The following is a 125,643-nucleotide window of genomic DNA, read 5'->3' on the forward strand; positions in this document are numbered from 1 at the left end:
ATTCATCCATGCAAAAACAAGTACACATACGTTCACAGCAGATAAAAGGTGCAAATGACCCAAATAGCCAATAATGCATAAATGAATAAACAAAACGGGATATATCTGTACATCGCAATGTTATTTAGCCATAAAAACAAGTGAGGTACTGACATGCTACAACATGGATGAAGACTGAAAACGTTATACTCAGTGAAAGAAGCCAGTCATAAAAAGCCACATCCTGTATGATTCCATTTAATGAAATGTCCAGAATAAGCAAATCCACAGAGATAAAAGCAGATATACCGGCTGCCACGGCATTAGGAGAGGGAAGAATGGTGGTGACCACTAACGGGCATGGAGTTTCTCTGGAGGCATTAGACAGTAGTGATGGTTGTACACAGTATGAATATACTAAAACCCATGAGTTGGACACTCTTTCGGTATGTGAATTATAGCTCAGTACAGCTGCTTTGGTGCTGTGGTTTCTACCTCTTGATGCAGAGGCCAAGCAGGCAGAGGCCCTGCATAGACGTATGTGAATACATCAGTCAACACGTGTCAGCACAAGTGACGCTGTAACCGACCATCTCTCCCGCCTGTTTCACACTTGTCGCCTCCTCACAGGTGCACGTGTGGCCCCAGGTGAAGACGTCACATGGCAGGAACTGCAAAGCCACCCCAGGCCAAGTCAACCTCTTTGCTCACCTCCTCTTGCCTCCACTCCCTCCAGAGAAAGGACACCCTAATTGTGATTGGTGGTCTCAGTGTCCAACTCTCCAACCAGACTAGGCTTCAAGAGGGCAAGGACCTTGCCTGTCTCCTTCCCTGCTGGACCCACAGGGCCTGGCACATAGCATGCACTCAGGGACCTTTTGAGAAAGGAGAAAAGGAAGAGAAAGGAAGCCCAGTGCACCCTGAGAGAGTGAAATGTCATCCAACCTCACACCTCTAGGAGGCTCAGAGGCTAGAAAAGGCTCCAAACGTGTGGCAGCTTCTGAGTCACCTTTCAGTGAGGAGGACACTGAGGCCCTGGGCAGAGCAGTCAGGCACTCAGGCCTCAGGGTCATGGGTTGCATCCCCTTGCACATTCCCCTACCCCAAGGCCTCCTGAGGAGCCCCAGGTCCCTGTGGCACACCAATCTCCCGTAACATCTGAGCCAGGTCCCCCAGCAGCACCACAGCCTCCTCCCCTCTTGGGGCACTGGGACCCCACCCAGACCCGGTGTCAGGGGGCAGCACACCCTGGAACTGCTCCAGCACCAGCAGCTCCAGCATCTGCTCCTTGGAGCGCACCTTGGGCCTCAGCCACTGGCGGCACAGCTCTCACAGCCTAGCCAGGGCCTTGCAGGGCCCTGCTGCCTCCTTGTAACAGAAGCTGCAGAAGCTCAGCCAGGGGTCCCCGCCGAGCCCAGGCAGCAGGTTTGGGGGCTAAGGGTTGGAGAGGGGTTCAGGATCCCACAGGGTGGCCTCATCCTCCTTCATCTTGATGATCACAAGCTCTTCCTGATTGAGAGGGGCTAGGTCAGCGGTCATGGCAAAACTTTGGGCAGCTGGCCTCCCCTGCCCTCACTCAGGCCACAAATACCGTCTTCCTGGGGTACATACACGCTCAATCAGGGCCACGGAGCACCCACGCCCCTCCACTCACCCACACCCTCCAAGGCCACTTGCTGTGGGGGAAACTATCCCCAAACCAGGCCAGCTGGCAACCTGGCAGGGGACAAGTCCAGTCACAACCTCCCCATCTGTACCCTCAGGAGGACGGCTGGCATCGGGAATCCACTTAAGAGAACACCGACCCAACCCCTACAGGGAAGCTCTCAGGAGCTCAGACCAGACTGGGCCAAGGTAAGACGGCTGCTCCTGGGGACATGGATGCGGACATGCCCAGTGTCTCAGTGAACTGAAAGAACCCCAACAGCAGCCACGCAGAGGTGCTGGCAGCAACTAGCAGAGGGTCTGTGCCCATGGAGGGTCTGAGCAAGTGAAGGATGCAGTCGGAGGGGCACTTGGAACAGTGATGTAGAGAACAGACTGGAAGGGCAAGAGGGAAGCTGGGGACAGCTGCAGGGCAGCCGGCGAGGGCCAGGTGGAGGGATAGCAACAGCTGCTCCCACACTGGAAGGCCTTCCTCCCCCCATGGCAGACTACTACAGAGCCTGAGAGGCTCCACTAGCCAAAATCAACCACGGACACGGAGAGATGGCCACTCTGTGATGCCAGACAAGAAAGTAAGCTGTGGCTCCTCACTCGACATGATCCCACTAGCGTAAAACTTTAGAACAAACCTCTGTGGGCATGTACACCTGTGTGTACACAGGAGCTACCGTTATAAATGTTCAGAAAACAATCCTGAAAAACAAACCCCTGCTGGCAATTCTGGGGAAAGGAACTGAATGAGGACGTCCACTCTTTCCTTTATAAATCTCTGCATATTGTCTTAATTTACTTTTTGCAATAGCCATTTGTTACCGTTGCAACTTCAAAAAACAACAAAGATTGCTGTCAATGCCAACGCATGTTTTTAAAAGGGCTGGTCAGGGCTCCCCAGACCCAACCCCCCCCCCCAAAACCCGGGCTCCTCACCTCCAGTGCCCTGAGGAGGAGACACCTAGAGGGAAAGACATTCTAGGCAGCGGGATCAACACAGGCGAAGGCGGGTGGCCAGGGCGATCTTGCGGAGTCTCTGGCCCGGTAAGGGTCTACATTTTAATCCCGCGTGCGGGGAGCGCCCTCCCACCGCACGCTCCCTTTACTGAGGGACGCGCGCGCAGGCGCAGTGGGAGCAAAGAAGGGACCTGGCCCTGGGCTGCTGAAATCCAGACACTTCACAGAGGAGGTGAAAAGCGTTTAGGGGGAGCTGGGTGGGAAGGCGACCGGAGTCTGTGCACAAAGCTGGGAGGCGCCGGAGGGACGCCAGTACCTTCGGCTGAGGAGGGACCGCGCCGCCCTTCCCCGCGGACTCGCCGGGGATCCTAGAAGACCAGTGGTGCTTCTCCGCCCCACCTCCCCTGCCGCCCTCCCGCGGGCCACACACCCTACTCCGGGCCTTTCCGACGTCTCTGCCCGCAACGCGGCCGTACTCCCCGCCCCCGGAGCCACGCGGACCGGCCCGGCGGCGCAGGAACACCAAGCACCCCGGGACCCGAGGACCGGGAGCCTCCGGCCGACCGAGTAACTGCTTCCGGCGCCTTGTGCCCCCGCCCCTCACGCGCGACCCCCACTTCCATCCGACATCCCACGCAGGCGTGGGAAGAGGTGAGAGCAGAAGTGTCGATTGTTTCTGCGTCTCTATGGCAACGGCATGCGCCCGGAAGTGAAAGGCGTGCGAGACAGTCTGTCGGCGAGGTTCCCTGGGAAATGTAGTCCTTTGCGGTCACAGTTGCAGACACTACATTTCCCAGGAGGCAGCGGGCGGCTGCGCACGGGGTCGGAGTGGACGCAGTGCCGCCTGGAAATGTAGGTCTTCAGGGACCCGCGAGAGGGCGCTGCTTGGCCGCATCCAGGGCGCTCCGCGGCGCGTCTGTGGAGGGCCGGCCGCCGTCCCTGATTCCGAGCAAACGGGCCCACGCGCGCGTCTTCTCCGCCACGCACTGCCCGCGTGACCGCGAGTCCAGTCGCTTCCGTGCGCTTTGCTGGCACACGGCGGCTGTACCTGGTTGCCGCTCACCTGTCTCTACTCCTTCCACCCGTTCCGATTTGGCCTCAACTCCCGCCTGATCCCCTGGCCTCCTTCATCTGTTGCACTGCACTCAGCCGACATTGGGGCTCCTCCTTCCTCCCGGCCCTCAGGCCTTCATCAACCCCACCATGCTGGACTGCCTTTGACAAGCCCCTCTCTGACGATGGCACTCTGAAGTGACCAGTTTCCTGACTGTCAGCAACGTCCCAAAGGCTAGGAAACCACCTCCCCAGAGAGCCTTCCCTATCATGGCCTGTGCTCTGACCCCAGCTAGGCTGGGGTCCCTCCCAAGTCGCCTGTCACAGCCCTTGTCACATAGAATGTAACAATCTCTCGACCGGCAGCACGCTGGTCTCCCCAACAATTGGTGCAATTAATCAGTCACCAGCGTCTTAAGAACCAAGCTCCTTCCCTTCTCCTTGCCATCCTTCTTGCCACTCTCCCCAAGAAAGCAAAGGGCCTCATCTGACCTTTTTCCCAGTAAGACTGGGCGCTCGAGCCCCTCCCTGGCCCCCAGTCCCTGTGATGTGTTGACAGCAGGCCCATCACTGCAGGACTGGCTGGAACAGAGGTGGCAGGAATCTTTTCTCCCATCTTTGTTTCTTGGCATGAGTGTGTATGTGCATGTCTGTGGGCACATTCAGGTACCTGTGTTGAAAGGAGTCCAGGAGGCCAGACATCCCTGTCCCACCCTCTGTGGCTCATCCAGCTGGAATACAAGAACATGTTCCCTTGCTGACTATCTGCGTGTTGGCAGCCCATGTGTGTTTGCAGAATCAGGTGGACACCCTAGGGTGCCTGTTGTTACAGTTTGGGGAACACAACAAGCTGGAATGAGGAGAGATAACAAGACTGTCCAGGGAGCCCATCTATCAGAATCAGAGCTGTGAGTCTCACTTCCGGGAGAATCTGGGTTGTAGCCAATGCACTGGGAGCTGACCCTGAGGTGGCCACTGAACCCTCAGAAGTGGATGGGATTTCCCAGAAAGCAAGAGACCCAACAGACCATCAGAGTCACAAAAGGCTCAGAGGCTGGAGAGAAGCCAGGACAACCATGCCACAGAAACCCAGAAAAGAGAACATCTCCAAACCAAATAGTCCCTGGTATCAAAAGCCAGAGTGGGCCAACACATGGCCATGGGCTTGGGCACAGGGAGGGCACCAGAGACCTCAGACAACAGGCCACAGAAGCCAGAGGGGGCAAGGATGGCATGGAAAGCGAGCAAGGACGGGCCGAGAGCAGGAAACCCTCATCAGAGCTTGGCTAGGAAGGTTCACAATGGTGCAGGGATGAGAGGTCAAGGTTGGCAAATGGGAAAGGCTGGTCTCGGCCCTGGCCCCTAGGAACACTGATAAAGAAAACCTCATTCAAAATGGAGTCAGGAAGCCATGAAGAGAGAGCTCTCATGCACATAGCACTCGTCAAAGCCTACATGACCAGCGTGGGAAAAAGGAAGATCGCTCCTCATCCTAGCAGCAACACACTAACCACTACCTGCAGCCAATGAGAAGCCTCCACAACCTCAAACTCTTGTTCTCCAATGAACTTTTGTTTAAAACAATCCTCCCCAATTTCCTCCTAAAACCTAGTAAAAGCTGACCTTCCCTCTCTCCTTTTTTTATTATTATTTTTTTTTTTCCCCAAAGTTCCAGTAGATAGTTGTACATCATAGCTGCACATCCTTCTAGTTGCTGTATGTGGGACGCAGCCTCAGCATGGCCGGATAAGCGGTGCGTCGGTGCACACCCGGGATCCGAACCTGGGCCGCCAGTAGCAGAGTGCGCGCACTTAACTGCTAAGCCACGGGGCCGGCCCAACCTTCCCTCTCTTCAGACTTGCCTATGGTTCACCAGTTTGCTTGTCCTGAATTGCAGTTCCTCTGCTATTCCCGGATAAAATCAACTTTACTTTAATAATGTGCCAATTATTTTATTTATGGTTGACACCTCTCAAGGAAAGCCACCCTGGTGGGCTGTGCTGGGCAACTACTGTGCTATATGGCGTGTCTCCATCATGGGTGAGCACTCCTGGGCCCTGCAGCTCATCTGCAAATCAGAGACCACCACCCTCCTGTTCCCCAAGCCTGGCGCTGTATGTGTCACCGTACAAAGACTGCAGGGCGTGAGACATGAGAACCATGGGGGAGAAGTGGCAGTTTCTGCCCTCTAGAAACAAAATGTCATCAGAACGGCTCATCTGAGGTCAGGCCCAAGCCCCAAATCATGCAGGACAACCACAGAGGTCAGTCCTTCAGCACCTGTACCCTTAGCCACTCGCCCACCCTGTGGGCCCCACTTGGGGTGAGTGCAGGCTTCCTGCCAACTCCCTCGTCACTGCCACCACCACCATGGGGCCTCCAGAGGGGGCAGCTGCCCGATCCTGTCGCCTCCTTTCCCGGTGCAGCTCCCGGAGGCGGGCGAGGGCACAGTGGACACCCCGGGACACCCACAGGCTGCGCTCCTGGTTGGGATCATTCTCTGTGAGGACCCGCAGGCCAGGAGCAAAGTGGGACAGGGCCTGGGCCAGGTGCTCGGGGCTCAGGGCACCCACACCAGCTTCCTCCTCAGTCCCTGCACCCACCACAGCCTCTGTAAGATCTGCCTCTGGTCTTCTGGAGGCCAGGCCTTTCCCCGCCTCCCAGGGCAGCTCAGAGGCACTGGGGTCCCCATCCTCTGCATCCTGGGGGATGCCCCGGGGCGGGGGCTCCCCATGAGCCTGCAGCAGGCGGGTGACATCAGCCTCAGCCACGTCCCCTAGGCCCACATGGCTGGCTAGTGCCACGATGCTGAGGCGGAGCTGGGGCACAGCATCAGGCTCGGGGGCACTGGCAGGCACACACTCGGGCCAGAGCTTCCTCCAGGCACTGTTCCTGGTGGCTGGCTGCAGCTCTGCCCACGCCTCGGCAATGTTGTCTACGGCAGTTATGACAGTATAGCTGCGCCAGAACTCCCGCACACAGGGCTGGTCCTCACCAGCTGTCTCCTGGACCAGCTGGCTGAGTGTGCGGCGCAGATAATGGGCCTTGAAGGCGGCGATGATGCCCTGGTTCATGGGCTGGATCAGGGCCGACGTGTTCTTAGGCAGGAACTCCACACGCACATGGGCCGAGAGGCTACCCAGGTGGGCAGGGTGGCAGGGCGCACCATCCAGGAGCAGCAGGGCACGGTGCGGGAGGCCGTGGCTGGTGCAGTAGCTCTCCACAGCAGGGCAGAAGCAGCCAGTAAACCACTCCTGGAAGATGCTGGGCGTTAGCCAGTCGTTGCGGTTGGACCGCCAGACCACAGGCAGGCTGGACTTGGAGCAGCCCCTGAGGGCACGTGGGTTCTCTGAGGGGTATACCAGCAGGGGCTTCAGCTTGAAGTCGCCGGCCGCACTGCCGCCAAGCAGCAGGGTCAGGTGGTCCTTAGAGGTCTTGGGCCCAGGCCCAGCTGCCCCCTCCAGTGCCAGCAGCATGCGCTCAGGCAGCCGCTTCCAGAACAGGCCCGTCTCATCCACATTGAAGACTTGGCATGGTGAGTACTGGCCCTCCTCCAGAACTGTACGCAGCACTGGCGGGTAGCGGGCTGCAGCCTGGGCATCAGCCACAGCAGGCTCATCTGTCAGCAGCACATTGTGGCGCACCTTGAAACGGGCAAACCACCCATTGCTGGCCCCACAAGTCTCGACCTGGGTGCCATCACCCTGCTCGTGCTGCAGCTGCGCAAAGAGCCGACGCGCTTTGTCCTGGATGAGCAGTGTGCTGACAGGCAGATTCTGCCGCTTCTGCTCCTCAATCCACAGGCTCAGCAAGCGTTCCATGTGGCCCATCACCACACCTCGGCAGCGGGTCAGCTGCATGGCACTGACAGGTGTGGCTGCCTGAGAATTGGCACGGATCTTGTCCTTGTTGACACGGATAGAAGCGACGGTGGAGGTGGCCAGCCCCAGGGCCCGGGCAATCTGTGTCAGCTTCTCACCCTCCTCAAACCTCCGAAGCACCTCCAACTTCATGTGCAGGGTGATGGACTTGCGATCCCGCTTGGCACTGTGGCGGAGGCCAATCCCACCAAGGGGTGCCTTCCCTGACACCTGCAGGTGGGGGATTGTCTTCATTCCGCCTCCCCAAGCCATGCACCTCGACAAGCTCTCTCCCCCGCCTATCCACGGCAGCTACTGCTGTGTCCACGATGGCAGCCTCTTGGCCTTTCCTGTCACACCTGCCTCTGCCTGTAAGAGGGGGACATACGGGCATTAATGTGTGAGCACATGGGAGTCCCAGCCACTGCCCGGCCTTCCCATGATCTGACAGAGAACACCCAACCCTGCTGACCACTGCCTCAGAGGCACGCCCAGTCCCTTCTCTCCCTACCACTAAAATCACCACACACTCACTTCCAAGCATTCTTTGCATCTAGAGGAACATGTCACTTAGTTTTAGCTTATGAGATCGAGAGAGGTCTGTTGGGAGACCTCGCTCTCTTCCCCTAGCAAACCTCTTGCAACCACAAGAGGATGTCAAGAGAGTCTAGAACCTGCCCCACCTCCCAGACACTGGTGAGCGATGAGCTGCCTGTCTCCATGGCGCTCACTCAGAGACATCAAATGTCAGTGTGGGAGGCTGAATAATGTTTCCTAAAGACATCCACATGCTAACCCCAGGAACCTACAAATAAGTGACCTTACATGGGAAAAGGGACAGTGCGGATATGATTAAGTTAATAATCTTGAGATGAGGAGATTATCCTGGGTTCTCTGAGTAGGCCATAATGCCATCACAGAGGTCTTTGTAATAAGAGGCTTAAGACTTCACTCAGAAGAAGGTAATATGACCACTGAAGCCTGGAGCTTCCAGAAGGAACCAGCCCTGCCAATACCTTGGTTTTCAGCCCAGTGAGACCTATTTCAGATTTCAGACCTCCAAGACTAAGATAATAAATCTGTGTTGTTTTAAACCACTGAGTTTGTAGCAATATGTTACAGCTGTCCTAGGAAACACACAAGGGAAGCTCCCTAATTTGTGCCACCACGTGGAGTACCTGGGGATAGAGAAGGAAAGTGGCTCCACAGGAGGCAGCCAGAATGATTCAGTAAGAACTAAATCAGGTCCTGTCGCCCTCTGCTCAGAGCCCTTCCAGGCCTCCCACCTCTCTCTGAGTAAAGGCCACCATTCTCCCCAGCTTCATCAAGGGCCTCAAGGCCTCCTTCTCTTCTTCGCTAACTCCTGATCACATCCTTGGGGCAGACTAAGGGTGTTCCTGACTCAGGGCCTTTGCTCCTGTGGCTCCTTTGGCCCAGAGCCAGCGCTCTTCCCGGTTATATGCATGGCTTGTTCCCTCTCCTTCTGCAGGTCTCTGCTCAAATGTAACCTGATCAGAGAGACCCTCTCCCCAGTATGTTTTATTGTGCATCTGTCACGCACTGCCTGAGGGCAGGAGCTGTCTGCTGAGCTCTCTATTGTGTCCCCAGGCCCAAGAATAGTGCCTGTCACTTTGCAGGCATCCAGTAGTCGCCGGCTGACTAAATTATTAAATGAAGTACAGTGGTGAAAAGCAGGCTTCAAAAGCATTTTGAACCACGTGAAAGTAGCACCTGATCAAAACAGTAAGATTTTTTTGAAGGAGTACGTGTGAAAAGCAGGGACAAATGCCTGATGGGTCTGTGTGTGAGGAGTATCTATGGCCCCTAGGACGAGTACCTTCAGGGACCCACGGGCTGCACCTGGCTTGAAACAGCCCACAGGGCCGTCGAGCCGGGGAGGCAGGGAAAAGTAGGTGGCCATGGGGAAGGCTCCTGCCTGGAAGGAGGCCCCGAATTCTGAATCCCTCACGCGCCCATCTTTCTCTCTCCAACATCCATGCCTTCGCCTGCTAGCCTAAAATTTTCAATTAATTCACCCACATATTCATTCATTTCCTCCCTCCCCTCTCGAAAGAAAGTCCCCAAGCCCGCCGCCCAGAAGGCTCGCTGCCCAATGTCTAGGTGGAAGACAGGGTTCGTCCCTCGAGACTACATTTCCCAGACGGCCGCGTGGCCGCCGAAGGCTCCGATTGGCGCATTCGCGCGCGTCCCTGGCTGCGCGCGCAGCGGCCTCTCTCCGATCCCCTCCCCCCGCCCGGAGCCGAAAGAAAAGGCCCCCCGCCCCCGGAGCCTGGGCTCCCGGGCGGCCGAAAGCCCTCACCCCGGATCGCGACTCGGGCCGGCTGCTTCAGCTGGGCCGGTGGGACTGCGGCCCCTCCCCATCTCCTGCCTCACCGCGCCGCTTCCCGGAGGCGGCCGATCCCAACCTCCATCTCGTCGGCGGAGGCGGAAGGCGACGGGCGAGGGCCGGGATTGGAGGAGACCACATGGGGCCCGCCCCCGACGGCGTTCTAAGCCCTGCGCCCGGCGCTCCCGTGCCTGCCGGGAAATGTAGTTCAGCTACGAGGCCGCTGCGCGCAGAGTCCAGGCGGGGGCGCCCGAGGCTGTCTCTGCCCAAGGTTGGTTTTCTCGCCGCTTAATTTTTCTCTCCTATCTTTCCCGCCGCCTACTCTCTGTCTCTGCCTTTCCATCATCCTCCCTACCTCCTTCCCTTCCTGGCTCTGTCTCACTGTTTTCTCATTATCCCTGTCTGTTCCCCATCCCGGAGAACTGGTTCCCTTCAGACTGTCAAAATATAATTTTCAAAAAAGTTAAAAACAAACTCAGAACGTATCAAAGATTTATTTACCTCACGAAGGGAACTAGTAGGATAATGTAGATGGTTCCAGGAAGATGAGAGAGAAGGAACAATAGAGAGGGTGAAAGAAAAAACAAACACTGAAATAAAAGCGCAAAGTCGGATTACCGCCCTACAGGGCAGTGGGCAGGACCGGCGTCTTAGTGTCCTGCAGGGTACAACGCTAACCCTTGGGGCGCTCTTTTCTACCGGACAGAAAGCATTTGCAACCTATCAACCTTTTGCAAGTTAGCATCCAACCTCACAGTATCTGGACTCTAGTCAAAAGTAGCTAAGTCAAAAAGAGCTGCTTCGCTTAGGGAGTCAGATGGCCTGAAGCAGGCTTGGTAGAGACATGCTAGGGAACTCACCAAGGGCTCCCAGTCATCTTTTTTTGTCTTATTGTCAAGTTTTGGATAAGTTTTCCTAACAAGTCTCCCTCCAACTCTCTCTCTTCTTGCTGTCTGTCACCCTTCTCTGACTCTGAAAACTCTCAGTCCATCCTACTGTATCTCTAACTTCTGTCCCTTTCTCCCCTGTTGCCTGTACTCCTGTATCCTTGTCTGTCCCGTAATCTCGATATCTGCACTTCTTGTCTCTGTGAATCTATTCCCCTTCTCCCTCTTTGCCTCTCCTTTCATCTCCATCCCTTCCTGACCTCTCCCTCTTGCTAACTGTTCTGACACACCTGTCTCCCCGGCCCGGACTCTCTGACACTCTGGCTTCTTATCACACTCTCTAGGTCTCTGAGGGTAGAAATCCCTCTCCGGTGTCTTTCTTTTCTACCCGTGTCTCTGTCCCGTGTCTGTTCACGTACTTTCACTGTCTCTCCTCACATCCCTCTCTGCCCCAGAGTCTCTGCCCTCGAAGGCTTTGGGTCTCTCTCTGTCCCTGAGTCTCTGGGTCTGTCTGTCTTTCTCTCCGCACTGTCTCTCGCTCGGCATCTCTGCCCCAGTATCCTCCCCACGCCCTCACCCCACCTCTCCTATCGCCCTTCAGACCCGCGCCAGGTCCCCGGGGTTGCCGTGGAGACCTGGGTGTCCAACCGGTTACCATGGAGACGCCGGGGCCCTCCTGCCGCCTGTGAGCACACAGGGACGTCGCGCCGCGCACGCGCGGACGGAGGACCTGGCCGACTACACCTCCCAGAAAGCACCGGGCCGAACCTCTCTCCATTTGGCTGTCCGGGAGGGAGGTGGAGAAGGTGCCCCCCCCGCAGAGGTTGCCATGGAGACGCGGGCTGACGGCGTCCTAGCAAGGGCAGTGATTGGTGCAGAACCCTGCTAATCCCCGGAAGGCCCGTAGAGAATTGAGGGAAACGTGGTGGGGGGCATGCGCGTTTGGGAAGGCGGTGCTGCTGTCCGTTCACCCTTGAGAAGCTTGCGCACGTCGATGGGGGCCCGGAGGCCTGGACTGAGGCGGGGAGCGCGGGAAGAGGCGGCGGGAATGTGACCTGATCGTTGCGAACAACGCTACCCCGGGGAACAGAGGGAGGAGGGTGGAAACAGAGGCGAGGGTGGGGGAAGGGCGAGGAGGCGCTCTGGCTGGTGCGTGGAGCATTCTGGGAGACATAGTTCGGCTGGGGAGGGGAAGTTGGCGAGTGCGCATGCTCAGGAGCGCGGAGCGACCCGCTGAGCGCCGAGGTGAGGGGGGGGGGGGCGCCTCTCAACAGGGAAGGCTCGGGCGGGGACGAGGCAGCGGCTGCGTGCGTGGATTCCGGCTGTGCAGCGGGACCGGGATCGCGGGGCAGGGACCTGGGTACTCCTTGCAGGCAGGCCGGCTGCTGTCGCGCGAGGCTCGTCAATCACCGCGCATTGCCATGGTGACTGGTTCTGGGAGGGGAGCCCGCCCTCCGGTTGCTATGGCGGCACCAGGACCTGCCGGGGCTCCCTCCAGGGGAAGTTGCCTGCGAAGACTTGTGGTAAATGTAGTTCAGGAACGTCCGCAGGTGCCGGCCAGCTTGGCGAAGGCCCAGCTTTCTCCCAGGGTTTCAGGGTGACCTGGAATCTTGAGCAGAGGTTTGATTCGGGATCCGGCGGCCCTCGATATCGAATCCACTCCCTTAATACACTAGATTTCTTCATAAATCCCGCTCTTTATCCCTAGCTGTAGAAGGAGCAGCACGGGTGCCGAAGGGGGCGGTCATCCACATTTGCAGATGGGGAAACAGCTTTACAGAGGCACAGCGACCTGCCAAGTTTACATGGCAAATAAGCTGGATCAAAATCTCCGACCTTGCTTGCAGATTCCCAGTCCAGTGGTCTCAGGGCCTTTGTGGGCCCCCTGAAAGCTCCCCCATCACCTTCTAGCCCGATTTAAAATCAAGAAGCTGAAGAGATTATGGGACATTGTGTGGTGTGATAAGTTGGGCTCAGAGAATGGGGCTGAATGGGGGGAAGATGCTGCCTGAGGGCTGGGACACACAGATGACCTTGCACAGGTGGAGAATGGGGGAACAGGTGGAGGTAGGCTGCTCTCTAGAACCAGCTGGGAGGGAAATGGTCTGAAAGACTGGGTGGAAGAGTGGATGGTGCAATGATGGGCTGGTGTTGGGGGTGGGGAGTAGTGGTGCTGATATCCAGATGGTGGGTGTTGTAAGTGTCATTCACCTAGTAGGAGGAGATCTCCAGGGCAGGGATGAAATGGTTCATACAGAAAAAGGGCAGTATTTAGAGAAGAGAGAAAGTATCTTCTGGACTTAAAAAGCAGTCTGTGTTTGGAGCAGAGACTCTCCACAGGCCCAGCTAGAGAGGCCAGGGACACAGGTGGCTCTTCAAGGGCCTAACAGCCCCACAGGTCCCTGACATGTGAGCACCTTTCTGTGCCTCAGTTTCCTCACATGCATCTCACTGGTGGCAAGTCTGAGGATCAAACAGCACAGCGTACAGTAGGCACTCAGTAAGCATTTGCTGGCACTGTTTGTTCTCATCACAGCAACCTCATCCCGTTCCTCCCCGGGGCAGACACTGGCCTCAGAACCCCGGCCCGGTCATTACGATGAGGCCCACAGCACTGGGCTCCCCAGGCCATGCACCCCCGGAAGACGACGGACCTGTCATGGTGAAGCTGGAGGACTCTGAGGAGGAGGGTGAGGCTGTCCCGTGGGATCCCGGCCCAGAGGCTGCACGCCAGCGTTTCCGGCACTTTCGCTATGAGGAGACAATGGGTGCCCGAGAGGCCCTGGCCCGCCTCCGGGAGCTGTGCCGCCAGTGGCTGCAGCCAGAAGTGCACTCCAAGGAGCAGATGCTGGAGTTGCTGGTGCTGGAGCAGTTCTTGGGCACCCTGCCCCCTGAGATCCAGGCCCGCGTGCGGGGACAGTGGCCAGGCAGCCCTGAGGAGGCTGTGGCCCTGGTCGAGGGGCTGCGCCGGGAGCCGGGAGGACCCCGGAGATGGGTGAGTCAGTGGCCCTGAGCTGGGTCAGGGCTGGAACAGTATCCAGCTCTGCCTCACCTTAGGGCGTGCAGTGCTTGGCCAGACACCAGCCCCTTGGGTTTTCTAATTGGTTACTTGCAGTAGCCCTTGTGCACACGTAGACAGGGTTCCAGAGCTGGCCTCACTGGCCCACCTCTGCACCACTTGGAGCCATGGACACAGGAAGAGATGCAGGGTGGGAAAAGAGGGAGGGCACAGGGCAGCCGTGGGTGTCAGCAGCAGAGCAACTGCAGGTGGTCTCTTCACTCCCTGGTCAGTCCCTGGGGAAGGTGGGTCCTTGGAAGCCCTTGTCAGTCAGGACCCTGGGGTCCCACATGGGGTGGATGCCCAGGAACCCCTTGCTTGCACCCAGCCCACCTTCCTGCCTGGGCCCCTAATGGTTGGGGGGGGCGCCTCCCCAGGTCACAGTCCAAGTGCAGGGTCAGGAGGTGCTATCAGAGAAGATGGAGCCCTCTGACTTCCAGCCCCTCCCTCAAACCAAGCCTCGGACTCCAGAACCTGGGCCTGAGATGCCCCCTGGGGCCATGCAGGAGTCACCGCTGGGCCTTCAGGTGAAAGAGGAGCTCGAGGTTACAGAGGACCCAGGTAAGGGTGGGCAAGGTGGACAGGGCCCAAGGCCCGATTGGATGGGACCAGGGGAACTTGGCCTGAACAGCCTGCTGGATGGGACCCTTCCCGTGCAATGGCCTTGCACACCAAGCCTGACTCTCACAGATGTGTTTCCATGCTTTCCCCTGGCATGGAGCAGGCTGTTGGGGTTTCCATGTGTGGGAGGTATGTGGGCGCCACTGTTCAAGGAGATCCAGCGGAGGATATCAGCCCATTGCTGGGGAGCAGACAGCAGGCTGGAGTATGGGTGGGAGAACTCCACAGTGCTGAGCATATGCTTCTTTCATGTACGCCTCCAGGCACGTGCTACAGCTGACCGCCCACACTCTCTGCCCTTCCTATGCAGACCTTTGTGCAGTGACTCTCTCCCACCCTCACTGGCCGACCTACCCAGGGCTCAGGCAGAGGTGCAGGGCACTGACCTAGCCTCCCTTGTCCGGCTACAACTCCTCCCATGGCCTTCCAGGGTGCCCTGCTTTGCTCCACCCCTGAGCTGGGCCCTTAGAGCTGCTGGGCCGTGGCCAGCCCCAAACCTGCACCCAGGTCTCACCACACGTGGATCTCAGCGCCTAGCATACCACTTAGGAGGGCAGTGGGGTGGGGACATCCTTGGGCTGCCTGACCCCACCCTTCCTCTCCAGAGCTTCTGGATTCTGGGCCTCTAGCCAACCCCCAGGAGGCCACTTCCACTCTCCTGCCTGAGGAGGCCCAGGTGAGCCCCACACAAGCCATGCCCCCCTCCCTGCCCTGGGAGCCTCAGTGGGTGGGGGTCAGGTAGGTGCCTCCCTGGGCCTAGCTGGGCACACATGAGCAGTGACCACTGTGGTTTCAGGGCTGTAGGATGGCGCTGGACCAGGCCCCTCCCCAGTGTGAAACCAGGCCTGAGGGGCCCTCATGGAGGGAGCACCCTGGGGCCCTGTGGCAGGAGGAAGCCGGGAACATCTTCTCCCCAGGTGAGTGAGACAAGGTGTGGTAGGGCTGGGCCCTCTGCATGGACATCACCCATCCCACTCTTGGCCCTGCTTAGGTGGCCCTCTGGCTCCAGCATCCCCAAGCTCCCCCGTTCCTTGGACCATCCACTGCAGCATTCAGCCTGCTTCAGCATCTTCTATTCTCAAAAGCCAAGCCCTCCACTGACCTCATGGCCCCTCCAGCTGATGCTTCCCACCACAGTAAAACTTCCCAAGATGGCAGCCTGTGTTCCCCACACCCACGTCCTCTCCCAGATTCTGGGCTTGCGTCCCACTGATTGGGTGGCGGGGAAGGAAGGGTTGGGACCTGGCAAGGACAGCAGGTTAGTAGACAGGGTGGGCGGGCAGGAGTGACCTTGACAAAGGGTGGGGATCAGACAGGACAGAGCAGGATCCTGCCCAATTGTCCAGGGATCTCAGGCGAGAGGGCCCCCTACTGTCCACCTCAGCCACACCACCCTCGTTCTGCCATCCTCCACGCTCCCCATGTTCTCTTCCTCCCCGTTCCCCCTTCTTCCTTGGTTTATTTCCTTGTTCTTGTGGACCTTCCTATGAACTCTGGTGTGGGAGGTCAAGTGCTGAGACGTCATATATCTGAAGCACGTTTGTCTAACATTCAACATTAGACTGAAGTTTGGCTGGATAAGGAATTCTTTTTATTAATTTAGTCTCAAACCTTTTTTACTACTATTGTTGGTGAGCCCTTTCAATTTGAAATTCACATCTCTCAGTTGTGGGAAACTGGCTTGAATAGTTTCTTTGATGTCCTTCCCCTCCATTGTTCTGTTTTCTTGTTTCTGGAATGCCTGACACTTGCCTATTGGCCTCTGGGACAGGTCCTCTAATGTTTTTTTCACTCCGATTTCCCATCCCTTTCTGTCTGCTCTATTTTCCAGAAAACTTATTCAATTATATCTTCTAGAACTTCTGTTGAGATTTTCGTATCTGCTAGCATAGTTTTAATTTCCAAGAGTGTTTTCATTCCCTGAACATTCATTTTTGTAGCTGCTTCCTGTTGTTGTTACAGTTGTAACATCTTTCCTCATTTCTCTGAGGATAGCAATAACTTGTTTTTTAAGTTTTCTTCTCCCAGTGTAATCTCAGAGGGACCACAAATCTGGCAGCTCTGAGCAGGTGGGTGAGAGGCTTATCAGCCATGACAACAAACCAGGGCTGGGAGGAATGTGGGGGGTCACTACCCAAGAAGACTCACTTCTTGGGGGATGTGAGTGGGTGGGTGGAGTGAACGCTGCTGAAAGATCCATAGGGCAATGTGGCTGGGCCATTTGGGGGCACTCCTTGCTGTGAACACGTTCAGGTCTTTCCTCTGAGTCGTCCAAGAAGGCACTTCCAGCCTCTTGCAAGGAGAGAGGCTGGTGTCTTAGCACCTAGTGTGACTTCACTTAATCTCTTGACTTTCTCAGTATGGTCTCCCACCCTCAACCCAGCCTTTTGCCATGATGGGAGAAGAGATCCAGGAATCAGAGCTACAGCAGTGCTCACCATTTGCTCAGAATTCTGTGTAGACAGAGCCCAGAGGCTGTTCCGTGCAGTAGCCCTGCCCGGCTTCTGCTTCTGACACAGCCTACCCAGCCTGCTCAGTGCCCCTGCCCCTTCACCTGCATGACTAGAGGTACCTGGGACTTCCAAGTTCTGAACTTTTCAAGTCTTCTTTGAGATAAAATGAGTTGACTTTTTTCAGTTTTCCTCATTGCTGGCTTAGTATTCACCTTCAGTCTGCTACACAGTTACCATTTGCCCATCTGCTTTCCAGAGTAGAAAATGTCAGGCATTGGTTTGTTGGTTTGTTTGCTTTCTTCTTTTCATCTTTGTGGATTCTATGCCTTAAAAAAAAGAATATTGTGGTTTTCACTGTTGTTTCAGGATAAAAAAATTTAAGTAGATGCCATGGTTACTCAGAAGTCCTCATTTGTTATATTTTTTATCAGTAAGGATCCTAACTCATTCTTTTTTCATAATTTCCTTGTTTCATGGATGCTGATCCCTCCTTTGAGGGTTTAGAAATAATTTAGTGTCCTTTCCAGGCTGGTTATTTAGCTCGGTTTCCTCGGGTGTGAGTTCTCCTACTGGTTGCACTGTTGACAGCCTCCCCTTCAGAGCTCTAGGAGCTTCTTGTTTGTCCCTGCCCTAAGCATCATCCTAGGCGAGGACTTGCCACAGGGTCCACCATAACCCTGAAGTGGAAGGATCATCTGGCCCCCAGGCCATTCAGTGAAGATACTTCTGCAGCTAGCCAAAAGCAGGCAGCTTATTCCTGGCCAGGTCTGTGGGTGGACTAGGCTAACCCAGCCCACATCCTCAACCCCAAGCTTTACGACAGAGCCTGGCTCTGGTCCCCAGCTCTCCATAGTCTCAGGGCTTGAGAGCTTACTGTACCAGGCTCTGGATGCCTAAACCTCACCAACTGTAGTTTCTTGCTTTGGAGCTGCCCACGGTATTTTTAAACTTCTTTTTCTTATGTTCTGTCTGTCATTTCTGCATGTTGGAGCTGAAAGAGTAGGATCTGGCACATGCTCCTTCTGTTTTAGTTTTCAGCTGGCTGGCCAGGCTCGGCCCATGCTGTGTGGCTGAGGCTGACCACTCCCTCCAGCTTGGACCTGCTTCTCTCTCAGTTCACCAGCCCACAGTCTCTCGGCTTTCTCCAGCCACATAGCAGCACTCCCTCAGGCTCTTTGGCAGCTTCTTCCTCTGTAGACCTATTCTTTCCTCAGGCTGCACCTCCCATAGACAACCACAGCTCCCACCTTCAGACACTGGTCTCCCCATCAGGTCTCCTGGCTGCTTCCTTTGCCCCTCAACTGAACATCTTCTGTGCCGCCAGTGCTTTCATCATGAGACTATTTTGAATAGCTAATGCATTCACATGTTAGAAAAATTCAAAAGGCACGAGGGAGTAGTGGAATGCCCCTCCCTTGCCTATGTCACACAGTCCTGCTCCCCAACAGCCAACATTACCGGTTTCTTGTGTGTCCTTTCAGAAAGATTCTGTGCATGGAAGAGCAGACACAAATTCAGATGCATACTCATTTCCCTTCTTTAAAACACACGTGGATGCTTAATCTCCACCGTGTTACACACCTGACATTTTTCATGCATCTTCCCACTTCAACACACAGCAGCAAGTGCCCTCGTCTTTGTACCACTGCATAGAGCCCCACTGTAGCTCACTGTGGACATATTGTTTATCCATCCAGGCTCCTATTGAGATTCCTTTGGGTTGCTTGCTTTTTTTGTTTTTTTCCCCCCCCCAAAGCCCCAGTAGATAGTTCTATGTCATAGCTGCACATCCTTCTAGTTGCTGCATGTGGGACGCAGCCTCAGCATGACCAGAGAAGTGGTGTGTCGGTGCGCACCCGGGATCCGAACCCCGGGCCACCAGCAACAGAGTACGCGCACTTAACCGCTAAGCCAGCGGGCCGGCCCTGGGTTGCTTTTAAGTGATATACTGAGAAACCTCATATGTAGGTCATTTCACACGAGGACACACAGCTGTGGGAGAAGTACCTAAAAGTGGAATTTCTGGATCAAAGTGTGGGAAGTTTGCCATTTTGATGTATTTTGCCACACTGGCTTCCCAGTTATGCTCACCGGCAATGCACACAAACACTTGGGACCCTGCAGTGAGGGTGTGGAAATGGTAGATGAGTACAGCTCTCATGTGCAGTTTTCTTATTAGGAGGAAACTGAGCATATTTTATGACATTTAAATGTTAGTTACATTTCCTTTCCTGTTCACATCCTTTGCCCGTGTTTGTCAGGTTGCTGGTCTTTCTTGTTGATTCATTGGAGCTCTTTTCTTAGAAGGTTAACTAGCTCTTTGCCTCTGGAGAGTTTCTCAGTTTATCATTGGTTTTTTGACACTGAGGTTGTTTTTGCTATGCACAAATGATTTCCTTTGATGTAATATAATCTATCTGACTTTTCTTTGTCGGCTAATGGATTTTCTGTCACCCACTGAAGCCCTTGCTACTCTCTGTCTCCTTGATTTAATTTCTTCTGGGCTTCTTCCTTCTCCCACCACTGCTTCTCAGTTGCCTTTGCTCACACCTCCTCCCTCACCCAGCATCTGATGCTGGAGTGCTCACAGCATGGCTGGGACTCGCTCCTTTTCTCCATAGACACCCACCCCTATTGGATCACATGCAAGCCCAGGGCTCCACGTGCCATGCCTATGCCACATCACCCATGTTCACATTTCCCTGCACACGGAGCCCCTGACTCCTGCACCTCACAGCCTGTATGCAGCCTCTGTCCCTCAGACACCCCATGGGCATCTCAAGCAAGGCATATCAGACCAAAGTCCTGGCACCTGCATTCCCTGCCTCCCTCACCTCCTCTATTCCCTTCTGTTGGCTCCACTTCCAGCATCCCTCAGACCCACTCACTTTTCTGCATTTGTGGAAACCATCATCACCCACCTGGACAGTGTAAGGGCCACCTGCCCCACTTTGCTCTACAGCCCTTCCAGAAAGGCAATTCTTGCAAACTTAAGTCAGAGCTAGAAAGCTTGTCCCCAGCTTGTCTGTCTTCCTCCTCATGCAAGGTTCTGTCCCATTGTCACCTCAGGGAAGCCTACACAGATAGAATCCCTGCCCCTGCCACCTCAGACTGCCTGGTTGGTCAGTTTCAGGAGGTCCCTCTAGTTCACACAGGTCCGCGCACACAGTGAGTTCTCTGTCACGAATGAGTGGATCTCCTTGTGCAATGCAGGGTTTGCGCTCCAGATGGACAGCATCTCTGCTGGCCTAGGCACTGTGAGCCCCCACCTCCACGTTCCTTGGGACCTCGGGGTGGCCGGCCTCACCAGCCGACTCCAGTCACCCTCCCGAGAAAGTAGCTTCTCGCACACGCTTGTGCTCCCCAATGACCCGGGAGGTGAGCAGAACCCCACGGGCCTGGATCCCCGCCAGGGCGTGGGTTCGGTGCTGGCCACCGCCCGCTGGCGCGCCCCCAGAGGTCGCAGCCGGGGCCGGGGCCGGCCCAGCACAGGCGCTGGGGCGGTGCGAGGCGGCCGCTGCGACGTGTGCGGGAAGGTGTTCAGCCAACGCAGCAACCTGCTGAGGCACCAGAAGATACACACGGGAGAGCGGCCGTTCGTGTGTGGCGAATGCGGCCGCAGCTTCAGCCGCAGCTCACACCTGCTGCGCCACCAGCTCACGCATACTGAGGAGCGTCCGTTCGTGTGCGGCGACTGCGGCCAGGGCTTCGTGCGCAGCGCACGCCTGGAGGAGCACCGGCGCGTGCACACCGGTGAGCAGCCCTTCCGCTGCACCGAGTGCGGCCAGAGCTTCCGGCAGCGCTCCAACCTGCTGCAGCACCAGCGCATCCATGGCGACCCCCCAGGTCCCGGCGCTGCGCCCCCCACACCCCGCGACGCGCCTGAGCCCCCAGGCCCCTTCCCGTGCAGCGAGTGCCGGGAGAGCTTCGCGCGGCGCGCCGTGCTGCTGGAGCACCAGGCCGTGCACACGGGCGACAAATCTTTCGGCTGCGTGGAGTGCGGCGAGCGCTTCGGCCGCCGCTCGGTGCTGCTGCAGCACCGGCGCGTACACAGTGGAGAGCGGCCCTTCGCCTGCGCCGAGTGCGGCCAGAGCTTCCGGCAGCGCTCCAACCTCACGCAGCACCGGCGCATCCACACGGGTGAGCGGCCCTTCTCCTGCGCCGAATGCGGCAAGGCCTTCCGCCAGCGGCCCACGCTCACGCAGCACTTGCGCGTGCACACGGGCGAGAAGCCCTTTGCCTGCCCCGAGTGCGGCCAGCGCTTCAGCCAGCGTCTCAAGCTCACGCGCCACCAGCGGACGCACACGGGTGAGAAGCCGTACCACTGCAGCGAGTGCGGCTTGGGCTTCACGCAAGTCTCACGGCTCACCGAGCACCAGCGCATCCACACGGGTGAGCGGCCCTTCGCCTGCCCTGAATGCGGCCAGAGCTTCCGGCAGCACGCCAACCTCACGCAGCACCGGCGCATCCACACGGGTGAGCGACCCTACGCGTGCCCCGAGTGTGGCAAGGCCTTCCGCCAGCGGCCCACGCTCACGCAGCACTTGCGCACCCACCGGCGCGAGAAGCCCTTCGCCTGCCAGGACTGTGGCCGCCGCTTCCACCAGAGCACCAAGCTCATCCAGCACCAGCGCGTCCACAGTGCAGAGTAGTTAGCGCTCACTAGACCCTTCTCTGCATCCACCTCGGTCCTCTGTGTGGGAGAGGGTAGAACACCTACCTCACAGGGTTGTTGTGAGGCCTGCGATCGCTTCGGTACAAGCAGGCCCGCCCAGGGTCTGACCCCCAGTAGGTGCTCAATAAACAGTAGACGGAACCTGGGTCTGGGTCTCTCCCCACTCAGTGCCTCCCCACTTGTGCGAGTCCCTCTCTGCTCACCTCACCCACCCACCACTTCCTCTGCAACAGTGTGGTTCCATGACTCTCCGCGGAGGTCGCTGCTAACAGCACCTGCCCTCGTCTGTGGGGTGCCCCCATGTACCAGGCCTCCTATACTATTGGCCCATCACGCTTTTCACTCACACATCCACGGGCCAAGCCAGCTGCCAGGCAAGGACCTGAACTGGCTGGCCCAGTTCTCCCCAGCCAGCAGAGATCATCAGATGCAGAAGTAGAAAATGTGCCCAGAAGGACAGAGCCGGGCTGGGGATGTGTGTTTGTAAAACTTTAAAGCTAAGAAGCCATTTCTTAGGTGTAAAAGCTGGTAGGTTTTATCTGGAAATCCAGATTCTTTATGACTTTTCCCCTCTTCCCGCATGTTTACCATCAGCAGGTGTTGAGGATGGGGGCCCATTTGGGCAGGACCCCAGCCAGTCTGGGAATTGAAGTTGGCCACAGGCCCCAGGCCAGTTCCCTAGCCCTCTAGTGATCATTCCCATCCCATGAGCCACAGTCTCCTCCCACCATGGCCCTGTGCACAGCCCCCAGGGCTCCCCTACACTGGGAAGTCTCCATCAGGAGTGTGTTCAGCAGCAAGTCACAAGAAACACAGCTGGCAGCAGCTTACATGAAAGTGGACAGGCACTGCCAGTGTGGGTTCAGCGTCCTGCAGACTTGGCTGGTATCTCTGGAACCCTCTAGCCTTTTCCTGTGCCATTGCCTCTTTTGCCCTATCTTCCCCTTCCATCACATTGCCCAGGCTCTTGACATAGCCCCTTACCCCACCAGTGGGTGTGCTGGGTGCTGGAAACGTGGTGAAAGGCAGTGCCAAAGAAGGGATCTTCATGCAGCAGGGTCTGGCTTGAGACCTAAACCCCACTCTGGGTGGGTGTCAGCCTGGCCTTGGCCTGGGGGGTTCCAGGATCAGCCTTTGGAGGCCCATGTGTCCAAGCTTCTTCCAGAGGTGCAGCTGGACTTTGCTGCTTTGAGTCACTCTGACCTTCACAAGACTGGGGACCTGGTATCAGAGAAAGAAGAAAAACTAGCCTGGGCCAAGGCTTTCAATGGCCATACTAGAGAGGGTGTGCTCCCTGCTCCTGCTCCCTTCCTCCCCTTCCCTCCTCTTCCCCTCTCTCCTCCTCCCTACTGGCCTAGCCCCAGCTAAGACCAGGAACAGTCTGCATCCACATCTGGCAAAGTTGGCAGCTCTTCATGCAGGGGCACTCCTGTGTGGCATAGTCAGGAGGGAAGGGTCTCCTGGGCCCTATAACAACACTCGCTGTTCCCTCCAACCACAAAAGAGACTCTGAGGACCCTGGTGTGGGATCTGCAGAATCAGAATGGAGAGGAAGGTGGTCAATGGGCCCCTAGGCAAAGGCTGGGTGAGTGAGATCAGGGAAGGCAGGCAAACAGTGAGGTAGCTAATGTTCTCGGATTGGAGGAACGTTGTCGAAACTTTATAAATCCTGTAACATGGATTTTTTACGAGGCTGTGTGACTTTTATAATTAGAAGAAAAGAGAACAAGAAAGCTTTCATCTTTTGATCATCTTGGTGGTGTGAAGAACGTGAAAGGAAATCTCTGCAGATACGACTACATAAAAAGGTGAAATTCTGCACAAGAAGAGTTACGACAAACATGAAAGACATGGAGAAAACAGGCCGAGGTCCCATGTCCAAAGCCACAAGAAGTTCATGGACCCATCTGCCGTACCAGCTCACGGAGAAGAAAGAAACATGAAAAGCAACATGAAAGCCCCCTATAAAAGGCCATTTCTGCAGCTGGCTGGGGACACCCCCGCAAGCCGGCCGTGTGGCCGCAGGTTGAGAACCCAAGTGCTACCATACTATCAGCAGGACTGAGGGCTTGGACAGAATGGCCATTCGGCCCCACTTGGCCAGAGCTATAAGAGGAACCCAAGAGAGGAACCCCCAAGACACTGGTCATCTGGGAAAGCTACAACAGTGCACAGCCAGCCTGTCCATGGATCGTCTGTACGTGAGGCCATATTGTTCGCTCCCAAGCCCAGCCTCCCCATGCCACATCCATCCAGTTATTTTCACCCCAACCCCAGCCTCACAAATCTGTCCACTTCTATCCACCCCCCAGCACTGCTCTGCTCCCAGACACCCATCTGCAGCCTAGAGGCCTACAGGAGTCAGTCTCCCTTCCCTACCTGCTCCTGCCCCTTCCTTCCCAAAATGGACCCTATCTTCCCAGTGTCAGCTCCCAGAAGCTACACTAACACCCCCAGGTGCACTTCTACCCTCATCCTTGCCCACCATGTTCTGCCCAGTGCCTCCAAGGCACTGGCCCCAGCTTCCCTCAGGGTCTTTGCACATGCCGAGCCCTGTGCTGCCTCCCAAGAGGCACCAGGAGCTACAGGCACCCTTGCCACCCAAACCACCTGTGCCCCTCTGCCACTTAGATGGCCATGAGGGTGACAAGGAAGACGTAGCTGCACCACTTTCCAGCCCCCTGCCTCAGTTCAGGCATCCCTCCTCCCTGGTCCAGACCCTATGACCCCCTTTTCCTAGCATTTTGTTGCATGGTTGAGTCTTCCCCACTGGACGGTGGGGAAGCCACGAGGTCAGAAGCCACACAAGTCCAGCTTTGGTCCAGCATCACCTGTCCAGGGAACCAATACCCCATCCCCAGATAGACCCCCAGGCTGGCCAATATGAAGCACCCCTGAGACTTTGGCTAGAAACAGCACGATAGTCATCAACCCTCATCTGGAGACTGCCTCTATGTCTCCAGAGCAAGAGCAGAGTGGCTGAGAAGAACAGAGAGGAAGGGATAGAGAAAGAGGGAGATTGAGTCTGGAGGTGCCCCCTAGTCCAGGACCAGCCACGTCTGAAGCCTGAGAACGCTGGGATGGTTGCAATCATGTCAGCCCCAAACCCTGAGCTGTTTGTGGCTTCTGAGCCCCCATCCTCACCCTGCCACCTCTCCAGCACTCAGCTCTCAAGGGAGTCAAGAAAGGATCCTGGGCATGAGAGGCTGGGACAATCAGAGGGCTGAAGGGGGTGTCTGGGATGGTGGCACTGAGAATGGAAGAGCCGAAAGGGGGAGCGGTTGCAGAGACACAGCTGGGATCATCCCACGGAGCCCAAGGACACCACGGGTACCCGGGCACACACCGGGGAGGGCCTCCGAGAAGGCTGGGACCGGGATCGACACCAGACCAAGGAAGGAAGAGGTGGAGGCGACTCCCTGAGGTGAGGTGAGGGGCGGGGCCGGGGTGGACGTCGGGGCGGGGCCGAGGAGGCGATGGGGCTGAGAGGGCGTCAGGGCCACTCCGCCGAGGTGAGGACCGAAGGCCCGGGCCGGGTCGACGGCTGAGAGGAGCCCATGAGCACCCTGCCCCATCCCAGCGCGGCCCCAAGAGGGACCACTTCTCCCACAGAGCTCCTGGAGGTGACGGCACGTCGCCTCAGGGATGGGAGGGGACGTGCCACGGGGGCCGCACTTGGACGCCTAAGGGCTGAGCGGCAGAGTCCTGGCAGCCCCCACCGGCGCGGCCTCCCGCCGCAGCAGGCCCTCGCGGCGCCGCTCACCGCCTGACGGCTTCCGTGGTGACAGCCGGAAGTCGCAGAACTGCCCCGCGCCCCTCCCTCCGGCCCTTCGAAGCACGCAGAGCTGTGATTGGAAAGAAGGCTGGGCCCGCCCACATCTGCCCGCGCGGACGGCGGAAGATCGTAGTGCGCCTCCGCTAGAACTCGGGACCCGCGCCAAGAGCGGTTCCGCCCCACGTCCCGTCTCCCAGGTGTCCACCCGTGTAAACCTCCTTGGTGCTTACCACTCTCTGGCACAATACATGCTTTATTTTGTAGTTGACCTCAACCAGAATCCCCGCGAGGGAGTTCTTTGGCTTTGCGATGGGACACCGAGGGTGCTCGACCCCGCACCCTCTGGACGACGCCCCCGGCCTCGCCCAGGCTCTAGCCTGCCGCGATCCCTCTGCCTCTGTCTGTCACCTCCGGGGTGGGCAAGGACCTCGTATGATCCAACCCCGCGGCGGTCTGCACACGTGAAAGTGCGAATGGCCGGACCGCGAACGAAGTGGCCAGCATTTGCCCCACTTAAAAATGGCGGCGGCGCCGCCCCCTTCCTGGACCCGCGAGAGTCCCCGGAAGTGACCGCGGGACGGCCTGTACGATCGGAAATACTCGAGCCCAGCCGAAGGAAACCGAACCCCAAGCCCCATCGCTGAGCAACGCGGGGCGGCGGCGGCGGCGGCGGCTGCGCAGGCGCAGAGTGCAGGCCGGGCAGGAAGAGCCGAAGCGGGCAGGCGGCGGAAATATCCGAAGCGGTGCGGCGCCCGAGGCCGTTGCAGACCGCCGCGCCGAAGCCGCTGCTGCCCCGGAAGCCGGGCCTCCACCACTACACGGCTGCCGCCTCCTCTTTCCATCTCGAGCCGCAACCCCCTTGCGGAGGGAGCGAGTGAGCGGGGAAGCGGCACGGCCCAAGAAGCCCGCGTCCGCAGCCTCAGCTGAGCCTGAGGAGACCTGAGCGGGCGAGGGGGAGGAGGGAGCGGCTGGTGGGGGCGGGGCCGAGCGACCCGAGAACAGCCGAGTCGGCCCGAGCGCCGCCGAGTGAGCCCGAGGCGCCGGGCCAGGCCGGAGCCGGACTACGGGAGCCGACGCGGGCCGCGCGGTGGGCGCGGAGCGGCGCGGCAGGCCGGGCGGGCGGCGGCAGCAGCGGAGGAGGCCGCGGCGGCGAGTCCGAGTGGCAGAGGCAGCGCGAGCGGCAGCGGCGGCGGCGGGGGGCCGGGTGGCCGGGGTCCCGGGCCCCGCAGCGGCGGCGGCGGCGGCGGGGGCAGGATGATCAAGCTGTTCTCGCTGAAGCAGCAGAAGAAGGAGGAGGAGTCGGCGGGCGGCACCAAGGGCAGCAGCAAGAAGGCGTCGGCGGCGCAGCTGCGGATCCAGAAGGGTAAGAGGTCGGGGGATGGGGGTAGGGGCTAATGGTCAAGGCCTGGGGTGGGGTGATGTAGGAGTCAGGAGTGGGGTAATGCGGTCGGCTGGGGTCAGAGATGTCAGAGACGGGGGCCGCGGATGTGGGGGTCGGCGGTCAGGGACTGGGGGTTGGGGTGATGGGGGATCTGGGGTGGGGTAATGCAGTTACCGGGGGCTCAGAGATCGGGGGCCGAGAATGGGGCATTTAGGATATTCGGAAAACTAGGCATCTGGTATTGGGGACGGGGAATTTGAGGGTCAGGTGGTGGAGGGCGGGAGTGGGGGGCTGGGGACTCTCGAGAGTCTGGGAGTCAGATAGGAACTGGGTGACAGGCAGAGATGATAATAATGGGGGCCAGGGATTGGGACTAGGAGGCGGGGAGGATTTAGTGTATTATGTTGGGGTCACTGGGGGGAGTCAGATGGGGTGGAGTAGGTTCTGGGGCCTGGGAATCGTTGGTCTGAGGTCACATGGCAGTTTGGGGTTTGGAGTGACAGGTGGAGGAGGGAGGGATAGTGGGTACCGGGGATTGGAAATAGTGATGTTAGATTTAGACTATCCTGCTGAAGATGTTGGGAATCTGAGTCAGACAGAGTAGTATAGCATACGGGGACTGTGGACTCACAGGTCTAGGGTTCAAATGGGAACCTGGATTTGGGATGACAGGCAGAGAGAGGAGAGGAGGGCCAGTGGGGGTCCGGGATTGGTGAGGGGATGATTTAGGGTATGGGGGAGCAGGGTCCTTGAGTTTGGGTTGACAGGTGGGGACCAGCAGTGTCTACTATAAAGTGGAGGTTATGGCTAGGGATCTTGGGGTTTGCGGTAGTCAGAGGCTCTTGGGGGCTACGTAGGAGTGGGGGCATTTGGGAGCTGGGTTGAGGTGACCCGGCTGTTGGGTGCTGGGATTTGGGTGCATTCAGAAGAGTTGTTGATTATCCTGGGCCGGGAGCTAGGGTACAGCCACAATTGAAGATGCATGTTTGGGGTGTGTTGTAGATCCAGAAGAGCTTGCCTGGAGACTGGGGAGTGGAAAGAGCAGGGAGAGGGTTGGGGATGTGGGGCACAGCCCAGGACAGTCCTGGGAGTCCTGGAGGAGGCCATGGGGGCTCTGCTGAAAACCCACACCTACTTTGAGCACCCTTCTTTCTCTCACTCTCCCTTTTCTTCTCTTTGTTCCCCTTCTCTGCTGTGCAAACCCAGACATAAACGAGCTGAACCTGCCCAAAACGTGTGACATCAGCTTCTCAGATCCAGACGACCTCCTCAACTTCAAGCTGGTTATCTGTCCTGATGAGGTAAGGACACACTCAGCTGAACTCCCAGGCACAGACCTAGGAAAGGCCCCACCTTGAGTAGGGAGACCTGGTTCACCTGCCAGGCCCTGCAGGATGTGGCCCTACCACCTTCCTTTCCTCTCCCCCAACAGGGATTCTACAAGAGTGGGAAGTTTGTGTTCAGTTTTAAGGTGAGTCCCAGGTGGGCAGGGGTGGCTCCCTGGGCTGAGAATGCAATTGCCAGGGTACCTATCCACCTCCCCTCTCTTTTCCTGGAGCCAGGTGGGCCAGGGTTACCCGCATGACCCCCCCAAGGTGAAGTGTGAGACGATGGTCTATCACCCCAACATTGACCTCGAGGGCAACGTCTGCCTCAACATCCTCAGGTGAGGGCACTGGCCCTCCACTGCTGCCCCCAGCCCTGCCTGCCAGGCCCTTCTCAAGGCCTTAAACTGCAACAGTCTCTGTCCCTTCCCTCTCCCTTGTGGTCTGCGTCCCTCTGTCTCTTCATCTCCCTGTTATTTTCTTCGTGGCTTGACCTTGGCTTTCTCCCTGACCTGTCTTGCTCTGTGTCCTCCACCTAGCCTCTCATATCCGCACTGTCCCATGCACTGGGCCTGACCTGTCCAGTCCCTGCAGGGCCTGTGACAGTCTCCCACTCACCAATCCCCTGACGCTTATGCTCTCTGCCCACAGAGAGGACTGGAAGCCAGTCCTTACGATAAACTCCATAATTTATGGCCTGCAGTATCTCTTCTTGGTGAGTAGGGGTGGGTGGGTGGGCTGGGGGAGGTTGGCCCTCTGCCCCTTGGGCCTGTTGACCCCCACCCATACTGGCCACAGGAGCCCAACCCTGAAGACCCATTGAACAAGGAGGCCGCCGAGGTCCTGCAGAACAACCGGCGGCTGTTTGAGCAGAACGTGCAGCGCTCCATGCGGGGTGGCTATATCGGCTCTACCTACTTCGAGCGCTGCCTGAAATAGGGTTGGCACGCGCACCCGCCCCTGCCAGGGCCACCAGCCCCGGCGTCCCCTGCAAATATTTATTGGGGGCCACAGGTGGGGGGCATGGGGCAGCCGGTGGGGGAATCCCATGCTCTGGCCTTGCCTCCCCTCCCTGCCACCCGCTCCTAGTTATTTTTTTTTTAACCACCATGTGATTAAGGTCGGCACTGCCTCCCCCGACCCACTCAGCAATGGGAAATGAATTGGCTTGTCTAGCCCCCTGCTGGGTGCTGTCCAGCTCCCCACTCTGGGCACTGGGGTGGGTGGCCAAGGGGACTGGATGGTTGGGGCCCTGGCACCACCACCACCACCACCACCACTGGAAGTCCCACCAGGCTATTAAAGGGGAATGTTACTGCATAGCCTCTGCCTCTTCTTTCTGTGGGGTGGGAGGGGCAGGTGATGTCCACCAGGGCTCCGGTGGCAAGAGTGGTGGGCGGTGTGTGGTCACAGGTGGCATTGGGGTACCCATCAGCAGGCTGCCCAGTGGCTGGGGCAGCTCTGGGGGTAGTGGGGGACCCGGCTCCAAGCCTTGGGTTGAGTGGGATGAATCCCACTCTGGGATGAGGGAGGGGCAGGATCCAGTAATCACTGGCTTACAGGCCGGTATGCCAGCATAGAGGAAAGTCGGTTCCATTTCTAGCTCTGCTCCTTCTGCCATGGGTGTGCCCGCGGAGGAGAACCCTGCTTGGTGCTACCAGGTGCCTGAAGTCCAGAAACATTAGGGGGAAGTCAAGGTCCCTGGGGGTAGCAGGGCCCTCTAGTGGGTGACGTGGTGGGATGCGGGACCTCAGGGGTGGCTGAGCGGAAGGCACCCGAAGTTGCACCATCCCCGCGTGGCCCCGGACTCTGGGCGTGGCTCGGCTCCCTCGGGCGGGACTCGAACCTATGGAACACCCTAGGGCTGCTGCCGAGAAACGGAAGCTAGTGCGCATGCGCTTGGGCGTCTGCCCGTGCCAGGGCTTGTGCGCACGCGCGGTCTTGTCGCCTCCCAGCATTCCCGGTGCCGGTGGGGCGTGTGACGTCAGGTCGTTTAATCCGGAAACGGCGGCGACGGTCGAGGCGACAGAACGGAGGGGCTGTGGTTGGTGGGCGGCCCGCGAGCCGAGCGACAGTAGTGTGACCCGGAAGCGGAAGCAGGCCCTTATCCCAGCTCCGGTGAGTGGCCCTTGCCGGACTGCGGGTCCCTGGTGGGAGCGTGGGCGGCGGCGAACGAGGGCTTTTTCGCTGAGGCGTCCAGTGCCTCGTCCTTCTCTGGGACCCTGGCCTCGTCATCAGGGCCCCCTACGCCGCTTTGCCCTCGGTGCACAGGAGCCCCAACGCCCCCAGACTCTGTCCTGAGTGGAGAAGGCGCTCCAACGCCTATCATCCCGTCCTCGGTGTACAGGGTGCCCCAACACCCCCCGACTGTATTCTTCACGCCCAGGTTCCCTCAGCATTCAGGGCCCCCCAATCCGAATGCCATCCATACGCTGTTAGCTTCAGAGCCGCACTGGCCCTGTTCTTGGCACTCAGGGCCTCCACTCATCCTGAACTCTCTCGTCAGGTACCCCTACAGCTGCCCTGTCCTTGGCGCTCAGGGTCCCAAATGCCCCAGTGCTCCCACATATGTCCACCTCTAGTCTCAGCCCATCAGAGACTACAGGGCCTCACCCCCCAAGTCTGGAGAGGGAGGCTGAAGCCTTGAACCTCCGTGGGGACACTGTGAGGGAGGACAGGCTGGGGTGGGTACATTGTAAAGTCTTCAGTTGTGTCCCTGGGGCTACCCTGATGTTCTAGGCTGCGCTCTTTTGCTTTCCATTCATGCCTCCTCTCCCTGCTTGCCCCTTCCCACTTTGCAGGCCCCCTGCCTGTCCCTCCTCCCCTTCACAGTGATCCTGGCTCTGCCTCTTCCCCGCTTTCTGGGTCCCCCGCTGCCCCACATCTAGGCTTTGCATTTGTCCCAGGCCCACTAGCGGGCTCCTGCCTCCATGGACCTGTTGTTTGGGCGCCGGAAGACGCCGGAAGAGCTGCTGCGGCAGAACCAGCGGGCCCTGAACCGTGCCATGCGAGAGCTGGACCGTGAGCGACAGAAGCTAGAGACTCAGGAGAAGAAAATCATTGCAGATATCAAGAAAATGGCCAAGCAGGGCCAGATGGTGAGCTCGGTTGGGCATAGGCTGGGACACAGGGCTAGGTGCTGTGGCTGCAGCAAGCAGGACAGACAGGACAGCAACAGATAGATGCTTCGAGGAAAATGGAGTGATGGGTGAGCAGGGCTTCCCTAGTTGGGGGGTTGAAAAAGGCTGTCTTCAGGGAGGTGCTGTCAGAGCCAAACCTTGAGTAATGGAGAGTGAGCCTGGGAAGATCCAAGCAGCAAGTGTGTCAAGCAGATGGAGGAGAAAATGTGTTAGATGAGGGAGTGACAGGTGAGTTCAGCAGAGTGGATGGAAGCCAGAGCACTTGGAATCGTGGACCACAGTGGGAACTAAGTCGAAGAGTTTACTGCAAGAGACTTCACATAGAATACAGTGGGACCTAGAGGCCAGTGAGAGAAGAGACGGAGACAGCCTGAACCAGTAGGGAGCAGAGCCTACCATGGGTGACAGAGCCTTGGCCCTAGCAGCTGGGCTGAGGAGGTCCCATTTCCTGGGATGGGCAAGGCAAGTAAGAGGTTTGGGGAGGAAATCAAAAGCTGAGTTTTGGACAGGTTTATGTGTGATTTGAGATCAAGAGATTGAGGGCCTGTGTGAAGTGAAGGGAGAGGCAGAGTCTTCGGCCAGGATAGAAATTCAGGAATGGATGTTCTAAGTCAAGGGAGTGACTCCAGACATGGAGGGAAAAGGACCCCTAAAAAGTGAGCCCTTCCTTCAATCATTTATGGGTCCAAGAGGTGAGGAGAACCTTAGAGGAGTTTGTGGACTGGTGACCACTCCACAAGAGGCTTGAAAGTGAGGTTGGCAAGAGAGAGGGAACAGTGACCACTAAGTTTAGGCACACGGAGGTCCTAAAGCCTCAGTGGGAATGGTGGAATGGGAGTGAGCATATTCCCATGGCCCGGTCTCTGCCACCTTTGTCCGTTCAGGACGCCGTGCGCATCATGGCAAAAGACCTGGTACGCACGCGGCGCTATGTGCGCAAGTTTGTGTTGATGCGGGCCAACATCCAGGCTGTGTCCCTCAAGATCCAGACACTCAAGTCTAACAACTCAATGGCGCAAGCCATGAAGGGCGTCACCAAGGCCATGGGCACCATGAACAGACAGGTGCGTCTCTCCCGATCCCCCTCCCTACCCCCCCCCCTCAAATTCAGGGACTAGACTCACTCTCCCCCCACTTCCAGCTGAAGTTGCCCCAGATCCAGAAGATCATGATGGAGTTTGAGCGGCAGGCAGAGATCATGGACATGAAGGAGGAGATGATGAACGACGCCATTGATGATGCTATGGGTGATGAGGAAGACGAAGAGGAGAGGTTCGGGGACACCAGGTGGGAGTGTGGGTATGGATACCAGGCCCTCCCACGTCCCTTGCCCTCAGAGTTCCTCTTCTTTCTTCCCTAGTGATGCTGTTGTGTCCCAGGTCCTGGATGAGCTGGGACTGAGCCTGACAGATGAGCTGTCAAGTGAGTGCTCCAAGCCTTGGGCCCTCTCCCACTCACAGCCCAGCCACAGCCCCAGACCCTCCCTCTCCCAGCATCACTTCTTCCCACAGGGGCTCTCCTCCTAACCCCTTCTCTCTGCAGACCTCCCTTCCACTGGAGGCTCACTCAGTGTGGCTGCCAATGGGAAGAAAGCAGAGGCCGCAGCATCAGCCCTAGTCGATGCTGATGCAGACCTGGAGGAGCGGCTCAAGAACCTGCGGAGGGACTGACCACTCCATGCCACCCCAGGGGGCCAGTGGATGCCCAGCATTTTCACTGTTCCCTTCCTGTAATAAAAGAGATTGGACACTAGTTCCTGGGCTTGTGTGACTGGCCTGATGTGGGCCGAGCTAGGGTCTCTTGGGGCAGGAGTCACTCAGGCAGGGCTTAGTAGGGGGCACTTAGCATGGGTGGCACAGGGACAAGTGCCAGATCAACTGGGGTATGGGATAGAGGGGGGGTGGATGGTTTCCCAGTTTGGGACAGGGGTGGACAGGCCAAGCACACTGAAGGTCAGCGATAGGCCCTGCTCCAACACCCCTTTGGGGCCTCCCATGCCTTGGCCTCAACACCATCATCCCCAAGGTGGCTCCTGATTCCCTGGGAGTGCAGGTCTGTCTGCCAGGAATACAGTACCCAGTTCAGCTTGGCCCATTGGGAGTCTTAGCTCACCTGGTCATGAGAAATGGTTACACTGAACTACAGAAAGCAATCAGAAATGTGGACACCATGTAGCACATACCTGGGGCTTCACCCTGCCTGCTCAGCTACAGAGCACCCCCAACAGCCTCAGTGCTCCTTGTGACCCTCCCACCCATCTGAGGCACCCCCCACACTGGGAAGGGCCCAGGAGGGATGCTCAGGTGGAGACAAGTGCCTCCACCCCTACTCAGCCCATCAGGGCTTGGTGAGAGATTGATGCAAGTGAAGACCGGGCCCCAGGACCCCTGTCCCCACCAACCAAGGCCTGAGGAACTGGTGAAGTTTTTATTAAATCCACAGAAGTAAAAACCATATAGTGAGGGGCTAGGGTATGGGGCCACCAAGGAGTGGGAGCCAGGCCACTGGAGAGAGAGGATGGTGGGGGGGAAGTGACAGGACTGAGAATAGAGCCATGTTGGGCTGGCCCAAGGGGCCCATGCCTCAGGGGCCGTCACCAGGGCCACTGGACAACTCCTGGGCACTCAGGCTGGCACCAGGCAGGCTCAGCGGCGGGGGCTCCACCAGCACAGCAGAAAACTTGGTGTCACCGAAGGCCTCATTCATGCGAGTCTCAAAAAAGCGCTGCAGGCCGATGATGGACTGCACGTCTGCCTTGTCCTGGGCAAGCAGATTGCAGTAGGTGGGTCCTAGCTCTCCTACCCTCCATCTCCCTTCCCCCTGCCCACAGCCCCATTCTCCACAGGCTCACCTCTGTCAACTTGTTGAACTGCTTGAACATGCGGCCCACATCCTGGGCAAACTCCTGGGGGGAGCTGTAGGGCGGTGACAACTTCTCCTGGAGGCGGGCGCGGATCAGGGTCAGGTCCAGGGTGCCACCGGGCTGATCCTGTAGGCAGAGGCCACATAGGCTGAAGTTGAGACCAGGCAGCCCCTGCCCCTCCTCTCCTCCCAAGTCCCAGGACTCACCAGGGAGAAGGTGGAATCAGTAGCCAGCTGGTGCAGGGGCCGGCAGGGCTCATGGCAGAACAGGGCCAGCAGGACACGCTCACATTTCTATGAACATTACGGGAAACATGAGAACCATGGAGGCAAGGAGAGTAAAACTACTGGGCAACCCCCAAGGGAGTGAGCCCCTGCCCTCACCTGCTGGTTGGCTGGCGAGAGCTTAGCCACCACACCGGCGCTGTCACCACCATCCAGGCTCAGGTTGCCATCCTCCTCCTTCAGGTCCGGTAGTACATGGCAAAGTGAGCAGCTCCACTCCTCCCTGAAAGCAATAGAGAATGAGGGTGCTGCACAGGACATGGTCCTGCCCTCCAGCCCCCAGAGACCCCACACAGCCTCCCACCCTGGCACATCCTGCAGGGCAGGCAGGTGGCAATCCAGGTGGAAGCAGAACTCGCATTGGTTGCACATGACCAGGTCGCCTGGCTTCTGGCAGACACGGCAGATAGTGGCACTGTCATCCAGGGCACCTGGGCCACCAGCTGGGGCTGAGGTGCCCTCTGGAGCCACCACCTCCAGGCCTGAGCTCGTACTGCCACTGGGTGAGGCCAGGCGAGGGCCTTCAGCACCAGGACCCTCTGCCAGGGGCATCAGCACAGGCTTGGTCTCTGGGCCCTCAGTGGCAGCAGGCGGGGCTCCAATAGCAGCCTCTGTCTCTTCCTCCTGCAAGGCGGTGAGGGACGTTCAACAGAGTGAAGGCCTGGACAGCAGACGTCATCCATCTCCCAGCCAAGATCACTTGGGGCAAGCTCACCTTGACAATGGCCATGCCAGGCAGGGGTGGGGCTCCAGGGGCCCCAGGGGGCGCAGTCCCAGGCTGTCCAGCAGCAGCAGCTGCAGCACCGCGCTCAATAACAATGAGGTTGTAATCCTCAGTGGTGCTGCCTGGGAACACCTTGAATACTGGTGGTTGGCTGTCAGCCGTGAGGTCCAGGTCCAGGCGCTCGAGGCTCACCCGTGGTACCTTGCGCATGAGGCCGCTCACCTCACCCTCCCCAGAGCGGGACCTGTTGGTGCGGCTTGGCATGAGCACCCATACCTATGCCCACCCTGCTCCACCCAACGATAGCCACACTCACCGCTTCACACCTGACACATGTGGCTCTGCACTCGAATAAGGGTCATCTGCTCAAGACAGAAAGAGAGACAGCAGGTTAAGGTAGACCTAGGGCACTGGAACTCTCCCACCTACCAAGCAGACCCACTCACCTGACCCAAAGCCATAGCCTTCCTGCACCTCCATGGGCTGCGGGCAAAACAGTTGAACCTCAGTAGGCAAGCATCCCATGGGACCCCACACCCCTCTCCTCCCCAGAGTCCCCCTCCCCTGCTCACTTGGCTGCTGCCAGATCCCTGCTTGCTCAAGGGCCCTGGAGGCCGCGGAGGGGCCATGGGCGCAGGGCCTGTCGAGTTGGTGCCAGGACGCTCTGCCACGATCTTGCCTATAGGAAGAAAATAAAATTAGCATAAGAGGCACAGTGCCTGGGATGGTGACAAGGTACAGCACGGGGAAAGATAAAGACTCACCAAAGGCCTCCGCACTTTTGGTCCAGGCGTTGAGGTCCCACTGGAACTTCATCTCGCCATGTGGCTCCACAGGGTCCACGATCATCTTGAGGGCCCGGTGCAGCTGAAAGTAGATCTGGGGATGGGGCAGTGCTTGAGTATAAATGCAGCGAACAGGGATCCAGGGTGCTGGGAGGCACCTCCCTGAAACCCACCACCTGGGTGGCCACCAGCACAGCACACACCAGCTTCTTGGAGAGCAACAGGGCTGTGTTGTTGTCACTCTCCAGGGCCCAAGAGGCAAAACGCAAGATGTGTTCCTGGTGCTTCTGGATCTTGGTCATGGTCCAGTGCTGTCGCTCCAGGCGCTCCTGCTGCCCTTCAGTTACCTTCTGTGGATGAAAGGGCAACGAGGTTGACCAGAGAAGAGGGCACTAGAATGCCTCCCCACCCAAGGATGACATCAGCAGCCAGCAGAGAGCCCAGGAACCCTCCCTCGTACATGGGGAGTACCTGGGCATCGTTGACCAGCACGCGGCCCCGCTTGTTCAGTTCCTTCATGATCTGCAGAATTGCCATCTTAACATCCACCTGCACACGCTTCTGTACGTCAGAGACTTGGCGGATCCTGGAGACAGGGTTGGTCAAGTCAGGTCTAGTCAGGCAGGTGCTCACCCAGGGAACCCCATGACCCTGGCATCTCCACTTACGAGCTGCGAACCTCCTTGGTGTTCTTCTGCAATGTCGCATGCTTGTCCCCCAGGCGCTTCACCAGCGAGGCCAGGAGCTTACGCTGGTTCCTCACTGCATCCTCCAGAAACTGGTATCTGAGAGCAGACAGAAGTAGTCCTGCACACTGTGCACAGGAACAGGCAGCATCCACCCACTGACCCACCCTACCTCAGGACTCACTGGTGGTCCTTGTGGGCATTGAGCTGGCAGTCCCGGCAGGTGAGGGTGTCGCAGCTCTCGCAGAACAGCACAAGGGGCTCGTGCTTGTGCACATTGCAGTACACCGTGCGCTCACCGTCCCTTGACTTGGCAGGCCCTGGGGAACAGGAACCATGAGGCTGGAGCTTACCCTCAGCCACTCAAGGAGCAGACAGGGCTTGGGGCCTCACTTCCTGCCTGTCCTGGGCTGTCTGTTGGGAAAACCCAGAGGGCCCTGAAGCAGTGGCCAGAGAAACACAGGCCTGAGAGCCCAGATCCTTGCTCTCAAAACCCTCTGTCCCAGCCTGCCCCTCCTTCCAGCTTCTGGCAGTAACAACATAAAATGTAAAGATGATGATCTCTGGCAGGAGAAACCTCCCCTCTACTGTTCCCTCTACTAAAATCTTCTCCAGGTGGACACTCAGGAGAGACCCTCCTCCAAACCCCCCAGTGGGCTCCCTTTCTCCTCCACTCACAGCAGGTTCTGTCCAGAAGAGAAGGGGATTCTGACTACTGTGGCAACCCAGCATGCAGAATATTCACTTTCTGGCACAGACAGAGAGCAAATCAGGGCCTAGAGACAGGCAATTTCCTTAGGAGCAATGCTTGGTGACCTCCCCTCTCCTCTGCTAAGAGAAGAGTGTTGACTTCTTATAACCCACAGGCCCACAGGAGGCCTTGCAAAGCCTTCCCAGGCTGGGAGAGATAAGACATCACACCGGGACACTCAGAAAGGTATCAGGCACCCTCTCCACAGGGAGGGTCCTGGTGCTCAGAGTAATACCAAGAGACCAATATACTATGCTGACCCCACACACACACACAGAGCCTGTCACCATCAGAAGGCTGTTTGGTAACATCTGCTCTTCTTTCCTCCCCAATCCCAATTATGTGCTGGGTACACCAACTCGGCTTGAGACATGACATTGAAACATAAACCAGCCAGGCCTTGGCTCCTCCAATATTGCACCCCCTGCACCCTGAACTTTGTCTGGAACCCAGGACACCCTGCAGACCCCTGCCCTTCCCTCGTGGCTCCTCATGCCCCAAAGCCACCATCTCCACCCTCATCTTCCTACCTCTGAACTGAACAGACCACAGTGTAACTACCAAAATGCCACTCACAAGGAGTTCTGGACTAAAAACCAGGCTAGACTCAGAAGACTCCCAAGCCCCTTAATGTACCACTGCCAACATATTCACAAAAAAATCTAAAAATACCTATCTGATCTTTGAGTAAGACACCTACAATGCAAAAAGAAAACACTTCTAAGACTCACTGTCAATGATGGTCTAAGGGCCCTCACAGCTTGTCAACATACTGTGGCCCAGAAGCCTCACTTTCCCCTACAGAGCCTTAAACCAAGTGCCAGAGAACCCCAGATCCAGGAGGCCCCTCACAACCTTCCCCAAATGCCTTGTTTCCCTTACTGCACATGCCTGTCCCTACACCACTGGAGCCTATCCCAATGAGCTTCCTCAAACTCTCGTACATTCCCCTGACAGTGTGTACTGAGGTCCCTTGTGCGCTCCCCAGCCCTGTCTGTGGCCTTTCCCCACCCACCTAGACACGCAGAAACTGCATACCAGAGCCCCAACCTCCCCATTTCTGAGTTCTGCCCTCAGGCCCTTCAGCTGGTACCCCCTAAAGCACTTCCCTGGGACCCATTCACCACTTGTAACCTGCATCACTAGCAGCTAAGGGCATATGTAGGAAGACAGTCTGGGCCACCCCCTCAGCCTTACATACCAGTGGAGCGCACGGTGTGGTCCTTGGTGTACTTCACCCGCTGGTGTGCCTCCACACACGTCTCGCACAATGGCTCAGAGCACTCCACACAGTAGCTGGTGGCAGGAGCATTATCCTCACAGCTAGTGCAGCACTGCTAGGCAAAGGCAGAATCAGAGAAGACAGAACCACCAGACAGATACTCATTTACATCCCAGGAACTAAGACCTGAAGCAAGGTGTTGCCTTTACCTAGCCTAGACAGCCTACCCAGACCGCTGTAGTGTCGGGAGAATAAAATCTCCCGTTGGTACCGTGCTCCTGGGCTGGTGCCCCCCTCCCCATGGCCTGAGGCTTCCTGGAAGTTGATGGAGAAAGAGATACCTGATTCGCATCCTGGGAGTCGGAAGCAGCCTTGCTGCCACTGTCGCGCATAAAGTAATTCTCCACAATGTCTTTGGAGAAACATTGCTGCTTGCACACAGGACAGTCCACCACTGCGAAAAACAGGAAGGAATAAGACCACTGCACGTTCACATTCAGGCTGTAACCCCATCCCCGCACAGGGCCCCAATCTCCATTCCATTCCAGGCCAGACCCTCCCCTCCCGGGGCAGGAGCCAAACCCTTCCTTCACCAAACTTGAACCAGACCCTTCACCAAACTTGAACCAGACGCTCCATCTCAGCGCCCGACCCAGACCCCACTACACACCCGATCCAGCCAAGCACTGTACAGGTCCCTATCGGCCCGCCCGGGCGATCCCCCGCCATCACCACGCAGGTAAGGCCCCCAATCCCTGCGCCAAGTTGGGATAAATCGCTGCGTGGTCGGGAGAGGGGCCAGCCCGTACTCACCGGCGCCATCGCCCGCTGCACCCCCGTCCCCCGAGCTGTTGGCGGCGGCGGGCGCCGCGGGCCCGAGGCAGGCGCTGCAGGCCGAGTGCAAGCAGGGCAGCAGGCGCGGCTCCCTCTCGGGCCGCAAGCGCTCCCGGCACACGCCGCAGTGCTCCAGTAATTCCAGGGCCTCGCCGCCGCCCCCCGCGGGTGACGACGCTGAGGCCGAAACCGAGGCCGAGGCCGAGGCCGAGGAGGCTGCGGCGCGCTTTTCGCCGCCCGCCGAGCCCTCGCCCGGGCCGGGGCTGCCCGAGGCGGGCGCCGCCGCCGCCGAGGCCGCCGCCGCCGAGGCCGCCATTCACACGCCGCCGGGGGCGCCCAGGGAGGAGGAGGGGCGCGGGTCCCGCCGCGCAGGCGCAGACGCGCTCGCCGCCAACGGCTGGGCCTCAGCCGCCGCGAGGCCGAGCGCCGCCACGCGCCGCCTGGGCCGCCGCCCGCTGCGCGCGGGGCGCTACCGAGTACTGGCCGCCCACTGCCTGCTCGCCTCCCGCAGCCGACGCCCGCGCTTCCTCCTCAGCGGCCGCCAAGACCAGCGCCACGCACCACTCGCACAACTGCTCACCCTCGCGCCCGCTCGCAGAAAGAGCCGCTGTTGGGGGGCGGGACAGAAATAACTGGCGCCGACGCCGCCGCGCAGGCGCGCTAGGCGCCTTGCGCCCGGGGGCGGGGCTCGGGTCGGCAGCCGCTGGCGAAGCCGCGAGTACGCATGCGCCTGAGCCGGGTCCTCCTACCTCCGCCTACACCAGCACCGCGCCGCTCGTGCGGCAGAGGCAGGGCATCTGTGACGTCACTGCCGCAACCTAGTCCGCGGGCGGGGCGCGCGCATAGTTACTAGGGTGTGCTTCCGAGCCAGCCCCTTCTCCAGGCCGCTATAGTGCGCATGCGTATTAGCAGTCTGGGCCTCCACCTCAATCCCGGCCCCTTTGGCCGGCCCAGAGAAGTCTCCGGTTGCTGCGTCAACAAGCGTTCGGGAGAGGGGGCGGGACACAGGAAGATGGGCGGAGGGTCCCCGTCGGAGGAGGAAGTGCTCTTCTGAGCCGGGAGGTTGACTTTTAACGTTTTTATTGTTTAACACGAGAAACACTGAAACTTGCCTAAATCAAACAGATTCCAAGAGACTACAGAGCAGCGAGTCACCTGGCCCCCCAAGCGCTCCCTTCCCATCTTTCAGCCAGCCGCTGCGCTGACTGATGCTTTTCCAGGTGGGCAAACTGAACCTAACAGTGGGGGAATTCTAAGGAGGAAAGCAGGGTCTGGGGGAGTGAATCCTGTCGGAGGAAGCAGGATCTGTAGAGAGGGGAATCCTCCCTCAATGGGGAGTAGGATGGGGGCAGGTGAGTCTTGTCTGAGGGAGGAAGCAGAGTGTTTGCGGAGAATTCTGTCAGATGGGGAAGAGCAGGCCTGTGGGGGTGGGAGACATCCTATTTGAAAGAAGCATGGCGTTTTTGTGGGAATCCTGTCTGAGGGGAAGCAGAGTCTGTGTGGGGATAATACTGTCTGAGGTGGGAGCAGAGTTGGTGGGAGCAGGGTCCGTGGGAGGGGATCCTGTCTGAAGGGAAGCAGAGTCTCTGTGGGGAGAATCCTGTCTGAGGTAGGAGCAGTCTGTGTGAGGAGAATCCTATCTAAGGTGGGAGCAGAGTCTTTGTGCGGAGAATCCTGTCTGAGGTGGCAGCAGAGTCTGTGGGAGGGGATCCTGTCTGAGAGGAAGCAGAGTCTGTGTGGGGAGAATCCTGTCTGAGGTGGGAGCAGAGTTGGTGGGAGCAGGGTCTGTGGGAGGGGATCCTATCTGAGGGGAAGCAGAGTCTGTGGGAGGGGATCCTGTCTGAGGGGAAGCAGAGTCTCTGTGGGGAGAATCCTGTCTGAGGTAGGAGCAGTCTGTGTGAGGAGAATCCTATCTAAGGTGGGAGCAGAGTCTGTGGGAGGGGATCCTGTCTGAGGTGGGAGGAGAGTCTGTGGGAGGGGATCCTCTCTGAGGTGGGAGCAGTCTGTGGGAGGGGATCCTCTCTGAGGTGGGAGCAGAGTCTGTGGGAGGGGATCCTGTCTGAGGTGGGAGCAGAGTCGGTGGGAGCAGGGTCTGTGGGAGGGGATCTTGTCTGAGGTGGGAGCAGAGTTGGTGGGAGCAGGGTCTGTGGGAGGGGATCTTGTCTGAGGTGGGAGCAGAGTTGGTGGGAGCAGGGTCTGTGGGAGGGGATCCTGTCTGAGGTGGGAGCAGAGTCTGTGGGAGGGGATCTTGTCTGAGGGGAAGCCGAGTCTATGTGGGGGGAATCCTGTCTGAGGTAGGAGCAGTCTGTGAGGAGAATCCTATTTAAGGTGGGAGCAGAGTCGGTGGGAGCAGGGTCTCTGGGAGGGGATCCTGTCTGGGGTCACTAGGCACGGAGAAAACTCGAGGGATCGGTGCCTCGGAGCTGGTCCCTGGGCTGGGCCTTGGCCCCCTGTGCAGGGCTCCTCGGTCCTGAGGTCTCCAGGCCAGGATGAGGCTGGAGGGCACAGGTCTGAGAGGATGCAGAGAGCCTGGAGGGCCGGCGGGTCCAGCCCCGGGACTCGACTCTACCTTTCCAGACCTCGCACACGCCCAGGCTGCGGGGAGAGCGGGGCGCAGCCTCCCCCAACCCCAGCTCCCCAGGAGCCCACACGTGGCGGAGGCGGAGACGCGTCTGGCCCTACTGGGCCGGGTGTGGCCTTTGTTGCCGCCGGGGGTCCGCAGGGCTTTGTCTCCGCGCCCGCCTTTGTTCCAGCCCTGGCGCGGCCCCCAAATCCGGGCGCCGCTCCGCCCCCTCAGCTGCATAGTCCCGGCCTCCGCGGCCACCGGAGCAGGTCCGCCGGGCCACGCCCCCTCACTGACTGGCCCGCTGCCTCTTAATCGTTCCCGAAGGCCCTGGCCACGGACCCTTGCTTACTTCCTCTGATAATTGGGAAGGAAATCGGTGGCTGGCAGTGCACAGCGTGAGGTGTGGCGTCCGTTAGTAATATTTGCTGAGCACTTTCCACGACCCCACCCTGCACGGGGCCGCAAAATCTCTGAGGAGGGGTGGGGAGGACTGACCCATATTTACTCTGGCTCCTGAGGCAGACGCAGGGTTGTCAGGGACCAGACAGTCAAAATAACTAAGTGGTGGTAAAGAGTGTGGGAGAGGACTCCCCTTGGGGCTACTCCCAAACACCTGCAGGAAGGACAGTTCAAGCAGAAACAATAAGTACAAAGGCCCTGAGGCAGACCAGGCACATAGGGAGCAGTGAAGTGAGGAGTAGTGGGAGGTGCCTAGAAGTTGCCAGACAGCTATCTGGGGATAGGTTTGGTCCTCTGGTTGCCCCTGGTTACAGGCCCTTCACTAGACTCTGGCAACTGGCCCTGTGGTTTCAATGGTCCACCAAGGCCCATGCTCTTCTCTCTAAACAGTCCCCCCTTTCTCCTTCTGGGCCCAGGACATTCCTTCCTAGTCCTTGGCAGCCACACAAGCAGGATGTCACCAGGTGCCAGCAGCAGGCCTTGGAGAGTCCCCTTACCACCAGGTGCTTGGCCACTGCCAGCCCCATTGTCCAAATGGGGAAACCAAGGCTTCTGGAAGTGCCAGGACAGCAATGGGGGAGGAGAATCAACTGGAAACCAGGCTCAGGCAGACTCAGGGAAGCACAAGGGGCAAGCACCTAGGACTGGCTGAGCCAGAGTGGGCATACAGGAGGGCAAGGCCAGGGCAGAACCCTTGCTCAGAGGTCCTCTCTTAGGAGCCAGCCTATTCAGAGGTCCAGAGGTGTATGGCAGGACACAGGTACATCTTGGCTCTGTCCCCCAGGTAGACCCGACTGAGTGTAGTCAGTGTCAGTGTCACCTTATACTCTCATCCTCTGTGCTCCTTGCCCACCCTTTACAGCATCTCACCCTTCCCAGTCCTGGACCACTGGAAACTGTCTCTATTCTGGCTTTGCAGACAGGGCTCCAGGGGTGAAACAATGCATAGGAGTCACTCAGACTGCACCCAGGCCAGCCAAGGCCTGCCTACTGCCCCTTTGGGGCACCTGCCTGCAAACAGCCACCCTCACTCTCTTCCTTCCCCAAACTCCACACCTGCACCTGGCTCTCCATCCAGCTTCAGGTGTCACCCCCAGAGCCACTTCCTGGGGAGGTCTTGTGGCTACATCACTCCAATCTCTTGCTCTGTCTTCACAGATTTCATTCAGGAGCTAGACAGTGGTGATGGTTGCACAACACATGAATGTACTTAATGTCACTGAATTGTGTACTTTAAAATAGTTAAGGGCCGGCCCCATGGCTTAGCAGTTAAGTGCGCGCACTCCGCTGCTGGTAGCCCGGGTTCGGATCGCAAGCGCGCACCAACGCACCGCTTCTCCGGCCATGCTGAGGCTGCATCCCACATACAGCAACTAGAAGGATATGCAACTATGACATACAACTATCTACTGGTTCTTTGGGGGAAAAAAAAAAAAGGAGGAGGATTGGAAATAGATGTTAGCTCAGAGCCAGTCTTCATCGACAAAAAGAGGAGGATTGGCATGGATGTTAGCTCAGGGCTGGTCTTCCTCACAAAAAAATAAATAAATAAATAAAATAGTTAAAATGAAAATTCTTTTTTAAGGTTTTTTTTTTTTCCTGAGGAAGATTCACCCTCAGCTAACATCTGTGCCAATCTTTCTCTATTTTGTATGTGGGTCACAGCCACAGCATGGCTGACGAGTGGTGTAGGTCTGCACCTGGGATCCAAACCCACCAACCTGGGCCGCTGAAGGGGAGCACGCTGAACTTAACCACTACAACACGGGGCTGGCCCCAAAATGAAAATTTTATGTTATGTGTATTTTACCACACACATAAAAATCAGATTTTGATGAGAGTCCTAGGGTCTGTCCCTGCTGACCTCTGATCTACCACTCAGCTCCAACTATACAGGCCAGCCTGTTGTTCCCACCTCAGGGCCTTTGCACTTGCTGTTCCCTCTCCCCAGAATGTTATTCCCCACCTCTCTTTCTGGCTTCTTCTCTTCTTTGACATTTCAACTAGAGTGAATCATGAGGACATGAGTTCCAAACTGCTCGTGCTCACTACTGCATCTGCCATGTCTATCCCAGGGCCCGCTCCAGAGTAGGGACTCAGTAAATGTGTAAGAGGACACACAAATTCATGAAGATGATGACTGTCTTGACCCTGCCAGTTTTGTAGGCTACAAGATGAGGTTTGGGTTCTATTACTTTTTAAATTTTTTAAAAATTTAAAATTCATGTAACATCTGGGGCCAGCCGGGTGGTGCAAGCAGTTAAGTGTGCACACTCTGCTGCGGCGGGCCGGGGTTCACTGGTTCGGATCCCGGGCGCGCACCAACGCACTGCTTGGCAAGCCATGCTGTGGCGGTGTCTCATATAAAGTGGAGGAAGATGGGCAGGGATGTTAGCCCAGGGCCAGTCTTCCTCAGCAAAAAGAGGATTGGCAGATGTTAGCACAGGGCTGATCTCCTCACACACACAAAAAAAAAGTTCATGTAACATCACATTCATCATTTCAGCTGTTTTAAAGTGTACATTCAGTGGGATTTCATACATTCACAATGTTGTACAACCACCACCTCTGTCTAGTTCCAGAACATTTTCATCACCCCCAAAAGGAAACCAGCACTCACTCTCCATTCCCTTTCCCACCAGCACTGAGCAACCACTAATCTACTTTCTGCTTCTTTGAACTTTTTAACCTTTTGATATAATATGTAATTATATAATATAAGGCTTATAATATGTACAGAAAAGCACACACATCATACATACAGTGAGCACCCTGGGTAACCAGCTCTGATATCAAAAAGCAGAACATCCCCGGCTCCCAGAACCTGTTTATGCCCCTCCTAGCCCCCGCCATCCTGACTTCTCCCACCACAGACAAGCTTTGCTGGTCTACACATGGAACCATGCAGGGTTTAGCGGGTCAGTGTCTGGCTTCTTTCCCCGAGTGCACATCCGTGTGGCTGTGTGTGGCCTTGGTTCCTTCCATGTCCTTGTGTAGGGCCCCATCACACAAATGCCCTACACTTGTTTACAGTCTCTTCTTTTTTTCTTTTTTTTTGGGTGAGGAAGATCAGCCCTGAGCTAACATCCATGCCAATCCTCCTCTTTTTGCTGCGGAAGACCGGCCCTGAGCTAACATCTATTGCCAATCCTCCTCCTTTTTTTCCCTTTTCCTCCCCAAAGCCCCAGTAGATAGTTGTATGTCATAGTTGCACATCCTGCTAGTTGCTGTGTGTGGGACACCGCCTCAGCATGGCTGGACAAGCGGTGCATTGGTGCGCGCCTGGGATCCAAACCTGGGCTGCCAGTAGTGGAGCGCACGCACTCGCACTTAACCGCTAAGCCATGGGGCCGGCCCCTGCACAGTCTCCTCTTGACCACACTTGAGTCTTCCTCCTGCTTGTGCTGTTATGAACACAGCTGCTGTACCATACATGGCTTTTGGCTTGCTTTTTCTTTAATTGTAATGAGGAGCTAGCAGAAGGTTTTAGCAGGAGATGGCATGATCTGATTCCCATTTCAAGGGTTTCAGGTGGGAAATGGATGTGGGGGAGGGCGGAAAGCAGAAGATAAGCATCCAAGCAGGCCGGGCGGAAAAGGCACTAGATCCTCTAAATCACCCTTTAAAATCACTTTGGCTCCTCCATTAGTTTCCTATGGCTACTGTAACACATTACAACAAACTAGGTGGCTTAAAACAAAAATTTAATTCACAGTTCTGGAGGCCAGAATTCTGAAATTGAAGTGTTGGCAGGGCCATGCTCCCTCCGAAGGCTCTAGGAGAGAATCCTACCTTGCCTCTTCTAGCTTCTGGTAGTTCGAGGGGTTCCTGGGCTTGTGGCTGCATCACATCAATCTTGAAGGCCAACATCTTCAAATCTCTCTTTGTTCCAAATTCATATTGCCTTTCCCTGTGTGTCATTGCTATGGCTGAATTGTATCCCCCCCAAAATACATATGTTGAAGGTCTGCCAATGTCATAGTATTTGGAGATGGGGCTTTGGGGAGGTAATAGGGTTAGGTGAGGTCATGAGGGTGGAGCCCTCATGATGGGATCAGTGTCCGAGTAAGAAAAGAGACCAGAGAGCTTGCTGTGGTCACAAAGAAGAGGTCATGTGAGCACACAGCAATACGGCAGCCTCCTACAAGCCAAAAGACGAGGTCTCAGGATAAAATCTACCTTGCCAGCACCTTGATCTTGGACTTCCCAGCCTCCAGAACTGTGAGAAGTAAATTTTGGTTGTTTAAGCCGCCCACCCTATGATATTTTGTTATGGCAGCCAGAGCAGACTAAGACAGTTTTGACAAATTTCCCTCTGTCTTGCTTTTGTAAGAAAGCATGTGAATTTACATTTAGAGCCCACCCGAATAACTCAGCATAATTTCTCCATTTCAAGAGCTTTAATCACAATTGCCAAGATCCATTTTCCTAGTAAGGTAGTACTTCCGATACCAAACCAAGTGGGCTCACCTCCTGGTGAGTTAAATAAGACTCTACACCAGTGGAAGTTATCTCACAAAGTAAAGTGTATTTGCAGCAAATAGGAGGCCATGAGGAATCATTTCCAAAGTCATGGCATCCCTGAACAAAGGGAAGCAGGAACTTTTATTTTGGTTGGGGAATGAATATTCAAAAGGGAGAGGTGGGTACACTGCAGATTATGGTAATGAGGCTTAATCTCTTCCTGAAGAGATCTTTGCATTAAAAATAAGGCAAGGTTGGGGCTGGCCCCATGGCGTAGTGGTTAAGTCTGCGAGCTCCTGCTGCTGGCAGCCTGGGTTCGGATCCGGGTGCACCTCTTGTCAGGCCATGCTGTGGCGGCATCCCATATACAGTGGAGGAAGATGGGCACAGATGTTAGCCCAGGGCCAGTCTTCCTCAGCAAAAAAAGAGGAGGATTGGTGTGGATGTTAGCACAGGGCTGATCTTCCTCACAAAAAAATAAATAAATAAATAAGGCAAGGTCATGGGCGGAGCTCTTGTAGGGAGGCTTGGCCAGCCTTAGGGTGGCGGCTGATTGTGTCTACTCAACACAAAAAAAACAACTTGGAAAAACAATTAAATGCTTCCAAACCCAGCCTTGAGTTTCTTGGGGCACTAGTCGATGACACTTCCAGGTTCCAAAGATTAGGATGTATATATCTTTGGGGGCCATTTTTCAGCCTACTGCAGTCCGCCTTTAACAGATGGGAAAACCAATCCCCAGAGAGTAGAAGGAGTTGTCCAGAGTCCCACAGCCTGTGTGAGTCCAACCCAGTCCTGGGATCAGTGGGTGCCCCTTCCATCTGCTGCCTTCCCCAGGAAATCTGTGGCCCCCAGGGAGGGCAGGAAGGGAAAGGACAGGAGACATCTGGAGCCTGGACTTCCATCCCTTTCCCTGCAGAGTAACAAGGGCTAATTACTGAACCAATTACTGCTTCCAGGACTATACAGGGAAAGTCCCAGGTGAGCCTGGAACACTGTGTTATGCCACTAAGTAAGAAGTGCCCAGAGAATGACAGAAACATGTTAAAAGGACACAGAAGCCATATCTGATGATACAACTCAAGCATCAGAAAAAATGATGACTGTTGATGGGGTTCAGGGCAAGCTGCCCCAGGATATGTCACTCTGGTATGCTGATTATTTCAAACTGAAGACAATAAAGGCTCAGAAGACTCTGAAAGAAACTTTGACCTCCCCCACCACTAACTGCCTAAAGGTATTTAAGATAGAAGGCCTGTCCCCAGGACAGGCCGTCACCATAGATAACTCTGGGTATGGATAGACTGGGAGGGTCCTTGCTAAGCCCATTTTTATCAAAGTTCTGTTTACCAAACATTTACATTTGTAAGGGAAATCTCCATTTGTAAAGGTATCTCCGTCTCTGTACTAGGAAGAAGGGGGGGATGACCTCATCTCTAGAAACTTATCAGTGTGGAAGGTGAGGCCTTAAATCTGCATAATAACCTTACTCTTGTTTACTGTGCTTTTCTGGTAATCTCAAACAACTGACTCCTTCCACCTCCAACATCCTCCTTTGTCTTTAGCTGAAGATAGTATTTAAGATGAGAACCTCCACCATTCTGCGGAGTTACTCAGTTTCCCTGGGTCTCTCCCATGTATACATGTTATAAAGCTTTGTTTGATTTTCTCCTGCTATTTGGTCTCATGTTAATTTAATTTGTGGCCCAGCCAGAAAGGACCCAGAGTGGGTAGAGGATAGTCTTCCTCCCCTTCACTGTCATTGACTGACACGCAGTGAATCCACCCTATGCATGAGCCCTTAAGGGTTCTCAAAAAAGAGAAAGCCAGAAAAATAAGCCCATCTGTCACCATATGATGCTGCTTTTAAGACAGCCCCTCACTAAGGAATCAGCACTGATCCTGCCTTCCCACGGGGAACTGTATTTCAGAGGAACACATGGCACCAGTTCTTGCTTAGATCATTAAATGTTAGAATTAGGAAAACATTTCCCAGCCAGTAATGAGATTCCTAAGCAGGCCAGGATTATTTATTGCATACACTATGAGGCGAATGGAGGGAGTGGTGTCAATGTGGCTGTCTGGGGGGGACACATGACTGGGCAGTGGGCAGTCAGGTTGTCACTGCCCCGATGTTAGGATTAGCACCACTGAGATCCCCCAAGGGATATGATAGGACCCACTTAACACCCCCTGTGAGGGGTTCTAGCCAACAACGTTTGGCTTGAAACTGAACAAGTCTTTAGATCTAACTTCCCATCCACAGGAACTACTGGGGATGTTGGAGAGAGGGAGAAAAGCAGCCAAGCATGCCCATCCAGAAGGGGAGGATGTCCTGCCAGAAACCAGGGTCCATTATCCTCTACCAGTCTTCATAGAGGGCTATAAATCTAGCCAGACACCAGATCAGTGACCGATGGGGCTGGAGTAGAAATGGGTGCAGACTGCACAAAGGAAGTTTTAAGGAGAAGGGAAATATTCTAAACTTGGGTTGTGGTGATGGCTGCACAATGATGAATATTAATTTACTAAAAATCTTTGAAGGGTACCTACAATGGGTATATTTTATGGCATATGTTATATTCAATACAACTGTAAAAAAAGGAGGGGAGGTCCAAAGAAGATACAAAAATGGCCTGGACAATAAGGATGTGAAGTCGTTAAGAAAATGGAAATCAGGGGCCCGTCCCGTTGCTTAGCGGTTAACTGCTCCCGCTCCGCTACTAGCGGCCCAGGTTCGGATCCTGGGCACGCACCAGTGCACCGCTTCTCCAGCCATGCTGAGGCTGTGTCCCACATACAGCAACTAGAAGGATGTGCAACTATGACATACAACTATCTACTGGGGCTTTGGGGGAAAAAGAACGAGGAGGATTAGCAATAGATGTTAGCTCAGAGCCGGTATGCTTCAGCAAAAAGAGGAGGATTGGCATGGATGTTAGCTCAGGGCTGATCTTCCTCACCAAAAAAAAAAAAGCAAAGCAAACCACTATGAAATACCTATTCACACCCCACTTAGGATGGCTATTAAAAAAAATAAGAACAGGGGCCAACCAGGTGGCGTAGTGGTTAAGTTCTGTGTGCTCGGCTTGGGCAGCCTGGGTTCATGGGTTAGGACCCCGGGTCGTGGACCCAGACCACTCATCAAGCCATGCTATGGTGGCAACTCACATACAAAATAGAGGAAGATTGGCACAGATGTTAGCTCAGGGCCAATCTTCTTCAAGCAAAAAGAGGAGGATTGGCAACGGATGTTAGCGTAGGGCCAATCTTCCTCACCAAAAAAAAGGACAATAACAAGTGTTAGCAGGGATGTGGAGAAATTAGAACCCTCCCACATTGCTGGTGGGAATGTAAAATGGTGCAGCCACCTTGGAAAAAAGCTTGGTAGTTCCTCAAATGGTTAGACATAGATTTACCATATGATCCAGTAATTAACTACTAGGTATATACCCTAAGGAATTGAAAACAGAATTTTTTTTGTTTTATTTATTTTTTAATTTTTTGTTTATTGCAGTAACATTGGTTTATAACATTGTATACATTTCAGGTGTACGTCATTATACTTCTATTTCTGCATGGATGAAAACAGAATGTTTAAACAAACCCTTGTACAGAAATGTTCATAGCAGCACTATTTACAATAGCCAAAAGTTGGAACAACCCAAATGTCCATCGATTGATGAATGGATAAATAAATGTGGTATTTCCATACAATGGAGTTTTATTCAGCCATAAAAAGGAAAGAATCACTGATATGTGTTACAACTTGCGTGAACCTTGAAAACATTATGCTGAGTGAAAGACATCAAACATAAAAGACCAAATATTATATGATTCTATTTATGTGAAATATCCAGAATATGCAAATTCATACAGACAGAAAATAGATTAGTGGCTGCTGGGGGGGTGGGCGGAAATAAGGAGTTACTGCCAGTGGATACAGGTTTATTTTGGAGTGAGGAAAATGTTTTGGAACTAAATGGAGGTGGTGGTTACACAACATTGTGATTATAGTAAAATCCACTGAATTGTTCACTTTAAAATGGTTTTGTGTTATGTGAATTTCATCTTAATTTAAAAAGCGGTGCTTTTTAAATAATTTTATCTATTTATTTATTTTTCCCCCAAAGCCCGAGTAGATAGTTGTATGTCATAGTTGCATATCCTTCTAGTTGCTGTACGTGGGACACGGCCTCAGCATGGCGGGAGAAGCGGTGCGTCGGGGCGCCCCTAGGATCCCAACCCGGGCCGCCAGCAGCGGAGCGCGGGCACTTAACCGCTAAGCCGCGGTGCCCACGGGAGAGCGGGGCTTCTTGATCGACAGAGAGCAAAGGACCTGAGCAGTCCTGAATGGGCCCTGGGCAGAGACAAACCAGCTGTCAGGGCCCGTTTGTGGACGGCTAGTGACCTGGAGCTATGGACCAAACACACTAAGGAGCAAGGAAGCTTCCGAAGACAAGCAACTAGGAAATCATCCCTGTTTTTAAAAGATGCATCCTGAGGTTAGGAAAGAAGAGTTCATCAGTGTCTTAAACACAAAGAGAGCAAGATGGAGAATAGCCCTTGTCATGAGGGAGGGGACTAGGTCAGGGTGGGCCCACCAGGAGGACAGCTGGAAGAGCAAGGCTGGGGCGTTTCTGCCTCAGTTGCCCACCTCAGCAGGGAAGTGCTTTTCAGACCAGAAGCCAAGGGCACAAGCTCCTGGATGGAAAACAACGAACCATCTAACCAGACAAACTTCACAAGAGCTAGGTGGCACTGGAGCCTGAGGCAAAGTGACGGAGACCTCATATTGTGTGATTCCATTGATGTGAAATGTCCAGCACAGGCAAATCTACAGCGACATTAGATTCGCGGTTGCCTGGGATAGGGGTGCGAACCGGGACTCACAGTGAATGGGCGGAGGGATCTCATTGGGCATGGTGAAAACATTCTGTAACAGGACGGTGCTAAGGGTTACACAACACGGTAAATTTACTAAAAATGATTGGATTGTATGTACACTTGAAATGGGAGAATTATATGAGAGAGTTGGTGCCTGGCTGGTGAGGCAACCTTACAACCTTGTAAACTTGCTGAAGCTGTCAAGCCCACACCAACTCCTACGCCCAGGGCGGCGGGAAAGGCGTGGAGGAGCAGGTCCGTGAGAGGAAGCGATTGAGGAATATAAATTAAAACAGAAGCATTTTAATCTGGCTTCAGTGGATGCGTTAAACCAGGGATGGAAGAAGACTTAAGGGACAGAACTGCCCAGGTGTGCCACCTCGAGGGCTTTTCCCTTTGCCTACAAGCTTTACTTAAAAGTTTTTTACTTAAATTTTGTTTTCAGTGTAAGAAAAACAGGACCAAAAAAAAGGACAAAACAAGAACATTTGCTAATTTGGGGACCTGAGTGCTCCAGTCTGTGCAATATTGTTCTCCGTGTTTCTTGGGTTTTTTAACCTTTCAACAGTATTCCAAGAGCCCAGTATGGCCCGAGTTCAGGGCCCAGGAGAAGTGACAGTGATGGCTGTGTTACTACCTTGATTATTTCAGTTTAGGTCTCCTCCTTCCGGAGTGGTTTTCTTAGACCTCTGTCCCTGAGGCTAGTAGGATGTTGTCTTTTACATATGAAAGCAAATTAAACCTTTTCTCTCTCTGTTGCAAATATTCCTTAGCCCACCACCACCCCCTTGTTGGCAGTCCTTGATCCCAGTCCGGATGTTTCTTTTTCAGTAAATCCTGAAGGCACCTTGCTTGGTCCCACCCATTGCTCCTACCCACTTTGTAGGCTCCGCCAGAGCCTGGGTCTCGGCTCCCCTCCAGCCCCCTCCCCAAGCTGCAGCCTCCGAGGCCTTTCTGGTGTAGAAATGGGATCTCGCCACTGCCCCTCCCCTACCCCAAAGGGCTCCCCATTTCCTCTCATGCCTGTCAGGAGGGCTAAACCCTCCACTGCAGGTACCTGCCTTGCTGGGGACCTCCCTCAGTCTCCACCCTATCTACCTAGTCGGGGAAGCATTTTTCCGGGGACATGCTTAGTGTCTGACCCCTGGGGCTCCTGGTAGACTGAGGTGTGTGCCTCTGTCTTGGGACCTGCATCCCACACCAGGCACAGCCCAGACATACTAGGATGGGGCTGGGCTTGTAGACACCGGGACCTGAGCACTGGGCTTTACCCACAGACAGTGGCTGCCACAGAGGAGGACTCTGCATGAGAAGCCGGCAGAGCAGTAATGGAGGGTGGAGGGCGGTTGGGGACCCTGACTGAGCTGGGAGCAGGAGCTGAGCCTTCTGACCTCTGATGAGGTGGGGGGGGAGGGGGGCGTCCGCCTGGGCCAGCTGAGGAGACCCATTCTTTCAGAAGCTCAGTTTCTTTTTTGTGTGTGAAGAAGATCAGCCCTGAGCTAACATCTGCCAATCCTCCTTTTTTTTGCTGAGGAAGACTGGCTCTGGGCTAACATCCATGCCCATCTTCCTCTACTTTATATGGGACACCGCCACAGCATGGCTTGACAAGCAGTGTGTTGGTGCGCGCCCAGGTTCGGAACCAGCGAACCCCAGGCTGCCGCAGCAGAGCGCGAGCACTTAGCCGCTTGCGCCACAGGGCCGGCCCCAGAAGCTCAGTTTCTTCTGCTCCTTTCATGTGTCTGTGACGGTTGTGACCTCACAAGTTCTTCCCTTGATGCTCAGCCAGTGTCGCCTGCCCTTTATCCCCCACTACCTCCAAGACCCTTGGACCTGCCTGGAATTTTCAGTATTTGCAGGCAATATCGGCCTCTCCTTGGCTTATTAAATCTGTGTCCTTAGCTACACTATTTATTCCTTGAAATGCCCCCAATCACTGTGACAAGGTCTTTGGAGAGAAAAGCAAAATAGATGTTTTCTCAAGTCTTGTGACACTGGAGGCTGCAGCTCCTCCCTCCCCTGAAGCCTGAGAAGGGTCAGGATTTGGGTTTTTCCCTCCTGCCTCCCACACCTCTTCTGGGCCAGGTCCTCCATCTCACCCTCATCCACTGAGACCTTCTCTGAAGCCACTCATGTCATCTCCTTCCTACCCTGAATCTGTCCCCTTCTGGCCTTTCGTGCCAAGGTCTGAGCAGCCATTGCTGCCTTCTGGAATTCCTGCTTTTGTTGCCCCACTAGGTCCACTATCCTCCCCGGGGGCCTTTAAACATGCAGATGTCCCCCTACCAGCGCCATCCCCACAGCAGTCAGGCCACACTTCTCTCAACTGCCTCACCCTCCCTCCTCAGAGCCCACACATGCCTTTCCACCTACCCTGATGCTGTTCCAGCCCTGCGTCTGGACAGTTGGTCTCCTCTCTCACCCCTCGGTCCCTCTGCTTGTAGGATGAGGGAACGACACCACCAAAGTGTCTGATAAATGCTGTAAGGCAGAAATGAAGTATTTAGCAAGAGAGAAGCAATGGAAAGTTAATCATCACACGGAAACACAGTGACATTTATCAGACACTGTATGGAGGTCCTGAGTCTCTGGCAGCTGTATTCATTTTCTATTGCTACTTAAATTACCACAAACTCAGAGGCTTAAAACAACACCCATTTATTAGCTCACTGTTCTGTAGGTCAGAAGCCCAGGCAGCGTCCTCTGCTCCAGGTCTCACAAAAGCTGCAATCAAGTCCTGAGCAGGGCTGGGCTCTTATCTGGAAGCTCTAGGGAAGAATCTGCTTCCCAGCTCATTCAGGTTGGCAGAATCCAGTTCCATGCAGTTGTGGGACTGAGGTCCCTGTTTTCTTGCTTGCTGTCATCCAGGGCTCTTCTCAGATCCTAGCCACCCCCACCTTCCTTGCCACATGGCCCCCTCCACCTTCAAAGCCCCTGGAGTCCTTCTCCTACTTCAAGTCTCTGCTTTCCTCTTCTGCCTTTAAGGACCCTTATGATTACACTGGGCCTATCCAAACAATTTAGGATCATCTCCTTATTTTAAGGTCAGCTGATTAGTAACCTTAATTATATCTGCAATGTACTGTAACTACTCACAAGTTCCAGGGATTAACGCATGGAATTTCAGAGGGGGGCATTTTTAGAATTCTGCCCCCCTGCACAAGATGACTTACAATGCCCAGAATCCTATGGAATCAGGCCCAAGGCAGGGTGAAGCAGCTGTTGGTGCCTCCATTCCTGTTTAGGTTGTAGCGGCAGCAGCTGTCTGTCGAGGTGAAGGACACAGATGAACCCCCACTGTCACTGGCCCTGTGACAGAAGATGGGGGGGGCTTGAGGTCAGGGTGTGTCCCTGGGGGAGGTGGTGGCACCTGAGCTGTGTGAGAGGGTGCTACAGACAGAGGGAACTGAACAGGCCAGCCTCAAGGTGGGCCAGCAAGGAGCCTGAGGCCAGAGAAAAATGAGCAGTGATAGGATTGGGGAGGAGGAGTTGTCTAGGTTGGATGGAGCCAACCCAGTGGGCTGGGCAGGCCATTGCCAGAGGCCTAAATTCTTTTTTTTTTTTGGTGAGGAAGATTGGCTCTGAGCTAACACCTGTGCCAATCTTCCTCTATTTCGTATGTGGGATGCTGCCACAGCATGCCCTGATGAGCAGCGTGTAGGTCTGCACCTGGGATCTGAAGCTGAGATCCCCCGGGGCAGTAGCGTGGGAACTTAACCATTATACCACCAGGCTGGTTGTGAGGGGCCTAGATTCCGAACAAGGACAATAAGGCCCTCGGACCTGGGTTTTAATGAGGTTCCTCAGGGCATGGGGCAAGAGATGGGGATGGTGGTTCCCCACCTGGCATATCCCCTTCCCTCCCTGACCTTTATCTACAACACAGCTGCCCCAACTGGGAGGTAGGCACTCTGCCCTTGTCCCTATACTGGAGGCTGAGAAGTCAGACCCCCCCCACCCCCACCCTGCCACCCCCGCCCCACGCAGGACTCCACACCTGATGCACAAGGCATAGGGGTCCACTGAGGTCCCAGGGGATTCTCTGACCTTGAGGTCCAGGCCCTTGTGCCTCCCTCCAGCCCCTACGAGTAGCGCATAAGGCCAGTCCAGCCCACCACTCCAGCCTCACCATCTATGATTGTCCTGGACAGCCAGCCCCATCTGAAAGCCCTTGCAGACCAAAACTGTTCCCTTGCCCAACAGCTCCTCCCACAGATTCTGTCCCCTAAAGTGACTCCTGCTCTTTGGAGTCTGGCTGCTCACCACCCACACACACACCCCCGTGCCTGTCTGAGCTCCGGCCCTGAGTGTGGCGTGCAGACGCGTCCAGTTTAGCATCCATTTATTTACGTGTTCACGACTCGCCCTGGGGGAGGTGGGCTGCCTCCACCTTCTACCTGGGGCCCAGCCTCGGGCCGGGGAAGTATCCTCTCCCCCACTCCAGTCGCAGCCGCCGGGGGGTATTTCGCCCGCGTCCCACGCGGGGTTGGAGTCCGACGCACCAGGGGCGAGCCTTACTCCCGCTTCCACCCGTGCTCTGGGGAGAAGGCGGCCTCCTGGGGTCGCGGCGGCGGCTCGGGCCGCAGACCGCCTGCGCCGCCTCGACTGATCTCTCTCCAGCCCAACGCACGCGCACGGGGCGGCCCGCGGAGAGACAACACAGGCCCCGGCTCCGACCCGGCTCTAGGGCGGCGCCGGAAGCGCGCTCTGGCCCGGAGACTGCTCGCCCGCCCCAGCCTCTGCGACTTTGGTTCCGCTTCTAACGAGAGCCGGAAGTGCGGCTTGGCAGCGGCGGCTGATCTCCATAGAAACACCGGAAGTGTGCTCCAACCTAGCGCTTCCCAGCACCGCAGTGGTTGTGGACTTTGGTTCCGCGGGCGCCGCGGCCCGGAAGTGCGGCCTCGGCGTTGGTGAGCTGGAGGCGGCCACGGCCCGGCCTGGTGCCTGAGGAGGAGCCGGAGGTGGGGTCGGGCGGGCATCCCCCTGCCGCAGGGCCGCGGTGAGGCCGGGGCGGGCCAGGGGAGGGGCGCCCGCGCCAGGCTTGGAGCGCACGCTGCTGACGTGAGGGGGCGCTGCAGGGTGGAGCCGGCGCGGAGGTGGGAGACAGGCGGGCTGGGCTGGGGCGGGTCAGCGGAGCGGGTCGGGACCGGGCTCTGGGCTCAGGGCGCGGCCACGGGGGCGGGTGCCCCGAGCGCGGGCGTGGCGCGGCGACGCGGCGCCGTACCCGGACGGCCGGCCTTTGTTCTAAGCCGCCAGGAAGGCCCTGCTGGTCTGGACGAGGGTCGGAGCCCGCCGGCGGGCAGGGCTGGGTTGGGTCGGAAAAGGAAGGGCTCGAGCCCGCCGGTCGATGCGCAGGTTTCGCCCCCGTCGCCCGGGCGCGGAGTTGCGGTCCTTTCGATGCTGGTGAATAGAGACGGGGAGGGGTGCTTGTGGCAGAGGTCACGGCACGTGCAGACTTGGCTCGTTTGAGGAGTTGCCAAGGATTAATTCCTCACCCGGGAGAGCTGTGAGCAGACGGTCCCGAGCTGTTGGGTCTGAACAGGCTCCCACTGGCCGTGGCGTGGGGGTTGCCCGGGAGTGGGGGCTGCATCGCTGGAGGCTAGCGGCGCCGCGGCGAGAGATGTGCAGCGTGCAAGAAAGGGAGGGGTCTGGCTCCAGCAAAGGAAAGGCGGTTTGGGCATCAAGAGTCAGAGGGGATGAGTCTGAGACCCCAGTTTGACCGTGAGGGTTAAGAGAGGCCTCACTGGGGCTGTGTGATCCTGCCTGAGCCAGGCTGGTGGACAGTGGATGGGCCTCAGGGTGCATCTTGTGTCCCAACTCTCCTCCCCTAGAGTACAGGTGTGTGTGGCCTGGGTGCGGGATGAGCCAGGTCTCCCATCCCTGTTTGATAGAGGGGAAACTGAGGTCAAGCGAGCTTGGTACCTGACTGACGGTGAAGTAGCAGAGCTTCTCAGATTCCCAGAGTCCCTTGGGGGTGGTAGCCCCTCCTCTTTCCGGTGCCTGAGGGTGGGCAGTGCTGGGATTACAAGGCCACAGTTTGATGTGAAGCGTCAGGATTGCTCAGCTGTGCTGATCTGCAGGCTGCTGCTGCTCCACCCGCACCCACCCAATCACACACGCTGCACAGTCCACACAAGCCTCTTCTCTATGTCACGCCCACAACCTGCGTCCCACAGGCCCCGTCGAGATTCCAAGAAGCACCGCCTTTCCCGCTGTGCCGGGATCTGCCAGAGACCACGTATTTTCCTCCTGTGGGGTGCCTGCCAGGCTAATGCCCAGCGTACTCTCAACCCTTTGTGACTATGCACACCCTGAATCGCTTAGCACAGGAGGCAGGTCGTGCCACCCCACCCCTGCAAAGACCTCCGTATGCACTAGTTAACATAACCCGATTCAGAGGCAGTAGACCTGGGTCTGCACAGGGCCTTGGATGCTCTAAGGTTCGGGGATGTGGCAAGGGGGGACCAAAAAGAAGCCTTGAGTGGGGGGAGTCGCAGCCAGCCGGGTGGGGAGTGGGTGAGGCTGGCAGCCAGTTCTGGATAGGGGTCCCTGCCAGCCTTGGGAGGGGAACATGGGGAAGGCTTATGGATATTGGAGTTATGGGAAGGGTGGGTGTGTAGGCCACGACAGGGGAAGCCGGGCCCTGGACCCTGCCCCAGTCAGTAAGCAAGACTGGGAGGGGGATAGACCTGTAGTATCTCCGACGGTCTCCCAGGGGTGTGCTGGGGGGCTGCGGAGGTGGAGGGAGCTACAGAAGTTCTGGAGTGGGGGGAGTCCTGCTGTGTCCTGTGTGTTGGGACTTTGAGGGGCGGTTGGGGAGGGCTAGGGTTCTCAAAGCCTGGGGGTGTGGTGGGCCCTTGGGCCCTGTCCTACCATAAGGGCTGAAGGGACATCGACGCTGAGGCAGAGGGGGGTCCTGGGCTGACCTCCCCCCACCCACATCCCCTCGTCCAGTGCAGATGGCGGCAGCAGAGGCGGTGCACCACATCCACTTGCAGAACTTTTCTCGCTCGCTTCTGGAGACCCTCAACGGGCAGCGGCTGGGTGGCCACTTCTGCGACGTGACTGTGCGCATCCGCGAGGCTTCGCTGCGTGCACACCGCTGCGTGTTGGCCGCCGGCTCGCCCTTCTTCCAGGACAAGCTGCTGCTGGGCCACTCCGAGATCCGCGTGCCGCCGGTAGTGCCCGCGCAGACGGTGCGGCAGCTCGTCGAGTTCCTCTACAGCGGCTCGCTGGTGGTGGCGCAGGGCGAAGCGCTGCAGGTGCTCACGGCCGCGTCGGTGCTGCGCATCCAGACGGTCATCGACGAGTGCACGCAGATCATCGCTCGCGCCCGCCCCCCCGCCCCAGGCGCGCCCACGCCCGTGCCCCTGCCCACGCCCGTGCCCCCGCCGCTCGCGCCCGCGCAGCTGCGCCACCGCTTGCGCCACTTGCTGGCTGCGCGCCCCCCGGGCCACCTCGGTGCTGCGCATAGCCGCAAGCAGCGCCAACCCGCACGCCTGCAGCTGTCCGCGCCCCCCGCGCCCGCCAAGGCCGAGGGGTCAGACGCTGACCCCACCCTGCCCGCGGTCCCAGACGACGGCTGTGACGACGACGACGAGGAGACCGATGACGAGACCGAAGGCGAGGACGGCGAAGGCGGCGGCCCGGGCGAGGGCCAGGCGCCCCCTTCCTTCCCCGAGTGCGCCGCCGGCTTCCTCACCACCGCCGGTGACAGCGCGCGCGAGCAGCCGCCTGCCCCCGCCGCCCTGTCTGACTACGGCGGCTCCGGGAGGGACTTCTTTCGGGGGGCTTCGGCGGCCGAGGACGTGTTCCCGGACAGCTATGTTTCCGTTTGGCAAGACGAGGATAGCACCGCCACGGAAGGCTGTGCGGCCGAGACCCCGGCCCCGCCCGACTGCGTCCTGTCCGGACGCCGCCCGCCCGGCATAAAGACCCCGGGGCCGCCTGTCGCGCTTTTCCCCTTTCATCTGGGCGCTCCCGGGCCGCCTGCGCAACCCCCAACTGCGCCCTCGGGGCCAGTCCCTGCGCCCCCGCCCGCTTTCTACTCCCAGCTCCAACCGGACGCGACTCCCAGCGCGCCTCTGGGGGAGGCCCCGGCCCCGCCCGCCGCCCCCTCGGCCACCGCTGCGCGCGCCCCGGGCGCCGAGCCGCCCGCCTATGAGTGCAGTCACTGCCGCAAGACGTTCAGCTCGCGGAAAAACTACACCAAGCACATGTTCATCCACTCGGGTGAGCCGGGGCGGGTCTCGGCCCCTTGGTTTTTGGAGAGTCCAACATGAGGGGGGAGTGGGCGCTGACGCGGTTCTGTTGCTCTTTCGTGACCACAGGGGAACCTGGAAATTGAGCCCCGGAGTGAAACGCGTGGGGGGGGGGGTGGAGAAAGCCCCTCCACATGTAGCCAACACTCCTGCTGGTCCCCTGCCTCGCTTTATTGGGGCAGGGGGAATCCGAAGGCTGGGTTGGGAAGCAGGAACCTTTGGAAATCTGGCGGTGGAGCCTTGAGTCACCATGATGGAGCTTGGGATGCGCAGGAGGGATGGAGCCTTGGCAGGGGGATGTGGCCAGGTTGGGGAGTAGTAGTGCAGGAGGCCTCCTGGGTCTCCTGGATGCCGGCGGACCCAGTGCAAGGAAGGGTGGGTTCGCTGGCCTAGGGAGACAGCAGAGAGGTGACCTGATCACGGCCGGAGAAAGGAGATGGGGCTGCGGTGCGGGGACTCCACAGCTGCTGAGGAAGGAAAGGGAGGCTCCTTGAAGGCCGAGGGCAGGTCCCCACAAACCTGGAACCTCAGCTGTGGCTCTGTCAGGGAGGCGGCTCCTGCTCCGCAGCGGCTGGGGGAGAGGTAGAGAGTGGGTGAGGGTGGTGTGCGGGGGTGGAGGGAGTAGTGTTGTGGAGCGAGGGCCTGAGGTGGTGCCTGGCAGGTCCCCGGTGTGTCTCAGGGAGGGTGCAGGGTGCTCCCTGGGGGCTGACGTGGAGGCCCCGGGTATGGAGCTGCATGTGGTTAGGAAAAGCAAAGATTTGCCTGGAAGGCCAATGGGAGTGGAGTGGGGAGTTCTGCAGGGCCAGGAACTTGGGATTTCATTGTGAATGGTGAGGAAGGCATCACTGTTCTGAGCTAGGGAGTGACAGAGATGTGATTTACAGTTTAAAATCTCCAACAGGCTTCCTTGGGAACAAGGAGAGAGAGCAGGGGCCCCAAAGGAGCACCAGTCAAGATTTGCCAGCTTTGTGTGGCCTTAGCCAGGTGCCAGGCCTGGTTGGTCTGGGGAAGCCCCTGCCGGGCACTACCTTGCAGTCAGTCCCCTGCTGCTGACAGAGACTTTTTGTTAATACCTGTTGACTAGGGACCAACACAGCCTGCCTCCCCTTCTCTGATCCAGGATGAGGGGCGCAGCCTGCTCTGTCAGCGCGGGGACATTATAGCGGCCAGCAGGCAGGGGTTCTGGGCAACACAGGATTCCAGCAGGAAGGGGGCACACTCTCTTCCAGTGTGAGGGTGCTGGGCCTTGCCAGACTGTCCCCGGAACGGTGGCCAGCGATCAGAGTTCAGCATGCTCTATGGGCATGGCAGGGATGGGGGAAGGGGAGGTCTTGCCCTGTAACAGGCGCGGTGTGGTTTGGGGGAGACCTGAGTGGTCAGTCCCGACGAGCAACGATGTCCTAGACCAGCAGGGTTCCCTACTAGGAGGGTACTTGTTGGAGGTGGTGGACCCTGACAGACAGTGGTATCCCTGTATGATGGTGAGGGTCTGGGAGAGGGGGCGTCCCATACTGAGGCATGTGTGGGGGTGCCTGTTAGACAGGAAGGTCCGGGAGTGAGGGGTAGTCCAGGAGTGGAGGGGGTGTCCCTGCTGGGCAGGAGGATTCCGGTTTATGGTTTGCCCGGGCGTGGAGGGGAGCCCCTGCCCAGCAAAGGCGCCCCAAGGCTCCTTCCCAGCTGACTTTCGCGCCCGGCCGCCCTGTCGCCCGCAGGGGAGAAGCCCCACCAGTGCGCGGTGTGCTGGCGCTCTTTCTCGCTGCGCGACTACCTGCTCAAGCATATGGTCACGCACACGGGCGTGCGCGCCTTCCAGTGCGCCGTCTGCGCCAAGCGCTTCACGCAGAAGAGCTCGCTCAACGTGCACATGCGCACGCACCGGCCCGAGCGCGCGCCCTGCCCCGCCTGCGGGAAGGTTTTCTCGCACCGCGCGCTGCTCGAGCGCCACCTGGCCGCCCACCCAGCGCCCTGATCCAGGCCTCGGGCCTGGCCACACCCACCGTGGGGTCTGGGACATCGGTGGGGCTAGGCCACTCCCACTGCAGGACTGGTAACGTCCCTGCCCAGCGGAGTCACACCCGCCGCGGTGCCTCGACCACGTTCCTGTCACCAGACCATGCTTTCCCCTGAGCGCAGGCCCTCCCCCTGCTTCCACCTATTTCTCCAGACCTGACCAGTGGCCCAGGCCGCCTTACTCCTCTCCTCCCGCATACTCAGACCCTCCCCGTGGTGGCGGGCTGTGGCTGGGGATGGTCAGGCCCCGACCCTCTCTGAGAACTGGATCATCTCTAGCCTGAACTGGACGCTCAGATCCTGGGAGCCAGGCACATGATTGTGGCTTGGACTTAGGCTCGCCCCCCCGCCCCCTCCCATTAGTGGGTTAGGGTCTAAGGTTGCTCTTCTGTCCCAGGGTCAGGCTGGGCGAGGTCCCTGGCTCCCATCTCCAAGCTGGCCCTCCATCTGGCTCCTAAGGAGGCTCAGGTGGACCCCTCATGGACTGGGGCCGGGCTTTGGGACCCCCGCTCTGTAATAAAGAACTGTGGGCCATGGAGCCCAAACCTGGAAGCTGTGAGCTCCTGGACCTGTGTGTTCCTCACCATCACAGGCTGGCTGTGGGCGTCGGGTCCGCACCGCCGTCCCTGGGCAGCACCCCGCCCCCACCCTGGGCTCCTCTGGGCAGCACCCCACCCCCACCCCGGGCTTCTTTGAGCAGGGACGATCTGCTTCATCTCATGCCTCTGTTTTCTGGTTGGGAATGGGGTGCACATATGACTGGTGCTTGACCTTCCTAGAGCCCTCGGTCCTGTGGGGAGGGGTACAGGCCAGCTCCATCTGAGGTGGGTGTCTGAGAGGGAGGCCATGTGTGGGCACCCCTTGGCCACAATCCCAGCTGCTGCTAAGATGCAGATTTCGAGGCCCTTTTCCTGAGTCTTCCAGCCAGACTCGCAAGGCCATTTGGACTTCAAACTTCCCCTCCCCTTTCTAGTGGGCGTGATGGTTGAGCACTTTACTTTTGGGGGGCCCAGAGGGTCTTTGAGGAGAAGCTGCCATGAAGGTATCTGAGCCTCAGGATACCTGCCCTAGCTGGCAAGTAGGGGGCTGGGGGATGGGGGGAGTGGCAGCTGGACCCTTGGGCTGCCCACTGGGTGGCTGGCCAGCCAGTGTCATGGACCCGGCGACAGGAGTGCTTGCAGCAGATTTCCCTTGCTATCCTGCTGGTTTTCCATTTGGCATGACTGGAACGTCAGTTTGCTGAAAGCAGGGATTTCTGCCTGTTTCCCAAGTGCCTGGCCCACAGCCAGTGGCGGCAGAGGCCAAGGGGCCGGAGCCACGCAGAGGACCAGGCAGAGTGAAACACACAGGTGGGGTTAAGAAGGGCTAGGGGCGGAGTCCTGGGGCCGGAGCACCACTGTCAAGAGCCCCTGGCCACCCCAGGCGGTCGGGGCTGATAGGCTGCCTTGGGAGGCCAGAGATCGAGGCCAAGTCACCCGAGGGAAGAGGTGAGCATTCCGTGGACGTTTCTCTGAGGACGAAGCAGGTGCAATGGACGTCAGGCTGCGACTGGCCTTCTTGCTGTTGCTGCTGTTCCTGCTTCCATGCCTGGGGCAGCCAGTATGGCCTTCAGCCGTGGCCCTGGCACTGCGCTGGCTCCTAGGGGACTCCACCTGCTGTGTGCTCCTTGGCCTGGCCCTGCTGGCTTGGCCCTGGCTTGGCCCCCAGATGCCCCATTGGCTGAGTCTGGGGACCGCGGCCCTCACACTGGCCTTGCTGCCCGCACAGCTGCCTCCCGGGCTGCGCTGGCTGCCCACCGATGTGGCCTTTATCATCAGGATCCTCCGCCTGAGCCTGGACACCAGGGTGCGCTTGAACCGCCGGCCGCCCGACACCTTCGTGGATGCCTTTGAGCGGCGGGCACGAGCACAGCCAGGCCGTGTGGCCTTGGTGTGGACAGGGCCGGGGGGCCGCTCGGTCACCTTCGGGGAGCTGGATTCCCAGGCCTGCCGTGCGGCGTGGGCCCTGAAGGCCGAGCTCGGCGGCTCCGAGGACCTGCGTGCCCAGGAGCCTGTTGCCTTCCTTGTGCTGCCCTCCCAGGCCATTCCTGCCCTGGGTCTGTGGCTGGGCCTGGCCAAGCTGGGCTTCCCGGTGGCCTGGATCAATCCGCACGGCAGGGGGGCACCCCTGGTGCACTCAGTGCTGAGCTCTGGGGCTCGGGTGCTGGTGGTGGACCCAGGTGAGAACCCCAGTTGCCGGCGGGGGATGGAAGGGGCTGGGGACAGGAGCAGGGGATGGACGTAGAGGACTACTGGTCCCAGGGTCCTGGCGGGGGGCTGGGCAAGGAGCTCCTTACTCCCACTCACCCCCACAGGCAATTAGAGGCAACACTTAATTGCTGGAAAGTAATTCTGAGGGCACCAGCATTTTTTGTTTTGTCTTTCACCATGGCTATTTCATTCCTTTTTGCCAAAAATACTAACTTTGAGTTCTTGACAGAGGAACGCAGCTTTTTTCTGCTGGCTGCTTCCTCTGTGGCTGGCCTTGGGCTCCTCTCCTCCGTCACTGGGTCTCGGGTTAGCCCCCCTTGTGACCTCGAAGGTGGGCCCTGCCTCAGTTTCTCCTCTGACCCATCCCTGCAGACCTCCGGGAGAACCTGGAGGAGGTCCTTCCCAGGCTGCAGGCAGAGAATATCCGCTGCCTCTACCTCAGCTGCTCCTCCCCCACGGGGGGCCTGGGGGCTCTGGGGGCCGCGCTTGAGGAGGCACCGCCAGACCCCGTGCCCGCTGACCTGCGTGCTGAGATCACACCACGAAGCCCTGCCGTGTTCATCTACACCTCGGGGACTACCGGTGAGGGCGCCTGGCAGCCCTAGACCTCTGAACTCTCATGCTGACCTGACCCCAAGCCTGACCTGTGCCTCAAACTTGACCTCTGAAACCCTGCCCTTTGATTGTGACACCTGACCTGAATTCTGACCCCCAATGTGAATCCTGCCTGTGCCCAGTAAACAGCATCGAAACCCTCACTGATTCCAAATCCAATTTGTCCTTCTGAACCCACCCACAAATCCCCATACTTGACCACCTTCTGAGAGCCTCAAACCCCAACCGTGGAGACCCACCCCTGCATGCTGACCCCTCTTGTGCTGTCCTCTCACCACCCCACCCTTCCCACTCTTTTGTCCTCTAGGGCTCCCAAAGCCAGCCATCCTCACGCATGAGCGGCTGCTGCAGATGTGCAGAATGCTGTCCTTGTCTGGGGTTAGAAATGACGATGTTGTGTATACAGTCTTGCCTCTGTACCACGTGATGGGGCTTGTCGTTGGGGTCCTCGGCTGCCTGGAGCTCGGTAAGCCCTTCCCTAAGGACCCCTCCAATCCACGGGACCTCCAGACTGATGTCAGAGTGGGGCTGTCAGGGTGACAAGGTCCCATAGGTTACCCAGCACCCTGGGAACTTTGCTTTGACAAGGGACACACAGTAGCGAGCCCCAGGGCTACCTGGACAGAGGCTTGGACACCCAGATGGTCCCTAATGGCTGTGCTGTGGTCAGGAGATGACAAGCGCTGACATGAGTGCTGTTCACTCTTATCAACTCTCATTTGAGGAGGAGCCAGTGAGGGAACGCTCACCAAGCATTCCATCGGGCTGCCTCCCTGGACACCTGACTAGGAATGCAGACCGACCTCTCCACAGTCTGTTTTTTTTTTTTTAATTTTATCATGAAAATTGTGAAACATAAAAATTTATAAATTTTTCTACATGAAGTCTCATGTACCCGTCACCCAGCTTCAGCCACCCATCAAGTGTTTTGCTGTCCTGTTTCATTTGTCACCTCCCCCCTGCTTCCGCTTGTCTCTTTTACGCTCAGATCTCATTAGAAATTTTTTTTATCATGGACAATTTCAGACATACAAAAAAGAAGAGCAAATAGTTTGATGATATCTCACATATCCTCACCCAGCCTCAACAACTGTTAATGTGTTGCCAATTTCGTTTCTTTCTGGATTATTTTAGAGCAAATCCTAGACACTGCATCTTTTGGCTTGTAAATATTGCAGTATGTATTTCTAACATATAAGGACTTAAAAACCTGTAGGGCCGGCCCCGTGGCTTAGCGGTTAAATGTGCGCGCTCCACTGCTGGTGGCCCGGGTTCAGATCCCGGGCGCGCAACTATGCACCGCTTCTCCGGCCATGCTGAGGCCGCGTCCCACATACAGCAACTAGAAGGATGTGCAACTATGACATACAACTATCTACTGGGGCTTTGGTGGGGAAAAAAAAAAAAAAAAACGAGGATTGGCAATAGATGTTAGCTTGGGGCTGATCTTCCTCAGGAAAAAAAAAAAACCTGTAAGCCATAGTGATTATCACATCTCATTAAATTAACAGTAACACTTTTTTTTTTTTTTTTGTGAGGAATATCAGCCCTGAGCTAACATCCATGCCAATCCTCCTCTTTTTGCTGAGAAAGACTGGCCCTGGGCTAACATCTGTGCCCATCTTCCTCCACTTTATATGGGACACCACCACAGCATGGCCTGACAAGTGGTGCCTCGGTGCGCGCCCGGGATCCAAACCCAGGCCACCAACAGCAGAGCGTGCGCGCTTAACCGCTACGCCACGGGGCAGGCCCCAACAGTAACTCTTTAATATCGTCTGCTGCACACTTCATGTTGAAATTTCCCCAGTTGTCTAATTGTCTTTTTACAGTTAAAGTATCCTCATTGTACTTGCTTGTTTGGTCTGTGCTCCTCTTTCCCCCGCACTCCATTAGACTGGAAATTCCCTTAGAGATGTTGTTAGATTCCGTTCAGTTATTCTTGAATTGTGCATTGTGCTTCCTATTTCCTCACACTGGAGGCAGCTCATAACTGTTATCCTACCTCAGAGACGCTAAGATGAATTGAGGAGCTTTAATAAGAAAACTCCCTATCAACCTTCCCCTTGGTTTTACCAGCTCTTGAAGACCTTTCCTGAATCAGGCGTTTCATTAGGGGTTGCAAACAAAGCTGTCGCTTTCAAGGACCGGCATCCATTTTCACAGAGACAGCTTTATCTTTTACCTCTCTGCCAAAAATATAGCCTCAAAGAAGACACACACTTGCTGCCTCACCAAGCACATGAGCAGTTATCCCCTGGGTGCAAGGATGTTGATATTTGGCTTGCAGGGCTTTGTTGAGGATTAGGGCTGAGGTAGGGAGAGTGCCTTCCACAGAGCCAGCTGCAGAGGAGGTGATCAGAAAAGGAAGGATCACTCTCCTGGAGTAATGTAGTGGCCCCTAAAATTTATTAATCCATGTGTCCATCCTTCAAAACATCTATACATCCATCCATCCATTTGTCAACTGAAATAAAAAGTCTGGGTAAAGGTTAATTAAAAGAGTCTATTTGATAATCAAGGTGAGGAATTCAAATCCCAGGAAACAGTCCAACAGAGTATTCTGAGGAACTGCTCCAAGGTGTGTGAGTTTAAGTGCAGCTTATGTCTCTTTCACAAAATAGTGCACATGTAGGGAAGAGGAAAAGAAAAGAAACTTACAACTAGATTTCGTATATATCAAAAAGGGATATGGGGGCCGGCCTGGTGGCGCAAGCAGTTAAGTGTGCGCGCTCTGCTGCAGTGGCCCGGGGTTCGCCGGTTTGGATCCCAGGCACGCACCAACGCACCGCCTGGCAGGCCATGCTGAGGCGGCGTCCCATATAAAGTGGAGGAAGATGGGCACGGATGTTAGCCCAGGGCCAGTCTTCCTCAGCAAAAAAAGAGGAGGATTGGTAGATGTTAGCACAGGGCTGATCTTCCTCACAAAGAAAAAAAAAAGGGATATGATACATCTGCTTTTTCTCTGGGTTAAACGTTAAAATTCTTGCTTATGTTTAAGCAAGAATTCCTTGGTTATATACCAAACGAGTTCAGAGATGCTGACATTATCTACGTGTGGAGGGAGGCAAAAACCAGGGTTGTTAATTATTCCCTCAATCTCCAAGAAATGCAACTGTGGATGTAGGAGCGAGTACCCCTTATCCTTTCCTGTTGCTGATGTCTCCAGCTGGTGTCTTCAGTCATGAGACGAGGGGTTGCAAGGTCATTTGACACAGGCTGAAGATGGCCAGCATGGCTGCTTCACAGGACAGTGTAGATTTTTATTGTACTGACTTAAAGCCTATGCAGTTTGCTTGCTAGTTTGGCTGTTAGACCAGGGAGAAGGGGTCCTAAAAATCTGTCCACACATCCATCCATTAATCCACTTTTCTATCACCCACCTATCCATCTGCCCAGCTAGACATTCATAAAACATTTATCATAATCAAGAATGATTAATATTCACAGCCCTCGTTTAGCAGGGCTCACTTTGTACCAGGCACCGAGCTTTCCACACATTCTGGAGACAAGATTTGACCCCAGATCCACCTATGCTCTTCTCAGGGGGGCAGTCCTGGATGGGCCAGGGACACAGAGATGAGCCCAGTATCACCCTGTGCTTCGGGGGCCACCGTCAGGTGATCAAAGCAGCTTCTCCATAGGTTTGGAAGCATGACCTAAAACCCTTTCCTCTCTTCCCTCCCAGGAGTGACCTGTGTCCTGGCCCCTAAGTTCTCTGCCTCTGGCTTCTGGGACGACTGCCGGCAGCATGGTGTGACTGTGATCCATTATGTGGGCGAGGTCCTGCGGTACCTGTGTAACACTCCCCAGGTGAGGTGGTAAGATTAGGGCTCCATGGTGAACACCCCAGGTATGAAATCCCAGACATCATCCCAGGTAAAGGTCTCAGGTAGACTCAGGTACAGGACTCAGGCAAGAGCCACAGATTATGAGTCCCACACAAGGTTTCCAATCATGGCTCCTTTGACGATCAGCTGTACTACCTTGGGCAGGAGATTTCACCTCCCTCAGCCACAGTGTCCTCATTTGGAAAACAGGGATACTAGCTCAGGGGGTGCTGTGAGAATTAAACACATAAAGTGCCTACAACAGGGTATGGCTCAGGGCAAACTCACTAGTTGTGAGCAGACCTCATCCTTACAGAGCAATGAGGTGTGGACCCCTGGTGACTATATCCAGGCAAGGTCCCCATGTATTCCTCCAGATAAGGCCTCTAGGTAACCCCTCAGGGAAAAGCTCCAGGTAACTACCCCCAAGTAGGCCCCCAGGTAACTCCCCAAGATGAAGCTTCAAGTCACTCCCCAGGTTACCTCCAGGTAAAGGCCCCTAGTAACCCCTCCAGATAGGGCCTCCAGGTAACCCCCCCAGGAAAAAGTTTCACGTATGTACCCCTATATAAGACCCCAGATATTTCCCCTCAGTAAGACCCCAGATGAGGCCTCCAGTCACCCTTAGGTATCCCTCCAGATAAGGCCCCCAGGTAACTCCCCTGCAGGTAATACTCCCAATACAGACTCTAGGTAACTACTGTCAAATAAGAACCTCAGGTAGGGGCCGGCCCCGTGGCTTAGCGGTTAAGTACGCGCAATCCGCTACTGGCAGCCTGGGTTCGGTTCTCGGGTGCGCACCGATGCACCGCTTGACTGGCCATGCTGAGGCAGCGTCCCACATACAGCAACTAGAAGGATGTGCAACTATGACACAGAACTATCTACTGGGGATTTGGGGGAAAAAAAGGAGGAGGGTTGGCAATAGATGTTAGCTCAGGGCTGGTCTTCCTCAGCAAAAAGAGGAGGATTGGCATGGATGTTAGCTCAGGGCCGATCTTCCTCACAAAAAAAAAAAAGAAGAAGAACCTTGGGTAGATCCCCTAGGTATAGGCCCCCCTCACCTCGCAGGCAACTCCTCAGGTAAGGACCCAAGATAGCCCCCCCAGGTAAGGGTTTCTCCTCACCTTTCTTGGGATGTACCTGCAGCGACCAGAGGACCGGACACACACAGTCCGCCTGGCCATGGGCAATGGACTCCAGGCAGATGTGTGGGAGACCTTCCAGCAGCGCTTTGGCCCCATTCGGATCGTGGAAGCCTACGGCTCCACAGAAGGCAACATTGGCTTCCTCAACTATCCAGGGCGCTGTGGGGCCCTGGGCAAGACAAGCTGCCTCCTTCGAGTGAGTGGGTTGGGTGTGACAGTGGCCCTGACTGAGGCTGAGCCCACAGGACCTCTGCTGACATCTCCCCACCCTCCATTCAGATGCTGTCCCCCTTCGAGCTGGTACAGTTCAACGTGGAGGCCGAGGAGCCCGTGAGGGACAGTGGCGGCTTCTGCATCCCTGTGGGGCCAGGTTTGGTGGTCGGAGAACCGTCCCTGGGTGTGGGAAGTGGGGAGGACCCTCAGTTTCCTCTCTGGTAGACAAGCGGCCCAAAGCCTTGAAGTCGGTGCCCAGTGGTGATGTCTGCAGCCCTCACCCATACCCTGAGTCCCCGTCTATCTGATCACCGCCTGGGACCCTCAGCTTCTCAGCTCTGCCCAGCTCCCCTGCCTCCATCTCTTGCTCTGCTGGGTCTCGGGGTGTCCATTTTCTCCGGCTTTCTGTGGAAGCCACGTCCTCCCAGGCATCAGTCTCTTGTCCTGTACCTTCTAGGGTCTTCTTTCCTGGGGCCTTGCAAGGTACTGGGCATCTCTCCTTCCACCACCATGTCTGTGTCTCTCGTGCATCCCTGTTATCCTTTCCCTATTTCTAGGGGCTCCCCGCTGCCACCTTCTCTCTCCTGTCTCTCATTTTCTGTCTCCCTGCCTCTGTCTCCCATTTCTGGGTCTCCCTGTCTCTATCTCGGGGTCTCTCTGCCTCTTCTCTGGCAGGTTGCGGGGGGATGAAGAGTCCACCATTGTTGGAACTCTCCAGCCGGCGGCTGGTGGGCTCCTGAGGTTGTTGTCCGTGGTTAATGCCCCAGCTCCTGCTCCTGCCCCCAGGGGAGGCGGGGCTCCTGCTGTCCCAGGTGCTAGGCCGCCAGCCTTTCCTGGGCTACCGTGGGCCCCGCGAGCAGACGGAACGGAAGTTGGTGCAGAACGTGCGGCGCCGGAACGACATCTACTATAATACGGGGGACGTGCTGGCCATGGACCACGAAGGCTTCCTCTACTTCCGTGACCGCCTCGGGGACACCTTCCGGTCCGGGGCGGAGCTGGGAGGCGGGACCCCTGGGCTTCCTGATCCTGGAGGGAGCCAGGGTGGAGAGGCGGGACTCCCGGATTCCAGAGGGAGTGGGGTTTCTGCATCCTGAAGGGGGCGGAGCTGGACAGTGCGAGCTCTAAGATCCCGCGGGAGGCGGGGCTTCTCGCCGGGGGCGTGGCCGCTAGCGCCGGGCTCCAATCCCGCAGGTGGAAGGGCGAGAACGTGTCCACGCGGGAGGTGGAAGGTGTGTTGTCTCTTGTGGACTTCCTGCAGGTGGTGAACGTCTACGGTGTGTCTGTGCCAGGTGCGGAGGGTTCACCTCATTTTAGACCTCCAGCAGCCTTATGGGCGGAGGGTTGCTACCCATTTCACAGGTCGGGGCGCCGCTGGGGCACAGCCAGTGAGCAGAGCTGGGCCAGGCAAGAGGGTCAGCCATGGGCCCTGTGAGGTAGGTCAGCCGAGAGTGACCGCTGTGCTTTCCAGGGTGTGAGGGCAAAGTGGGCATGGCTGCTGTGCAGCTGGCCCCCCGCCAGACCTTCGATGGGCAGAGGCTGTACCAGCACATCCGCACCTGGCTCCCTGCCTACGCTGCCCCCCATTTCATCCGTATCCAGGTGAGCTCAGGGGGGCAGGTGTAGGTGGGTGGGAGAGGGAGACCGAGGCCGGGGAAGTCACCGTTGGTCACTGCCCCTGCAGGACACCCTAGAGATCACGAGCACATTCAAACTGGTGAAGTCCCGGTTGGTACGTGAAGGCTTCAATGTGGGCGTCATTGCTGACCCCCTGTTCGTGCTGGACAACCAGGCCCAGGCCTTCCGGCCCCTGACGCGGGACACGTACCAGGCTGTGTGCGACGGAACCTGGAGACTCTAACCATCTAGCCATTCCACATCTGGACATCCGAAGGGGCAGAGCCCAATGCTGACCACCAGCCACACCTGCAGTGTCACCTCCACCCCAGCCCTGCATGGGGTCTCATCCCCAGCTGCACAGGGTGGGACGACACTGAGTCCAGAAGCAGAGTGAGAATAAACTTGGATGTACACAGATGTCTGGGGCAATGGAGAAACAAGGGAGGAGTGCAGGGCCCAGTGCCCTCCAGGAACCTTACTTCAGGGTCCTCCCTGCCTCCTCACCAAGGGCCTAGCCTCAAGGAGTCCCCTGTCTGGGCAAGGCTAGGGGTGTGGGAGGAGCCAGCAGCCTCGCAGCCCCTGCAGGGTGGAGAGATGAGAGCGCTGACTCCATCTGTGGGATCTTTGTGGCCTGACAGGGCGGGTCTGGGCTGGCGGATGTGGATGTGGTCTGCAGGATGCAGGGAGAAGTGCTATGATGGGCGATCTGACAAGGGCCGGAGAGTGTTGGACTGAGGCAAGAAGACTGAACAGGAAGTAATTGGGAGAGGAGCGTTCCTGGCACAGTGCACGTGCAAACGCCCTGGGGCAAGTGGGGGTAGGGGGAGCGGGTGAAGAAGCCTCTGGAAAATGGAGTCCGCAGTGTCTCAGGGGCCAGAAGTGCCCTCCGGGGCATCCTGGGAGTTGTAGGCAGGGGCGTGCAGGCGCTGGTTTTTGTGCATTGTAGGTTGCATTGTGTAAGGGGCTTTAAATGCTGCCTAAACATTGTGAGAACTGGAGACAGGGCAGGAAGAAAGCACTTAGGGGAACCCTGAGTGCCGAGCCCTCGGGGGAGTGTAGTCTGTGCCGTCTCGGGGCTGGAAGTGGTTCCTGGTGCACAGTGGAGATGTAAAAGGAATGAGCGGGCGCCAAACCTCTGGAAAGTGCAGTCCATTCTGTGTCAGAGCTCGTTGTGCAGTCATCGTAGGAGCTGTAGACTAGGGAAAAGGGGAACAGCGGACGTGAAGCCTCAAGGAAGCGTAGTCCTTGCTGTCTCTAGGGCAGAATATGCTACCTGGGCATTATGGGTGTTGTAAGCAGGGGCGCGCGGGTGCCAGCACCGAGAAGGTCTGTCCGCACGGGCTCAGGATCCGGAAGTGCCTCTGCGGCATCGTGGGAGCTGCAGGCAAGGCCAGCGATGCGGACGCCTCTGGGAAGTGTAGTCCGCGCGGGCTCAGGGTCTGGAGGTGCCGCTTTGGGCACAGGGGGAGCTGTGGGCGAGGCAGTGTGCGCAGGAGCGGTCGGCGCTTGGCTGTGCCTCCGAGGTCGGGTGAGTTCCGGGCGCGCTGCTGCGAGGAGACGGTGCCCCACGGCGTCCCTGGGCATTTTCGTGCGGGTCCCGCTGTGAGAATCTTTCCGTCGGCTGTGGCGGCAGCCTGAGCACAGCATACTTGGCGCCCACAGGCTATCCCTGTGATTATCTTTCACAAAGTGGTCATACTTGTTGTCACTTACTGTTTCTCTGACTTGTGAGGCCGAGGGAGCCCCGTGTGTCCCCCGTGAAACCGCAGCCCCTTCACATCACCTGTAGGGGACAAAGGACTATTCCTCTACCCTCCAGGTCCTTCTGGCTGGTCTAAGAATTAAATTGACGTGAGACAGAATAACAGGAGAAAATCAAACGAAGTTTAATAACATGTGTGCATGGGAGAAACTGAGTAACTCGACAAGAGGGGAAAAGCCATCACCTGAAACACCATCTTCAGCTGAAGAGGAAGGAGCATGTTGGGGTAGTGGTTTGGGACTTCAGAGGGGAGGAAGGCAATTCACATGCAGATGGAAAAGCAAATGTTTGATAAGTGTTTGCTGGGTCATCTATAGACAATGGGACCTGAAAAAGATATATATATATATATATATATATATATATATATTTTTTTTTTTTTTTGTGAGGAATATCAGCCCTGAGCTAACATCCGTGCTAATCCTCCTCTTTTTGCCAAGGAAGACCGGCTCTGAGCCAACATCCATTGCCAATCCTCTTTTCTTTTCCCCAAAGCCCCAGCAGATAGCCATATGTCATAGTTGCACACCCTTCCAGTTGCTGTATGTGGGACACGGCCTCAGCATGGCTGGAGAAGCAATGCGTCGGTTCATGCCGACCCCGGTCCGCCAGTAGCGGAGCGCGCACACTTAACCGCACACCGCACACTGAACCGCTAAGCCAAGGGCCCGCCCTGAAAAAGATCTTTTGATAAAATGAGCCTTGCTAAAAGTCTTCCTGTCTGCCACACCTAGAATTATCTATGGTGATGGCTAGTCCTGGGGACAGGTCTTCTATCTTAAACTCTTTTAGGCAGTTAGGGTGAAGGTCAAAGTTTCTTTCCATCTTTAGTTCTTAAAAATAATCAAGCCAGGGGCCAGCCTGATGGTGTAGTGGTTAAGTTCCTGCACTCTGCTTCTGTGGCCCAGGGTTTGCAGGTTCAGATCCCGGGTGTGGACCTATGCACTGCTTATCAAGCCATGCTGTGGCAAGTGTCCCACATATAAAGTGGAGGAAGATGGGCACGGATGTTAGCCCAGGGCCAGTTTTCCTCAGCAAAAAGAGGAGGATTGGCAGCAGATGTTCGCTCAGGGCTTATCTTCCTCACACAAAAAAAATCCAGCCAAAGAGACACATTTTGGGGTGGCAAATTCTGATCCCCCACACACCAGTGCACACAACTGGACTGGGATCCTGGCCCACTGCAGTCCAGTCCTTGTCCCCTGCACACAGTAGGTCTTCAGGTTGTTTCACATGCCTGTTCCTTCTAGGAGAGGCCCTGGTCAGGAAGGGAGCTGGAGCTGTGTGAACATAGCAGCAGAGGCCCAGGCTGGCCAGCCCTGCCCCCTGGTGCACACAGTAGGTCCAATATCATTTGACAGCTGCCACATAGCAGCAGAGGCTGGGCTGGCCCCCCTCGAGGCCCATCTTCTTGCCCTGCACATAGTAGGTCTTTGTTACCTTAAGGCCCTTGTACTCTCTAGGACCAGAGACCAGCCTGGAAGGGAGCTGCATGGATGAAGCAGCAGAGGCTGGTGCTGGCTTCCCTCAGTGTGACCAGGTGCTCCTGCCGTGTATTGTAACCATTCCTCCAGACCTGCTGGACCCTGCTCTCCAGGTTTCCGTGGGCTCCTGTGCCAAGCCACCAGCCTAAGCCGATAGACCACTGCTCTTGCATGTACCGTGCTGTGAGTGGGTGTCAGGTTGTGGCCATTCTTCTGATGAGGAACACTGCATTCCTGTGTGCCCAGTTCAAGGGGCTCTGACCAGAGAGGCTATGTCACCGCATTTCCTACCAACAGACAAAGCTAGCATCTGGGATGTGAGTGGAAGAAATTCACTCAATCAACAGGATACCACATACCGGGGATGCATGGGAGAGGGCTGCAGGGCCTCCATCCCAGGTCTTTGGAGCCCAGAGCTTGCAGTGTGGCATGAGAGGTGGCCATTTACATGCGGTGTGGCCTGGGGCAAGTCCCCAGAACCATCTGCCTAATGTGCATGGTTTCCTTCATTTTAAAATGGGGCTGATGATTGTGCGTGCCCACCTTGAAAGGTGTTTGTGGGAATTAAACCAGAAGAGTACAGGGAAGTTCCCCCAGAGGGGAACCTGTTGTCCCTGATATTGGCATCTTGGTTCTGGCCGTCAATGAGGGCCTCTTTCTTCATCTGCAGAGTGAGCATGTCCACCCCACCTTGAAGTGTCATTGGAAGCGATCATTGTCGACAACAGCAGGAACAAAACTGCCCAAGAACCCTCGTGGGCTCCCTTGGGGCCAGGCCAAGGCTGGTACTTCTACCTTGATGGTCTGTCTCCTCATCACATCTCACAGAGTGGGCTGTAGTGGTGTTCTCACCTTATGGTCAAGGACACCCTAGCTGAGAGAGGAGCTTTGACCATGAGTTATTTAGCCAACCCTGTCGCTGCAGGTGTAACATCAGGGGGCGTGGATGTTATAAAAATATCTCACTGTGGATCCACAAGTGTACAGGTTCACCAGCCCTTTATACAAATCTCTGCCTCCCTAAGCACCAGCCAGCTTGGGGGCACTCACATATTTTGCTATTACATTTGCAAGGATTAAAACATAATTGTTTACTTTTCTTATTCCCCCCTAGACTAGAAACTCGAATTATTCAATACATCACACACATATTTTATTCTTATTTCATTCAATTGATCTTTCTGTTTCTTGTCCCACAATGCTCTAATTGGCATAGCTTAGTAATAAATTTTAATATCTGATAAAGAATTCCTTCTCCTTACTCTTATTTCAAAACATTCTTAGCTAGTTGTCTTAGTCCGATTGGGCTGCTATAACAGAATACCATTGACTCAGTGGCTTATAAACAACAGAAATTTATTCTCATGGTTCTGGAGACTGAAGTCCAAGATCAAGGTGCTGGCAGATTTGGTGTCTGGTGAGGATCCGCTTCCTGGTTCATAAATGGCCGTCTTCTCACTGGGTCTTTATGTGGTAGAGGGGGCAAGGGAACTTGCTCTGGTCTCTCTTTTTTTTTTTTTTGTGAGGAAGATCGGCCCTGAGCTAACATCTGCCAATCCTCCTCTCTTTTGCTGAGGAAGACTGGCCCTGGGCTAACATCCATGCCCATCTTCCTCCACTTTATAGGGGGAGCCACCACAGCATGGCTCGACAAGCGGTGCATCGGTGCCCGCCTGGGATCCAAACCTGTGAACCCCCGGCCACTGAAGCAGAGCACGCGCATTTAACCCCCGGCCACTGAAGCAGAGCATGTGCCACCGGGCCGGCCCCTGGTCAATGCCTACTAGTATTTTTGCATTTCATTTCCATGATGACTCATGATGATGAACTTTTCATGTGCATATCGTCATCTGGATTTCCTCTTTTGTGAAAGGCTTGCCCCATTTTCTCGTGGTGCCTGCCTTTTCTCATGGATTGGTAGAAATGATTATTTACTCTGGATGCTAGCTGGCCATATCTTCTCCCTCTGTGGCTTGCCTTTCACTCTGTTTATGTTTGATAAACAGATACTCCTAACTCTGAGGCACTACAATTTATCAAGCTTTCCCTTTATGCTTCGTGTTAGTCTGATCAGGAAAACTCTTCCTCCTTGAGATCATAAAGGTAGCCTGTGTTGCCATGAAAGGCCCTCATTGTTTTGCCTTTCACACCTAGCTCCTCATGTGGATATCACTTTTATGGAAAAGCCCCTCCTTCCTCAAGCTCTGCAGGGCTCTCTCTGGCGTAGGTCGTGTGCGCTTGTGTGCGAGTCTGCAACTGGGCTCTCTCTTCTGTCTGTTGCGTTGGTTTCTTCATCTCTCCCAGTTCTGATGACTGCCTCTCACTGACAGGCCTGGAAGGAGACTCTGCACCTGGTGGATCGTCTCCTCACGACCCTTTCCCAGCCTCCCAACCAAGTGGTGGGTGAGCAGCTGGCTCTGCAGGTCAGAGGGCTTTGTGGGCTTCTAGATCCCAAGGATGGAAGACAGAAGTGCCATGTTGACCTGGCTGCTGCCTCTGAGCCTGCTGGCCTCCTCAGGCACCGTCCTGGGCTCCGGGCTCGCAGCAGCACCATCTTCCTCTGGGCCTTCACAGGCGCTGGTCCCTCCACCTGGTGCCCTTAACACCATCCCTGGTAACCTTGGATAAGAGTGTTTTGTATCCTGAGGCCTTGAGCTGTAAGGGCCGTAATTTTAGTCCTTACGCTACACCCACAGATGCTTCCAGAGTTGCACAGGTCAAATGCTGGCTCTCCCAATCACCGGGCCACCTCTGGGGGCTGAGGGTGGTGGAGTGTGTCTGGGCCCCAAGTAGGCTTAACCCAGGGGCAGTGGCCAAAGAAGGTAAAGGGGCCTGAAGGAAGACCCAGGTGGGGAGGAGGAAAGACTCCTGAGGTTATCACGAGGATGACATGAGATGAGGGGGACCCGAGCAGCTGGAATGGGGAAGAAAGACACCTGCCCCAGGCCTTTGCCCAGTTTCAGCCCAGAGACAGCCCAAGGAATGGAAGGAGTGAGTGGGTGCCACAGTAGCAGTGGGCTGGCCCAGTTTCAATGGAAAGAGGTAGATTCTGGAACCCACCCTGGAGGTTGACAGGCTGCAGAGCTGGCTGGGGTGAATGAAATGGGCAAACTGATCAAGGAAAGCGATGGAAGACATCGATGGGTCTGATACATGAAAATTCAAACCACTAATAACCAGATGCACAAGGAAGTGACAAGTAGGGTGGCACACGCCCTTGTCTTCCTGGAAGAGGAGGCAACGTGAGCAAATGTGGGAAGGAGGGCTCAGCCTGACCGCAGCCACAGCAACAACACTGTAATCGTGTTCAGCCTACGGAACCGGAGAGGACAGTAGGAAACGAGAATCCAGGGTGTCTGACCATTGGGGAACTTCTGGAGGGAAGGCCGACTGGCCCCATGTTTCCGGAAGACGCTCTGACATATCCATCGAGAATTTTAAAATCCCATGCGCCATCAGCTGACCTTGGGACTGGGAGATTACCCTGGATTATCCAGGTGGGCCCAGTGTCATCACAAGGGTCCTTAGAAATGGGAGCGGGAAGCAGAAGAGTGCTGGGGGATGCAGTGTAACAGAGTCGACTGGCCACTGCTGGCTTTGAAGATGGAGGAAGGGGCCATGAGCCCAGGAACACAGGCAGACTCTAGAACTGGAAAAGGCAAGGAATGGATTCTCCCCCAGCGTTTACAGAAGGAACGCAGCCCTGCCACCACCTAGATTTTAGCTTATTGAGACTGTGTCTGACTTGTGACCTCCAGAACTATGCAATAATTTGTGTTGTTTTAAGGCAAAAACAAAAAAGAAAAATCCCATGCTCCCTTAACTCACCAATCCCACTTTCGGAGATTTATTCTAAAGAAATAGCCAGAGTTCCATCTGAAGTGTATGCTCAGGAGCGTTCACACAGCACTGGGTGCCAGGGGGGAAAACAAGGGACTATGTGGGCGTGGCAGAAATGACAGTACTGGCCAGAAAATGGAACTTTTCACCCAGACGTTAAAAAACTTGTGGCGTTTTTAATAACAGGGAAATGAGGGAGTGAGAAAAGCATGCTTCACAACAACACAGTCTCTCCAGAATCTCTTTTTTTTTTTTTTTGTGAGGAAGATCAGCCCTGAGCTAACATCCATGCTAATCCTCCTCTTTTTGCTGAGGAAGACTGGCCCTGAGCTAACATCTATTGCCAGTCCTCCTCCTTTTTCTTCCCCAAGCCCCAGTAGAGAGGTGTATGTCATAGTTGCACATCCTTCTAGTTGCTGTACATGGGACGCTGCCTCAGCATGGCCGGACAAGCGGTGCATCGGTGCGCGCCCAGGATCTGAACCCGGGCTGCCAGTAGCGGAGCGCGCACACTTAACTGCTAAGCCACGGGGCCGGCCCTCCAGGAGCTTTCTAAAACAAACGCCCTGTGTGTGAACACCTGGAACAAGCACAGCCATGAGACGGTGGAATTAGGGGCCATTTCCATGATCTTTGCTCTCTTGTATATTTCAACTTCTAAGTCAACATAAACTACTTTTAATTACAAAAAAAGTTATTAAAAAACTGCCCGCCCACTCTCCCTCAGTGGAGTGCTCCCCTCTGTCCCCTCACCTTCCTTGTGGGGTTGCGCCCTCCCAGAGCCTTCACCCTCTGCTTTCCTTTCTGGGGCCAGGGCCTGGCTTGAGCCCAGGGGCACTGCTCCGTCCTCTTCCTCCATGTCCCAAGCACTGATCTCGCCTCCTGCTTGCCCACCAGATCACGCCCCTCCAGCTCCATCTCTAGCCTGGCAGTGCTTCTCCAGGAAATAGGTCAGTAGGTCCTCAGAAGACCGGGGATGAAGGAGACAGGACCCCCATGGAGATTTCCCCCTCCCATCTTTAGGCTGCAGCAAGGTCTTGGCCCCCAGCCCAGGTGATCCCCCCCAGGTAGCTCCTCCCCTACAATGGCCACAGCCACCCTCAACACCCACCTGCCCCTCCTGCATGGGCCCAAGGCTGCAGAGGGCTCCTTCCTTGGGTGCACCTGTTTCCTGAAACCATCCCCCATGAAAACGCCCCTTGTTTTCAGAGTAGGAAGGAGATGGGGAAGGGTGTTGAGTAACAGCCCCAGACATCCATGGCCTCATCCCTAGAGCCCATGATATATGTTACCTCATGTGCAAAAGGAATTGTGCTGAGGAAATCAAGTGTGCAGGTAGGGATGGACAAGATGTGATGAAGGGTCCTGAGACAGGGAGATCATCCCAGATTACGAGGTGAGCCCTAAATGTAACCCCAAGTGACTTTGTAAGGAGGAGGCAAAAGAGTCAGAGACAGAGAGATGGCAGCATAAGAAAGACCTGATCACCCACTGTTGGCTTTGAAGAGGAGAAAGGGGCCACAAATCAAGGAATGTGGCCGTCTCTAGAAGCTAGAAACGGCAATAAAACGGATTCTTCTCTAGAGCCTCCAAGAGACACCAGCCCTGTGAGAGTTGTAAGAGAATAAAGGTGTTGTTTCAAGCCACCAAGTTTGTTAGCGTAACGACAGGAAATTAATACAGGGCACTGGCCAAAGTCCCAAATGACCACCCAGGAATCCAGACCTCTGGGCAGCAGGCAGCTGCTCCTTTGCCCTCTTGCTTTGTCACCGACGGACCGGCTGTGCGGGCTGTGGAGATGCAGCCCTCACCGCAGGCGCGCCTGGCCTAGGTGACATCTGTTGTGGCCCCTTTTCTTGGAGACCACCCTTGTCCATCCACATTTGGAAAGGAAGTTCCCCTCGTGGCCACTCAAGCTAGGACTCAAGAGCTCAAAGGACGAGGCCAGGGAACAAGGTAGGCTGGGGTCCAGGACCGCTGGTCTTGTGGGTGTGGCTCCTCTGTGGTCCCAGCTGCTGATGTGATCAGCAGATACCAGACATCAGGATCTTTATGCAGAAACTTTCTTATTATAAAAGTGGTATTTGTTTAAAGTCTGAAATGCACGTAGAGGATCATTAGTCTTCCATCTGCCTGCAAACAGAAGCTGGCTAGGCTCTGCAGCACTTGCAGCACCTTCCACACAGAGACCTTGGCCCAGTGGCTTCAGGAGGGGAGGGAAGGGCAGTCTGAGCATCCGCCAGGGGCCATGGAGGCAGGTCCCAGAGGCAGGGAGAGTCCTCAGCCTGCACCGTGTCACAGGTGGGGAGCTCAGGGCCTGGAAGTCACGAGGCGGCCACCACTCAGCAGTGGACTGAACCCGGGCCTCACTCTAGAACAGATAAGGGGAGGGGGCGGCTTCTTTTCCTTGCATCCAGGTGGCTTTTGGGGGGAGACTGAGCCGGGGGGGGGGGACCCCGAGAACTCTGAATCACTGCAATCTCCCAGACCCAGGCCGAGCAGCAGGCCCCCAAGGCGGGGCTCACGGGGCCTCGGGCCGGTGGCTCTTCCTGTGGATGACCAGCTGGGACTTCCAGTCGAAGCCGCGGCCGCAGTCGCCGCAGAAGTGGCGCCACTGGCCGGCGTGGCTCTTGCGGTGGATGACCAGCTGAGACTTCCAGCTGAAGCTGCGCCCGCACTCCTCGCACGCGTAGCTCCGGGGGCCGGGGGGCGCGCGCCGGGGGTGGGGGTGGCGGGGCGCGCCGGGCTCCCGGGGGCCCTGCGGCGGCTTCTCGGCGGCCCCTCCGGCCGGGACCGCACCCCGCGCGCCCTGCCCGCCCGCATGCGTGCGGTGGTGGATGACGAACACCGACTTCCAGTCGAAGCCGCGGCCGCACTGCTCGCACGTGTACGGCTTCCGCCGCGGGCCGCCCGGCTCCGGCCGCGCTCCGGGGGCCGCGGGTGCAGGGCGCGCGGGGGGCGACCCCCGCCCGGCGGGCGCCGGGGCCTCTGGGCGGCCCGCCGGACCCTCGCGGGGGCTCTCGCTCGCGTCTCCTGGGGAAGGAGAGGCGGGGCAGGTGGCCCGGCGCCCCCGACACCGGCCAGCCCGTCCCCAGGCGTGAGGGGCAGCACGAGCCCCCACCTCTGCCCCCCGCCGCGAGGACGCGCGGTCCGGCCCCACCGAGCAGCACTCACCCGGGTGGAGACGTCTCTGGCCCTCGGTCCCCGCGCTCAGCGCCCCGGGCTCAGACTCGGCCGGCGCCTCCCGCCGCGGGGGCGGCAACCCTGCTGGGGGGGGGGCGGTCAGCGCCAGTGCGGCCGGGGCGGGGGTGGGGGGCCTGGCCGGAGGCTGGGGTGCCCTTGGGAAGGCGGGGGAACGCTGGCAAGCGCGGGGGCGCGGCCAGTCCTCACCCAGGGAGACCACCGTGCCGTACTTCTCCAACATCGCATCCCAGTACAGCTCCTTCTGTGACGGGTCCAGCAGCCCCCACTCCTCCTGTGGGGACGACCCCATCACCGGCGTGCTCCTCCACCCAGCCCCGCCAGGCCCCGCGGTCACATCCTTGGGGTGGGGGGCAGGCCGATTACCTAAGGCTACAGACGAAGCTGAGAGGGGAATGTGTGCGTGTTGGGGAAGCAAGGCCGGAGAGGGAGCTGCCCTTCAGCTTACCTGGAGGATGAGCTCACCGTTCCCTCAGCTGCCCCACCCCACGTTCTGACCGGACAGACTGAAACTGAGGACCCCCGGATGGGTTCTAGGGGAGGCCGAGGCAGGGACAGATGTGCCGGCCCCACCCCCGTGCCTTGGGCCAGGGGACGCGAGGAGACCTCAGCCACCTCTCAAGCCTTTGGTTACAAGGGTACCAGATCCTCCTGGGGAGCTGCCCGGGGCGTCAGCACTCATGGCTGTGGGGACCTAGCTGTGGGGAGGTGGCGGGAGGGGGAGCACTCCAATCAGGAGGTATGGCCACCCCCCTCAGGACACAGATGAGGCGCTTCTGCGGTCGGGCGGTGGGCTGGCGCCTCCTGTTGCCGGAGGGTGAGCTAGGCCCAGGCTGCGTGGTGCAGGACCCTTCCGGTTTCACCAGGGGATGCGCTCGCTGCCCATGGGGTCTGCCCTCCTCGCCCCCCCAAATCCCATCATCTGGGGCTTTGCTGGGTTGGGAAAAATAATCCTGACAGACATCCCACAGCGGGGCCAGGGGCAGGAAGGCGGCAGCCACTCGGAGCCACAGCCCGGGTGGTGCTGCTGGAGGAATGGCGGCTCTGGAGAGTGTGTGGCCCAGCCCACAGCCCGCCTCCGGTTCCGTTTCCCACTGTGCCATCAGGCTGTGTAGGGGCCTGGGGGTGCCTCTCAGCCTCAAGGCACATCTCAACCAGCTCTTCCCTGGGGATGCTCCTGAGAAGTGTGGCTTAGGAGCAGAGCTGCTGGGGAGGACAGGACCCCTGCTGCCCACACTCAGGGATCAAGCACTCCAGGCAGCAGAGGCCTCCACTGAGCTTCCACACCCAACCAACCGCAGCCAGCGCAGGTTGGCCTTTGACAAAGGCCCTGGGAGAGAAGAGGCTCAGGCATTCCCAAGAAGGAGCATCTCTATTCTGATCTCAGGGGTGCTGGGGGGGGCGGGACTGCTGAGTGGCACTCAGGCTTTCCTGAGGTTGGTCATCCTGTCCCCTCCCCACCTGCACACAACAGTTCAAATCCCCAGGTGCCAGCTCAGGACTGCTAGGAGCTGGACCCCCACCTCCGACTTCTCTGTAAGTGAGGAAACCAAGTCCCACCGGTTCTAGTCACTCTAAAGCAGATTTCCATGGTCTGAGGCCAAAATCCTTCCCAACTGGAGAGAAACCACTGGTTTATTCCTCTGTCCCCTAGGATCTGCAGGGAGCACCCTGATACCAACTCCACTTCTGGTCAGCAAAGAGCACAGGAGCTGCTGGCCACAGAGCCTGGAAAATTGGCAGGACAGAGAATGGCCACCAAGGACACTCTACTCCCCCTTAGGGCCTGCACCTCCCACCTGGGCTGCTCACCTGAGTCCTGGGTGGGTGGAAGGACGTAGAGGCCAGTTCCCAGTGTTCAAGGCGCCCCTCGTGGGACGGGGCTGGATTTGGGGGACTGGAGGGTGCTAGGAAGGGAGGCAGATGGGAGTCAAGGGCTGCCTACGTGAGCCAGGGCAGGTCAGGAGCTAGTGTTGGTGCTGAAACCTTGGCCCTCCTCTGCCAGTAGGCAGGAGGCCACTGTGTGCCAGTCACATGGCAGGCAAGCAGGCTGGCAGCCAGCCCTTTCCTCCCGCCCCACAGGGACCCAGCTCTGCAGTCTGCAGACGCTCCTGGATCCCCATCCCAGCTGGGGATCTCCACACTCCCTCCAGGAGCCCCCAGCCCCAGCACAACCTATCCTGGGACCCCCACCCTAGCTGGGGATCTCCACACTCCCTATAGGAGCCCCTAGCCCCAGCACAACCTCTCCTGGGATTCCCACCCCAGCTAGGGATCTCCACACTCCCTCCAGGAGCCCACCAGGCCCAGTGTGGCCCCCACTCTCACCCATCTCCTGCCTATCAGCATCAGGCTCCTCCTTCACACTGTAGCTGAGCTGGGCATGCCCCTCCATCTGGGTGTCCTGTGGTTCCTCACCAGAGGCTGCCCTGAGGGGCTCCACTGTCCCTGAAGGGTGGGGGCTCCCCAAAGACTCCTCTGTCTTCTGTGCTGCCGGGAGCACCGTTTGCTTCAGGACATGGGCTGTGATCTGAGAGGGAGAGGCAAGTCATGGGGGCTCTAGTCTCGCTCTGTCCCTCCAAGAAACCAACACCAGCCACACTCACCCAGTCCAGCATCTGCCCAGGGTCATGCTGCAGGTCCTCTACCAGGGCTGCAGCCTCCTCAGGGCTGCCTGGCCGCTGTCCCCGCACCCAGGCCTGGATCTCAGGGGGCAGGGCGCCCAGGAACTGCTCCAGCACCAGCAGCTCCAGCATCTGCTCCTTGGAGCGCACCTCTGGCTGCAACCACTGGCGGCACAGCTCCCGGAGCCGGGCCAGGGCCTCTCGGGGACCCGCCACCTCCTGGTAGCAGAACCCCCGGAAGCGCAGGCGTGCTGCCTCAAGTTCCTCCAGGGTGGCTGCGGGATCCACGGAGGGCAGGCATGGGCGGCCCAGTGGGGATGGCATTGTTGTGCTGGAAATCTTCTTAGAGCCACCAAGAGGGACCTGCAGAAAAGGAAGGGTTAGGGTGCTGACCAAGAGACCATGGCCAGGTAGGCAGACGTGCAGACAGGCCCAGCCCAGGGGGCTGGGGCCAGGACAGAGAGGACCCTGGCTCCGGGGTGGGTGAGGCCAGAAAAGCTTCCTGGAGGGAGGAGTCGCAGGAGCGGGCTGCTGGAGGAAACAGAGCAGAAGGATCCTTGTGGACGAATGCTTGGAGGCAGGTTGCCCAGGGGAGCTTCCAGGAAACTGCATTTAGGTACAACAGGGGACTACTGGAAGACGAGGGTGGAGAGGTAGGCGAGGGAAGTCATCACAGGTAGCCAGGGTTAGGGTTAGGGTTAGGGTTAGGAGCCACGGAGAGTGCCCAGCCGAGAAGGGAGGCAAGCAGTCAGAAGGGCAGGAGGCCGAGGGACAGGGAGTCAAGGAGGCGGTGGGGCTGTGATCTCGGCTGTGCGGAGCGTGAGGGTGGGAAGGGCAGCAGTAGGAGAGGCGTGTCTGTGGCCGTGATCTCCGGGACATGTTGACTCAAGTGGGGCACCCCGAGGGGCTGGCTAGAGGGACAGGCACGTCTGCGCCATGGGTGCACGCAGAGGCTGCTGTGGACCCACAGACAACCTGCTCGCTGACTGACCACAGCGAACCGTGCACGTGAAAAGCAAAACAACCCGGAGCCAGGAGTTGCGTAGATGCGTAAGTGGGCAACCACGTCCCGGGCCTGAAGAGGGTCCGCAGTGAAACACGCCCACCGGGGGGCCTGTCAGACGGGCTAGACCAGACCCCTCGAGTCTGTCCAAAGGAAAGGGAGGGAGGAGGTCTTCCCGGAGGAGGGGAACTGGCGGCAGGCAGGGAAAAGCTCGGCGGCCGGGCGCGCAGCGCACGTCGGGAGGCAGCGCTGGGAGAGGGGCCGGCCGGGTCCCGGGGGGTGGAGAGGCCGCGCCCCGCCCCGCTCGGCCTACGCTCACCTCGACCGCAGCGCCGGCGCCCGGAGGCCACTTCCGGTAAATGGCACCGTGCCCCACCGCCCGCCTCCCGAGGGACGCAGCGGCCCGCCCCTCCTCGCGTTGCCCTGGCGACGCCGCCCCGGCCAATCAGGCTCCTGCCCAGAAGGCACCGTCTCTCCCTTTGGACTACGTTTCCCATGAGCCTCAGCAAGCGAGGACCGGCGCAGCCTCGGCCAGCGGATGCTCGTTTTGAGAGGCCTCTCACGACTGAGAGACGCCCCTTCCTCTTAGAGGAACCTGCAGAGTCGCAGAGTTTTGGGGGTTCCCTCCCCTCACTGGCGGCTGTTCTTTGTATCTGAGCCTTTCAACTCACCAACTGCCCAGATGGACGGTGCCTTAGAATCGTGCGCATGTGCACAACGGGCCGAGTTCCTATTGGCAGGCGAGGTGAGGGGCGGGGAGGAGTGTGACTCTTCGGCCAATCAGAACTCGCACTCCACCCAGGCTCCTCCCCCAGCGCGCTTCCGGAGGCTGCTTTCTCGTAGCCCAGCCGTCCCCTTGGTAACCGTCAGAGCACATCCGCCCGCCTCAGCTATCTCCAAGGCAACGGCCGGAGCGTCGCCCTGTCCGCCAGGGAGGCCGGAAGTGGTGGCCTGGGTAGTGTAGTTCGAGACCCATCCAGGTGGTCCCAGGAGGAAGCGGTGTCTGGCCGGGAAGGCTGGCCTGATCCGTGGGTTTTCTCCGCCATCCCTGGAATTTCTCCAGAGAGGAGGGTGCTGGAGTCCTTCATTCTTCCTCCGCTGAGCGCCCTGCGGACTTGCAGGGACAAGAGACTCGGGTGGGCACCCATTTACTGTCCCATTATTTATACCCTCAGAGCCTCAGACATGTCTTCAGATATCAGTACTGCAGAGTGAGCCATGGAGGTTTTGTTCTAGGCTTATGGGATGTGCTCAACCTTTAATTTACTTTGGGGACCAGAACAAGTAAGGGTGATCTTTATTTTTAGTTTATCTCCGGCGGTGTTATTGTTTTTAAAATCTGACTGTGGGACGAGGTCAGTTGTTCTTCCACACGTCAAGTGGCTGAACCATGACTTATTTACTCAATCCTAAATTGCATCTGCCTGTTTTGGTTTGTTCTGACGCCTGGGAGTCCCTGGCTGCCAGCTCCTGATGAAGAGCAGCAGTCTAAACGCTGATTGGAAGCTCTGAGCATGTGCGCGGCCGGGGCTTGTCATCATACTGGGCTGTTTTGTGGGGGCTTACGTCTTTTCTCTGGGACTGGGACAGTAATGACTCCGGCCACCCACCGTGTGAGGAGAGCTGGGGCTCTAACAGCTTCTCCAGTAGCTCTCCCCAGCCATCTTTGTTTGAAGTCTCCCCTCCCAGGGGGGTGCTGGTTTTCAAGCCTCCTGGAGTTGTGCAGTGTAAGCCTGGTGGGACCTCCCTCACCTTCCCGCAGTGCCAACTCAGTATTTGGCTTTCCCTAAATCATTCACAGCTCCCCATCCCCTCCTGGCTTCAGAATGCTGTTGCTGTTGACTCCTCTTTCATCATCTTCATTACCTGTGGGTTTGTGTTTTACTCCTCTCTGTGGTTTCTGAACCAAGTGAGATCATGTGTTCAGTCCACCATCTTGATCCAGAAAGCACAGGGGCACTTTTACAGTGACAGCCTGTCTGGGATTAAGAGCAGAGGGGCCAGGGCCGGCCCCGTGGCTTGGTGGTTAAGTGCGCGCGCTCCGATGCTGGTGGCCCGGGTTCGGATCCCAGGCGCACACCGAGGCACCACTTCTCCGTCCATCCTGAGGCCGAGTCCCACATACAGCAACTAGAAGGATGTGCAGCTATGACATACAACTATCTACTGGGGCTTTGGGGGGAAAAAATAAATAAATAACATCTTTAAAAAAAAAAAAAAAAAGAGCAGAGGGGCCAGCCTGGCAGAACAGGGCCCAACATGATCACAGAGGTTTGGGAGAGGGCAACTTGGGGGCCAAGACATGGGGGGAGGCAGGTGCTCGTGGTCTGTGTTCCCATAGCAACAGGGGTGGGGGCTGCCGGCCAGTGCTGGGTATTGGAAGAGGTGGATTCAAGGAGGGTGGAGGAACTGAGGGATAGCAGGGTCTAAGCACACAGGTGGGAGGCTCAATGAAGCAGGGAGGCGGGCAGCAGGGAGACAGGATAGGACATCAGCCCAGCTTAAGGGGTCAGGTGGGCTCAGGGTGGAAACTGGGCACCAGGAATTTCTGTTCAATGTGTAGAAAAGGTTGCATGTGACTCTGGGTACCCACTTGCTGTTCAACAGACGTCTTTGCTCCTGAATCCCATGGGCTTCCCAGAAGAGCCCTCTGGCAGTTGGGGGTGGCAGTTGGGGGTGGGGGGCAGTCTGTCTGCATTTCACAGCTGTACAGACTAAGGCTGATGAACCTTCTCAAAGCTCCCTCACAGATGCCAGCCTGGGGGAAGGTGAGATGGGGGCGAGGCCAGGGTGTGGACCAGAGCAGAGGAGAGACTAGGAGAGGTAGACAATGGCTCAGGAGCCCTGGCTCGGAGGACCTGCCCTTAAAGGGTCTTGGGGAGCCAGGTCCTGCATGACTCCGCTCCCCACCCGTTTCTCCCCTCCCTGCAGGAACTTGTGAGGTTCCAGGGGCGGATGATAGGTTTGGCCCTGCTGGCAGGGGGGGAGTGGGGACGTCATGTCTGGGCTCATTGTGTATAGCAAATGGCTGCAAAGCCTTAGAGATGATGGGACTAGAGAACCCAACTGGGCTGGGGTCAACCTTTCAGGTCACCACACGTGGCACCCACCTCAGGTTCCACAGCCCGGATCCCAGGCTCATCTAGTAGAGCTGCTGCTCGGGGCAGCCCCACCGCATCAGCCCTGCCCAGGTCTCCTGGCTGTGCCCCACCCATCTCTGGCTGCCAAGGGGACACAAGTGTCCCAGACCCTCAGAGATGCACAGGCTGCATCCCTATCCTGTGGCCTCTCAACGGAACCCAGGTTGAAGCCATGTTCCCACAGCTCTGTGACGATGACACACCCTGATGGCATGTCTGCACTGTTTTAGGGTGAAACAGGTGTCAGCACACACTTTAAAAAGAAACCTTTATCAGGGAGCCTCTCTGGACTCCCTGTTGTTAAAAACTTTCTGAACCATGACCTGGAGGCGGAGGCTGAGGCCTTCCACAATGTTGTGCAAGAATTTACAATGTATGTCCATTCCAAGTTGTAACTTCTAGTCTTTTTTATCCCCACACTAAAAGGACCATTAACTTCCTGGGAGTGAGGCCCCAGGTCAAGATGGACCCTGGTCTGCTGAAGGCCACAGGAAGCAAACTAGGGCCCCACCCTTTCTGCCTCAGTGTCCCCACCGTGTGGGGGTGTCACACTGGGGGATGGGGAGATCTCAGGAGGCACCACACACGGCCTTAGGTAACACCAAGTCCCACTGGGGAAAGTCCTCCTTCCAACTGAGGGAAGAGAATAGGTGGGCACACGGCCACTGGACCTGGCAGAAACAAGCAGCCCCACTGTGTCTCATCTGAATCTGTTATTACAGTCACCTCTTGTAAGGCCAGCAGGGACGTAAAAGCTCCTGTAACGCTGACTGTGGTAACAAAAGGACACAGCCAGTGCTGAGGCTTGGATGAGAATCTGATGAACAAGCGTGGCTGGGGAGCCATGGTTTTGGCTTTCCCCTCAGACTCCACCTCTTCCACTTCCTGTGGGTCTGCCATGTATGGGGAGCCAGGCCAGGCCTCACTCAGCCCTCAGAGCTGGCAGACTAGAGCGTGGGGGTGGGGTGGTGAGCTATTTGGATGCTGGGCCAGAGGCCTGGGTTCAAGTCCTGGTGCTGGTGTGAGCAACTCATGTCCCCTGTTTCTGCCTCAGTTTCCTCATCTGAGAAGCGGGGATACCAGCCACAGCAGCCATCTCACAGGGCTGTTAGCAGACACTGCGCAGCACTCAGAACAGGGGCTGGCGTTGACACGTGTTGGCCCTTATCAAGATCCTGCCTGTGGAGGTGCTGCAAATACCCTCTGTAGAACTGAACCTATGTCTTGTTTCCCCAGAGAAGGAAGCCAAGGCTAGGAGCCCAGCAACTCGCCCAAGGCCAGCACCCGACCCCCACGTGACCTCTGGTCCACTGGGCTGGCTCCTAGGAAGCCTTAGATGATCTGAGGCGGAGGGGCAGGTATCCTGAGCGTCAGCCCTGGGCCAGTTTGCGTGTGGACGTCAGAAATTCCTCTGGACCGCCTCCACCTCATCCCCGCACTAGCCTTCCTCACCTTAGCGCCCGGTCACAACATGCTTGAAGTGGTACCACCGTGCTGACCTCCCTCTGGCTCTGACTGCCAAGTCTCTGCCCCACCAAAGTCCCAGCCTCCACGTGCGTCCCTCTGACCTTTCTGCAGTGTGACCTCTTAGGGATGGAGGAGTGAACTGTGGCTGAAGTGGCAAATCTTGTCACCACGTGCAGATGGAACCAAAGTACACACACAGGGTTTCTCCAAGGTGTGACTGTGCAGCGGAAACGGCCTTTATCCGTGGAAGAGACTCATGACAGGCCAGGGAAGGTCGGAGCTGCGCCCTCAGGCCTCAGCCGGCTTCGGAGCTGCGGCTGGGCCCGAGGCGGGAGCGGGCCCGGCTTCTCTCCGCAGCGTGCCCTCTGACAATGCCCCGGAAGGAGGTCTGGCCTGGGGGCGCAGGCCCGCCCTGGGCCGCCGCACGGGCTTCTCGCCGGTGTGGATCCTCTGATGGTGGAAGAGAGCCGGGCGCTCCCGGAAGGCGCGGCCGCACTGCGCGCACACGAACGGCTTCTCGCCCGTGTGGATGCGCCGGTGGCTGAGCAGCACGGCGCCCTTGGCGAAGGCCTTGCCGCAGTCCCCGCAGCGGAAGGGCCGCTCGCCCGTGTGCAGCAGCTGGTGCTGCGTGAGGTTGGAGCTGTGGCTGAAGGCACGCCCGCAATGCACGCAGGCGAAGGGCTTCTCACCCGTGTGCACACGCTGGTGCTTGAAAAGCGATGAGCCCTGGCTGAAGGCGGCGCCGCAGAGCGTGCAGGCGTAGGGCTTCTCGCCGGTGTGCGTGCGCTCGTGCTGGATCAGGTGCGAGTTGCGGCAGAAGCGGCGGCCGCACTGCGCGCACGCGTAGGGCCGCCCGCCCGCGTGGATCTTGCGGTGCTGGCTGAGGTTGGAGCCGTGGCTGAAAGCCTTGCCGCACTCGCCGCAGCGGAAGGACTTCTCGGCCGTGTGGATGCGCTGGTGGCGCACCAGCGAGGAGCTGTGCCGGAAGGCCTTGCCGCAGGCCGGGCACGCGTACGGCGTCTCGCCGCTGTGGATGCGCTGGTGCTGTGTCAGGTGCGACGTCTGGCTGAAGGCCTTGCCGCACTGCGTGCACTCGTAGGGCCGCTCCCCGGTGTGGGTGCGCAGGTGCTTGAGCAGGTCGGAGCTCTTCACGAACACCTTGCTGCACGCCCTGCACTCGAAGGGCTTCTCCCCAGGGAGGAGGCCGGGGCTGGCGTGGAGGGACTCGCCCAGCGCGTCCCAGGTCGGGGGCTCCTGGCCGGCAGGGAGTCTCTGAGGTTCACGCCAAGCCGCACCCATGCTTTGTTCCCCCACAGCGTGACCCGCCTCGAGGTGTGGGACGCCCGGGAAGGTTCTCCCAGGGGCCACCCGCACGTGTGGCTTCTGCTGCTCAGACGCCCTCAGCTGCTTGCCTGGCTCGGGGCGGTCTGTGCGGGCCTTCTCACCGGGGGGGCCGCCCTCGGGGGCCCTCATCGGGGAGGTGAGCCGCAGGCTGATGCCTGTCTTGCCGCTACCCGGGCGTAGCAGGAGCCTTTCCCAATAGATCACCGACACCCCCGTGGGTTTTCTCTCCCGAGATGGCGAGGCGCCCCGCCGACCCTCCAGGCTTTTCCCACGTTCAAAGGCACCAGTGGTGGGGAGGATCCTAGTAGGTGCTGGAGGATGGTTATCCCATAAGACCCCTGGTAATGCTGCTTCTCCAGAAACATCTCTGACCTCTGCCAGACTGTGGGAACCTGAAGGCACAGAAACAGTGGATGCCTAGGTCATCCTGGACAGGAGGGGATGACCAGGGCAGGCCGAGTGAGTGGGTAAGGGGGACCCTAAGGACTGGGTGTGGAAGCTGGGGAGAAAAGCAGGAGCCAGACACCTTTGCTGTATGTAGCTCACTTCTGTCTGGGGTGACTCCCCAGCCTGGTTTTGCTCCTTACACTGATGGCTATCAGATGCTATAGATTTTACTCATGAACTCTGTTGACCGACTGCTCTCCCCTAGCATAGTCAACCCCAGGAAGGCAGGACCAGGACCATCCTGGTCAAGGCTGTGCCCCCAGTGCCAGGAACGGTCCTGACTACCACAAGTGCTCAAAAAACAATGATACATGAACGAATGAATGAAGGAACGGCCCCACAAATGGACGAGGTGGTGAGGTGAGCCAGGGAGGGTGTGAGGCCACAGCCTGGCTAAGGGTGGGATTCTGTGCAGGTCTCACCACAGCCTGGGGGTGCCCTTGGAGTTCCCCCTCCAGAAGAGGCTGATGGTGGAAGGAGAACAGAAGGGAGTCGGGTGGGAGGCAAGAGAGGAGAGTGTCCAGGAGGGCAGGGAAGGGGGACAGAAGCTTGGCCAGAGGTTGGCCCCAAGCTCACCCACCCTGAGCCCCCACTCACCAAGGCTGGGCCTCCTCTGGGCATTCCTGACCGGGGTCACATCTGTCCCACTGAGAACCCAGGGCTCTTCGCCACGCTCGAGCTGGATGACCACACGGGGTCGAGAGGCAGAGAGTCCTGTGAGAAAAGACAAGTGGAGTCAGCCCCAGCTCAGGATGACCCACTGCCCAACAGATGACAGGAATCAGGGCTTCATGAGATATAGATGACCTCATCTGTGCAACCAAGAAGGCCTGAAGGTCGCACCACAGGGTAGGGCCCACAGGAACAGCTCAATGGCCCCTGTGAGGAGAATCATGTTGGCAGGGCCAGAGGAAGGGAACTGAGCCTGGGCACAGAGGCGCCACAGCTGGACAGGGACACTCAGCCAGCGGGTGTGGGGTTGTTCATGGCCAGGAGGAGAGGAGTTAGTGCTCGCAGCCCAGCCTGGCAACAATGGAGCCTCCCATGGAGGACCCAGGGCCTTACCCAGCGAGGCTACGAGTGCGAAGTTCTCCAGCATCACATGGCGGTACAAGGCCCTCTGGGCTGCATCCAGAAGCTCCCACTCCTCCTGGGAGAAGTACACGGCCACGTCCTCAAAGGCCATCAGTCCCTACAACAGGGGGCAGGGGAAGACGGACACCATTTGAGTTATAGCTGTGTGACAGGGCACAGCTCCCTGTCCCAATGGCGACCTCCTCTGACGTCCCTGATGCTCACCCTCCTCCCCCGGAGCTCTGCAGATGGAACTTCCCTCACCTGTTGGGCCACAGATGCCTCTTGGGCCTCCCCACTGGCCACTCCACACAAGGCAACCAGAGCAAGCCTGGCTGCCACCCCAGGGGTAGCCTTTGCACAAGCTGACCCTCTCCAGACATACCTTTACTGCTCTTACAATAAGCAGTTGTACAAGTCCCAGCTGTGGACCCCCAGGGCATGCCCATCTCTGTAGGGATGCCCTCCCCTGCTGGACTTGCCTGACATCTCAAGGCTGCTCCTGCAGCCTGAAAGACTGGCTGATCCCCTCCAGTGACCACAGAGATGGCTGCCAGGATCTGGTGGGCACTCAGGAAGCCAGTTCCCTCCTCCCTCCATAGCCATGCCCCCTCTATTTCCTTCTCTCAGCCACCTGCCAGACTTGCCCGGAGAGCCCCAGGGACTGCCAGCCACCCTTCATCTCCCTGGAGCCCTAACTGACCATCCCTGGCTGAGTCCATGAGATCTCCTCCTCCTAAGTTTGATTCCAGGCCCCGCCTCAGCTCAGGCTACCAGGACTCTGTCCTGGGTCATCTACAATTCCAGGTCCAGCTGATGCCTCCACTTTGGGACATTGCCGACTCTTCCCGATTTTCCCCTGAAACCCGCTTTCCCTTCAAATTCCTGCTTGTCTACAGCAGCCCCATTCTTCTAGGTGCTCAGGCCGCAAAACTTGGGACAGTCCTTCACTCAGGACACTCGCTCACACCCCGCACCTGATGCATCAGCAGATCCATCCAGAATCCAACCGCTTTTCCCATCTGCACTGCCCCAAACCCGCCCAGGTGCCCTCACCGCACCGGACTGTGGCAGTAGCCTCCTCCTGCACACCGCCACCCACCTCTGCGTCTGTTCTCCACTCATCAAACGGTGGGATACTTAAAAAATCCTAACTATAGCATGTCCGTTCTCCATTCGACACCTCCTAGGGCTCCCGGCGCCCTCGGGACAAAGTCTTAACTCCTCGGCCTGCATTTCAGGCACATCCGTCTTCTCCCCCGAGCCCCCCGTCGAGCAGATCAGTTCCGGAAGCACCTAGGATGAGCCCGCCCTCCCCGCTTCTGCACATGCGGGACCCTGCCCTTGTAACTTCCTTCCACACCGCGCCCCCTCGGGCGCCAGAAGTGGGGATCCCACACGTGCACTCCCCATCGACCTGGACACTGGAGCCTCGGACGAACCGAGAAGGAAGACAAGACGTCCGGGTGGAGTCCCTCCCTCAGTCGGGGCTCGCGTCCGTGGAGGAGGGATCCGGCGGGTGGGCGTCCGGGGCCCCTTACTCACTTGCCCTGGGTCTGTCAGCGCCGCCGCCGCCATCGGAACCTGGTATTGGAGCGGGGCAGAAAGGGGCGGGCGCCCCGGGCGCCCGGCTCGGCCTCAGTCTGCCCGTCCGTCAAGGGCGCAGACGCCCCGGGGCGGCCCAGAGGGCGGGGAGCACGTGGCTCGGGCGCCGCCCGACCGCCCCCCGGGGCCACCCACGCCGCACCCGGAGAAACCGAGGCTAGACCGGCGTTACGGAGCGCGCACCCGCGCGGGGGGCCCTCTGCCCGCCCCCTCCCGCTGCCCTCGCCTCGGGTCTTCAGAACTTGCTGGAGAACCGGCCCCGAGCCGGCGCCCTCCAGCCCCCAACGCCGCTGTGGCCCAACGCCCGGCAGCAAAGTGACAGTCCCGAACGCCCGAAGTCCGGCCCCCTCAAGCCCTCATTGGCCCAATGCGCGCTGCGGACGCACGCGCAGAACCTTCTGGGAAGCGTAGTTCCCGCCTGATTTCCGGCGCGGTAGGCGGTGCCCTTCCCGATCGCCACGGCAACGGCCAAGCGTCACCGCGCGGGGCGCTGGGAAACGGAGTCCTGCGGCCATGCCCGCGCGAGTGGTGGGGTTTCCCTGCTGGGCGTCCTGCGCTCGGGGTCCTGGGGTCCCGGCGTCACCCACGCGACCCCGAGGCTAAACGCTGGAAGTGCAAAAACGGAAACCACTGAGGTCCCAGGAGGCGTCCGCAGCGCGGAGCACTAAGAACAAAGTATAACGGAGTGGGGGGAGGGGTGGGGGCTAGGACGGGGAGGAGCCTCGGTCCGGAGCCCGGTGTTCCAATCCCAGCTCTCCCTCTTGGCAGCTGTGCGTCCCGGGGAATGGATTTGACCTGTGTGTGCATGAGTGTCCTGGAAAGGGTTAAGATCAGATTTGCAGCCCCTACACCAAGAATTGCAAGCCCCAAGGCTGAATTTTTTTGAGTGTCTGAAATTGTTCTCTGAGACTTCCCCAAACCATCTGTTTTCCTTGCTAAACTGGACGGCGCAGAAAGTACTTTCTCAGACTTGCTTTTCATAGGTCATCTAGGTCTTGCCTTGTCCCGCACATCCCGATATTGATTGCTTGTTCATTTCTTCTCCTGGCCAACCTCAGTGTCTGCGACGCAGAAAACCAAAAGGAAGGGCGGTCGCAATGCAGACCCATTAGAGAGGATAAAAGGTTTTCTCTTTGTTGCCCCACCGTGAGGGTCTTTTTTTTTTCAGGGTCTTTAGTCCTCATACATAGAATGGGACAATAATGGGGGCCGGCCCTGTGGCTTAGCGGTTAAGTGCTCGCGCTCCGCTGCTGGCGGCTGGGGTTCGGGTCGCCGGTGCGCACAGACGCACCGCTTCTCCAGCCATGCTGAGGCCACGTCCCACATACAGCAACTAGAAAGATGTGCAGCTATGACAGACAACTATCTACTGGGGCTTTGGGGGAAAAATAAATAAATAAAATCTTTAAAAAAAAAAAAAAAAAGAATGGGACAATAATGGTACCCACCGAATAGGGCTGTTGTAAGGAAATACGGAATTAATCTGTGCCAAGTTCTTTTATTTTTTCTACCTCCCTCCCTTCTTACCTCCCTTATATATGCATCTGTATCAGCTATAACTATCCGTAGAATTAATACCATTTGTAAATCCTTGTAATGCAAGAGAGCACATCAATTTTGGAATATTTGTGTGTAAATTTCCTCACTTTGAAAGAATTTAAGAAAATCTAATGTATTCAACTTGTGATTTAATCAAAAGCTTAGAGACATTAACATTTCAAGCGATATTTGAATGTTTGGAGACATTTAGTTTCTTAAACGCTTTTTATTTTTTAATTATCACTCTAATGTGTAAGTAGCTAGTGTAGAGGAATGTTGCTTAATATTTAGAGAAATGCTAATTGATAAGTTCGTAGTTTAATGAATTGGACATAAAATAAAAATAGTAACACATTTCCCTCTGTACATAAAATAGCCCCATATTCCTGGCTCAGATTCCGCCCTGCATCAGATAGCACTGCGTGTGTGAGGGGGGGTGGGGCGGGGCATGGGGTAGGTGTTTGCACCCTAACCAACCTGTTTGGACCTCTGTGAGCCCCCATGTCCTCATCTGTATAACAGAGATAGTAGTGTCGATGCAAATAATCCATAATCAATCTATAAATCAAAATTGGGATGAGTTTATTAATTTATTTTTTGTGAGGAAGATCAGCCCTGAGCTAACATCCATGCCAATCCTCCTGTTTTTGCTGAGGAAGACTGGCCCTGAGCTAACGTCCGTGCCCATCTTCCTCCACTTTATCTGGGACGCCGCCGAAGCATGGCCTGACAAGCGGTGCATTGGTGCGCGCCCGGGATCCGAACCCGGGCCGCCAGCAGCAGAGCACGCGCACTTAGCCGCTAAGCCATGGGGCCAGCCCCAAGGGGTGAGTTTATTATGAGCCAAGTGTGAAGACTATAGCTGGGTCTTCCTTCCTCACCAAAGAAGTGGGGTGTACAGAGTGGTTATATACCGTCTTGGAACAAAGAGCATACATCACATATGACAGGAATATCTCTTTTACTACTGTCATGAGATGCTTAGCTGGCACAGTAGGTCGGTGGTAAGCAGGTCAGTGGTCACAAGGTGAGCAGATCAGTAATTAATCCTTAGTTCCCAGGAAGAGATGCTTAAAGAAATGCCAATACGGGGGGAAGCTGCATTCCTGTCTTTAAGGGCATCATTCTGGGCCGGCCGCGTGGCTTAGTGGTTAAGTGAGCGCGCTCCGCTGCTGGCAGCCCGGGTTCGGTCCCACACACGCACTGAGGCGCCGCTTCTCCGGTCATGCTGAGGCCGCGTCCCACATGCAGCAGCTAGAAGAATGTGCAGCTATGACATACAACTATCTACTGGGGCTTTGGGGAAAAAAGATAAATTAAAAAAAAAAAAAAAAGGGCATCATTCTTGTCTTTGGGACATTGTAAATGTGAAAGCAGGTGTACGATGCATGCTCAATAGGCCATGTCAGGCTCCTTTGAAAAACAAGGTCGGGCCAAATTAGCTTTAAACCAAATGGCTTCCTCATATACTCCAATATATCCTGTTGCTTTTCTTTTTTTTTTTTTTTTAAGATTTTATTTATTTATTTTCCCCCCAAAGCCCCAGTAGATAGTTGTATGTCATAGCTGCACATCCTTCTAGTTGCTGTATGTGGGGCGCGGCCTCAGCATGGCCGGAGAGGCAGTGCCTCGGTGCGCGCCCGGGATCCGAACCCGGGCCGCCAGCAGCGGAGCGCGCACACTTAACTGCTAAGTCACGGGGCCGGCCCTATCCTGTTGCTTTTCATTTATTCATCAGTAGTAAATGCTTGTGTTGTGCTGAATTATGCCAGGCACTACTCTACCACTTTTACATGTGTAGGGGAGCAGGTTTTGCCACCAAAATGTGTCTCTTTGGCATAAGGATTATTTTGCTGATTATTTTTAAGAAACTGCCGACTTAGGAGAAGCTCTGAAAAACGAGTAGAACTTACCCTTTTGTAAGAGATGTCTTATTTATAAGGGAAGTCTCCATTTGTAAGGGTATCTCCCTCGATGTACCAGGAAGAAGGGGAGGACTCGGTGTCTAGAAACGCTTATCAATGGGGAAGGCAAAGACTTAAATCTGTATAACAACTTTATCCTTGTTTAATGTGCTTTTCCTGGTCACCTCCCATAACTGACTCCCCCACCCCCAACATCCTCCTTTGTCTTTAGCTGAAGATGGTATTTAAGGCTGTGGCTTTGGCCATTTTGGCAAGTTACTGTTTTCCTGGATCTCTCCCATGTATGCAGGAATCGTACTAATAATGAACCTCTTAATCTCAGGTTTGTGTGCCTGATGCCCAGCAAGCCAAGCACTGAGACGTCAGTGCTCGGAGATGGAGAACGATTTATTTGAATTGGCCAAAATGAGTAGGTGGGAGCCTGGGTTCACTCAAATCTGCCTCCCTGAGAACAGAAAGCAGGGGGGTTTAAAGAGCTAAGGGGCTTGGCAGGAGGAGCTTGGGGGAAACAAAGGGGTCACTCCTGATAAGCCCCTGGGCAATCTGACTTCTGGGCTTCCCTGACTGCTGAGGGCTGGCCATCTGGTGATCACAAGCTCCCTGAAGGCATTCTCTTTCTCCTGCAAGATAAGCTCAGAAATCCTCTGGAAACAAGCTCACAAATCCTCGAGACCCCTGAGTCACCCCTCAAGTTAAACAGGAAAAACAGCAAATTGGTTTAATATCTACAGTAACCCTCAAGTACCCAGCTGCAATACTTGTTATTTAACTTTTGTTTGATTTTCTTCTGTTAATCTGTCTTATGTCACTTTGATTATTGGGCCAGTCAGAAGAACCTAGAAGGGTAGAGGAATATTTTTTCCTCCGCCAACACACACTTCACTGAGGAATCATGTGCCGTTACCATGCCCATGTTAGGGTTGGAGAAACTGAGGCACATGCCCCCGAGCATAGAGTTGATGATGAGACAGGTGGGATGTGAACCTACACGGTCTAGCTCCACGGTCTAGGCCTTCAACCACTTTATCACCTCTAGGATTTAAATGCCAGGGTGGCACGAGCTTTAAATAAACTAACAGGTTACATGCAAACCACAATACACAGGACTTACTAAGCTTTCAATACATGTTAGCTGTTTCACTACTGTGATGGCTGTTAAGACAGTTGTGATTAAAGCATGGGTATGGGCCTCCTGGTGACACCGGCAGGGGGGTGCACCAACAAAGGCCTGGCAGCTGGACAGCTAGGGTGCGATCTGGCCAAGGGGGCTGTGTAAGTGGGCAGGTGAGCCTGGACAGGGGAGTGAGGGGAGGGGCTGGAGCCCGAGGAACCTTTCCAGACACCTTAGAGGTTTGGATTTCATCCTAGGACCACGGGGAACCAGGGTACCAGGGCCACCCGCTCTGGACCTGGAGAGCAGTCCAGGGCCTAAACAAGAGACCAGACTGTGGGAAGAAGGAAAACTGCCCAACCAAAATCACCTCCATGGGGCGCCACTGTTGGGGGTAACAGAGCAGCCCAGGCTCAGGGCTGCTGTGAAGTCGTTTCCCAGCTTCCAGGTGGTAGTGTTAAAAGGAAAACAATGGCCAGCTCCAGTGGCCTAGTGGTTAAGTTCAGTGTACTCTGCTGTGGCGGCCCAGGCCCAGTTCCCAGGTGTGGACCTACACCACTCATCTGTCAGTGGCCATGCTGTAGTGGTGGCTCACATACAAAAAAAAAAAGAAGATTGGCAGTGGATGTTAGCTCAGGGCAAATCTTCCTCCACAAAAAAAAAAAAAAAGAAAACCATGGACCCAAAGTGGCACCACTTGTGCTAAAGCCCATGATACCAAGCCTAGATTTAATACCTGATCTAATTGCAGTTTCAACCTCTCTCAGAAATGTAATCTTGTTTTTTTTGTTTTTGTTTTTTTTAGTGAGGAAGATTAGCCCTGAGCTAACATCTGTTGCCAGTCCCCCTCTTTTTGCTGAGGAAGATTGGCCCTGGGCTAACATCCGTGCCCATCTTCCTCTACTTTATATGTGGGAGGCCGCCACAGCATGGCTTGACAAGCGGTGGCGTCAGTCCATGCCCAGGATCCGAACCTGCGAACCCAGGGCCGCCAAAGCAGAGTGCACAAACTCAACCACTACTGAAACCAGCAAACAGTTAGCCACTGATGAGTCAGTAGCTAGAACTAAAGTTCTTTTCCCTTTTGCAATTACTGATTGTAGCCTTTAGTTGTTACCCCACCCGTTGTTAACTGTGCTGTTTAGGAAATATGCTATCTGACTCCCACTAGGTTTCTATAGATAACATCTCCCTGAAGCCTGGGTCACCATGGTAATGGGTGTTTGAGGTGTTTTTCAGGAATTAGAGCCTCTTGTCCACTTCAGGCCAGTTGAGACCACCAACCCATCACTAGGCCCGTGCAGATGTCCAATAAGTGAGCTTTTGACGTCAAGAGGCTGAAAACTCCACCCTTGGGTCATGCCAATGCTGCCATTTTGTGAACATGTGTCCTATGAAGAGGCATGAAGTCTGACTATGCTTGCGCAGATCATTAGTTACCTCACTGCTCCTCACCTCCAATTGTTACTGCACAAAATTGGGGTTCTCTGCTCAATGTGCATAAACAAGCCAATTACTTGTGGCACCAGCCTTTGAGGGGAGAAGTCGGCTTTATTCTGCAAGATTGATCTCCAGGGATACAGGAGGCGTCTGCCCTCAGATCTATCTCCCTGATTCAGGATTTGGGACAAAATTTAAGCGGTTAGGGAGAACAGGTTGGCACGCAGAAATGCTGGCAGGACAGGTTTTGATTGGTGGGCTTCAGGTATTTACGGTAAGGTTTTAAACATTTATGATGAGCTTCTAAACATTTATGATGAAGTTTGGAAGGAATTTTAACACCGGATCTTCCTGAATGAGGGACCCCTCGCTTCTAATAAGACTCCAGCTTTCCAGTTCTGGTCATGTCCTCATCCTTAGGTTCTGTAGAAGGAGGATCTTTGGTTCTGAGGTCGTTTCAGGTCACGATTTCTTCTCCTGCACATGCCCTGGCTACATGACTTGGCAGTTTTTCTGAAAGACAATCCTTAATCACTTTGTTGATAAGGGATGGGGTCTGTTCCAACTGGCTCTAAATGGGCCCATGGTTACAGAATCACCTATCTCCACATTTCAGACCACCTTGGCCTCTACCCCATAGATATCCCTGAGTCCCTATTTTTGGGGAAGCGGATTTGAGACTTGTTCTCCCGTTTTCCTCGTTTGGTTGCCTTGTGATTAAGCCCTCTCTCTGCTGCAATCTCGTCATCTTGGTGTGTGGCTTTCTGGGCGGTAGGCAAAAGTGAACCTGGTTTGGTAACACTACGCCACCTGGCTGGCCCCCCAGAAATGTAATCTTAATCTACCAGTCTGGAATTTTCTGATCAAGCGCCAGTAATCTGTCACGTGGGCCCTCTCCATGCCTCAGAGGAAGAAGCAGTGTGCATCTTAAAGACCCTGTGAGCCCTTCCCCCAGGAGATGTGGCCTAGCCTAAAAATACTCCTTACTTTTCTTTTGCCAGTAGCTCCCTTGCCCCACCCTCTTTCCTATAAAAACCTCCCATTTTGTACAGCCCCTCAGAGTGCCCTTCTAGTTGGTAGATGGGATGCTGCCTGATTCATAAATCGCTTAATAAAGCCAGTTAGATCTTCAAGTTTACTCGGCTGAGTTTCGTTTTTCAACGGTGGCAATGGATTGGTCCACCCCCACACACCTTTTTTTTACAACCCTTCAAGGAATCTTACCCCTATCCAACACCTCTGGGCTGGAGTTGAACTCCCAGACCACCCCCGTTGGAGATGGGGCCTCAGGGCAGAAAGGGCCAGGTCCGAGGGCACCAGACACCGCAGGACAGAGCTCCAACTTCCTTTTGGGGAAGGTCCCTCTGGCTGCCACACACAGAGCAGATGGGCATAATTTCCTGAACATGGGGGCATTCAGGTGAAAGGGGCTGTCGGCACTACAGCCATCTCAGATTCTGGGTCGGCTCGGGGCAAATGCGAGGGAAATGGGGACAGTTAGTCATAACTGCACAAAACAAGCAGCCACGATGACTTCCCTTCACTAAATGTAAATGCCGAGCCCCCAGGAGACAGACCAGAGGTCCTGAAATGCAGAGAATCAAGAGGGGCCTCAATGGACACACTGAGGATGCCCCTTCACAGCCCTTGTCACCGCTGCCAGTTCACATTTGTTCTTGAGATCTGATGAATGTCGTCAAGCACGCATCAGGCTGGGCCAAGGTTGAGCCATAACGAGACAATGAGCCCCTTTTAGATTTAGACAGTTGATTACTTAACAGAGGCAGTGAAGGGAGAAGAAGCCAAAGGTGCCAGCTTCCTGTGGTCCTCGTCCCACGTACATTAAAGGACACCGAAATGAAAGGAGCCAGATTCCTGCAACTCGAGTTGTGCAACACTCCTTTGCTGAGAGGTCAGTTCTCGGTTCTGACTTCAGCTCGGCAGTCTTGGAGTCTGCAGCTCCACCCTGAGGGGAGGGAGGAGGCAGGAGGCCTCCACCTCATCAGAACCTGGGAAGCAAATAGAAATAGTCTTGGGATAGCCTCGGCGGAAGATAGGGAGGCAAAGGGGCGACGGCCTTGTAGCGGCTCCGCACAAGCCTCACAGTCTCTTCTCTTCTGGGAGGACCACAGAATATTCTAAGATTTCGGTAAGCACTGTGGTAGAGCTGTTCCCTTACACGTGCTTGTCTCCCAATGAATGTCAGCTCCACAAGGGAGAGTCCTGGTGCATTTTGTTCACCAATGGGCAGTGCAGGGCCCAGCACACAGTAGGTGCTCAAACAGCGTGTGTTATATAAGTGAATATGTTGAGCTGAGATAATTGCTTGAGTGCAGCAGAACATAGAGCATTTCGATCCCCCCGAAGTTCCCTTGTGCCGTCCACCCCAATGGGAACCGAACAAGTAAATCACGGCGCTCAGTTGTCAGGACTCCTTCACAGATTGGCCCTTTAGATCTAATGGAAGGTTTACGTTCCCAGATAAGCAAAGGTTTGGGAGCCAAGTTCAAATCTATCTTAGGTTTTTGTGACTATGGATGAGTTTTGACTTTTCTAGAATTTCTTATAGATGGAGTCAGAGTTGTGCAAACTCTCTTGTGTTCAGTTTCTTTTGCTCGAATGTACTTGATTGTTGCTCAGGTTGTTATGGGCATCAGTAACTTGTTTTTGTTGCCGAGTGGTATTCCATCGTGTGGATGTACCATGGTTGATTTTCCCATCCTGTTGTTGTTGGACATTTGTGTTTGTTTCAGATTTTGGTTGTTAAATGAAACTGCTATGAACATTTGTGTAAAATTTTGGCTTGGACATAGGTTTTCATTTTTCTCAGGTAAAAACTAGAATAAAATTGCTATGTCCTATGGCAAGTATACGTCTAACTTTATGGGAAACTGACAAGCTGTTTTCCAAAGTGGTCATACTACTTTATGTTCTCATCAGCAACATATGAGGGTTCCAGTTGCTCCACATCCTTGCCAACACTTTTTATTATAATTTTTGTTTATTGTTATTATTATTAGTTTTTTGCTGGGGAAGATTCGCCCTGAGCTAACATCTGTTGTCAGTCTTCCTCTATTTTGCACGTGAGCCAACACCACACCACGGCCACTGATAGATGAGTGACATAGTTCCATGCGCAGAAACTGAACCCGGGCCACCAAAACAGAGAGTGCTGAATTTAACCACTAGGCCACTGGGACTGGCCCAATTTATTGTTATTTTTAATTGTGATAAAATACACATAAAATTTAGCATCTTAACCATTTTTAAGTGTACAGTTTAGTATACACTTAAATGTGAATTAAATGTGTGAAATAAATGTGAATTAAATACATTCACATTGTTGTGCAACCATCACCAACATCCATCTCCAGAACTCTTTTTTTTTGGTGACGAAGATTAGCCCTGAGCTAACATCCACTGCCAATCCCCCTCTTTTTGCTGAGGAAGACTTGCCCTGGGCTAACATCTTTGCCTATCTTCCTCTACTTTATACGTGGGAAGCCACCACAGCATGGCTTGATAAGTGGTGTGTAGGTCTGTGCCCAGGATCTGAAACTTCGAACTCTGGGCTGCCGAAGAGGAGCACGTGAACTTAACCACTATTCCAACGGGCTGGCCCCCATCTCCAGAACTCTTTTTATCTTGAAAAACTGAAACTCTATCCACATTAAACACTAACTCTCCCCCTCCCCAGCTTCTGGCAACCACCACTCTACTTTCTGCCTGTATAAATTTGTCTACTCTGGGGAGCTCATATGAGTGGAATAACTTGCAAACCTTTTTATTTTAGCTATTCTAGTGGGTGTGTAGTGGGACCTCACTGTGGTTTTAATTTTCATTTCTCTGATGACTGCTAAAGTTGAGCATCTTTTCATGTGTTTATTGACCATTTGATATTATCTGAACTCACTGAATCTGTGGTTGGTGTCTGTCATTAGTTTTGGAATATTCTTGGCCACTGTTACTTGTAATATTGTCACCGACTAATTGCCCCAAGGAACTCAAGAGTGGGTTCAGAAGCATTTAATTGTTTAAGAGATACAATCACCAATCACCCTGAACCAGACTAAGCCTCACCACAAGAGCACACCTATGACCTCTGCCTCATTTTTAATGCTAAGATCTCTCCGGGAGGAGCTCAGACCGCATTACCGTAACCTGCAGTGTCTGTGTAAGCACGTTTTCCAACTGAGCCTGCGCAAGCGAATACCCACCTCTCCCTTTTGAATATTCATTCTGCATCCAAAATAAAAGGCCCTCTTCCCTTTGTTTGGGGACGCCATGACTTTGGAAATGATTCTGAGTGGCCTCCTATTTGCTGCAATTAAGTCCTACTTTGTGTGACAACTACTTCTGGTCCAGATTCTGATTTTCACTCTGCCAGGAGGAGAACCCACTTGGTTCGTGTCTTGACATGAGTACAGCCATGTTTGGCTGCTCCATTGACCTACAGCCACCAGCACAAAAAGAAATATAAAAGCTGCTTTCTGCGTGGTGGGAACTGGCCCTTCTCCCATGGAGAACGTTGCAAGTTGTAACATTTCAAGGCTCTTGGGCGTCATAGCACAGGACGGACTGGCCATCTGTGCCGGGCTGGGATGATAACCAGAGAGAACAATGCACGTACACAACTACTGGGCTGGGACGTTAGCCAGGGGGCTCAGTGCACCTACGCCACTGATAACCATTTGTGCATGGAAACTCTAAATGCTTGCTCTGCAAACTCTGTAATTGCTTACTCTGAAAATTACTGATGGTATAAAAACTGCTGGAAACTGAGCCCTAGTGAGAGTTCCACCTGTGGAAGGGACGCCTTGCCCAGGACGTGTGATCCTTGCCCAGCCGTGTCGATTGACAGGACTCTCCCGGAAGTGGGGCGTGGATGTTGTAAGTAATTGATTTATTGTGAAGTAATTGATCTGTTGTGTTCTCTTTTCCGTCAACCTGGTGTTTCCCTTTCTGATCGATCTGATGTTTTTCCCTCTTATTATATGACCTATTCGAATCTGCTGCTATCTCAGCCGATGTGGATGTTTTCCCTTTCCAGTCGAGCTGGTGTTTTTTCCCTCTTATTATTTGACCTATTCGGATCTGTTTGTGGACTATCGCCTTTACTATGCTCTATATAACAAAATATACCTTCAGTCCATTTGTTTGGAGTGGAAACTTTCTTTTACGTTTCCAATCGAATCCCCAAACCTCTCATAACAGTTTGGTAACAATATTTCTTGGTCTCTATTCTCTCTTCTCCTGGTATTCCGATTGGATGTATGTTACACCTTGTTGAATTCTCCCACAGTTTTTGGGTGTCTGTTTTATTTTTTTCATTCTTTTCTCTCTTTGAATTTCAGCTTGGGAAGTTCTATTGATCTATCTTCAAGCTCACTGATTCTTTCTTTGGCTGGGTTGAGCCTACGATGAGCCCATTGAAGGCATTCTTCATTACTATTACAGTGTTTTTTATTCCTAGCATTTCCTTTTGATTTTTTTCTGAAGAGTTTCCATCTCTTTGCTTACATTACCCATCTATTCTTGCGTTTGTCTACTTTTCCCACTAGAGCCGTTAACATCTTAATCATAGTTATTTTACATTCCTGCCTGATAATTCCAACATCTGTGTCATATCTGAGTGTTCTTCCGATGATTGCTTTGTGTCTTCAGATTGTGGTTTTTCTTGCCTTTTGGCATGACTGGTCACTCGTTGTTGAAAGCTAGACATATATTAGGTAATAGGAACTAAGGTATAGAGGACAATAGTGTGAGGGTTTGTGGCAATATGGCTAGGAGTTGGGCTGCATTACTGTTCACCGTAGCTGTGGGTGCTAGAGGCTTCAAGTTCCTCCAGTGCCCTTGTTTCTGTGCCCTTTTTTTGTTTTGTCTCTTCTCTAGATGTTGGGCTTCTCAGAGAGAGTCTGTGTCTTGTGTCTCTTTCAGCTATAATCCATTTTGTTACACTGGTGCTCCGTTGGTGTGGTGCCGAGTGCCAGGGAGAGGAGAATTCTGTAATCTTCCAATGCAGCCTCAATCTTTTGTGGGCCTGTGTCTCAGGCCATTTCTCTACTGGTGTAGCTTCTTCTCTTCTTGCCCCTAATTGCCTTCCCTGGCTGCAGTGTTCTCATTGTATTTCCTTGAAGCCCAGCCCCTGTTGACTATGACTTCCTCCCACTTGGTGAGGAGGGAGGCTAGAGGGGCCTGGAATGGGAGGAATGTCCTTCCCCCACTGGATAAGGCTCTGGCAATCGTTCCTCCTTTAGTGTAATTCTTTGTTAGGGAAAAGGCTCAGGACCTATTTCACAATGATTATTCTTCCTGGTCATATGACACGTCCTCTTCCTCTGCCCCTGCCAACAACCTGAGAGCAGAGAAATGCCAGTTAACTGAGTGCATATTGGAGACACCCAGGATGGAGTCCATGGGGTCACTGCCAGCCTAAGGGGCTGGAATTAGGTTCACAAAGTGCTGCGGGCCCAGACAGGCCACAGACTGGGTGACCCTGAGCAGGTGTGAGTACAAAGTGATATGGTTGGTCTCTTGCCCACTTATCTGCATATGAGGTTTAGCACAGCCTTAGCCACCAGTGAGAGGGGAGCACTGTGTCTGGCACTAGTGACACCTGGGCCCAAACCCTTTGGAAAGAACAAATGGTTGTCATCAAAGAGCATGCTTTAGGGGTATGTGACCAAGTAAGGACACATTAAGGGGAGACCAGTGTTGGAGGACCTGAGAGGAAGAGTTGAGGGGAAAGGGTGAGAGATGGAGGCCACAGAAGTCAGGCATAGCCAGGGGCCAGGACTCAGGAGAGAAGAGGGGAATGGGAGGACAACCCAGAGGGCCCAGAATGAGGTCAGAGTGTAAGACTATTTTCTAAATATGATGTGAATATGTCTCCTAATCAAGGAGCTGCCAACACATGCCTGGCTGGATTTCAGAACTGCTATGGACCAGTGACTCCTGTGGCCTCTCGATGTTTTCTCTTTCAGAATGGAATGCCTACAGCAGGCGTCTGATGTGTGTCTCACCAATGAATGTTGCCTATAAAATGCACTGACCTCCTGACCCAACAGGTAGACTTACATGGAACGTTTGTTCTTTGACAAGGGAGCACACCTGTGTACAAATAGCCCATGTGGGATCTTTTGTGAAATACAGGCAAGCCTCTTGCCCATGGGATGCATTCTTGTAGACCACATCATCCACAACTGGGGAGATGCAAGAATTGTTCCCTCCCAACTATGTGAAGAGAAAGGTCTATGCCGTTTCAAATTGGCTCCATAAAATGAGATGTTAGTAATTCCTCTGTATCTCATGCTTCCAAATCCACATGCTTCAAATTTGCATAAAATACATCCACTGTGTCCAGCTGGAAGCAGAATGCAACACAGAGGTGGAGGGGTCAGACCGTAGGCTCAAGGTTAGGTCAGGCTGACCTGAGTTTGCACCTGGGTTCCTCTGATTACAACCTGTGTGAACTTGGTCCCCAGTGTCCCCTCTCTGTGACTTAAGTTTGCTCATGTCTAAAATAGTAGACTAAGAGAACCTGCAGCCCATGGTTGTTGGAAGTATCGGCATTCAGCTCCTGGTCCAGGCAGCCTGGCATTAATGCTGGGACCTCTGTGACTCATGGAAAACACCACACGTCTTGGGCCACACACCTAGCAGTGTTGCAGCCCTTCACACCTGGGCTTCAGAAAGTGCCCTCAGCCACCAGCATCCTCTCACACTGCACCCCAGTTCAGAAGGTTCCAGCTTCTTGACTCCTGCTGGAACCAGAACCTCACTTCTCCCACCCTGCCTGCCGTTTCTCAGGGCAGCCGGCCACAGGCACAAATCATGAGCAGGAGGAGGCCCAGGCTGATGTCCAGTGACTCAGAGTCACTGATCTTGTTCCCACCAAGACACCGTCACCCATCACTGACCCTGTAGCCCACACAGAGGCACGCAACCAAAGGAGGTGTACAAACCGAAGCTACTGTGGTCCAATGGCGGGGCTGGGTTGTGATGAGGAAGCTGGTAGTGCCAACCACACCTGAGGTGTCCAACCTGCCCAGGCCGGGCTTGGAGATGCCATGTGTTCCCAGCTGGGACCTCCTCCTGGTAGAAGATCACCTCATGCTCTAGAAGTCCCACAGCTTGTCCTAACAGACTGACTGCCTTTGAGCATAGGTTTGGATGGCCAGAAATTGTGGTGGGCATAAGACATTTGTAAAGAACCCTAGAATCATTATTAAAGAAGGGAAATTTGTCATACTTTGTGATCTACTTTGGAATACTTAAAAATAATATTTTGTATAGTTGCTATTTATTTTCTTAGCTATGGAAATTCAGAAGTCATTTTTTTGGGGAAAAAAGTCTTTCAAAAGTAACTCTCATAAGCTAAGTTAAAGATTTAAGCCTGAGGGCCGGCCCCGTGGCTTAGTGGTTAAGTGCGCGCACTCCGCTGCTGGCGGCCCGGGGTTCGGATCCCGGGCACGCACCGATGCACTGCTTCTCCGGCCATGCTGAGGCCGCATCCCACGTACAGCAACTAGAAGGATGTGCAGCTATGACATACAACTATCTACTGGGGCTTTGGGAGAAAAAATAAATAAATAAAATAAATAAATAAATAAATAAAATGAGACAAGTTATTAAAAAAAAAAAAGATTTAAGCCTGAAATTCATATAACTTCACATTTGGCTCTGTAGAGTCATCCAGTGCGTTGGCTAGGTCTTTGCTTCCTCTTGTGTATACATCCCTCTATTGAATTTTTTACTGTAAAGGTATATTTAGGCATTTCTTGGGGGCTGTGCATGGGTATTTATTCTGTTGAGAGGTTTTTTCTTTGCAAAAACCAATTCTCCAATTCTCTGACATCAACTGGCTGTCCAACAATTCAATCCACTTCTTTTTTTTTTTAATTAATTAATTTATTTTTTCCCCCCAAAGCCCCAGTAGATAGTTGTATGTCATAGCTGCACATCCTTCTAGTTGCTGTATGTGGGACGCAGCCTCAGCATGACCGGAGAAGTGATGCGTCTGTCTTGACATGAGTACAGCCATGTTTGGCCGCTCCATTGACCTACAGCCACCAGCACAAAAAAGAAATACAAAGCTGCTTTCTGTGTGGTGGGAACTGGCCTTTTCCCGGGAACTGGCCTTTCTCCCACGGAGAGAGTGGCAAGTTGTAACATTTCAAGGCTCTTGGAGTGTCGTAGCCCGGAATGGACTGGCCATCTGTGCCGGGCTGAGACGATAACCAAAGAGAACAATGCACGTACACAACTACTGGGCTGGGACGTTAGCCAAGGGGCTCAGTGCACGTACGCCACTGATAACCATTTGTGCATGGAAACACTAAATGCTTGCTCCGCAAACTCTGTAATTGCTTACTCTGAAAATTACTGATGGTATAAAAACTGCTGGAAACTGAGCCCTAGTAAGAGTTCCACCTGTGGAAGGGACGCCTTGCCCAGGACGTGTGATCCTTGCCCAGCCATGTCGATTGACAGGGCTCTCCCGGCAGTGGGGCGTGGATGTTGTGAGTAATTGATTTGATGTGAAGTAATTGATTTGATATGAAGTAATTGATTTGATGTGTTCTCTTTTCGGTCAACCTGGTGTTTCTCTTTACGGTTGATTTGTGTCATTTCTCTTCAGCCGATGTGGGTGTTTTCCCTTTCCAGTCGGGCTGATGTTTTTTCCCTCTTAATATTTGACCTATTTGGATCTGTTTGCAGACTATCGCCTTTACTATCCTCTATATAATAAAATATACCTTCAGTCCGTTTGTTTGGAGTGGAAAGTGTCTTTTACGTCTCCGATCGAATCCCCGAACCTCTCATAACAGCGTCCGTGTGCGCCCGGGATCCGAACCTGGGCCGCCAGCAGCGGAGCATGCGCACTTAACCACTAAGCCACGGGGCCAGCCTTCAATCCACTTCTGACTACCAGGGTTAGTGCAGACCCCACAGGTTTAGGGCTGTCCCACAAGACCGTCCCCACTTCAGATGCCAGCCACAACTGGGGTGCTCCAGCTACCCACATTTCTGCCTGGCAGACTACAAATTCAGGGTTCCCACAACTCCCCCTCAGGTTGGATAATTCGCTGTAACAACTCAGAACTCAAGAAAGTGCTTTGCTTTCTATTACTGGTTTGTTATAAAGAATACAACTTAGAAACAGCTAAATGGAAGAGATGCAAAGGGCAAGGTATTGGGGACAGTGGGGGAGGGGTACGCAGAGCTTCCAGCACACCACCCTTCCAGCACCCTGATGTGTTCACCACAGGGAACCTTGGGAATTTTTATGGAGTTTCCATTATGTAGGCACGATTGATTAAATCATTGGCCATTGGTGATTGAACCCAATCTCCAGCCCTCTCCCCTCCCCAGAGATCAGGGGTGAGGGGGGTGGGGGTGGGGTTGAAAGTTCCAGCCCTCTAATCCCATAGTTGGTTCCTCTAGTGACCAGCCACCATCCTGAAGCTCTCTAGGTCCCTCCCCATCCCAGTCCCCTCATTAACATAAAATCTGGTTTGGTTAAAAAGGGCTTGTTATAAGTAACAAAAGACACTCCTATCATTCAGGAAATCGCAAGAGTTTTAGGAGCTCTGTGCCAGGAACCAGGGACAAAGACCAAATGTATACTTCTTATTATACCATATCTGTAAAATGTATATCTAGCTACAAAGTTTTTCTCTTGATCTCTGAAAAAGAGACTGGACATAGGGAACACAGCCAGGGAGAAGAGGGATAACTGGTACCACACAAAATTGGGGTTCTCTGCCCAATGCGCATAAAACAAGCCAATTAATTATGGCATCAGCCTTTGGGAAAAGAGATCAACTTTATTCTGTGAGATCAATCTGCAGGGAGAACAGGGGGTGTGTGCCCTCAGATCGGTCTCCCTGATTCAGGATATGGGGTGAAATTTAAGAGGTTAGACAGAACAGGCTGGCATGCAGAAACGCTGGTGGGACAGATTTGTACTCTTGTGCTTCAAGCATTTATGGTAAGCTTTTAAACATTTATGACAGGGTGCTAAACATTTATGATGAGGTAGGGAAGGAATTTAAACACCAGATCTGGGGGCCGGCCCCGTGGCGTAGCAGTTAAGCGCATGCACTCTGCTGCTGGCGGCCCTGGTTCGGATCCCGGGCGCGCACCGACGCACCGCTTATCAGGCCATGCTGTGGCGGCATCCCACATAAAGTGGAGGAAGATAGGCATGGATGTTAGCTCAGGGCTGATCTTCCTCACACACACACAAAAAAAACCCCAGATCTTCCTGAATGAGGAACCCCTCACTTCTTTTTTTTTTTTTTTAAAGATTTTATTTATTTATTTTTCCCCCAAAGCCCCAGTACATAGTTGTCTGTCATAGCTGCACATCCTTCTAGTTGCTGTATGTGGGACGCGGCCTCAGCATGGCTGGAGGAGTGGTGCCTCGGTGCGCACCCGGGATCCGAACCCGGGCCGCCGGCAGCGGAGGGCACGCACTTAACCGCTAAGCCACGGGGCCGGCCCATGGAACCCCTCACTTCTGATAAGAGTCCGACCTTCAAGTTCCGGTCATGTCCCCATCCTTGGGTTCTGTGGGAAGGAGGATCATTTGTTCCAATGTTGTGTCAGGTCACGATTTCCTTTGTGCATTCCCTGGCTATGTGACTTTGCAGATTGTCTGAAAGGCAATTTTTTTTTCTTTTTATTTTATTGAGGTCATAATGGCTTATAACATTGTGTAATTTCAGTTATACATTATTATTTATCAGTTTCTGTATAGACTGCATCATGCTCACCACTAATAGTTTAATTCTTATCCACCACCATATGTATGTGCCCCTTTACCCCTTTTGTCCATCCCCCAACACCCTTCCCCTCTGGTAACCACTTATCTGTTCTCTTTGTCCGTGTGTTTGTTTATCTTCCACATATGAGGGAAATCATGTGGTGTTTATCTTTCTCTGTCTGGCTTATTTCGCTTAATATAATACCCTCCAGGTCCATCCGATGTTGTTGCAAATGGGATAATTTTGAATTTTTTATGGCTGAATAGTATTCTATCATATATATATACAACGTCTTCTTTATCCATTCATCAGTCGATGGGCACTTGTGTTGCTTCCATATCTTCGCTATTGTGAATAATGCTGCAAAGACACAGGGGTGCATGAGTCTCTTTGAATTGTTGATTTCAAGTTCTTTGGATAAATACCCAGTAGTGGGATAGCTGGATAGTATGGTATTTCTATTTTTAATTTTTTGAGAAATCTCCATACTGTTTTCCACAGTGGCTGCATCAATTTGCATTCCCACCAGCAGTGTATGAGGGTTCCCTTTTCTCCACATCCTCTCCAACATTTGTTATTTTTTGTCTTGGTAATTGTAGCCATTCTAACAGGTGTAAGGTGATATCTCATTGTAGTTTTGATTTGCATTTTCCTAATGATTAGTGATGTTGAACATCTTTTCATGTGCCCGTTGGCCATCTGTATATCTTTTTTGGGAAAATGTCTGTTCTTATCCTCTGCCCATTTTTTGATTAGATTGTTTGTTTTTTTCTTGTTGAGTTGTATGAATTCTTTATATATTTGGAGATTAATCCCTTGTTGGTTATATGATTTGCAAATATTTTCTCCCAGTTGGTGGGTTGTCTTTTCGTTTTGTTCCTGTTTTTCCTTTGCCTTGCAGAAGCTCTTTAGTCTGATGTAGTTCCATTTGTTTACTTTTTCTTTTGTTTCCCATGCCCGAGTAGACATGATATTTGAAAAGATGCTGCAAAGACCGATGTCAAAGAGTGTACTGCCTATATTTACTTCTAGGAGTTTTATGGTTTCACATCTTACCTTCAAGTCTATAATCCATTTTGAGTTAATTTTTGTGTATGGTGTAAGATAATGGTCTACTTTCTTTCTTTTGCACATGGCTGTCCAGTTTTCCCAACACCATTTATTGAAGAGACTTTCCTTTCTCCATTGTATGTTCTTAGCTCCTTTGTCGAAGATTAGCTTTCCGTAGATGTGTGATTTTATTTCTGGGCTTTGAATTCTGTTCCATTGATCTGTGTGTCTGTTTTTGTGCCAGTACCAGTTTTGATTACTACAGCTTTGTAGTATATTTTCAAGTCAGGGATTGTGATGCCTCCAACTTTGTCCTTTTTTCTCAGGATTCTTCTTGCTATTTGGGGTCTTTTATTGTTCTGTATAAATTTTAGGATTCTTTGTTCTTTTTGTTTGTTTGTTTTTTGTGAGGAAGGTCAGCCCTGAGCTAACATCCATGCTAATCCTCCTCTTTTTTGCTGAGGAAGACTGGCTTTGAGCTAACATCGATTGCCAATCCTCCTCCTTTTTTTCCCCCCACCAAAGCCCCAGTAGATAGTTATATGTCATAGTTGCACATCCTTCTAGTTGCTGTATGTGGGACGCGGCCTCAGCATGGCCAGAGAAGTGGTGCCTCGGTGCGCGCTCGGGATCCGAGCCCAGGCTGCCAGTAGTGGAGCATGCGCACTTAACCGCTAAGCCACCGGGCTGGCCCTAGGGATTATATTCTTTTTTTTTTTAATTTTATTTATTTTTATTTTCCCCCCAAAACCCCAGTAGATAGCTGTATGTCATAGTTACACATCCTTCTAGTTGCTGTATGTGGGACCCGGCCTCAGCATGGCCGGAGAAGCGGTGCGTCGGTGCGCGCCCAGGATCCGAACCCAGGCCGCCAGCAGCGGAGCGCACACACTTAACTGCTAAGCCACGGTGCTGGCCCTAGGGATTATATTCTTGAGCTCTCTTTCTGTTAGTTCGTTATTAGAATATAGAAATGCAACTGATTTTTGCAAGTTGATTTTGTAACCTGCAACTTTGCTGTAGTGTTGGTTATTTCTAATAGTTTTCTGATGGATCTTTTAGGGTTTTCTTTTTTTTTTTTTTTTTTAAATTTTTATTTATTTACTTATTTTTTTCCCCCAAAGCCCCAGTAGATAGTTGTATGTCATAGTTGCACAGCCTTCTAGTTGCTGTATGTGGGACACGGCCCCAGCATAGCCAGAAAAGCGGTGCGTCGGTGCGCGCCCGGGATCCGAACCCTGGCCGCCAGCAGCGGAGCGCGTGCACCTAACCGCTAAGCCACAGGGCTGGCCTAGGGTTTTCTATACATAGAATCATGTCATCTGCAAACAGTGAGAGTTTCACTTCTTCCTTACCAATTTGGATACCTTTTATTTTTTTAAAATTTTTTTCTTCTATATCTTTAAGGACATTGTTTTATTATTATTATTTTTTGGAGGGTGAGAAAGATTGGCCCTGAGCCAACATCTGTGCCAATCATCCTCCATTTTGTATGTGGAGACGCTGCCACAGCATGGCTTGATGAGCAGTGTGTAGGTCCACGCCCAGGAGCTTAAACTGCAAACCCTGGGCTGCTGAAGCAGATGTGCGAACTCAACCACCATGCCACCAGGCCAGCCCCTGGATACTTTTTATTTCTTTTTCTTGCCTAATTGCTCTGGCCAAAACCTCCAGTACTATATTGAATAAGAGTGGTGAGTGGGCACCCTTGTCTTGTTCCTGTTCCTTGGCTGTCAGTTTTTCACCATTGAGTATGATGTTGGCTCTCGGTTTGTCATATATGGCCTTTATTATGTTGAGGTACTTTCCTTCTATACCCATTGTATTGAGAGTTTTTATCATAAATGGATGTTGGATCTTGTCAAATGCTTTCTCTGCATCTATTGAGATGATCATGTGATTTTTATTCCTCATTTTGTTAATGTGGTGTATCACATCGATTGATTTGCAGATGTTGAACCATCCCTGCGTCCCTGGTATAAATCTCACTTGATCATGGTGTATGATCCTTTTAATGCATTGCTGTATTTGGTTTGCCAATAGTTTGTTGAGGATTTTTGCATCTATGTTCATAAGTGATATTGGCCTGTAGTTTTCCTTCTTTGTGTTGTCCTTGTCTGGTTTTTGGGATCAGGGTGTGGTTGGCATCATAGAATAAGTTAGGAAGCATTCTGTCTTCTTCAATTTTTTGGACTAGTTTGAGAAGGACAGATATTAAATCTTCTTTGAATGTTTGGTAGAATTCTCCAGAGAAGCCATCTGGTCCTGGACTTTTATTTTTTGGGAGGTTTTTGATTACTGTTTCAATCTCTTTACTTGTGATTGGTCTATGCAGATTCTCTAGTTCTTCTTCTTTTTTTTTTAATTTTTAATTTATTTATTTTTTCCCCCAAAGCCCCAGTAGATAGTTGTATGTCGTAGCTGCACATCCTTCTAGTTGCTGTATGTGGGACACGGCCTCAGCATGGCCGGAGAAGCGGTGTGTCAGTGTGCGCCCTGGATCCGAACCCAGGCCGCCAGCAGCAGAGCACATGCACTTAACCGCTAAGCCACAGGGCCGGCCCTCTATTTCTTCTTGATTCAGTTTTGGGAGGTTGTATGAGTCTAAGGATTTATCCACTTCTTCTAGGTTGTCCAATTTGTTGGCATATAGTTTTTCATAGTGTTCTCTTATAATCCTTTGTATTTCTGTGGTATCTGTCGTAATTTCTCCTCTTTCACTTCTAATTTTATTTATTTGAGCCTTCTCTCTTTTTTTCTTAGTGAGTCTGGCTAAGGGTTTGTCAATTTTGTTTATCTTCTCAAAGAACCAGCTCTTAGTTTTGTTGATCCTTTCTGCTGTTTTTGGTCTCTATTTGATTTTTTTATGTTCTAATTTTTATTATTTCCCTCCTTCTGCTGACTTTCAGCTTTCTTTGTCTTCTTTTTTCTAGTTCTGTTAGGTGTAGTTTCAGATTACTTATTTGAGATTTTTCTTGTTTGTTGAGGTGGGCCTGTATTGCTATGAATTTCCCTCTTAGGACTGTTTTTGCTACATCCCATAAGAATTGGCATGATGTATTTTCATTTTCATTTGTCTCCAGATATTTTTGATTTCTCCTTTGATTTCTCCATTTATCCATTTGTTGTTCAGTAGCATGTTGTTTAGTTTCCACACATTTGTGATTTTGCCAGCTTTTTTCTTGTAGTTGATTTCTAGTTTAATAGCATCGTGATTGGAAAAGGTGTATGATATTATTTCAATCTTATTAAATTTATTGAGGCTTGCCTTATTCGCCAACCTATGGTCTGTGTTTGAGAATGTTCCATGTGCACTGAAAGGCAATCCTTAATCACTCTGTTGAGAAGAAAGGAGTCAGTTGAACTGGCCCCACGGTTACCTAAGGACCAGCCAGAACAGGGGCATGTCTGTGTGTGTGATGGGGAGGGGGATCAGCCCAAGCACCCGGACCAGATCCACTGTGTTGACCTGAAACCAATAGACAGCCAGTTATTTCTCCAGCAAAAATGGGTTTATTTGGGATCAGCCAAGATCTGCAACTTGGGGGGCCAGCCCAGTGGCACAGTGATTAAGTTCACGCATTCTGCTCCAGCAGCCCAGGGTCCACTGGTTCAGATCTGGGGCACGGACCTACTCACTGCTCATCAAACGGTGCTGAGGCTGTGTCCCATATAGAAAAGCTACAACTCTGCGACTATGATGCACAACTATGTACTGGGGCTTTAGGGAGAAGACAGAAAAAAAAAAGAGGAAGATTGGTAACAGATGTTAGCACAGGGCCAATCTTCCTCAAAAAAAAAAAAAGAAGAAGAATTGCAACTTGGGGTCTGCAACTATGGCCAGCCATGTGCAAGTCCTCAGCAACAAGGGGAGGAGAAACTCTTATAGCGGGGAAGAGGATGTTGGGAGGGCTAATTTAAACAAAGAGTCCATCGGAGGAATTGGGAGTTCTAAGTGTAGTGGTTTCCCATTGGCTGAGTTGTGAGCCTCTCATTGGCTGAGCTGGTGCTGGGAGGGAAGAGAAAGTCTTTCTTCTTCCTATTAGGCTTGGCTATGGACATAGGGTGTGAGAGCTCAAACTTCTGGTCTCCTGACTCCATTTTAAATGAGGTTTCTGTTTATTAATTTCCACATTTTTCCCTTTTGATCAAGATCTTTCTCTGAAAGCATCACTGATCAAGAGCCAGAATTCTCCTGTTTCAGCAGCCTTTTCTTCTTCGATGCTAGGAAGGATCTTTCCTGGGTGCAGTGTCCCACATTGGAGGGAAAGTGCACAGATTGGAAACCTACTGTGGCCACATTTGAGTAACAAGGAGGGAGAGGAGGGAGAACTCTCATGCACTTTTTATCTAAAATCCATGTGTTAGCAAGATAACAGGCAGTAGAGATCATCTGAAGCGTTATGTCACCATCAAAGGTTTGGCAAACAAAATTCTGGCAGGCCTGGTCCGGACAGCTTGGGAAAGCTGTCTCATCAGGTGTCATCTGGCTCAATTCTAGGAAATCTTTACTTTCAGGTCACCAGATGAGGTGCAGGTCCAGTCAGAGTTTGGTGCTTTCTTTAGCTGTGTCACGTGAACCCACGAGTCTATTCCCTGGAGTTTGGCAGCACAAGAGTTAATTAGCATTCCCTGATAGGGGCCTTTCCAGCAAGGTTAAAGAGAGTCCTTCTGGAGGTGTCTTTTCCAATAGACAGAATCTTCAGGTTGCAAAGTGTGATGCTTAAGGTCTCTGTCTCCTGAGAGCACACTGTGAAAAAATTGCTTTAACAAAACATGGCTATTTCTAATAGAAGCAATTGGGTTTTTGTGATATTGGAGTATATCCTTTTACCAGCTGTGGGTCAAAAGAGGCAGGAGCCAAGTGCATTGGGGGTCCTGCGACTATCTCAAAGGGTGGGAGTTTATGAGTTCCACAGGGGGTGGATCTGAGATTTAGAAGGTCCAGCAGCAGTGCTTTTTGCCAAGGTATTTGGAGGGTCTCTACAAATTCTGCCAATTGAGTCTTAATAGTGCCATAGTGTGTTCAACTAAACCAGAGGATTGAGGGTGGGAGGTGCAGTGAAAGTGTAAAACCGGCCAAACAGTGCAGACTTGCTGAAGTACCTGACTAATAAAATGGGTTCCTTGATCACTGTGAAGTTTGAGAGGGTTTCCCCAGGTGGGATAATCCTTTCCAAAAGGACTTTAGCCACAGAAGAGGCAGTAGCCTGTCTGCAAGGGAAGCTTCAGTCCAGTGAGAAGACACACAGACCATGACTAAAACATATTTCTCTCCATGAGACAGGGGAAGTTGTATGAAATCCATATGCCAAACCTCACATGGCCCATTAGGTGGTTTAAAATGTCTGGGAGCAGTACAGACAGGCTTCCCTGGGTTGTCTTTTGGACAAGTGAGAGAGGCACTCTTTGTGGCCTTGTGTATATTTCCCCAACAATACTGATTCATGAATGCTATCATTTTGTTGGTAGACCAATAGTTGAGTGCATGTACAGTGGTTAGGAATGGGAATTTTAGAGTTTCTGGTAGGACTGGGTTGTTATTTTCCATATGTAGACAGTTGACAGGCAAGCTCGTGCATGCTCCTTCTCCTTTGGCACCAGTGAGAAATTTAAACCTCACAAATCTCCAGCCTCCACCCAGTAACTATTCCCCAGGCCCTTCCCTTAGCCACCAAGGCCGAACTCACCCTCCTCTGCTTTGCCCAGTCAGCCTGGACCTGTTTGTGACTGTCTAGATCTCCTCAGGAGGCCTTTGTGTGAGTAATAAACTTTCTCTCAAATTCTCTTAGTGTATAGAGCATCATCAGCTTCTGAACCAAATTTTGGTGGGGGTTCATCTTGCTTGTGTGAGATGACCACAAAACACTCACCTATGTCACAGCATGGGAGTGGTGTTCTGGTACATAAGGTTTAACTTCCACCTGAAGCTACCCCACGAAGCCTACTCACGTAGGGCTCATCCTAGGTGTGACCCCTCTCGTGCTGCACGAGGCCACGGTTGCAGCGTTGTCTTCTGGATTCACTGCACTCATGTGTCTTCCTCGTACGTGGATGCTGGAGCTGAACAAGTGTGTGGTTTGGGCTGAAAGCTTTCTGACACTGACTGTACTCCTAAGGGCCTTATCTGGTGTGAACTTTGGTGTTTAACGAGGTTAGATCTACAGCTAATGACTTCCCCACACTCGCCGCATTTACAAGACCTTTCTTACGTGAGCTTTCTCATGATGAACACGGTGGAGTGTTGGCTAAGAGTTTTCGCACATTCGCTGCACTCATAAAGCCTTTCTTTTGTGTGGACTTTCTGGTGTCAAACTACGTGGGATCAGGGGCTAAAGTCTTTCCCACATTCACTGCACTCATAGGGCCTTTCTCCAGGGTGAACCTTCTGGTGCTGAGTGAGGGTATAACTTTGCCCAGAAGCTTTTGTGCACTTGTAAGGCCTTTCTCCAGAGTGAATTTTCTGACGCTTTTCCAGTTGAGACACGTGGTTCAAGGCCCCCCCACACTCCTCACACACATGGGATATTCCTCTAGTGTGAATTTTTTGGTGTTTGAGTTCTCCTCGCAGGCATTTCCACCTGCTGGGCATCTATATGGTCTCTCTTCAGCAAGTCAGGCAGCTGAGAAGGGTGGAGACCCTCAGGAAGGCGGTCCCGCAGTCGCTGCACTTGAAGGGCTTCTGCGCAGCGTGGACCCCTGGGAACTGTCCAATATCGGAGCTCGGTGTGAAGGCCTCCCCGAGCTCCGTGCTCCTGCACGGCTTCCCTCCACTGTGGGTGGCCTGGTGTTAGCAGTCATGGCTGCCCAGGACATCCTTACTGCTTACCACCCTCCTTGCTGCTGGAGGGCTTCTCTGCCACGTGCCTGCTCTGATGCGTAATCAAGATTGAGGCCTCATACTCACTGCAGGTGAGAGGTTTCTCTCCACACTGAAGCCCTGTATAAGTTGAAGGTTAAGTGGAACCAGAATTCTCTCCTGCATGCCCCAGAGGTGTGCAGTTTCTGCCCAGGGTCTGTTCCTTGATGCTTCTCCGGAGACAAGGTTTCTCTGAAGACTTGATCATTCACGTTACAGGGGTGGACCTTCTAGCTAGGACCAGCATGAGGGGTCCAGACTTGTGATGTGACTTTTCTAGAAACATCCTGTTCCAACGGTGCCTCCTCATCTTCCCTTCCACGTGGACCACTGAAAATGGGGAAATGCCCTCTCTACATGTCATGGTAGTTGGGGAGAGATGACCCATCATTAACTGGGGTCTGATATGCTCAGAGTTGATTCCCTGGGTTCTTGGAAACCAAGGGGCCAGGATCAGGGTGAGGCAGGGCCAGTCCTGTCGGACAGACCACAGTGCAAGAAATCCTCCTCAGGGTCAAAGACTCAGTGTGGCTGGCTGGATCTGCTGCCCACCCTCTGTAAACCCAATGCTGTCGGGACAGACAAATGCTGTGCCGAATGAGCCCAGACATGGACATAACATCCAGCCACCTCTTAGGGCTAGGCTTCCAAGGACTATTTACAGAAACATGAACATCTCCTGACAGCTAAACGGAAGCTAACACTGGGGGACCCAGCATAGGGAGAGGAGTTAGGAGAAGGTGAGACTTGAGGGGTCAGAGAGGCAGGGACCACATGTCCGGGAGAGGAGGCAAGCGGATGGAACATCCAGAAAGGTGTCAAGAAAGTTGAACTGAGGGTGGGATAGTGACTTTGGCAATGGGACAGAGACGGACGAGACCACAGCCGGGCACAATCCAACCTTGATCAGACCTCAGCCCCTACCCCAATTCCACTCACCAAGGCCCAGCCGCTTCCAGGCCTCTCTTGTCATGACCAGAATTGCATCCTCCCAGCCAGACACCCTGGGCTCCTTCCCCTGCTCTGTCAAAATGATCTGGTGGGATGGAGTGGCCACAAGTGCTGTGGAGCAGGACACGGCCGGTGAGGGGCCTGCCCTGTGTGCGACTCTCCTGTGAAGCACAAGGAGCTTTCTTCAACTTTATCACCAGTGAGGAGAAAGGGCATCACAAGGTGAACCTTTGAGGAGGGTTTTCAGGAAAAGCTCAGCAGCCCTTGCCAGCAGTGACCATATCGGGACCCACAGGGCCCTGCACTGGCAGCTTTAAGGAGACAGCTGCTGGGAGAAGACGGCCACAGAGTGACCTTGCTGTGGAGCCCAGCCCCGGGCTTGCTGGACAGATGGAGAGAACCCTGCCCTCCTCCCCCAGCCACCACAAACCTGGGGCCACAGACAGGAGTGGCTCAGGGAGAGCAGGGTAAGTGCCCACGGCCCCACCTGGGCGCCCATGACTCTGAGAAGGAGCCTCACCTAGTGATGCCATGAGCAGGAAGTCATGCCTCTTTGCGTCCCCGTGCAGGCTCCTCCCGCTGCAGTGAAGAGCCCCCTCTCCTGCCAAGACAGGTGCACGGCCACCTCCTTGAAGGTCACGGCCTTGCCCTGAGGAAGACAGCTGGTCCTGCAGGGCACGTGAGTGGACATCTTCAAGCCGTGGGACCCAGGGCAACTCCCCCTCTCCCTGGCAACCTGTCCCCTGCAACACCTCCCAGATGTACTAGCCTCCCCAGCTCACCCTCCACCCCAGGCCTCCATTTCAGGGGGACACTAGTCTGCCGACATCGGGGCTTTCTTCTTCTCCCAAGAGCCACTGCCTCCGCGTCCGAGCCACTGTGTCAAAAAGCAGGTGGGCAGGTGGATGTCATCCCGTCTACACGTGCTGTCCGCTACTTCTAGCAGCTCCTGGAACCCCCACAGCGTGACCTCTGGCCACAATAAGCCCCAGGCTCAACCTTTCCTCCAGGAGCCCAGCACCGAGCCCTTGGCCCTACCATTGTGCCCACCTCACCATGGACTTGTCAGTCTGTGGCAGCTCCTTTCTCACACCTGTAGGTCCCCCACCTCCTGCTACCCTTGGATCAGCCCTCTCTCTCAGCTCCCCAGGCGGCTCTGCACAGGCGGCAGGGCAACCCTGGAAGTGGCACCAGGATCCAACTCCTGCTTGATGTGCAACAAAGCCTCCATCGCCCCCGAGCCCTTCCCTCGAGGCCTTTCCTCTGTCTCTCAGCTACAAACATCCTGGCCCGCTCACACCTCGTCCCCTCTCCAGGTCGGCCCTTCCTGCTCCACCCAGGACAGTCCTTCAGGACACACTAGCCCACGGTGGCTGTGGGTGACACGCCGTGGCCCCTGCACTTGCTGAAGACGGAGCCATCGTTCTCTACAGGCCCGCAGGCCCCTCTGGAGCCTCAGCGGCATGGGGACCCCCGGGCCTTCCCCATCATGTGCCCCCACAATGTGTCCACTGCAGGGCCCCCACCTCCCAAGTCCGACCACAACCCCTCTCTGGTCAAGGACATTTCGTGCCTGAGACGCCACCTCCCTGGCGTGCCCCTCCCTGTGTTCACACAGCAGCCAAAGAAACCCGTGGACAGCGGTCAGAATAAAGGGCCAGCTCCTTAGTCTCCTTAGTCTGTAGCCAAATCCTCCTCTTGGCCTCTCTTTCCTCACCAGATATAAGAAGCATCGAGGTTCCCTGATGGGGCCCAGTTCACTCTCACAAACAGCAAGTCTCCTTCCCCAAGTGTGAAAGCCCTTTCACACCCCATCCCACCCCCTTTACCAGCATACCGGCCATTGGTCTGGGACACAAAGGCACAAAATGAAAGTGACCCCCATCATCCCAGACAGAGGAAATGAAAATGGCCAGAGCCCCGGGACACAGTCGTCCACTAACCTCGGGGCTCCAGAACAGTGGGGTGATGGAAAAGTTTTGGAAATAGATACTGGTGATGGTGATGGTCGTACAACATTGTGAATGTAATTAATGCCACCGAGTTGTACACTTGAAAATGGTTAAAATGGCAAATTTTATCTTATGTATATTTTACCTCAATAAAAGAAACAATAGTAGTAATTATAATCTGAAATCTCCCTAAAAAAATTGTTTTAGGTTCCTCTGCTATCTGAAAATTAAATGTCAATGAAAAAACAAATTTCTATGGGGAAAAAATGGTCAAAAAAGGAATTAGGAGACGCAACAACAGAAGCGAGAGGTTGGGGTGATGTGAGGAAGGGGGTCACGAGCCAAGGAAGGCAGGCGGCCTCCACAGCTGGAAAAGGCGACGAAACAGATTCTCCCCTAGACCCTCAGAAGGAACCCGCGGTGGTAACACCTTGATATTAGCCCATGAAGTTGATTTCACATTCCGGCCTCCAGAATCGTAAGAGTAAATTTGTGTTGTTTTAAGCCACCACTTGGTGGTAATTTGTTACAGCAGTCACAGGAAAATAGTACGTTCCCTGCACAGCTCACATATCCTGAAACGCAGAAAGTCATTCTTCAGAGTCAGGTGGGCACTTGTTCCCTCCGGGGATTTGCAGCCCTGGTGTCACCGGCTTTCCACATAGATTGGCGCTCCTGTCACCAGCACTGAGGCCCAGAAGAATCCCGTTTGCAGACAGGCTAGTGGGGAAGCTGCCTCTCCTCGTATGCACTCACGCTGTGGGTTAGTCCGTGGTCAGGCGCCTGTGCTATGGCCTGGCTGGGCCCCTCCCCACCCAAACCTCAGTCTCTGTGTCCTACCCTGGAGCCCATGGAATCATTCCTGGGTGTGCTAGATACACACCCGTAAAGAAGTCCCCAACCCGCCCCAGGGTTACCATGAGGTACGGAGTAGAGGAGGGGGTGCCATGTGAGCGGAGTGTATCTGTACCAGCGGGTCAGTGTCACAGGCCAGGACCACCAGGCAGCCTCTGAAAACCGGAAAGCCCATCCCAGTGACCATTGTGCACATGCCTTCAAAGACACCTGGCCGAGCACCAGGGACGCATTTCAGGCAGACGCTGTGCACGTAGGACACGGGGAGAGACTCCTGGTCCAGGCTGAGCCTCCACCAGCACCAGAAGCAGCCGGGTGGGGAGGAAGGCTGCAGGAGGAGCTGGGTGGGCCTCTTCTGAGCCCCAGCTGCAGCGCCCACTTGTGGAGAAGCCCTTTCTGTGCAGGGCGTGTGGGAAGGAAAGGCCTCCAGACAGATCTGACCCTTCAGCAGATCTGACTCCCCCGGTGGGGAGAAGCCATAGGGGCCCTAAGTGTGTGGTGGCTGGGAGCTGACCCGCTCTGGCCAAGGGGACCCGCAGAGCGTCTGCTGGCAGCTCAGGGGACTCTGCCCTGCTTCATGGGCATGGTTAGTTCTCCATGTGGCACCCGTAATGTCCTCGGGACCGCTCCCTCCCTTACCTTGGACTGTTCTGTCGACTGAAATAGAGTCTAGGTGATATTAGTGAGGAAGTTTATTCAGTAATCAGCATGAGGAGTTTGATCCCCGGGAAACAGTTCAGCAGATGCTCTGAGGAACTGCTCCGAGGATGTGAGGTTAAGTGCAGCTTATGTCTCTGTCACAAAACAGTGCACGTGCAGGGAAGAGGAAGAGAAAAGAAACTTAAAACTAGATTTTTTAAAAAGCAATAGAAGACATCTGGGCTTTCTTCTAGATTCAACATTGAAGGTGACATAAACAAGAATTCCTTGGTCGGACATCAGACAAGTTCAGAGATGCTGACGTTATCTGTGAGTGGAAGGAGGCAAGGACCAGGACTGTTCATTAGTCCTGCAGTCTCTAAGAAATGCAGCTGGGAAATGTGAGAGTGAGTACCCTTTATCTCTTCCTGTTGCTGATGTCTCCAGCTGGCGTCTTCAGTCGTGAGACGAGGGGTTGCAAGGTCATTTGACACAGGCTGAAGATTTCCTGCAAGGCTGCTTCACACGACAGCAGGGATTTTATTGTACCGACTTAAAGCCTATGCGGTTTGCTTGCTAGATCTGCCTGTTAGACCAGGCAGAGGGGTCCCAAAAATCTGTCCACAGTTCCAGACTGTGTGACGATAAAGGCCAGGTTGATTACATCACCTTTGAGCTAGGAGTGTGACTGGGGAGGCAGGGAACAGAAATGGGTCATTGCCAGCGTGCAGAAGGGTAGGGTTCTCGGTGGTGACAGCAATGCCTGCCTCTGAGGACGCAGCAGGAGGGCAGGGGCAGCACTCTGTCCTGTTATGGTCTAACAGGCATTGCTGCCTCAAGGCCTCCAGGGCCAGACTGAGGGCTCCATGGAAAGAACCTGTGGCCTGGATTTCGGAGTTACCTGTGTGCCCAGAGCTCACCT

At 54.9% G+C, this 125,643-nt stretch overlaps 8 protein-coding genes and 1 long non-coding RNA gene across 26 annotated transcripts; 5 read left to right on the forward strand and 4 right to left on the reverse strand.

The window, feature by feature from the left end:
* The first annotated feature begins 11,649 nt into the window (after positions 1 to 11,649).
* On the forward strand, positions 11,650 to 23,504 carry MZF1 (myeloid zinc finger 1). 5 transcript variants are annotated; one of them, XM_087421969.1, is made up of 6 exons: positions 11,650 to 11,984; positions 13,276 to 13,734; positions 14,175 to 14,358; positions 15,024 to 15,094; positions 15,215 to 15,335; positions 20,085 to 23,498. In XM_087421969.1, exons 2-6 carry the CDS (start codon positions 13,339 to 13,341, stop codon positions 21,521 to 21,523), a joined length of 2,211 nt encoding a protein of 736 aa, XP_087278095.1. In that variant the 5' UTR covers positions 11,650 to 11,984; positions 13,276 to 13,338; the 3' UTR covers positions 21,524 to 23,498. The 5 variants fall into 5 exon arrangements, with proteins under 5 accessions (XP_087278095.1, XP_087278097.1, XP_087278096.1 ...); XM_087421970.1 differs by lacking the exon at positions 11,650 to 11,984 and adding an exon at positions 11,997 to 12,359; XM_087421971.1 differs by lacking the exon at positions 11,650 to 11,984 and having other exon boundaries at positions 11,996 to 13,734; positions 14,256 to 14,358; positions 20,085 to 23,500.
* A 2,829-nt stretch (positions 23,505 to 26,333) lies between these two features.
* UBE2M (ubiquitin conjugating enzyme E2 M) lies at positions 26,334 to 29,349 on the forward strand. The gene is made up of 6 exons (XM_004439134.3): positions 26,334 to 26,684; positions 27,909 to 28,003; positions 28,135 to 28,173; positions 28,265 to 28,368; positions 28,679 to 28,742; positions 28,826 to 29,349. Exons 1-6 carry the CDS (start codon positions 26,576 to 26,578, stop codon positions 28,964 to 28,966), a joined length of 552 nt encoding a protein of 183 aa, XP_004439191.1. The 5' UTR covers positions 26,334 to 26,575; the 3' UTR covers positions 28,967 to 29,349.
* Positions 29,350 to 29,988: 639 nt separating this feature from the next.
* Positions 29,989 to 32,919, forward strand: CHMP2A (charged multivesicular body protein 2A). Of its 3 annotated transcripts, none has more exons than XM_087422031.1 (6): positions 29,989 to 30,145; positions 30,934 to 31,125; positions 32,052 to 32,231; positions 32,309 to 32,439; positions 32,528 to 32,589; positions 32,710 to 32,919. In XM_087422031.1, exons 2-6 carry the CDS (start codon positions 30,958 to 30,960, stop codon positions 32,835 to 32,837), a joined length of 669 nt encoding a protein of 222 aa, XP_087278157.1. In that variant the 5' UTR covers positions 29,989 to 30,145; positions 30,934 to 30,957; the 3' UTR covers positions 32,838 to 32,919. The 3 variants fall into 3 exon arrangements, with proteins under 3 accessions (XP_087278157.1, XP_087278158.1, XP_087278159.1); XM_087422032.1 differs by having other exon boundaries at positions 30,013 to 30,145; positions 30,829 to 31,125; XM_087422033.1 differs by lacking the exon at positions 29,989 to 30,145 and adding an exon at positions 30,215 to 30,533.
* A 661-nt stretch (positions 32,920 to 33,580) lies between these two features.
* Positions 33,581 to 39,911, reverse strand: TRIM28 (tripartite motif containing 28). The gene is made up of 17 exons (XM_087421962.1): positions 39,296 to 39,911; positions 38,824 to 38,936; positions 38,462 to 38,594; positions 36,694 to 36,829; positions 36,492 to 36,608; positions 36,295 to 36,409; positions 36,027 to 36,173; positions 35,803 to 35,917; positions 35,611 to 35,717; positions 35,485 to 35,521; positions 35,355 to 35,400; positions 35,030 to 35,282; positions 34,619 to 34,938; positions 34,414 to 34,537; positions 34,237 to 34,323; positions 34,019 to 34,156; positions 33,581 to 33,927 (listed from the first exon to the last, which is right to left on the reverse strand). Exons 1-17 carry the CDS (start codon positions 39,630 to 39,632, stop codon positions 33,751 to 33,753), a joined length of 2,502 nt encoding a protein of 833 aa, XP_087278088.1. The 5' UTR covers positions 39,633 to 39,911; the 3' UTR covers positions 33,581 to 33,750.
* A 404-nt stretch (positions 39,912 to 40,315) lies between these two features.
* Positions 40,316 to 61,923, forward strand: ZBTB45 (zinc finger and BTB domain containing 45). Of its 3 annotated transcripts, none has more exons than XM_087422018.1 (3): positions 40,316 to 40,536; positions 58,652 to 59,924; positions 61,666 to 61,923. In XM_087422018.1, exons 1-3 carry the CDS (start codon positions 40,525 to 40,527, stop codon positions 61,920 to 61,922), a joined length of 1,542 nt encoding a protein of 513 aa, XP_087278144.1. In that variant the 5' UTR covers positions 40,316 to 40,524; the 3' UTR covers position 61,923. The 3 variants fall into 3 exon arrangements, with proteins under 3 accessions (XP_087278144.1, XP_004439192.1, XP_014649877.1); XM_004439135.3 differs by lacking the exon at positions 40,316 to 40,536 and adding an exon at positions 56,460 to 56,653; XM_014794391.2 differs by lacking the exon at positions 40,316 to 40,536 and adding an exon at positions 56,594 to 56,653 and having other exon boundaries at positions 58,647 to 59,924.
* On the reverse strand, positions 47,725 to 56,574 carry LOC147912673 (uncharacterized). Of its 2 annotated transcripts, none has more exons than XR_015549562.1 (3): positions 54,866 to 55,622; positions 54,066 to 54,173; positions 47,725 to 51,165 (listed from the first exon to the last, which is right to left on the reverse strand). It is a non-coding gene; the product is annotated as an uncharacterized LOC147912673 (long non-coding RNA). The 2 variants fall into 2 exon arrangements; XR_015549561.1 differs by adding an exon at positions 56,090 to 56,574 and having other exon boundaries at positions 50,297 to 51,165; positions 54,066 to 55,001.
* Positions 61,924 to 61,934: 11 nt separating the features above from the next.
* Positions 61,935 to 74,068, forward strand: SLC27A5 (solute carrier family 27 member 5). Its single transcript, XM_004439130.3, has 10 exons — positions 61,935 to 64,181; positions 64,585 to 64,794; positions 65,135 to 65,293; positions 68,516 to 68,640; positions 69,807 to 70,001; positions 70,085 to 70,175; positions 70,805 to 71,003; positions 71,213 to 71,310; positions 71,490 to 71,620; positions 71,703 to 74,068. The coding sequence occupies exons 1-10, from the start codon at positions 63,494 to 63,496 to the stop codon at positions 71,877 to 71,879; spliced, it is 2,073 nt and encodes a 690-aa protein (XP_004439187.1). The 5' UTR covers positions 61,935 to 63,493; the 3' UTR covers positions 71,880 to 74,068.
* Positions 74,069 to 80,338: 6,270 nt separating this feature from the next.
* Positions 80,339 to 85,918, reverse strand: ZNF446 (zinc finger protein 446). Of its 6 annotated transcripts, none has more exons than XM_087422001.1 (6): positions 85,872 to 85,918; positions 84,532 to 84,912; positions 84,254 to 84,455; positions 83,738 to 83,832; positions 82,115 to 82,199; positions 80,339 to 81,991 (listed from the first exon to the last, which is right to left on the reverse strand). In XM_087422001.1, the coding sequence occupies exons 2-6, from the start codon at positions 84,871 to 84,873 to the stop codon at positions 81,246 to 81,248; spliced, it is 1,470 nt and encodes a 489-aa protein (XP_087278127.1). In that variant the 5' UTR covers positions 84,874 to 84,912; positions 85,872 to 85,918; the 3' UTR covers positions 80,339 to 81,245. The 6 variants fall into 6 exon arrangements, with proteins under 6 accessions (XP_087278127.1, XP_087278128.1, XP_087278125.1 ...); XM_087422002.1 differs by lacking the exon at positions 85,872 to 85,918 and adding an exon at positions 85,541 to 85,816; XM_087421999.1 differs by lacking the exon at positions 85,872 to 85,918 and having other exon boundaries at positions 80,339 to 81,757; positions 81,899 to 81,988; positions 84,532 to 85,815.
* Positions 85,919 to 88,943: 3,025 nt separating this feature from the next.
* ZNF324 (zinc finger protein 324) lies at positions 88,944 to 94,944 on the reverse strand. Of its 4 annotated transcripts, none has more exons than XM_004439131.3 (4): positions 94,570 to 94,944; positions 93,016 to 93,142; positions 92,548 to 92,664; positions 88,944 to 91,895 (listed from the first exon to the last, which is right to left on the reverse strand). In XM_004439131.3, exons 1-4 carry the CDS (start codon positions 94,600 to 94,602, stop codon positions 90,448 to 90,450), a joined length of 1,725 nt encoding a protein of 574 aa, XP_004439188.3. In that variant the 5' UTR covers positions 94,603 to 94,944; the 3' UTR covers positions 88,944 to 90,447. The 4 variants fall into 4 exon arrangements, with proteins under 4 accessions (XP_004439188.3, XP_087278131.1, XP_087278130.1 ...); XM_087422005.1 differs by having other exon boundaries at positions 94,467 to 94,944; XM_087422004.1 differs by having other exon boundaries at positions 94,442 to 94,944.
* Between the last annotated feature and the right edge of the window lie 30,699 nt (positions 94,945 to 125,643).

Source organism: Ceratotherium simum, chromosome 33 (assembly GCF_057802395.1).
Source record: "Ceratotherium simum simum isolate JZ-2026a chromosome 33, ASM5780239v1, whole genome shotgun sequence".
Lineage (NCBI taxonomy): Eukaryota > Metazoa > Chordata > Mammalia > Perissodactyla > Rhinocerotidae > Ceratotherium > Ceratotherium simum.

What these genes read in the sequence shown, in the direction of transcription:
- MZF1 (XM_087421969.1), top strand. Translation starts at nt 13,339, where the DNA reads ATGAGGCCCACAGCACTGGGCTCCCCAGGCCATGCACCCCCGGAAGAC. An exon ending in TCCTGCCTGAGGAGGCCCAG is followed by an intron (nt 15,095 to 15,214) that starts GTGAGCCCCACA and finishes CTGTGGTTTCAG; the next exon opens with GGCTGTAGGATGGCGCTGGA. An exon ending in CGGGAACATCTTCTCCCCAG is followed by an intron (nt 15,336 to 20,084) that starts GTGAGTGAGACA and finishes TGTGCAATGCAG; the next exon opens with GGTTTGCGCTCCAGATGGAC.
- UBE2M (XM_004439134.3), top strand. Translation starts at nt 26,576, where the DNA reads ATGATCAAGCTGTTCTCGCTGAAGCAGCAGAAGAAGGAGGAGGAGTCG. An exon ending in GTCTGCCTCAACATCCTCAG is followed by an intron (nt 28,369 to 28,678) that starts GTGAGGGCACTG and finishes CTCTGCCCACAG; the next exon opens with AGAGGACTGGAAGCCAGTCC. An exon ending in GCCTGCAGTATCTCTTCTTG is followed by an intron (nt 28,743 to 28,825) that starts GTGAGTAGGGGT and finishes TACTGGCCACAG; the next exon opens with GAGCCCAACCCTGAAGACCC.
- CHMP2A (XM_087422031.1), top strand. Translation starts at nt 30,958, where the DNA reads ATGGACCTGTTGTTTGGGCGCCGGAAGACGCCGGAAGAGCTGCTGCGG. An exon ending in TGGCCAAGCAGGGCCAGATG is followed by an intron (nt 31,126 to 32,051) that starts GTGAGCTCGGTT and finishes TTGTCCGTTCAG; the next exon opens with GACGCCGTGCGCATCATGGC. An exon ending in GAGGAAGACGAAGAGGAGAG is followed by an intron (nt 32,440 to 32,527) that starts GTTCGGGGACAC and finishes TTTCTTCCCTAG; the next exon opens with TGATGCTGTTGTGTCCCAGG.
- TRIM28 (XM_087421962.1), bottom strand. Translation starts at nt 39,632, where the DNA reads ATGGCGGCCTCGGCGGCGGCGGCCTCGGCGGCGGCGGCGCCCGCCTCG. An exon ending in TGCTGGTCAACGATGCCCAG is followed by an intron (nt 36,174 to 36,294) that starts GTACTCCCCATG and finishes TTTCATCCACAG; the next exon opens with AAGGTAACTGAAGGGCAGCA. An exon ending in AGTTCAACAAGTTGACAGAG is followed by an intron (nt 33,928 to 34,018) that starts GTGAGCCTGTGG and finishes CTGCTTGCCCAG; the next exon opens with GACAAGGCAGACGTGCAGTC.
- ZBTB45 (XM_087422018.1), top strand. An exon ending in GCACATGTTCATCCACTCGG is followed by an intron (nt 59,925 to 61,665) that starts GTGAGCCGGGGC and finishes TGTCGCCCGCAG; the next exon opens with GGGAGAAGCCCCACCAGTGC.
- SLC27A5 (XM_004439130.3), top strand. Translation starts at nt 63,494, where the DNA reads ATGGACGTCAGGCTGCGACTGGCCTTCTTGCTGTTGCTGCTGTTCCTG. An exon ending in ACCTGTGTAACACTCCCCAG is followed by an intron (nt 68,641 to 69,806) that starts GTGAGGTGGTAA and finishes ATGTACCTGCAG; the next exon opens with CGACCAGAGGACCGGACACA. An exon ending in CTACGGTGTGTCTGTGCCAG is followed by an intron (nt 71,311 to 71,489) that starts GTGCGGAGGGTT and finishes TGTGCTTTCCAG; the next exon opens with GGTGTGAGGGCAAAGTGGGC.
- ZNF446 (XM_087421996.1), bottom strand. Translation starts at nt 85,161, where the DNA reads ATGCAGTTTCCTGGAAGCTCCCCTGGGCAACCTGCCTCCAAGCATTCG. An exon ending in TGCTGATAGGCAGGAGATGG is followed by an intron (nt 83,833 to 84,253) that starts GTGAGAGTGGGG and finishes CTCCCTTCCTAG; the next exon opens with CACCCTCCAGTCCCCCAAAT. An exon ending in TCCACCCACCCAGGACTCAG is followed by an intron (nt 82,200 to 83,737) that starts GTGAGCAGCCCA and finishes TCGTCCCCACAG; the next exon opens with GAGGAGTGGGGGCTGCTGGA.
- ZNF324 (XM_004439131.3), bottom strand. Translation starts at nt 94,602, where the DNA reads ATGGCGGCGGCGGCGCTGACAGACCCAGGGCAA. An exon ending in CGCTGACAGACCCAGGGCAA is followed by an intron (nt 93,143 to 94,569) that starts GTGAGTAAGGGG and finishes CCCCTGTTGTAG; the next exon opens with GGACTGATGGCCTTTGAGGA. An exon ending in CGCACTCGTAGCCTCGCTGG is followed by an intron (nt 92,665 to 93,015) that starts GTAAGGCCCTGG and finishes CTTTTCTCACAG; the next exon opens with GACTCTCTGCCTCTCGACCC.